Here is a 144,179-nt window from a genome sequence, read left to right on the forward strand (position 1 = left end):
GCTCCACGCCTTCACGAGCTTTGGGAGGAGTCGCTGCGCCTTGCCACCCTCCCCCGGTCCCTGCGGGAGGCTGTCATTACCGTGCTCCCTAAGCCGGGCAAGCCCCCAGATGAGTGCGGATCCTATAGACCACTATCCCTCATCAACACCGACACCAAGATCTTCGCCAAAATCATAGCAAACAGGTTCCTCCCCATCATGAAATATCTAATTCACCCTGACCAGTGCGGATTTGTGCCTGCCCGCTCAACTGCCTTAAATATTCGACGGCTGTTTAATGTCATCTCCAGAATTGATCCCCAAGCCAACGCTGTGGCCGTGACATTGGACGCCCAAAAAGCATTCGACATGGTTTCTTGGCAATATCTGTGGGCGGTGCTCGGAAAGATGGGGATTGGCCCATACATGCTGTCCTGTATTAAACTACTATACACTAATCCGGTAGCCAGAGTCCTGGTCAACTCCCGCTTATCGGCTCCCTTCTCCCTCCACAGGGGGACGCGGCAGGGGTGCCCTTTCTCTCCCTTGTTATTTGCTATGGCCATCGAGCCCATGGCTGATAGCGTGCGAAACAACCACGGGTGCAGAGGGATTCGCCTCCGTGACGCCCCCGAAATTATTTCACTATACGCAGATGACGTGCTTTTATATGTCAGAGACCCCTCAGTCCACCTCGACCCGATCATACGAGAAATCATAAAAATTGGCACATTCTCGGGCTTCACCATAAATTATTCTAAATCAGAAATCCTTCCCCTTACTCCTGCTACCCCCCAGCCTGCATGTGAATTTCCTCTCAAATGGGCGCCCAAGGGCATCAAATACCTAGGGGTCCAAGTGGCCCTCTCGAAAGCCTCGTTAGTGTCTGCTAACTATTGGGCCGCCGCACAGTACGCTCGTACCAGAATAGAGAGATGGCAGAACCTTCCCCTCTCACTATCAGGGAGACTATCCCTAATTAAAATGATCATCGTGCCTAAACTCCTGTATGTGTTCGCTAATGTCCCTCTTTGGCCCAGGAAACAATACTTTGCGGACCTACACTCTGAGTTTGCCCGTTTCCTTTGGCACTCGGGCGCCGTGCGCAGGAAGTGGCTGCACATGACCCTCCCTTATGAGAGGGGGGGCTTTGGAGCTCCTGACCTCACCCAGTACTGGACGGCGGCCCAAGCCCAACATGCTACGTATTGGTACCACCACCAGGAACCCCCCCCCCGCATGTTAAACTCGAAATCCTAGCAACCGAGGAGGTGAATGTCATGTCCCTGATCCTATTTCACTCGTATCAGACGCACGCCCCTGCCGACCCAGTGGCCTCCACTATCAAAGCATGGCGGCAGATCCTGACACCTAGTTCGGACTCCCCCCCTTACTACAAATGGCTTCCCCTCTGGTCTTTCCCGGGCCTCACCCCCACACAGGATAAGCTCCTTATACGCCACTGGTCGGACCTGGGATACAGATCATTCTCTGATCTGTTCCCTGACGGGAAATTCATCACCCCAGAGACGTGGAGGCCTGGCTACTCCAGATCCCCACTAGAAATGCTGCAATACTTCCGCATTAGGGCGGCGGTCCAGGGCCTGTGGCCTTCATACCCGAACGAACCCCCTGAATCCCCCAAGGTCTGCTATATAGCCAATTCCGCTGGTTGTAGGGGTATCGTATCCTACTTATACAAAATGTTGATGGCACAGGCTGCTGAACCTCCCCACATTGTCCGGGATGCCTGGAGCCGGGACCTGGGATTAGACATCACAGATGATATATGGTCCAAAATGTGCATGCACACCCGCAAGGTTTCCCTTAACTCTAGAGTTAGGTGTATCCAATACAAGCTGCTCAACCGCCTGTACTACACCCCTTATGCGATTGGAAAATTTGCCCGAGATCAATCGCACCCATGTCAGAGATGTAGGGCTAGCGACGCGGACCATGCGCACATGTTCTGGTCGTGCGGGGCACTAGCCCCGTTCTGGAACGTGGTGCTCGATGCCCTCTCTGAAATAGTGGGGTTCTGTGTGGATCCTGAACCCCTGCCTCTCCTGTTTGGGCTCTGGGAGGGGACTGAACCGAAACGGGTAGCCAAGTTTTTGAATGTGGCGGCGAGTGTGGCCAAGAAATGCATTCTGCAGTGCTGGAAGCGCAGGTCCCCTCCCTCTCTGGAGATGTGGCTCAAGGCCCTCACCTGGACACAATCCTGTGAAGAAGACTATGTTAAAATGCTGCCTAGTAATGCTCGCCCTAAATACATTTGGACGGAGTTTTGTAGTTACCTGAACAATAAGGTGGACCTGGAGCTCTTGTCTTCCCCTCCCTCCCCTGATCCGGGGGCTGATATTGTTACATGAAGCACGCCTCTACCGCAGGTAACCGCTGATGGCACTGTATATGACCCTCTGTAATTTGTACGCCATAATTCATGCTGTATTGTGAAAGGTGTGTCACTGTGCTAAACTACACTGTATCGGCTGCTACTTCTTGCCAATAAAGAAAAGTTTAAAAAAAAAGGAAATTGTTGTTAACCATGGAAATGGCAGACAGATTGGTCGGTGATGCAGCTGTCCTGTCCTTAGATGCGGGAAAAGCTTTTGACAGAGTCAGTTGGGATTATTTATACTCGGTGCTGAGGAAGATGAATCTGGGGGAGGATTTTATTCCCTGGTTGCTCTTTTATATGCCAGTCCAACGGCTGACATTAAGACTAATGGAGTGGTGTCGGAACCTTTTTGTTTGAAGCGGGGCACAAGACAGGGTTGTCCTTTTCCTCCTCTGTTATTCATTTTAGCGATTGAACCCCTTGCTATCTACATAAAGAATGAACCAAATTTACAAGGCTTTGAATGTTGGGGTGTGGTGCAAAAGGCGTGGCTTCATGCTGATGACCTCTTGTTGGTGTTGCAGAATTTGGATATGTCCCTGCCATGTCTGATGAGGATTTTGTCGAATTTTCATGATTGTTCAGGATACAAGGTTAACCACCTGAAGTCAGAAGTATTGCCTCTGTCCAACAGATGTGATAAGTCTCTGGTTGAGGGGCTGGGGTTTACTTGGTGTGATAGGCGCTTACGCTACTTGGGGGTATGGTTGACATTTCCGGTCTCCCGTATGGTTGATGAAAACATGAGTGTGGTTGTACGAGATTGCAAATTGGTTTTGGAAAGGTGGTCTTTACTTAATCTTTCACTATGGGGTAAAGTCAATGCCCTGAAAATGAATTTGGCTCCCAGGATTAACTTTATAACTAGCATGCTTCCTCTGAGAATAAAGTGTAGTTATTGGAAAGATCTAGACCGCCTTGTTCAGGATTTTTTATGGGACAGAAAACCGCCCAGACTTAGTCTGTGGAAATTGCAGCGTCCGATTTATTTGGGTGGTCTAGGAGTTCCGAATTTTAAGGCCTACCATTTAGAATTTTCTGCTCATTCTTTTGTTCCGTTTTTGGATGGTAAACTGGACAGATGGGCTGTGGCGGAGCCAAATGCATATGGGCCACTGTTGACCACTAACACAAAGATTCCGGGAGGTAGTTTGTTAAGCACGTCCTTTTTGCGCAACTCTTGGATTGAGGTCTTGACATTGCTAGGTAGGGACGCTTTTAAGTGTAAGAATGCCTCTATCTGGCTGAATCCTAGGATTAGAGATAACTCCAGGACAATTTTTTAGCCTGAATGGTTCCTAATGAATGTTAAAAAGGTTTCTGATTTGGGGAATGATGTTCGGTGGCTGACTGCTGCTGAGCTGAGAGAGAGATGGAGTTTTGAGGATTTGTTGGACTCGGCTTATAGACGACTCAAGAGGTCTGTCGTGAGGTGGGCTGGTCTGACTCTTTTGACATAACTATTTTTCTGACGGATTCTAATGGACAGGGAGGTGGTTTAGCCAGTAGGTTATACAAACGTTTTGTGTCGTATTTTCGGAGCGATGACAATTTACGGGAAGTGTGGAGCGAGAGAATTGGGTCTGATATTGATCTTGAGGCCTGGCAGAATATATGCGGAAATGTCTCCTTATGTTCGCTGAATCTGGGCGAAAGGTCTAGACAAATTAAGATCCTGAACCGTGTGTATTGGTGTCCGGAAACATTGCATAAAAGGGGCACGACTGACAATGCTGATTGTTGGGGTTGTACTCAGGAAGTTGGATCATTGGAACACATGCTATGGAGCTGCGTGTGGGTCAGGGATTTCTGGATTGACATTTGTGATGTGTGTGTCAGAATTTTGGGTGAAGGGTGTGTCCTGGACTTTAAGACAATGATCCTAGGGGATGATTCTGAGCTGGCTGATGTCAGCTCTCCCCTCAAGAAATGGCTTTTTAGAGCAACCATTGTTGCGAAAAGGTTGATCCTTCGAGGATGGAAAGGTCGGATCCCTCCATCATTTGAGGAATGTGTTCAAAAAATGCATGGTCTGTCTAGAACAGAAAAAATTATCTACAAATTGAAATGTAAGTTGTCTTCATATGAAAAGATTTGGAACATGTTCAATGACTTTGTTTGATCGTTTTTTTTTTTTTAAATTTTTTTTTTCTTGTTGTTCCTCTGTACTATGATGTTGTTTTTTGTATATACTTGTAAATAAATAAATAATAATAAAAAAAAGACCTGATCCGGTTAGCTGCAGATGTAGAGAAGTGCGCACCATGTTTGAGCCTGGACACTAGTATTGCATGGTCCACTAAATGGAAAGCTGCAGGAAGACCGATAAGCATCAAGAGCGCTCTCCCACCTCCTTCTATAATTTCCAGCATGTTTGCCTAGACGTCCAGAAAAGCTGTTTAAAGCTATTGTTGTGTGGGTTGTGGGAGACGCGTGTGCACCTGTGCGACTATAACAATTTCCAAAATATCTGCCACTTTTCTGATTCGTGAAAGTCTTGTTGAGAAAAGTGGTGATGTTGCCTGGGAAATGCCTTTCTTATAAAGGAAAAACGTGTGCAGTAGGTGTTCACACTCCTTTTTCTAAAATGCAAAACCATGACTTTGTAAGAAGAATCTCTTTAAAGTCCCTGTCCTCAATTACTGACGATTGCTAGGGCTGTTGTCGAGATCCTGGTTCGGTGTATTCTTTAACAGAATATGGTGCTTTTAAGAAAAGCGGTGTTCCTCAATAAAACAATACTTTTCTATTTTTGAATGCTACTAAGAATTGGGCCCTCACTGTCGAACTGAAAAGTACAATTGACCATCACGTGGTAGGTCTCGTAATTGAAAAGAAATCTCCCAAACAGCACTCACAAGGCACCTGCCTCCAAGAACTGAAACTGGACCCATAACTACCCTGGCAGAGGTGATGTGGCATCATTGCACAGAGTAACAGAAAGTGTGGATAGTGGCTGCCCCTGAGCTTGCATGAATTGGTCCACGATAGAGCAATGCTGCTCAGGCAAAGTCAGTCTGCCAGGATATGAGGCGTCGAAAGCAGGCAGAGATTCAGTGCTGGAAATGGACATCATTTACTGTGAGATCCTCTCTTCTTTGTGGGGCTTTCGAAGAGTGGTAGGTTTGTCAGAATTATATGGGTGGGGCTGAGGGGTGGAGCTAGGTGCAGAATAACGTGGGGGCACTCTGAATGTCGAATGCTGGCTGCTTTGCATAAAGTTAAAGTGCATTGTGGGAACACAAGAATGACGACCGATTTAACAAATGTGTGCTGTATTAATTCAAGCAGGCAATGCACCCATGGTCTGGTGTTCATTTCATCTGTCACAATAGTCACATTACTAGAAAACCTGCAAAGTAGGAGCCATATGGACCACTTCAACATTTGGGCTGCGGCTGCCTTAGTGAGCAAAGGACCACTTGTCGATGCAGCTTCTATGTTGCTGCTTACTGCAAGTTTTTATGCCCGTGCATTCAAACACTGCACAGCATAAACTACCGTCAGGGGTCAAGAGCTTCCTCAACATGGCGCTGGGGGGAGTGATGTTTGGGACTTTGGGTTCCGTAGAACGTCGCCCCTTCTAGATAATTTATTGCCAGAGTCCAGCTCTGTCTTGTTCCGGCCCAATTCCTCCTCTGTATAGATGACCATCCGATTGAGAACAGGTGCAGATGAAAACTCAAACACTACGTTCTGACGATATAAAGCAAGGAATCCCTTAAAGACAAACAAATAATAATGTGAAAAGGTTGGTATCATCTTGAAATACAGATCATGACAGTATTATAATTACCCTGACAACATCTCTAATAAAAGCCTGGTGTTTGTAGTTTTCCGCCATTGTCACATTTTACTCAAACTGCTGAATTTTTATTGACCATTCTGATAAAAGACAAAGGGCCTCACTCAGAGTCGGCCGGTGCGGTACAAAAGTGCCAGTATTCATGGATACTGGCACTTTACTGTACAGGCCGACTACGGATTTGCCGGTGGGGCACCTGGGTTACCTCCAGCCAAATGCTGTAGGCAAGTAAGACGCCCTACCAGCAATAAGGTCCTCAGTAATGATGGCAAATCCCATCATGGAGTCGTATTTAATGGGGATTTACAGCGTCATTCCGGCACTCGGACTCCAGGGGCAATGTTGCCGGACCCAGTGCTGGAAACGGGAACAACATTTGCCAGTATCCTGGCGACTCTATCGCCCGGATACTGGTAAACTCAGAATGAGGCCCAAAGTCTTAATCAAGAGAATACCCCAGAAAAACCCAAGAATTTGAGATGAATGTGGAGTTCTGTACATAAATCTACTATACACCTGAGGAAGACCGAGTCTTGTGAATGAATGGAGAAGATCGTGGGCACTGGCTGTATACCCTAATAGTAACACAGCAAGGATAGGCAGGTCAAACATTGAGGAAAGTTGCAGGGCAGCAGGCCCTAGCTCACAGGACAAAGGCTTGTTGAAAATAGCCGTTAGTCCCCCTTTTTAACACCATGTCCCTCATTAGGAGTTTGCCAGTATTATTGGGATATTGCAGGTGGCGGAGAGCTGGTAACTTCCCATTCCCATGGAGTGCTTAGACTCCATGGGATGGGATTTACTGAATCACTGGCACTGGCGTAATCAGTGCCAGCAATTCAGGCATTTATCTGCCGGTGGGGGCCTGGTCGACCGGCAGGTCCGGCCTGCTGGGAGATCCGTGGCCTCCACTGGCAGACTTGGGCTTGTGCTTTTCCGGTCCAGAAAAAATGCTGGTCTTGGAATTACCAGCATTTTCTCCGGACTGGCTAAATTGTAATGAGGGCCATGTGTATTTCAATATAAACACCTAGGCATGCTCCAAAACATACAAGTCACAGTTGTGAAGTGGTAGTAGATCTCAAGGAGCTCATGTCTACTGTGAGTTGGCAGTGCCCACAGATGGTTCAGCGGTATTGTGTTGTCCCATATGCAACCAGGAACCTGATATGTAATTATGTACATATTGGTAATTTGCAGCCTCCACCCTAGGAAGGCAATGCACTATTGACGATAATAAATAACAAAATCAGTACTTCCAGTGCGGTGTTCGAGATAGTGGATGCAGGGAATGGAGAAATATTGCTAAGAGGTATCCTGGACAGGATCTCTCCAATGCTCTGTGCGGGAGCAAAGAGGGGAACTCTCTGTACAGGCAGCCCCCTCTCAAAGGGGGGAAGATGCACAATGAGGTCATATCTATGTCAGGTTTTGGTGAACCTGCAGGGCATGATTGAGAATGACTGAGGATGAGGTTATCAAACTGTGTAGGCTAGGTTCGGAGGCCGTAATGCACTTGCTGGAGCATGTCCTAACCAGCATTATGCAAGATACTGACTGTATTGGAGGGAGCAATGATGCAGCACACAAATACATTAATTGCTTTCCCCCAAAGCTCTGCTCAGCTATCAGAAGGCAAACCCGGATTTGATGCCATTGATTGATTCCTAAAGGTTGTTGGAACTATGGAAGGGACACATATCCATTTGGCTCCACCATACAAGGGAACAAAAATTCCAGAACCGTAACATTCGCTACTCACTGAATGTACAGATGATATGTAAAGTCAACCTGAAGATAACATACTGCTTTTCTAATGTCTCAGGTTCTGCTGTTGATGCATACATCTTCCTGAGTAATGGTGTACCTTGCCTCATGAAAACTTTGGGTCAAGATCAAAGTTGGCTGCTACTTCAGCAACGCCTGTTATCAGTGTGTGTACCTGTTCCACTTTGTCACTTTTGTCAATTACACCACCCCATTGCTACATTAAGGAACGACGGAGCCCAGTCATACTCAGTATGCCATTCAAGCACTGGTCCCATCCCACCCAGATGGGGGTAATGCCCTAATTGAAGGCCTCCCGTTGTCCTCCCTTGTGACTCTGAGAAGTGTCCTACGTGTGGCTGAATGCCTCATCAAGGGTCTACGTAGATACGCCCACATCACTCTGGCCATCACCGACCTTCGCTGGCTCCTACTTCACGCACACATTACCTTCAAGTCTTGCTGCATTATCTATAAGACAGTCGGCCTAAAGTCACCAAGCTACCTCGCAGCGAAGCTCAGCATCTCTGGTGGACAGCACACCAGCAAAAGCCAGGACACGTGCATACTTGAAATCCCCCCGCTGTAAAAAGGAAAGGAGCAGAAAAAAGCCTTCTCTGCCTACTCCCCAAGACTACGTAACCTCCTCCCATAAGCATCAGACTCGCCCCTGTGCTCCTACAATTCAGAAAAGAACTCAAGACACACCTCTTCAAGGAATGTCTCCTCCTCAACACCTGTGCCATCACGCCTCCTGCACAACCTGACCCGCTAAACGCTGTCTGCCCCTCTCCTCCCTGCCACCCTGTAAAGCTGTAACCTTCTGTAGCCTACAAAACTGCTGTACATCTGTTCTCTTGTTATCTCTGTAAAGTGCTCTGCTGTGTATCTGTATTGTTGAATACCTCTGTAAAGCTCTGTAAAGCTCTCAAAGCTAGTTCCACGCTCACTAAATACCATGATAATATGGCCATCATCTTAAGCAAAATAAGGTATGCATTCACCCATTAATTTGTTTTCTGGTGACAGTGCTTATCTCCTGTAGCCTTGTTGGTTACTCCCATCCTCCAACCACATACCCAGGTTGAAGGCCGCTACAACAGTCCCACATCAAGACACAAAACAACATGGAACACACCTCTGGCCTACTAAAAAGTAGGTTCTGTTTGCACCCCTCTGGTGGTGAACTGCTGTGTGCACCCTTTTTTCATTATTCTCATTTGCTGCACGTTGCACAACTTTGCCACCCATGAAAACTACCAGAGCCTGTACACTAGGTTAGGAAAGAAGGGGAAGAACATGGCCTATGTAAGAAGAGCAAAGAAACCTCTGAAAGGCCTGGGACATCATTGAAGATCAGGTCTTTGCAGAATGGTCAAGGAAAGCCAACCTGCATACATCATCAAGGTTCATTTGTATTTTGGACAAAGATTTAATTTGATCATCCTGTGTGGAGGTTGAAGGTGTGAACAACACAAATCTGCAATGCTATAACTTAAGTAGTGATAAAGTCTGTACAACCTGTTGCTACACTTATTTGTCTCAAATCACAAATCAACATCAATAATCAAGGTCTCTTCCGGGAGCTCTGTCATCAAGCCATGCACATTTTTTGGCACGCTTCAAAACATGTGAAATTGTAATTTTTCTCTTTTTTTAATTGCTTGAATTTTAATCAGAAAGATTTTGTTGATTTTTACAAGAATCATCGAATCTGAGGATCTGAGAATCTGAGAATGTCTCAGTGTATCTAATGTTGTTTAAGTTCTTTGTATTCTTTGTATTCTTTGTGTTCTTTGTGTTTTGCATGAGCTTCGAGCATCTTGAAGTTCTGGGGTGGTGGTGGACCTCGCAGAAGGAATGGAGATCCCGGAAGAGCGTCAATTTTACCGACAGACTCGTCTCGCTCTTCGACTGGCGTCTGTTGGTCAGAGTTTGTTTGACCTATGGTGGCCCTCTAATTATGAGAGCCTTCCCCCTCCAGCGCACCTGGGATTGCAGTCACCTCTGCCGTTAGTTGGTTGATCGTTTTGAAGGCTAATTCTATTAGTTTCACCATGGTCAGTGTCTAGTTGTCTCTCCTGAAAATAACCTGTTCCACACCGCTTCTTCGTCTAGCGTTACCGCCGCTTGTAGACGAGACTGAAGATATACGTCTCTGTTTTGCTGTGTCTTTGGGCACAACAACACTAAATGTTTCAGTGTTTCCACTTGGTCTCTATTTTTGCAAAGGGGGCAACTGTTGTCTGTCGACGGGGATCGAATCACCAGGATTTCATGAGTCATCAACAAGTTGAGTCTTGCTTTCAAAAACATGCCTCGCATTCATTTGTTTGGAAATTTCATACAGTAATTCTGAGGCATTTTGACTTTGTTAAAGGTGGGTGGGAGATGAGTCAATAGTTTGTTTGTGTTTGCTTTATCAGTAGTGGTGATCCAGTCCATAAATTCCATTTTCTGTTTCACTCTTTCTGGGTTGTTTTTCAGATCTTCTTCTGAGCATGCTATTTCGCTCAGAATTTCTTGCTGTCTTGTCGCCCAGTTATTGAGTGCCTTGCATGTTCCGCTCTTGAGTTCTTTTGCGATGATGTTATAAATTGGGAGAGCATCCGCCATAAGGATTTTTCTGTATAGTCTCATCGTGCTTTGCTCTACCGAAGATGCCAAGGAAACCAGGCCTAATTCTCGTCTAATTGCAGGCATTGATGTAGACTTGGGTAGGCCCTGTACAGCTTTCCAGACATGGCCTTCTAGCTTCTGCCATATCACATGTGGCATGTTTAATGTTGCTTCCATGCCATGGATAACTGACGGGAAGACCTTCCCTTTATAAAAGCTGATAGATGGCAAAAGCGAGAATTTTCCAAATGTATTGTCCACCGATCTTGTTGGTGCTGTTAATCATTTCACCTTGTCCCATAGCTGCTCTTGCATCGCTTTTTCTTTAGCAGACCCATCGATGGTCACTCCTAGGTATTTGAAATGATTGACCACTTCAATTTTTGTTTTGTCGAGAAACCACTTAGGCGGTCTAACCGACTTCTTCGTTGTTTTGCCCAAGACCAGTATTTTGGTTTTTGTAATGTTGATTTCTAGGTTATCTTTCGTGTATCTCACCAAATTAGTTAGTTTACGTTGTAGACCAATTTGTGTTTGGTCAATGATGATGGCGTCGTCCGCATAGAGGAGTCGCGATATGGTTCCTTTCCCTATTTTTGGTGGACACGCTCTTATTTTTAATTTGTCGTTTTGATAGTCACCGAGAAAGGCAATGAAAAGAGCTGGAGCTAAGGGGCACCCTTGTTTGACGCCCCGCTTGACCAGTATCTCCTCTGACAGTGCTCCTTGTTTGTTTAGTTTCACCCGGATCTTAGTTTTGGCGTGGAGAGCTTTTATTGGGCCCAGGATCGACATTGGGCATTTCCAGTCGTTTAATTTGGACCACAGTTTTTCCCGATCTATTTTGTCGAAAGCTTTCGATAGATCTACGAATGCAAGATACACTCTCGGTGCTCCTTCTCTGACTTTGGCTTTCAAGATGTTTATCAGTAGGATGTTTATGGCGGTACTTCCGTTTCTCTGAAAACCTGTTTGAAAGGTGTCCATGCAAGGAGCATTTATGGCCCAACTTCTGAAGTGATCCAGCAGCCGTGTTGCAGATATTTTGCCAGCAATGTCCAGGAGGGCTACAGGTATGTAGCTCTCCGGATCTTCTCTGCTAACTTTTTTGTACACTGGGACGATTATGGCGTTCAACCAGGTTTCTGGGATCATTTTTGTTTTTCTGCAGTGGATGAAGATTTGACTGATTACCCCTGACCACGCTTTCGGCGATAGTTTCAGGTTGAGGTTGGTCAGGCCATCCGGGCCAGGGGCTCTCGATGTTTTGAGTTTGCCGATGACTTTTTCAATCTCGTCCACATTCGAGACATCGACCCATGACGTGGTGCATTTAACTGCGGGAGGTCGAATTGAGCCACCAAGTATGTTGCCCATTTTTCTTCTGAAACAGCGTTCGAGATCTCGGTGGACAAGGGCGTGTTCATCATTTTGATTAGCGACCAAAAGTCTCCCGATTATTTTGTACTCAGACTTCTCAGCATTTGTTCCGAGTCTTGTTGGTAGAGGAGAAGTCTGTGAGGTTTTAACCAGTGGTTATAGGCCTTTGTTTCCATTTGCCATTTTTCCCATGCTTCTTTAGTGTTCGTTTTTATTTTGCTGTTCTCCTCCATTTCTGTGCCACTTTTCTTTTTTCGACCACCAATTTGTCATAGACGTGTTTTGGACGAGCCGCCTTGTTCTTCAGCAGGTCTTCTATATGGTAATAATAGAGGAAGATAGTTTGGTCACTCTACCAGACAGTCGGGTGTGTATGTTTCACCGGGCAGCTCATATTTAGCTGTTATCTTCAGGACGTCCGCTTCCGTCAGGCGTAACCTAGATTGTTGATTGTTTACCTCCACGTTGAAATTGTTGGTCTGTTTGGTTGGCTGCTTTCCTTGCCATGCGCAGGTCAGAAGGTTGTGATCGCTGTGCTTTGTTCTGTGGACTTTGTACGCAAGAATACTAGATAGAAGGCCTTGGCTTACGTAGATGTAGTCCAAAGTGGCTTTAGCGTTCAGACGTTCCCAGGTCGGAATATTGTTTTGTTTGGGGAACAGAGCTGCAATATTGTGCAGGTTCCTTGGTTTGTGACAGACCTCCAGGCCTTTCCTCGTCCGACTGTGGCTCCTTGTGTCGCACGATCCTTGTCGTCATTGTGGTGTATGTTGCAGTTGGCGTTCAAATCACCGCACACGATGATGTCGTGGTGTATGTTGCAGTTGGCATTCAAATCACTGCACACAATGATGTCAATCTTCTCGTGTTCCGCATAGATCCAGTCTATTGTTTCCCCCATTTTCGTGCAGTAGGCTTTTGTGGTGGTACATTGGGGATTCCAATATGTGTTTATTATCGCTAGTTGGGTAGCGTATTCCGGCTCTGGCACTGGGGTTTGGTGGGTCCATGTTGTCAGTATGACCAGCATCTCATACGTTTCCTTCAGCTTTCTCGGTGCCGTTTAGCCTGAACCCATTTTTATGGATTTCAAGATTCCCGAAGACGGACGACCGAGGAGGTCCTTTGCTGCTGGAGATATATCTACCACAAATCCATCTAGGGTCGGCTTCTCTGACAGCCATGTCTCTTGGATACATATGATGTCGTACAGGCCCAGATCAACATCACCTAGAGTAGTAAGGTGTGAGTGACCTCTCGTGTTCATTGATCCCAAGGTATATCTTTCAATAGGTGCATCTGTAGCTGTCTTTGCGATTCTTATGGGGGTGGTTTACAAGGTCAATTCTCCTTGCTATCTCTCTGGTTTTGGGTTCAGGGTTAATTTGAGCCATGACCACGGGCCTTGTGATGTCTTCACGTCTTTTGTTTTAGTTGTCTTTCCGTCTCGACTTTTATCGGTTGTCTACCTGCGTGTGGTTTTCGTGGGACTATATGGGGGTTGAGTGTAGTGATCCTCTGATCTGGCCCCCGTTGTGTGTTCGCGTTGTCTATTCTCATGTCTTTCATGCACTTCCTGTGACTTCTTTCTTCCGTTCTCATAGCTGGGCCGGCGATGTCTGTGATGTTGGTAATCTTGAAGGGAGTGCGGTTTGCGGGGTCGGTTGTCCTTTCCCCCTGCCCTTTCCCTAATTGGTTGACGCGATATAACCTTCCGTTGTAGATGTTTAGCGGTATTTGCGATCTTCCGTGCCTTTTAGGCGACACGCTTTATCCTCTCTTGACATTGAGTATGGCCATCATCTTAAGCAAAATAAGGTGTGCATTCACCCATTAATTTGTTTTCTGGTGACAGTGCTTATCCCCTGTAGCCTTGTTGGTTACTCCCATCCTCCAACCATGTACCCAGGCTGAAGGCCGTTACAACAGTACCACATCAAGACACAAAACATCATGTAACACACCTCTGGCCTACTAAAAAGTAGGTTCTGTTTGCACCCCTCTGGTGGTGAACTGCCGTGTGCACCCTTTTTTCATTATTCTCATTTGTTGCATATTGCATAACTTTGCCACCCAGGAAAGCTACCAGAGCCTGTAAACTAGGTTAGGAAAGAAGGGGAAGAACATGAAGAAGAGCCAGGGAACCGCTGAAAGGCCTTGGACATCATTGACGATCAGGTCTTTGCAGAATGGCCAAGGAAAGCCAACCTGCATACATCATCAAGGTTCATTTGTATTTTTGACAAAGATTTAATTTGATCATCCTTTCTCTGCCGGGAGTTCTGTCATCAAGCCATGCACATTTCTTGTCACGCTTCAAAACATGTGAAATGTGAAATAGTAATGAAGTCTACTAACCCAGGGCATTGAGAACGAAACATCAGAACGTATAACGAGGTGGTATAACGAGCACAAGGAGGTGTGCTGCCCACAGGTAAGTAAGGGGGTGGCAGGAAGCGGGTTATCAGAAATGTTCAGGGGAGTGAAAACTGAAAGGAATTTTCGCTTAAAAGACTTTTGTTTTTTTTCTCCCTCGAACATTTCTATTTCGGTTCATTCATGGTAATTCAAAGGCAGCAGCTGATAGTAATGCCTCATTGGCAGTGCATGAGTAGCCACATGTGTGTGTGAGACACTGCTACAAACATTCATTAATTCACCACATCCGCCAGGGGGGATGACATTTGTCAGTGTGTTGACCTTTACAAAGGCCTGCATAAGAATCAATGCCTCCTACACTTTCTTTTTTTCTCCAGGGGAGGAATTGGGCCGGAACAAGACAGACCCAAACACCCCGCGATAAGCAACAAACTCTGTCACAGCAGCTCTAGCAATTTCTCCTGCACCCAGAGGAGGCGCTGGGTTAAGGTCCTTTCATCCAGTGGGTTCTCTGTGTGGGAAGGAAGCACTTTGGACGTCTCCTCTGGGTACTTGCGGTGAGCAAAATAAAACACCTTCACTTGAACAGCCCAAGCATGGCATTGATTAAAAAGAAGTGTGCAAATGAGTATAAATGCCTTGTGGTTGACATACAATGTACTGTTAGGGCGACCGTGAGACACATGACATTAACATAGAGCTCCACGTGCATTACAAGGTCAGAAGGATTTCATGTTTTAATCTTTATCACGTGCATATTTCAAATATTAAATTCTGTGATTATTCTAATGTTCCCAAATGCTCTTTGCTTTCATGCGCATTTCCAAAGCTCCCTCTTGCAGGGCCGCCCCCAGCTGTGCAGGATTGGGGTCCATCAACGAATAGGGCTCTGCTCGACCTGGGCTGGGGCTCTGCCTTCAGCCCGCCCTGCCCCCTCTGACTCTGCACGAAAAGGGGCATTGGCTAACAGCTTCTGCTCCGTAGGGAGAATGACGTTCCTGTTAACTGTTGGCTCTCCCAGGGTTGGAGAAGCTTCTCATGCACCCTACATTGCAAATCATTGCACCTACTTTATCATCAATCTTTGGAATGTCGGATTCTTGGCACCACGTTCACCTTTTGCTGAATCGTCTCCCGTATGGAGGCATTTACTTGCAATAATGGCCAGAGTCCAAGTACTCAAAACAAGGCTCCTCGATGCCCGCGGGCTGTGTGAGTGCATTAAAAATGTAAAAAATAAATAAATAAGGCAGATCGTTATTATTTTGTCTACTGGGATCTCAATGGCGACACCGGAAAACGTTGCTTCTCGCTTCCTTCCAGTCTCAGCAGAGACACACGGATGGAGGCACGTACATTCAAGCCAGTTACCAAGGGACGCTCTGGCGTGGATGTAGTGGAACCTGGCATGCTGGTGGTCCATTGTACAGACACTTCTAATGTTTTAAAGTGTTTATATCTATCCAGCTGTTTCACCTAAAAGAAAGGGAAGATATAACATTATTACACATTACCGGAAACATCAGAACCAAGCAGGACTAAGCTAATGACCAGACCTACACATGGCCCTCCTGTGCCATTGCCCTGGTGTATGCTCCAATGGGACACCCGCCTTTAGCAAATGCGCCTGCATAATCTTTACTTCCAAATAAGTGTGTGACAGCCTCCTTCCTCCACCTGCCAACTCATCAACCATCTACAGATCGATTTCACAAAGGCTCGGGGCAACGCTGGGCTTCTCAGCTAGTTAGAAGTGGGGCTTTGTAGCCAGAAAGGTGTGTGAACAACCTGGCAGATGTTGCCAGCGGTTAGGAAAGATTTTCTCTGTGCTGCTTTCCCTCCACAGACATCGGTGGGACACCCCCAACATTTTTGCTATTGTCTGTTACCTGTGCTGACATTTGGTGACAAGTGAAGCCTTTTTACGTCACATGACCTGGTAAGCACAGCTGCTTTAGGGGCACTGATCAGTCCCTATGGCTCTCGGTGCAGGAGAGCACCGTTCTCCATTGCGAAATACATTCTCCATGCATTTTTCCCCTCACACATCACCTTACTATGAAGTGCAGTAGAGACACTTTGGGCCCAGGGCTGGACTGCCCCACCGGGACACCGGGACATTCCCCTGTGGGCCTCGGGGCACAGGGCCTCTTTGTTTAGCGCTGCCGCGGAACTATACATAAAGATAACAAAAACGTCAATCGGGACCAACCAACCAGCCTGAGTGCTTCACTGTAAATTGGTGCAGACGTCTGCCGCTGGCTGCAAAGACCCGGGTTGGTCTGGTCGCGCGTCTGCGAATGAGGGGCCCGAAATGCACATGCCCTGCTCTGCTGCAGCAAGCTACTGCATGGTGTGTGATAATTATTCCCATTGCGCAGGTGAGGCTGCCAGGGCTGCGCACAGGCACACAGCGGCGGGTGCACTGACTGCCTGCTCCTGCTCTGAGTGAGTCAGTGCTTCTGGAGAGTCCACTGCGAAGATTGGCAAATACAGTGAATACTGTGCAAGCTGCAACAACCGCCGGCCGCAGTATTACTAAAGTTCAGGTGTGTGCAGACTATTGATCGTGATAGATTGCTGCTTGGGGTGTGGGGGTGCCGCTCTGCCAGTGGACGGGTGGATGGGATGGGGGGGGGGTCGGTGTTGGCTGCCGTGCTAAAATCGATATCGGGCCTAGCAAGCAATTTTTTTCTCTGAGGAGAGGGATTGTGTGCTTCGTGTTATGAGCCCCGATTCTGCGCCGGCTGTGAATAGAGGTGGATGGCTGACCCAAGCTGGACCCAGCATGAAAGTGCCTCCTTGCCAGCCTAATGCAATTACAACCGTGCTAATGGCCAGGGCTCTGCGCGGTGAGCAAGCTGCAGGCAGTGGACACCTTGGCTAGAAAAATATAACTCCGCCAATCTCAACTTATATTTGAATATAAAGTCTCACAATATTAGGCATTTTAAAGAATACGCATTTTACATCTTTAGCCAAGATCAGGACTTAGGAAGGCTGGCTAGACCCCGTAAGCAACTCAAGAGGGCAGGCATGTGGGCGGGTACTGCCACCCCCCCCTTCCCCAGCCAGCGGTGGGCCCATCCCAGAAGCAGTCAACAGGGTGCACGTGAGACAGCATCAGCAGGCAGTACCGGATAATGCTGTGGCTATGGGCATCAAAGACATACCACCGGGCCCAAGTGCAGCCTTCCCCAGAAGTGTTCAAGGCCCCCCACCAATGCTATAGTGTCCTGATTGCCTGCCCCTGGAAAGTGGGTAGATTATGACGCCTTTGCGGGCTACACAGTAACAGTGCATCACCCACAATGCCAACAGTGTGCATCCATCTCCATTGCAAAGACAAAGCAATGCTCACGAGATGCAAACAGACAGCGCAGTGCCCATGCGGCATGTGAGGTTGTTGTAGGGCCACTGGTATTTATGTGTCCCTGATCCAAAAACAGCAAAGCATTACCCAAGACAAGTTAGACCTCCATGCTGACCTAGTGAGCCCCCTCATGAAGAGTTGCCCCTCAGAGCCAGTCCCAAGTTTTAAACTTATTTAAAACATGCATTTTTTTATCCATATATGTTTAAAACATTCTTTAAATGCATTAATTTTGACAAATGTTATTCAACATTGTCTTGGGGGGATACTCTCCATCCCCTCATAGAAGCGCTGGGCTCATGTGCTGTGTTCGCTCCTTCAGTGAAATATGGGGCCCCTTTGGTAAAAATTTGGCGAAATATGGGGCCACTTTGAAAAAAAACCTCCAGGGCCACTTTTGGTTCCCAGTCCAGCCCTGTTTGGGCCTGATTCATGGAAGTGGTTTATAATGGCGCAATCCCATAGGAAAACGTTCCATGAATCGGGTCCTTTTTTGTATCCCTATAACTTTCTTATTTGTAACATGGTTACTTGCATGACATGTCCAGGGCGGGCTGGTGGCAGTGGATACTTTCCTACCGTTTGCATTTTTTATTGTGTCGTGCACTTTTTCATTTTATTGGTTGATGCCAATTAAAGTACAATATACTTTAAAACGGTGTGCTCTGGGACTTGCACCTGTCCTTTGGCCATCTGGACGTTTGTCCTTTTTCCTGCCCTCACAGGGCAGGATTTGCCATGTATGGTAAACCCTTACCTGGGGAAAGCTCCAGGTTTCCAGGGCAAAGTGGCTGTATGTTTTTGGAGCCAGATTTGGGGGCTGTGACTCTGGTCCAAGTCCACATCCATGCCAGAGTGTATCTGTTACTCACAGGTGTGGTGGCCACAGGCTCTGTAGGATTGGAAAGCCCCACCAATTTAAATGGTGCAGATCCTTACCATTGGTGAGCTTGGTGGTGACTTCAACTCAAAACCTGCATCAAAGGCGGACCCGTGCAGTCATTTCACAGGTCTTTGCTGGAGCCAAGACCTCTACTAACAGGAGCATCCTGCATCCGTCTCTGAACTTGTCTTTGGAAGATAGCCAGTTTACTTCAACCATCCCCGCAAAACCCTGTTCTTTTGCCGAAGGCCTTCATCATTGATTGGACCCCTGGACTAGTGGGAAGAACCAGTCTCAACCTCTGTTTGAGGATCATGCCCTTGGAAGCATTTGGAAGCATCCAGCAATCCTTCTGTGGGCTGACCAGCTTCTTCGTGGGCGACCTCGCTGCATTGTTCATTGCCTTGAGTTGAGCCTGGGGACTCCGCAGAACCCTCCACCCAGACTTGTGAAAAAGGAAGACTCACCCTGCAGTTGCAGCTCTCCATCACAAAGAGATGCCTTGCTGATCCATAACAGGGGCCTTGCTGAAGCGTTTTCTTTATTTTCATCATGAGGGGCGACTTTTGTCATTTCTTCAGAATGGCCATCACTGATCGCTGCCTGCATTCTATCATGGGGTCCTCTGAAGTTGTGAATAGAGTGGTGGTCTTTTCTGTTGCAGAGCAGAGCTGTCCAGTATGTACAACTGATCCACCCCGAATGTGGATTAAGATCAGAAGAGGCCCTGTTTTTTTAAAGTAATGTTGCCATGCGTGAGACAAGATACAAATTGTGGTGTGCTATATACCAATGACCACTGTTATTATATATGAAGGAACATTATAGCCAATTAAACCATGTGTGTGGATATTTTGAAGAGTGCACACAGAAAACGAAAGGACTTTAAGGGGCATACAACTTTGAAATATTAGGCACTGTGAGATTAATTGAATTGCCCAGGATCCCACACTTTTGGCTTAGTCTGCAATTTTGGTACTCAACCATATTGTTTCTCAATTCTTGTCATACAGCAGCTATTTGCGAATTTTGACTTTCATGAACTAAAAATAATACTCTGTTTTGTAGCCAACTTGGAAAGTACATAAATCTGACAGAACTATTTTTAAATAGTTCTGCGCAGAAACATGCTATGACAATCATGAATGTTTGTAGCTTTATTTTCTCTGCCGCACATTGAAATCTATAATTATTGGAATACTAATTGATGGAGACCTAAAAGCTCACATCTGAGTCGTCTACTTCATTTGAAAGATTTAAATATATTCGGCAAATGAAAGTTTACTGTACTTTCACCTGCTTATAGTCATCATTTGACATAGACTGGCAAGATTGCTATTCATGAGGTGAATAAGAATATTTGAAATTGTATAAAAAAGAAAACAGTTTTTGTGTCCCACAAGCAGACTTTATAATAAACCTGCTAGATTATGTGACATTTGGTCATCTCTAGCCTGTCTATTCACTCAAATGGCCTACATGAAAAGAAGGAGCAAGTAATGGAATAAGCCATACCATGGGAATGTCAGAAGGCAAACTCTTTTGCTAAATACAACACAGCATTATATGGTAAGATGATCTGTCCAGGATCACTGCATCATCTGGTGACAAAGCTGTGCATGGGCATTGGCACTTTGGTTCCACTGTCTCTAATTTGTCTACCTAGTGACCTCTCCTGGGTAACATATTATGCTCTTCGTTGGTGGTGGTTACACAGTTGAAACAATCCTTGTTTGGAGGCCCGAGCTCTAGACACGCACTATACTGATGCTACGTGTGTTTGTATAATTAGCGTTTTCTGGTGCGGGTCCATTCTGTTATAGCACAGATGGTGTTACTATCCCCAAAGGTTATATACTCAAGATTATCAGCATCACAGAGAGGAAAGGCTAACTCTGCCATGCTGGGATTTAAAACTGTGATATGGCATGTAAACACAGATCTCTGAAACAAGTGCTTGACACACTGAGATATCTTCTGAAATATTATAGAACTCAACTACTCAACTCATCAGCTTATCAACATGCATCATGAATTTCAAATTATATATATATATATGTATATATATATATATATATATATATATATATATATATATATGTCTGAAAAGTTTTAGTTAAGAAAGGTTGAAGATGAACTGATTTATCGCAAAAACAAAACCTTGAAATTCAGCAGGTCTGGGAAGTGATGAGCATATTAACTCTGCACCCCACCCCCTTTTGATGTCCCCTCATTTTGTATCTAACAGTCTACCCTTTATGTGACATCATGTTTGTGCTCACGGGCTTTGCAACAGGGTTTCGGTGGGTACAGAGTTAAGATGCTCATCACTTCCCACACCCGCGGAAATTCAAGAGTTTTGTTGCGATAAATCAGATCACCTTAGCTCTCGCTTAACTCTCTTTTTTCATTGAATTTTAAGGATTTTGTTATGCTATAGTTTCTCCGGGGTTGATTAGCCATGAACTTTGGCTGTGGCCATGGTAGATTTTAGGAGAGGCAAGGCCGGTGGCCATGGTTTTCGGCCATATCCATTGGCGGCAGTCAACCTTTCGGAGACCTAAATCCCCCTCCCTAGTAATTAACCAGATCCAACTAGCCATAGCCATAGTCCATGGTCAGCAACCTCAGCATCCACTGCCCTTCGGCCATTTCCAGTGGCTCACTAGCCATGGCCTTTGAACGCAGCCACTGTCCAATTGCTGCATCTATTAAAAGACAGAGTGGGCTTTAGCTAGTGACCTCAGGGTCGATTGTACATGTTTTACTATTGATTTAAAAAAGAAGGATGGCCTCTGGCTGAGGCCCAAAACCTGTTCCTAATACCTCACCCAATCCCACTGGCCCTAGCCTACGTCCATCGCCAGCAGCCTCAGGATCCACTGCCCTCTAGCCTTTACTAGTGATCCACTAGTTGTTGCCTTTGGCCAGCTCGAACCACGCTCTGCCCTGCTCACTATCCATGTCTTCCCAAAAATAAACAAATTATCTGGTGCCCACAGGGTCCACTGCACATGTTACACCAATTATTTCAAAACACCCATATCCTCCTGCCCAGTAGATGTGATCCCACCTGTGCAAGTTTAAAAGACTATCACCAAGTTGCAGTGGTCCATAGGCTATTATTTACACCCCTTGTTTCCCCCTCTTTCTATTTCCATGATAATTTCTTACGCTAACCCCTTTGCTGCCGTCCTGTATACCTGCGGACGATTTTCCCGGTATTCATTCCTCTGGAAATGCTGAGTATGTTGATTCTTTTGGTAACAACATTTCCTGATTACCGTGGTAAATGGAAAATGCTCACAAAGTCTTCACCGTCCTCACTGACACTCACCATGTGTCCTGGAGCTTTCATTGGTCCTTTCAGACTCCCCCTTGTGTATATCCTACCTGGCCCCCTCCCATTACCCCTTCACCTTTCGTTTCGTGTGTCATAATTTCTTTTCTATGCATGTCTTGCAACGTTACTCCATTAATCTTGCGAGATTCCTGTGTTTTTCCACTGATAAAACCAAAAATGTCCTCCCCCCAAACTGGCTCCTTAGCAACACCCTTAAAGTCCCCCACTGCCATTTTGATCCCCTGCCCCCTTCCAACCTGTATCCTGATATAATTTTGACCACTTTTCATTTTCAGCTTCCCGCAGTATCAAAGCAGTAACCACACACATCCAGCAACAAAGGATAGATTTCTGGGGAGATGTGGGCGATATATAAACATTGTGTTGGAAGTGAATGCCCCCCTTAATCCTTCAAATATTTTAAAAAACTACTGCATTGATTTACCCCAAACCACCAAAAGGCACATCTGCATCGCTTTGTATCCAAATTGTTTCTTATTTGGTGCAAATCCATCCTGCGTTTTTCATGCTACAGACTGGTGTCAATCGAAGCACTTTTTGAAAATTAATGGGACTAGATTCAAAACAGCATTTCTTTGTTTTCTTAATAAGTTTTCCACCTTTTAATGGATCTTCCCTAAAATATCCAGTTTGAAGGGGCTTGTAACTAACCTTTTCTTAGGAACATTTCATCCAAATCTGTACAGCGAGTCAAAGGTTATTATTAGTTAGAATTTTGAGAAAAATCTTAGACAGCAACCGCCGCCATACCGGCCAATGTGGCAACAGGTCATGGCTGTTATCAGTTTGCTCTTGTTTCCAGTTATGTCATTGATCATGTAGTAAGTGATGTCATAGGTGATGTAATCTGTGATTCCATCAATGTATTCATGGGCTGTTCAGGGAGGATGCACAATTGAGGCGATCTAGCTTCTAAACGTGCCAAATTACAAGGATTTTGTTGCATTAAGCCATCACTTTAATGTCACTTCAACTAAAGTGTTTTCACTAATAGTGCTTTTTCCCTTAGATGCAATGGAAAAAAAAATTGCTCATGCCTATAGTCCAAACCGCTGGATGGATTTTCTTATTTAGTGCACAGTGATGGATCAGTTTTCACCAAATTTGCAGCAGGAGCGACGGCTTGGTCCCAAAAGGAGGCTTTTGCAAATTTGGTGTAAATCCGTCCATTCTTTTTTTTTTAAAAAAAGAACGAAACAGTAGGATAAAATAAATTAGTGATATCTGGGTTCAATGCACCAAAATAAGTGACGCAGACATGTGATGGCATCAGTGATGTAATCAATGATATTTGTGATGTCATCTTTGATGTCCTGGATGTTAGTCTTAGCAATGCACATAGTTGGTGGAAGTTATGGTTGCTTATCTTACCATAATGGGGGAATGTGCAGTGTTTTTTGGTTTCTCTGTGAAGTATAACATCCCTTTAATAAAGTTTTTTTACTGTATATATATATATATATATATATATATATATATATATATATATATATATATATATATATATATATATATATATATATATATATGTCAGGGAACGAAAACAAAGGCGCTAAACATGTGATGTCGTCAGTGACATTTGAGATTAAATCTTTCATGTTCTGGGTGTTAGTGTTGGCAGTGCACAGTGGTGATGGCAAGTATGGGGACTCAGTCTGCCATAACTGGCGAATTTCAGGGATTTTTCGGTTTGAACCATAATTGGGACGGCAAACATTTTTATTTTTTTATTTTTTTTTTTTTTTTACTGAAGTGCACAAGTTTTTCGTAGGGCAACCTAACCATAACGTCCCCTCAACAAAGTTTTTTTTTGTAGTGAATTTTACAGGTTTTTGGGAGGGCAACGTAACCATAACGTCCCTTTAGCAACGTTTTTTTTTAACTGAATGCCATAGGTTTTTAGTAGTGTAATTGCATCATAACAGTACTTAAAGAAAACATTTCTACTACATTTATCAGGGTTCTAATAGTAACACATGAGCATACTACTGTAAAGGTGCATTTGAAGTAATGGCCCACCTTCTAAAGAATTCCACATTATCATATGCTCGCGCACAGCATGGGGGCGTGTTCGAAAAGTCATACACACTTCACAGTGACATGTGTAACTGGTTGATAGTGCGGAAGTACATTGTATATTCTTGTGGGAACTTGTAACTGAAAAATTTCCGGAGCAGAACTCCACAAGGCAAGTGTGCAACACAATATAAATAAGAGTGCATACCGACGTATCTGGATCATTAACCCCCATTCCTCCCCAAAGAGTGGGGGATGAATGCCATTAGCAATCGAGATTTTACAGCAGTAACCCGTGGTACCAAGAAAGAGGATTTTTCCCGGCTGAAGAAAAGAAATCCTTTTTCAAGATGCCCACCATAGAAAGGGAAGACGGGTGTTGGATAGAAAGCCTTCTTCGCTTTCCATTGCAGGCTGCAGAAAGAAAAATGGCAGCACCACATTTGTGGTCCTTGAGAAATGTGTGGTTATGAGCAAGACCTTTACCAGAAAGGCAGTCCCTGGTGTACATGGCGATCTCAATGCAATGTTTTGTCCCTCCCAGTAATGGCCACTAGCCACATCCCCGACATTGTGGCCACTAACCACTTGATTTGTTATGTACATGACGACACTTGTTAAATAACAAAACACTATCACATGCACAACACAAATCTTTTCGGTCGTTGTCAATGACCTCTACATACATGTGTTGTACATGTAGTAATTTCTTCTGTAAAAATGTGCGTAAAAAACGCAAAGGAGTAGTCTACTTACGTTTACATAAAATCCCAAACAAACTCTGTGATGGGAAGTGCAATGACATCAGAAATACTGGAAGCAACACCATTACCACTCACCTTTCGACACATAATTTCGTAAGTGGCACAGGTTGAAAGGTGTGAAGATATGTCTATTGGGAGGGTGTAACCATGTATTATTTTACAAACATTTCTGTGCAGCAAACACTTTCAGTGCACCTTACCTCATCTTTCCTCTTTTAAGAAGATACTAATCATTCGGAACTAATGTTGGTTAATAGGGCATCTGGGTGACAGAAATTGGCCTGACGGTGACAGATATTGGCCTGACGTCACTAAAGCATATGATATGGGCCTGACCCTCCCGTAGCCAAAGCAAGTCTTATGCAGTACCTTTCTCCGTAGCGTTCCTTGGCAGCTTAAACAAATTCGTCCATATGGAAGTACGTGCCCTGATGTAGCACCTACAAAAGAAAACATTACGACCTGCAACGTAGAATGCCACATTGTGAAAACAGAGAGTAAATTTGTAAAAAAAACACTAACATTTAAGAATTAGTACAGTAGTTTTATTTCACAATAAACTGAGCGAAATCATCGCTGTATGCAATGAGTAAAGTAGTTTTGTTTCACAATGAACTGTGCGAAATGATCGCCCTATTCACATTTCCATAGAAGTAGTAAGTTTGTCTCTTTGGTCGACAATGAAAATGTTAATGGCCACATTGTTTTTTTTCACGCACAGAAAGTAAGCGTTGCTGCCACAGTAGTCGTTTTCCTCCCATATTGATGTGCAAGAGGACGTTAACCGCTGTGATCTACACCACCAGAAAGGATGGAATGTTACTCCTTATGGCGACAGCAGCGTAAGGACACAGAGGTCCGACACGGTCATCCCAGTGAATTATGACGCACAGACAACCGTTGACGAACAGTTGCATTTGACGGTTAAAAAAGCCGTCACTCGGCAGCTGTAATCCGTGACAATCACAATAGGGAAGGAAGTATCTGAGCGGGAAAGGGAAAATGAAACATGTATCAATACGCAACCTTTGGATAAATCAAAGTTGTAATACATAACATTTTCAGTAAAAATTTAATTCAATAGGAGGAAATGTAGTGGGACCCTATGGACGGCGACAATGTGCAATGTCCATAATGGGAAAAAAAAATCGAACGGCACAGAAAGCTGGAAGGTCTTTATTAATAATAAAATGTTTGTTTGGAAGTAGCTTAACAGTGAAAGGGGAAAGAAAACGTGTATCAATACTTTACTTTACTTTATTTAATTTATATAGCGTGCCATGGGACCCAAAGGCATAAGGGCGCTTACAAGACAAAACAAAACATCAATACATTCAAGAGCCTAAACAAGGGATAATACAATGTAAGTAATTCCAAAAGAGAGTCTTAGGAAGTTTCAACAAACCAGGTAGCCGGCATACGGCAAATAATCAAATTACAGGAGGAGGGCCCTCTGGGGAAATATTTACAGCAATTGAGAAACGCAGGTAAGGCACTATCCCCACAACCCACTAAAGCACAGTCACTGTTAGGTTGTGAACACCAGTCACTCTGGTCCATTCTACGCAGAATTTTTAAGTCAGTGCGTCTAACCACACCAGGTCCAGTTCTTTGCCGCAACCAAGCAAGGACCTTATTGCGCAGACCTTCTCTGGTCTCTTTTCCATCTATTTTCCGAATGTTATTTATTACAAAGTTTCTTTGGTCCATGATGAAATCCTTTATTATTGGCATTTGTGCCTTTTTTAGACGAGCATTCCATGCGAGTAGAGACTCACTTTTAACCTTCATCATTGTGGGAGGTTTGACCCCCTTATGGTCAAATTTCTGGTCGGGGATCAAAAGGGGGAGTGATGTTTCATAAGTTAGGCTATTAGAAGCCATGATGGAGTTTGTTAAATTCTCTCTAGTGTCCACTCGTGACAAGGTGGAATTAGGCGCCTCGCTCCAGGAGTTAGTTTGTGTAGCTTGATATTTTGTCTCTGGTATTAGAACTTGACAGGTGTTGTTAACCTTCAATATCTGTGGTAGGGCGATAGGACTGGACAGCCCATCTGTCTGTGAAGTATTATTTACTTTAGGTGGTCGCAAGTCCGCCACCCAATCACTAAGAGCATCAGCCAGGAGACCAAGGTCAAAAGGATCTTTACATAGGAGTAACTCTTTGGCTGTGCTGGCCATAAGAGCAGACGTCTGCACAAAACAAAGTTGTAACACGTACTTTTTTTACTAAATATTAATTTAATTTGGGGAACTGTAGTGGAACCCTACAAATGGCGACAATGTGCAATGTCCATAATGGGGAACAAAATGTCAACAGCACATAAACCTTGTAATTCATTAGGAAAATTATTAGTTTTTTTTCCAAAGTAAAAATTTAATGTCAATTCGGTATATAGGCGGCAAAAATACACTTACATGATGTGGACCGCCTCCATTGCGTTCGCTGCAGTCAGACAGTAGTGTATGTGGAAGAGTGCCTATTAATATTTCATGGTCGGTGCAAACGTTTTTGAAGCATAACCTTATCAAACTATATGTTTTTCAAACTGTTACTCCCTGCATTCTTTCTGCTCTTTCCCTGTACCTCAAGGTTAAAAAACAAGTGATCCTTATGGGTGTCGACAAATATGCGGCCGTACTGAGCTCGTATTGAAAGAGAAAATGAAGTGGCCTTCACTCCGAATGCAAATACATTCTCATTTTGCAACAACATATCAGCGGCTATTCATGAGAACCGCGACTCCCGTACACGTGCAGAAGTGCTGTGTGTACGAAATAGTGCAGGTGGCTGGCTTAGATTTCAAACTGTAGGACGCCAGCCTGACTGCACGGTAATGTTGTTTATGCATTGTAAAACGGGCACAGTAAGTTCATTTCGTACAATGAGTAGCAAGTCCCACTGTACCGTATGACAGAGCTAACAAGAATACTTCAATGTTTGACTTTCTACTACCACTTCTCATTAACGCTCACCTTTCGAAACAGTGTTCCATAAGTGTAACAAGTGCATTGGTGTCTTCTTCGTTTAGGTATGTTAGCGGCGATGTCCGCATTCAACAGAAAACGAAGTAAACATGGCGGATGTATCGAAAGATTACGACGCACTTCACGCTGTGCCACAACCAGTCGTTGAAAGCACAACATGGTCGCGGGCAGCACGCCACGGAATAGCCAATTGCAATCTTCTCCATGGAGCGAACAGGGAAGTGTGACCGCGGAGCGGACATAGAAAGCACTCATTTTTAGAGACATACTTTTTGATCGTTTTTAAGGGAACTACTGGATGGATTGTCACGAAATTTACAAAAGCACGCTTTCGCAACCAAGCCCCTGCCACTGCCACGAATTTGGTGTAAATCCGTCCAGCGGTTTGGCCTGTAGCCGTGCGTAAAGTTTCCCCCCATTCAGTCTATGGGAAAAAAAGACGTTTTGGGACCCCGCCTATAACATTGCCCCCCCTGGACAAAACATCACCAAACTTTGCAAAAAAGCCATATACTTTTTTTGCAAAGTTTGGTGAGGATTCGTCCAGGGGGAGCGAAGTTATAAGCCACCCAAAAAGTGCTCTTCCTATGGAAACAGCAACTTAACCATAACTACACAGCCACTAGTGTGGCTGTGTAATATATATATATATATATATATATATATATATATATATATATATATATATATATATATATATATATATATATATGATGCAGAATAAGCCATTTCAGCAAAGTCGCACACAGAACAGCACCCTTAGTAGCCACATTAGTTCACCTCCATGTCAGAACCTTATAGGCAGTACACTGCAGGTATGCAAATTAGTTTAAATGTCAAGCCCTTGCTCCAGGAAAACGTCTTTGTCTTTTGGGCACTGCTATTTTATACTGAGCATTCAACCCAAGAAAGAGAACCCTCAAGGATTTAGACATCTGCATACTTTCTTAGATAATGTGCTTACACTGCAAAAAAGCAAGACCTTCAAAATAAGGTTTGTGTAATGGGAGCTGCAGAGTATTCGGTACGCAACCCTTGGCATGAGCATAGACACATGGCAGGGTGCTGAGACTCACTGGGCTTCTTCCAGGTTTTGAGGTTTCGTTTGGTAGGAGAAGCCAGCACCAAATCATATTATTCAGATGCCGGTGTTTCTGATTTGGCAATGTTGAAGATGGTACATGGCATACATACACTTACAGAGATGCCTGTGAGTGAGGCTATCAGAAGTCATAGGAGAAAATCTAGAAAACAATTGCTGTTCTCCATCAATCTGGAACCAATGCATTCAGTGCAGCCGCTGATGGGGAAATGCAACGAAGCAGAGCCTGACAGAACTATAGGGTTGGAGTAAAGTGCCTAATCGTTTGTCGTGTAGGTTGGAGTTTATGATATATTCTCGAAGAGGCAGAGTCCATTTCAGTCCCGGGACGTTGCATTACAAATGAAAGGGAGCACTTTCAACAAAGAAACTTCCACTCACACGCTGGTCAGGGACCTCTCTTCTATGCTTGAACCCATCCTGCACCCACCTGAGACCTTTTGAGACTCGTATGTGTAGTGAAAGCACACTTCCTGCCTTTCGAGGACGCATTACTAATTTCACAGGTGGCTGAAGAGGGTTGTCGGACAAAAGGTTTACGCCATGCAGGAAATCGTGGACACAGGCATTGGATACCTATGCCAAGAATGTAGCAACTGGAGGCCTTTGGTTCCATATTTGAGAGCCATCTGCCTAGTTCTCCAAACCTTTCTACTTGCACTTCAACAGAAGACAGTACTCATTTAGACAGACAATTCCACCAGCATCTACAGCACGTCTATGTCTAAAGGATGGTTGCAAAAGGCTGAACCTGCGGATTCCAGAACAAAAGGCTACATTCCGCAGTTGGGCCTTTTGCAACCAGCCCTCTCCCGGGTCCCATTCCAGGGTCCCGTCACCCCCCTGAATTCTCCACAGCTGCATGGCACCCTCAGCACCCTCCACCTGCTCCCACCAACCCCCCAGTTAACTGCTGCAGGCTGTGGCCTCCAGCTGCCATCTTCCTCCACCGTTTGAGGTCTAAATGCTACATCCTCAGAGGCCAGACGCACTGCACGCAGCGCTTTTGTGTGCAACCTCTGCACCTCTGGCTTCCAGGCTGTGGCATCTAGACCACAATTGCCTACGCCATCATGAAACATGGAGGCATGTGTACCACAACCATTTTGGGGGAAGCCGAAGAATTGTTGAAGTGGGTCTCAAGTCACAAGATGTTAAATTTATTGGCGCTCAAGTACACTGAATGATGTCTTGGTACTGGCGTCAGGATCATAGAGAAGCGAGAGACAAGAGGCAGGCCAGAATCAAGGAAAGACAGAGGTTCTGAGATGGCGACAGTAGGAATCATGATGGGCAAGAGAGTGCATGTGAAGCTGGGGAAGGTTCCATTCACTGGTGGCTGAAGCCGAGAATAACTGTCTGCCCAAATATGAATGGCAGAAACAGGGAACACAGAAAAGAACATGTTGTGAGAACCCGAGAGTGACAGGGTGAGCATTTCACAGGTTTGTTCAAAAGACCAGGGTGAGATTATAGTAACAATGATGTTCTGAAACATACAGGGGGCCATTGCAGAGAGAAGAAGAATTAGGTAACAAGGCCAAATTTGTGGTAACTGGAAATAAGAGGGGCAGCTATATTTTGAATAAGTTGAAGTCAATGATAATGACGAGAGAAGTCTGAGATGGAAAGCATTCCATAGCGAAGGCTGGATAAGTAAGAGCAGTGACCGTGGGAATGCCGGAAGATGGACAAAGGTAGGGAAAGATTCGCCGTAGGATATGTAGCTGATGAAAACAAGTGTAAGCTACTCCACTAATCTGAGGGATAAGGGATAAGGGAAAGGGCGGAGTCAACTTGGAAGCCCAAACCTTTGACAGATGAGACATGGGAGGTGGCAGCAAGGATTGAAGTAGCCCACATTTGGTAGCTCCAAAAAAGAGTGAGGATGAACAAAGACCATCTCCTCAATTTGATTAGAATTTTATTAGGGAGTTGGTGCACATCCATTCCGATCTGGCCAGTATGCAGTTTTGGAAACGTGTTACAAAGATCGGTGTAGTGGTAGTTAAGGTGAACCAAAGGTTGTGTATTGTAGGTATAGGTAAGGAAAGAAAAAAATCCCTGTGAGTGAATGAGAGAAGTAAGTGTTTGCATGAAGAGGTGAAAAAAAATAGGGGAAAGAGAAGTCCCTTGAAGGATACCGTAGTTGAATGGGTGAAAAGAAGAAATGATAGGGGGAAGAGAAACTGCTTGAGTGTGATGGCTGAACCAAAAGCCAGCCCAGTACAGGCACAATCACAAATACCAAAAGAGCAGGGATGGGAAATAACAAAATAGAATGATCAACATGTAGAAAGCTGTGGACAGGGCCAGGTGGACCATGGCCATCGCTTTCCACTGATCAGAGTCAATACAGAGTTTGTCAAGAACAGACTCTGTGATGTGACTCGATCAAACTCCAGCATGGAGAGGATCACGAAGCTGACGTTTATTACAAAACAGCTAGAGTCGATACTTAAGGTTTCCACATGTTAACAGTAACAGGGGGGCGATAACTAGGTTGAAGGTTTGCAGGATTAAAAAGGTGACAGATAGTGGGTCTAAAAGAAGAGGGAACAATCCCAGTGGAGAGAGAAGTATTCTGAAAAAGACAGAAGTGAGGGCCCAGTATTTATTTATAAAAATCACAGGGAAAGCAATGCATTTTTGACACAAAAACACATAGAAAATGTACCAATGATAACAGAGCGCAGGACATTGGTCCTTCACGATGGGTTGAGAGAATGTAACTTTAAGAGCAGATGTTGCAGGGGAAGGTGGAAACATAAACCAGGGACGAGGACAGAACAGAATGACATAGGAACCGGATGGTGGAGGAAGTGCTGAATTAAGGACAGAGGGGTGACGGAAAAGTGCTGTAGTGTTGTCCATGAAGGGTAGGGAGAGAGGAAGACACAGTGATGCAGTAACATAGAGTGCTAGTCTTCAGAAAGAAGGAGAGCTTTGAGGTTTGATTTAAATAGTGGTGTAGTTTGAATAGTACTGTGAAGGAGAGGAAGAGCATTCCAGAGCAAGAGAGCAAGGAGAGAGAGAGAGCGAGAGCAGAAACGAGAGGGAGCACAGGGGGCTTGAGTCGTGGCAAGCTGAGGATGATCAGAATGAGCGAGGAGGAGAGTAGGGAGTGAGATTAGCAGGTAGGTAAGGTGGGGCGAGTCCATGTATAGTTTTGAAGATGATGAGAAGAAGTTTATACTTAACCCTTTCATAGATAGCCAGCCAATCAGGGGACAGGCAGTGGAGGTAGAGGTAAAGAAAGAAAGGTTGAAAAGTGTGCAGACCGTGAAGTTGAGGACTTTGTCCAGCGGTGAAAAAGCATAGTTCGAAAGGCCATATAGGAGACTTGCACAGTATTCAGATCTACAAAGGACTAAGGAGGAGATTAGCTGTTTAGCATTATTGAAAGGCAGAAGATGACACATTTGTTCTGACATTGAGGAGGTTGAGTCTGGATGCAGTGGCAGATTTGGAGATGAAGAGTGACAAGTTGTGCTGATGGGTCGAAGATGAGAGCAAGGTTACGAGCAGAACCAGAGCAAGGAATGAAGTCAGGAAAGAAGGTAAGAAGAAGGTGAGGGGGGAGATAGACTGTTTGGCTGGAAAGTAGAGAACTTCAGTCTTAGTGAAGTTGAGCATGAGCAAGTGAGACACCATCCAATATTTAATCGCGGAGAGATAGTTTGATATTTTTTATAACAGCTCATTGGATAAGGAGGGAAAGGAGAAGAAGATCTGAGCATTGTCAGTGAAGAGTTGATAGAGAAGCCGTAAATGGAGATCAAGGCACGGCACCAAGAGCTGAAGTATAGAGAGTGAAGAGAAGTGGACTAAGGACAGACCCTTGGGGAACTCAAACAATAAGAGGGTTGAATGGAGAGGTAAAGCTGTTCCAGGACTTCTGAAAGTGTTTGGGTGCAAGGTATGAAGCAAACCAAGCAAGTGCCTTATCTCTGATGCCAAAGAGATATAATGCAGAGAGAAGGTCAGCATGTTCGACAGTTTTGAAGGCAGCAGAGAGGCTGAGAAGAATAAGAATAGCTGAAAGGTTTGCATGACGAGCAGAAGAGATAAAGTTGAAGACATTGAACAGAGCTGTGTCGGTAGAATTCAGAGGTTGGAAGCCAGATTGAAGAGGGTCCTGGAGGTTGTGAGTATCAAGGAACTCAGTGAGTCCATTGAAAACTACTTGATCTTTTTTATTTATTTTTTATTTTTATTTTTATTGGCTTTAATATGCCTTTAAAAAAAACTCATCACAAATATGCACAACATCCCCAGCCATTCCATCACATATGTCAGTTTTTGTACATCTTCCTGATATCACATTATCCATTGATCACATCATTGGAAATCATGTAATGACATAATCAAAGAATTATATCCAACTACTTATTCTATATCTGGTGTTGCTAACAATTTTTCCACTAGTGTCAGGAAGCTAATTAAAGCGTAATTCAGCTGCCTTTTACCAATGTCAAACATGGCCAGCCACCAATCATCCATGCTAGGCGTTTGGTATTTTGTTAACAGTGGCCCCAAAATCTGTGTTCTTTGCATACGTAGTCTAGCACTGTAGAGTAGTAAGTGTTTTAAGTTTTCTTCTTTCTGTTTACAGAATCTACAAGCTGTATTCGGCTCATCCATTTTGCGTAACACTCTTAACCAGGCCTTAGTTCTGAATGCGTTTAGACGAAAGCGTTTATACAACAACCTACTGATGTTGTCTGGAAACAACTCAACATATCTCTGTAGAGTGTTTAGGTGTCTGGATTCACATGGGACTTCGTTCATCAATTTATTGGACTTTCTTTGATTCCCAGTAAGAATCCAGTCCATTTTCCAGATTCTGTTTTGTTGCTAAATTCGGATTCTCATGTAATGTGTTTAAGTCTATTTCATAGGAGTCCAGGATAGCCTCACATTGATTGTTTCATAAAGTCAGCAGACAAGCTCTGTTGCCGGCTCCAAGATTGTGCAGAATTTCAAACTACGGTGCCACTTCTTTCATTGTCAATTTCCGATACAAACTTAAGAGATGCCAACTAACTCGTGCATTTATCGAGATTAAATTTAGTGCATATCGGATGCATACTGTAGGTGTTCCCTTCGGTAGTTGCAAAACTTTCACCCACATTTTTTTTCCAATGTGGACCATAAATCATAGGAGCATCCAAGTGCGTCCTCCGCACCAAATATTAATGCTGCCACTACCTTTTGACATTAAAAGTTCCTGATCGGCTTTAAGGAAAATTTCCCGTACTTTCTGTGCAGCAAACTTACTTGACATGCAAATTAACGGCATTTAATTTTGGCGATCTCTGCCCAAGGACCATCATTCAAGTTAGCATTGATTTGCATGCCTAAGTATCTTGTATTCGTTACAGTACTTAAACACTCCGTTCCTAAGTGCCATTTAAAGTTTTTGTTCTTATCAGCTTTGAGGTTTTGTAATGTCAGGATCTCACTCTTGTTTATATTTATCTGTAATCCATTCACTCTTACATATAAGTCCACGGCTTCCATTTTTTCGTTGCAATCCGATAGGGGTGACATCCAGTACTATCAAGTCATCCGCGTATAATAACCAACTTATTGGTGATCCATGTATTTCTGGCGAGAATGATCACACTTGAACTACTTGATCTAGGATTTTGGACTAGTGTGGTAGAAGAGAGACATAGCAAAAGTTGGCAGGACAGTTAGGATCGAGACAAGGTTTCTTAAGGAGAGGGCTGACAGTAGTTGTCTTATATGATGAGGGAAAAGTGGCATTGTCAAGAGAGGAGTTGAAGAGGGAAACAAGATGTGGAACAACACTGGATGCTGTGTGCTTCACAATGTGAGGGACAGTGGGGGCACAAAAAGGGTTAGCCTTGAGGAGTGGGGAAATAATCTCATCAGGGTTGGTGAGGAAAAGGAATAGTAGTGGGAGAGGAGGGTAGGAGTGATGGAGAAAAGCGAGCAGGAGGAAGGGACTGAAGGGAGGTAGTGAGGGTATTGTGAATGATACACATTTTAGAAGCAAAGTAGAGAGCAAAATCATTTGCAGAAAGAGTAGAGAAGATGGAGGTGGGTTTGGGAGGTCAGGGAATCTCACAGTGGCTGAATACCTTGACTTAAGGAGATAAATAGGAGCAATGTCTAGAGGAAAACCTGATTTCGTGCAAGAAATCCTTTCAATGGGAAGAGTGAAAGCAATTAAATTACTGAGAAAAGCAGGAGAGATGACAGAGAGGGAAATAGTAGAGGGAAAGGAACATTAGCCTGAAGGGTGAGCATTTTGATGAGAAAATGTAGGCAAGTTGTTCCCAGAATGTGAGAAAACAGGATGCAATTAATACTGCAACATCTAAAGGTAATTCAAAAAATGAAGTAAACTTCCATGAGGAGAGTTTACAAAAAGGCATGAATGGAATCCTCTTTCATAGATTAGCAGCTATTTAAAGTGTGGATTTCTCCATAAACAGATCGGTTTTCTATAAAATGCTGAACAACTTACCTCCCATCACACCTAGGCTTCCAAGTTAGGGGTACCTGGGAAATGCATTCTAGATAACCTGGTTCAAGACATTGGTGTGCACTTTTCCTTTCAGTGTAATGATCAGTGCAAGGATTCTCATCACTACAGGGAATGACTTGGCGTTGGGCTAATGTGGAGTATGTTTTCACTGTGACTGTCCCCTGCTTTAAAGAGGGGACTCGGTGAGGGTAATCTTGGGATCCCCTTATTCCTCCTCCCAACCCAGCATATCCTCTAACTTGGGTCAGTACACGGTCCATTAAACCACCCATCTGATTGTCCCCACAGTTTGTCACAGAGGTATCTCATAGGAAAGCATCTTTTGACAGCAGGTAAAAGAATGGACTCAAGTACACTGACAGCAGACTACCCTCAGGAATAGATAACCTGGAGCAACAGACTATTCCTTGCCCAGGATGATGGCGCCAGCAGCGCATCACTGGGTGGAGGCCAAATCACAACCTACTGGATGGGGTGTAGCGCCAACCTACATCCGAATCTGTTCAATAAATGTCAGTCAGTTCTCATGTAGACAGCCAGGCAGCTGCATCCTTAGAAAAAGCAGGGGTTCACGTTGCTTTGGTGCAGAACATCTCGTTTGTGTGTGAATTGTACAAGGGACTGCAGCAATATTCACCACTAGAGGGAGCTCTATGATCTGGCATGCATGCACTCTGGAGTTTGCATCACAAGGAGGGCAGTGGGAGGTGTGAGTCCTTCCAGCAGCATCTGGATGGAATCCTGGGCACTCTCTGCACATCGTCTCCTCTTGAGCTTTGTTCACTCGTTCATGCCTGGTAGCCAAAGGCTTTACTCCTGTGAGGTTCACTAATAGCTGGCATCATATTGCAATAGTGTGTTTAGAAGCAGGTTGTTCAGAGAAAGGGACATTGCATTTCAAACAGGTCCTACAAATCGGCCTTTTTTAATGTAGGGCCACTGCTACCAAATGTTGTGACCTAATTCCTTAATAGAAAGAATATTAAACAAATATTTCAGATCTTTGTATAATTGCCACTACTAACCCACATGTGGGGTTTTACATGTGACATCAACAGAACGACATTGTTTTGTGCATCTTTGAACTGTGGTATCAAATTGGGCACTAATCATTCTCACATCAAACTGAATACCAGAAAATAATGAAGGTGGATCGGGGTCCAAATGCTGGGAACAAAAGATGGACTGCTGGGAATCCAGCATGTGAAGACCGTCCCCGCAAGGTTGGTCTTTGGTACTTACCCCCTTCTCCTGGTATTTTATGGGGGGTTCCCCCACACTCTAAGGCTGCTGCATGGCCCTACCACCCACATGTGCCTACACCCCTTCTACTTACCAGCTGCAGCTCCATCTGTCTTCTTCGGTAGTCTTCAGGCTGCGTACCTGGAAGTCCAACGTACTGTATGGCAGGCTTCTATTTGTGACATTTTGTGTAAAGGGCTTCCGGCTATGCAGCCTGCAGACCGTGAACGATGTAGAGACTATGCAGATGTGCCAGCACTTCATCCAAAACCACATCTAAGGGACACAGCTGAGGCTTTATCCAGTGGCGTGTCCAGGGAGTGGCCTGGGGTGGCACGTGCTACGCCTGGAATCTGATTGGCCACCCCAGGTGCCACCCCATTATACTAAACTATGATCATTAGGTGTGTGTGTGTGTGTGTGCCCGTACGTCATGCCACCCCTGCATAAGTCAGTGGCCCACTTGGGCCACCCCAGGCAAAAGAGTCTGAACACGCCACTGGCTTCATCCAGTCTCCCCCAGCTTCTGTCTACAGGCGGCAATTGGGGCACATATGCTAAGCAGGTATTGTAGAACACCCTTCCCGTCGAGTGAAGCTGTCAGCTCTTACAGCACACAGCAGTCCACTTTCTAAGGGTTTATTCTTTGTAATCCCTGTCATCGATGCCTTTGTGAAAGGTTAAAGGAATTTGTTCCTTCCATTTTAGCGGACTTTCCACTGTTGGGTCTGAATGCAGTGTCCCAGCCAGCCAGCTTCAAGTCTCTGGTTAAGTGCAAAATTCCTATCTTGATAAGTATCTTCTTCCTGGTGGTCTTTATATCAGCCAAGAGAATTAGAGAGACTCTGGCCTCATTGTTTTATGAAACACAGTGACTAAGTGGTCCTCTGGACGCATTCATAATTTAATGTTGGCACATTTTGGAAAGAAAATGCTGGGGCTGCCTCCCTGTGTTCTCATGACCATTATTAGACTTGAGCTGGGGCTGCTTTCTCTTAAAGTGATGGTCATGAAGTGAAGGGGATGTTATATGTGCAAACTAAGACCAGCGCCTTTCTAATCTTGGAGGGGTTGCTACTCATGGAGTGACTGGAATGGTCTAAGAATCTTGTATAGTAGAAGAATTAGCCAACGTTGGGTGGTTGCCCGATTGGCAACTAGGTCTACATGAATTGAAAATCGAGTCCCATTGAAAATCGAACTTTCTGATTGGGGGGAAAACCTTGCCCATCTTTCCTCCCTAACCAGCTATGGCTTTGCCTCAGAAAGGCTCTATACAGTTATGAAGTCCCAGCAGCATTTGGTTATCTGTCGCTGGAAGCCCGGCCTTGAAATTACCGAAGGCCGAGAGAACATGCCGATTATGGAAAAATCCAGGCATTTTGGAGTCCCAAAAACATATTCAGACTCAGTTCCCAGCAATGGGAAATTCATATATGAAACATCTTGCCGAGCACGGTCACTGCTTAGGACAAACAATATTTTGGCGACGATGCTGTAACACTCAGAGCAAAAGCCTGCAGCTTGATATGGTTAACTGTATCCCCTGCCCTTGGAAGAGGCTGGCATTGGTCCAAGCAGGGGGAAGGGGTGCGCGCACTCTGATCTATCTAAGATTCATGTACGAAAATGACAAGAAGGGGACATCACCCAAACTACTACTATGGAGATTTGAATATTCTTTTAATAAAGATTTATATTTTATATATTGTCATCTCATGAATGTTATGAATACATGAGCTGAAGTGATACTTCGTACTTTTTATACATGGGATTATTTGTATTTTAGAATCGTCAAAGTAGCTCATTTAAGAGATACAGATACGGATTCATAGCAGCCAGACTCCTCCGTCTCGGGAGGATAGCTCAGGGGCAACGTGCGCGCCTTAGAAGCAAGATGCCACGAGCACCACAGATTTGATCCCGAAACCTCTGGGTATTAAGTGCATTATAAATATCGTATTATACCTGCAGTAGGACTAGTAAATTGAACTGCAGAAATTGTAATGTGATATTTAACATGTATTATGAACTGAGAATTGTATATTGTCTAAAATCTGTAAAGTTTTTATATAATATAACACATTAAATTAAATAAATTAAATAATTAGTCATTTATAATATAGTGTACAATGTTCACATCAATCAATCCAATAGTTTGCCAGCCTTCTTCACCAACGCATCTAAATAGATCTACTGTAGGTGCTGCCTAGGCGTGTTAGGAACAAGTACTAATACTACACAATTAGGGCAGTAAAGCAGATAATCCAGGAAATATGGATCAGGCTGTTCCCAAGCAAGCTTCTCACGCATACCTTTTCCCTGCATCAGACCTTTCGACCGGAAAGTACTACTGGAGTGTCTAGGGTTCTTGAAAGGTTAAACAACAGCTACATGGCGGTGGAAGGACACCTTCGGCAGGCATAGATGATCACATGTGGATCTTGGGCATGGTGCTCGTGTAGGCCAACAGTCTCTCAGATAGGCCAATGCTTTCACATCAAGCATGATGTTTCCTGATGGGAGGGAACATGTTAATTTAGCGAGCAGGCAGTTGGTTTGCTTATCTCACATCCCCTATGTATATCATCTAACATGTTTCCGTTTTGATGAGGGGAAATCTTGGCAATATGACACTGTTAAACAATATTTAAGACCTTTATGAAGATGGAGATGATGATTCAAGCTAAATGACCAGGTCGCCTCGTGATACCATTTCTTTAAATCCGCGCATATGCATAGTTTTTTTAAGTGGGCAAGCTCACCCATATCCTCCTTTTATGTTTTCGTTGCTGCCTTTTTAGATCTGTTTTGCTTGTTCCCTGAAAATGAGCAAACATGGTGCAAACACACAGATGCAAATGTACCAATGTAAATACATAGATAGAAACCCATCAATGTGAAGACATGCCACTGAATGTCCCACTTTGTTGATGTATTAGTTTAAGGTTTTTTTTTAGGCATTTCAATTATCCCGCAAAATGAGTCCTTGAACAACAACATATCATAATTTCTATTATACCCTTAAAGGGATGGTCTAGTAAAATTTTTTATTTAAAAAATAGATAGGCCACATAAAAAAAAATACTAGCATCCTCCATTTTAAAACTTCCTATGTAAAATTTTGAGCTATTCAAGCTCAAAATTCGAAAAAGCAAGCACCGGGGCGCAGCCATTTTGTGAAATGGAGGCCCTCCTGTGCTGGCTTTTGCTTTTGCGGCACTAATGAAGGAAAAGCCAGCCAGCTGTAGTAAACAAAGTCTACCGCTGGGTGGCTTTCCCTTCATTAGTGCCGGGACTCGGAGGACGCGGACCGGAGACCAGAGCAGGAAAGCTGCAGTTGAATCTCGGTAAGTGTTGGAGGAGCCCGGAAAACTTAGAAATAAAACCGCAGCTTTAAAAACGTTGTATTTATGTTTGCGGTCGCTTTTGAAGCGACCGCAAACATAAATACAACGTTATTGTGTTGGAAAACGCTGCGGTTTTTCTTTCCAAGTTTCTCAGGCTCCTCCGGCTCGGAGGAGCCCGAGAACCCCAAATGGGAAATGCTAAATGCTGCGTTGTCTGCCTAAATCTGATTTCCCATTTGGGGCTCTCCGAGAGCCCCAAATGGGAAAGCAGATTCAGGCAGAAACAACACGGTTTTTACCGCAATGCCGCGTTGTTTCTGCCTGAATCTGCTTTATCATTTGGGGCTCTCGGTCTCCCCATGGGTGCAGATTCAGGCAGACACAACGCGGTTGTGTTGGAAAACGCTGCGGTTTTTCTTTCCAAGTTTCTCAGGCTCCTCCGAGCAGGAGGAGCCTGAGAAACTTGGAAAGAAAAACCGCAGCGTTTTCCAACACAATAACGTTGTATTTATGTTTGCGGTCGCTTCAAAAGCGACCTTGATCAGTATTTGGCCAATGGCTTCATTCGTCCATCCAAGTCCCCTGCTTCCTCATCCCTCTATTTTGAGCGTAAAAAGGAGGGAGACCTGAGAACTTGCATTGACTACAGAGCTCTCAATCAGATCACGTTAAACCGGTATCCACTACCACTGATTCCCGAATTTCTGGATCAAGTAAAACACTCCCAAATGTATACAAAATTAGACTCACCTAGTCAGAGCCAAAAAGGGAGACGAGTGGAAGACAGCTTTTCGCACTAAATATGGTGTCTACAAATACCAGGTTATGCCTTTTGGGCTATGTAATGCCCCTGCTGCGCTCCAATACTTTATGAACGACGTGCTCCGTGAACTATTGGACATGTGTGCACTCGTCTATATCGACAACATCCTCATTTACTCAAACACCAAGGAGAATTGTGCCAAGCTGGAGAAATGCTTCTTTCACGTAATGGAGGTCGAATTCCTTGGTTTTATACTCACACCACGAGGAGTACACATGGACACATGCAAAGTAGACACCATCCTCCAATGGCCCTCACCAACTTCCGTGAAAGGTGTGCAAAGTGTGCTTGGGTTTGCCACCTTCTATCGTCGGTTCATCCCAGGGTTCTCCCAGATTGCTCACCCAATTACATCCCTCCTACGAAAGAATAAACAATTTCAGTGGTCCACAGAAGCAGAGGAAAACTGGCATTTACCACAGCACCCATTCTACGTCATCCCCGAGCCGAGTTGTCATATGTGGTGGAAACCGATGCTTCCAACATTTCAATGGGGGCAGTTTTATTACAGCGAGATCCCGAAACAGGACAATTACATCCCGTGGCATTCTGGTCTCGTAAGTTTTCCGCTCCCAAATTGAACTATGCGATCACTGCAATCACTGATAAAGAACTGTTGTCGATAAAAGCAGCCTTTATTTCAGTGCAGGAGTGCTTTTATTTCACAAGAACTTTCCAGGTGGTGCTGAAAGCCTTTATTCCAGAACATGCACTTCACTGGGGTGTGGCTCCCTAGGCTGGGTCTTCACATGCTGACTCGGGGAGTGGCAGGGTGTGGCAGACAGGCTGAAGCTAGTTGGCATGGCTTCTGAGACTCGGCTATATAAGCAGCCCTATCCTTCAGGCTGGTGCTTCGCGTTACATTACACCTCCGTGCAACGAGACGCTCACTGGCGCCAAGAACAGCAGCAGATTTACCTCATTGAATCCTGTTCTGAAAATACTAGTATTCAGTCTTTCCACTTTGTTAACGCACAAAACATATCTTTTTAAGATTGTTCAAATAGAGTGACCATTGTGGGAATGCAGGGCATGCGGATTTTGTGTTTAAGGCCTCAAACATAAGTCACCGTCCGTGAACTGGCTGAAAGAGTTTGTCATTAAAGCCATAAGTAAAGTAGAAACTCGCAATAATAGTGATAACTGTTGAAAAATGTAATTTGTTTTGCCTTCTGGGGATCAGGGCATTATTATGTATGTAGTCTGAACACATTTGTGTTATCTCTTGTAGAATATTAACAACTGACCTATGCTGATGCAGGCTTCATTTTCTGTATAAAAGAAGCTGTGTACTATTCAGGCACTTCACCTCTCCACTTTCCATGAAATACTGGTCGTGGTTGAACCTGAAGTCCACTCTAGTGTATTGTTTGTGTATATTAAAACTTGCCTTGCAATTTTGAAACTCTGTCTCAGATATGATATGATAGGTTATTTTATAACGTTCTCAATTACCTAGAGGTTTCTAAGCGCGGATCAAGCACCGAACCTGTATTGCTCTGTCGTCTTGCTTCCAAGGCGAGCACGTTGCCACTGAGCTATCCTCCTGAGATGATTTTTTAATTTTTTTTAATTATAGCGCTTAGAAGTCTCACGGTAAGTGTTTTGAAAGAAAAACCTATTCAGAGAGAATTTGATAAATCCCTGCTAAGAGACTCATTATCGGGTTTCATGATTTATTTGGAATGTCAATAAATGACTCCTCAAACGAACAGGGAATTGAAAAAACCAAGTAGAGCACATGGATTCTATGGAAAACACTTTTTGCAGTCTTCAGTCCCAAGCGATGGAACAGTGTTCCTTTAAGCATCAGGAATAAAGAGACTCTGTTGCTGTTTTGTAAAAAGCTAAACTCGCATCTGTTTAAATAGAGGGAGGATACATGGTCTAGGACCTTATAGAAATTTCCCTGGACTTGGTGTTTAATAATGATTTTAAATATGATTCTGTCTGTAATAACTGCGCCTAGATGCGATTCGGTTCGCCACAGTTGGCGCCATAGAAACCCCTCAATCCAGTCAATCAGCAAGATTCCTGAAATTGACTGAACACACGCATTCCTTCATGTTAGGGGCACTGAACACGGTACTGAACCCCCTAGTAGAAGTTTTTAAATTATTCAGAGGAGAAGGGGCAAGGTAACACTTTAGTGGAAGTAGATAACCTGGAGATTGTTCTAGAAACACAAACCATCAATAAAGAATCTTATAAGAAGATGGTTTTAGTCAACGAGGAGAATGAAACAGAATACTGTGCTAACAGCGGTACAGCATTCAATAATCAAACTTGGTAGCGAGAAAACTAGAGTGTGAGAATCTCATCTGCCCAGATAAGCATACAAATGTGTTAACACCAATAATTGATGGGCAAGATGGAATAGCCACATATTTAATCTCACAGCAAGCTGAAAAAAATGGGATGAGTATCAAATGACAAAAGCTCTATACAAAGTGTAACAGCCTGAGGAAGGAATAGGTATTAATTTGGCGGGATCCATTTAATCACACGTCTTAATTTGTAGATGAATGTTCATAATTAGGGGCAATCATTTATATTGACCAAGATGAAATCCAGGTTGGCATAGATATACGAACATCCCAAAATCTGGTAGTAAACATTTTAGATTAACCCAGTGGAATTGGTTGAAATGATAATGGCGTAGAAGACACAGAACGGGATGGTCAGCTGTGTGGAAATTTGAAGCGCGTCTGCAAAGTAAGGTTAATAATAATTTTAAATAAATAATAAATGCCCTACGCAGAGTTTAAAGAAAACATAAAACCAACAAAAATAAATGCTAAAAAACAGGGATCAGTGCAAAGATTTTTATTTTTTTAAAGAAGATAGGAAATTCAAATTGCCCGGCGGGGGGTGGTGGGAGGGTACAGGACAGGAGTAGCGTCCAAGGGGGGGTTATTGTTGATTTCTGACTGTACTCAAAGGAGGGATCTTAAACCCTTGGCTCAAATTCGTGAAAAGATGCTTAAGAGAAGGAGAATCGCTACTGAAGAAGAGCATGAAATATTGGAACTTTCAAGAACATCAATACCAGTCATTGAACAAGCCAGTATGAGTCAAATGATGCAAGATGGGGGGAGAGTTAAAGCAATTGTTCCTAAAACTGTTGAAAAGCCTGTTTGGACAGATCTAGGGGGCATTGCAGGCACTATAAATCCATATGTCCTGATTTTAAGGACAGTGAGGGCTACACAAGTACATCGAGAAGTGCAATCAAGGACTGAGATGCAAGATTGCTAACTTCCACTAATTGCCGTACCTCTGCAAAGGGAAAATGTAGCACAGGGCAGAAGTGATGGCCATGCTGAATCCCTGCATAAAGATATGAAGAATAGATGGGCCCCCTAAACAAGGAAAAATCCTCTGAAAGGCAGATACCTATACTTCAATTTGGAGAAATAACACATGGTTCTGTTGAAATCCAAAAGCCCCCACAGAAATCAGAAGAAAGGGGCTTTACATATGATCCGGATTCGACATGTTATGTCATGGAATCAATGTTTCCTAGAGAGGATAAATCTGTCTAATTCATCAGACTATTTTGTAAATCTTCAGAGATATTTCAAGACTAACATTTCTAAACTCATGTGATATTGAATGTGTAGATTTAATATACGAGAAAAGACATGATAACACCATACCATTTAAAGTGGTTAGGGAGTTATTGTCCTCAGTGGATGAATTGAGATGGCAAGGATTTGATTTGTATACAAAGCAGGTTTTGAATGAAGTTTGAGATGTTGCACTTCGCATACTTATGTTGTACTATCAGACCAGATAATCATAGAATTGTGGCCGTACAGTAGCCGATTAATAATATGCGACCATTGGAAGATGCCTGTTCCTGGTTTGTAGGAAGCCTGGGCAAGCCATGGAACACACAGGGTTTCAACCACCTGCTAGAGGGTGAAGCCAATGGGGCAATGTTGAATGAGTATGATGTTGTATGCCTTCAGGAACCCTTTCTGTGGGAGGAGGTGGTCTTGGATGGATCTGAGCCATATTTAATAAAAAATAAAAAATTAAGGGACCCACAGGATGACCATAAGAAGGGTTATTGTCCCTACTGCACACATCTAAGTTCCCTCAGATTGGGATGAGGGGATTCAATGGCAGGAGTTTTGGCGGTTGAACTTGCCACTGAACTAGAAATGAATGGTAAAGAACTATTGCTGATTAACGTGTATTACAACTACTTGGATAATTGCATTGAAAGTCTGATTAACCACATGGGAAGGATCTTGACTGGTATACTGAAAATTCTGGTGAGATAATTATACTAGGGGATTTTAATGTGGACTGTAGAAGTCAAGAGGAAGTGAAGGTTCTGCCTAACAAACCTGATCACCTTAGCAAGAAGATCTATATCCAGGGACTGAAATGGATGACATTTTTTGAAGACTGGCACTTATCACCACTACAGTCAAATGACTCTAGAAACGAAAGGGAGAGGTCCACATGGCACAATGGAGTACAATACTTGTGTATACACTTCATTGTTGCTACTGAAACACAAGCCCCAAGTATGAATCATTTCAAGATCGGGGATGGCTTCCCAAGTGACCATCAAAGTTTGTGTATATTTGGGGAGAGCCTCGAGGTGGGAAACGATCTAGTGGTTACCAGAGGGAAGACTGAGATGGCACCCAACTAAAATAAGGGCATTTGTTCTAGGAATAAGATTTAACCAGTCAATAGCGGAAAAAAACTGGGAACAAGATCTATTCATGAAAGCAAAAAGGCTATGCTCGCAAGGATCAATCTTGAACAGAAGATTTGGAAAAATGTCATTAGTGCTTGTCGGAGCCTTGTATCTGCAAAAAGTGATGCCCACCCTGACATACGGTGGAGAGGCTGGACTGAAACTTTCGTGGAGAATATAGGCAAAACTTGAAAGTAAATTCTGGAAGCCAATAATGAAACTCCCAAGATGTATCCCAATTGATGCTATAAGAGCTGAGCTTGGGCTTCAGTCTTTATTCTCAGTAATAAAATAGAAATCACTAGCACTCCTAAGGGAGCTCTTACTGCCGGAACCCGTGGCTGGTTACAAACTCCTAGCAATGTGTGTGCATGGAAAGAGTGCTGGCCTGCTTAACATCTGCAAAGACAAATGGAATCAACAACTATGCGACTTGGGGGTCATCACAGGAAGAATTGATTGTGAATCCAGATCGAGTGAAAAGAAAACTAAAAACACAACACTGGATAAACACAATAGAACTAAAGCTTTCCTACAGATCGCAAAAAGATGTAGCCAATGAACATCAAAAAAGAGTCACCATGCCATTGTACTTGTTGAAATTCCCAGCAAAACATCGCCGAGAGAGATTGATGCAAATCAGACTCAGAGTGTATCCGATAAACGAGTTAAAGAATAATACTAGAAAACGAGGTACAAACAACATAATATGCAGATTCTGTAACAAGCAAGGCCAATTGGAAATGACAAGACTTTCTGTTGGAATGTACAACAGTAATGGATGAAAGAACAAGCTGCTTGCAAAGCTATTTGGAGCCATAACACATGACTGGCAGAGACTGGCCTGAGCCATAACACATGAAATTAGGTAAGTAGTCCTTGGGTGCGCCTTTGTTGAAAAAATACAAAGGACTGCATTATGTATACATCTAATTATTTATTGAAAATAAGCACATGCGACAGTCCAGTGGGCAGGAGAGGCGGGAGATCAAAATCCAAAACCAACAAACAAAAAACAGGAGTACAAACCCGCTCCCAGAACCCTCTGCCTCATCGCAAAACTTAGTCGTCAATCTCACCAACGGGGATCTGCCTTCGCATCTCATCACAACACTGCATAAAGAATTACATTTTTGTCCTAATAACTATGACTATTTCTCCACAACTGTAGACCTATTTCTCTTGTGCAGGAAACTGAAACGCAAACAATTCTTCGCAAACATTGACTCACTGAAACATCCACGGCACATGAAACTCCTTCTGATTTATCAGTTAAACAAGTAGAACAGACAATAGACCTACTCAATATACCAGATCCAGATGATCCATTCACCATGGAAAGATGTGTTACAGAGCAAGAAATTGACATAAGTCTTGAAGCCAGCACAAAACTCAAAACAAAATTCAAATTCACACCATCTTTACTGGTTGACAATGCAATAGATATTTTTTTCAAAGTAACACAAAACTAATTAAGAACAATTTATCTCAAGGGAAACAAGAATTATAATAAATTGAACTCTTACCTCACTTCTGAACAAAACAAAGCACTTCAGGAACTCCAAGCAAACCCAAATATCACGATCAAACCATCAGACAAAGGAGGTAACATTGTATTACTCCGCAGTAGAGTGAAGTGTGCCCAATAGCCTCTCTATCAAAAGTTGAACTTAGAAGTGTGCCCAATAGTATCTCTATGAAAAGTCGAATCGAGGAGTATATCTAGAATTTGAATTTAGAAGTGGGCCCAATAGCCTCTTTGTGGAAAGTTGAATTTAGAAGTGCATTTGGAAGTCGAATGTAGAAGAGTGCCCAATCGCCTCTCTGTGAAAAGTTGAATTTAGAAGCGCATTTAGAAGTTGAATCTAGAAGTGTGCCCAATAACGTCTTTGTGAAAACTTGAATTTAGAAGTGTCCCCAATAGCCTCTCTGTGAATCTAGAAGTGTACCCAATACCCTCTCTGTGAATTTAGAAGTGTGCCCAATAGCCTATTTGAGAAAAGTTGAATTTACAAGTGTACCCAATAGCCTCTCTGCGGATTTAGAAGTGTGCCCAATTGCCTCCTTGTGAATTCAGAAGTGTGCCAAATAGCTTCTATGTGGAAACTGAATTTAGAAGTGAGCCCAATAACCTCTCTGTGAAAAGTGGAACCTAGAAGTGTGCCCATTAGCCTCTCTGTGCAAAGTTGAATCTAGAAGTGCATCTAGAAGTTGAATTTAGAAGTGTGCCCAATAGCCTCTCTATGAAAGTCGAATCGAGAAGTGCATCTAGAATTTGAATTTAGAAGTGTGCCCAATAGCCTCTCTATGAAAAGTTGAATTTAGAAGTGCATTTGGAAGTCGAATTTAGAAGTGTGCCCAACAGCCTCTCTGTGAAAAGCTGAATTTAGAAGCGCATTTAGATGTCGAATCTTGAAGTGTGCCCAATAACGTCTTTGTGAAAACTTGAATTTAGAAGTGTCCCCAATAGCCTCTCTGTGAATCTAGAAGTGTACCCAAAGGCCTCTCTGTGAATCTAGAAGTGTACCCAATTGCCTCTCTGTGAAATTAGAAGTGTGCCCAACAGCCTCCCTGTGAATTCAGAAGTGGGCCCAATAGCTTCTATGTGGAAAGTTGACTTTAGAAGTGTACCCAATAGCCTCTCTGTGAAAAGTTGAATTTAGAAGTTGCACTTAGAAGTGTGCCCAATAGCCGCTCTGTGAATTTAGAAGTGGGCCCAATAGCTTCTATGTGGAAACTGAATCTAGAAGTGCGCCCAACAGTCTCTATGTGAAAACTGAATTGTGAAAGCTGAATTTTAGATGTTCACCTAATGGCATACCTGTGGAAGTTGAATTTAGAATTGCGCCCAATAGCCTCTCTGCGAAAGGTAAACTTATAAGTGCACTTAGAAGCTGAATTTAGAATTGCGCCCAATAGCCTCTCTGCAAAAGTTAAACTTAGAAGTGCATTTAGAAGCTGAATTTAGAAGTGTGCCCAATAGCCTCTCTGTGATTCTAGAAGTGTGCATTTAGAAACTGAATTTAAAAGTGTGCCCAATAGCTTCTCTGTGATTCTAGAAGTGTGCCCAAGTGTGCCCAACAGCCTCGCTGAATCCAGAAGTGTGCCCAATAGCCGCTCTGTGAATTTAGAAGTGTTCCCACCCCACTAAACTGTAAGCTACAATTGAGACTACACTTAACAGCTCGTACTAAGCATGAGTCCACCCACTCCTCCAGAGTTCGTCAGGAATGACCACCGTGAGGTGCCCCCACTCCCTGATCTGCCTTCACTCCCGTCCTCCTAGTCCCAAACCATCCCACCCTCCTTTGCATTCCCTACCATTCGCCTCTCCAAACACCAAGCCAGAGGGGCACGATGGCGAGCCAACCACCCTAGGAACACTCCTCCCCCGAACACCACCACCGATCAACCCACGTTAACCATGCCCGCTCCCCTCACTATCATAGCGAGCACACCCCGCCCTGCAAGCATTCCCCCCGCCTTGCCCACAAACCCCCATCACCTCCCCTCCCCAAACACACCATTTCCCCTCCCTAAAAACTGCACGCCTAGCCTTTGCAAGAATTTAAGCCGCATCCCTCTCCCCCTCTGACCCCCCCAACCTCTCCCACACTCCAATCGCAATAAAGAAACTAAAGAGGAACCATACCTGGTCCCCCTCAATCTCTCAGCACTCCTCGCCTCCCTTGTCTCGCCCCACAACCTCCTTACCCCAATCACCTCCTTCCCCCGTAGCTTCACCCTGCCTGAAACCCATCTCCCTCGACTTCTCATCAACTACAAATGAAACTCCTAACCACCCCCACCCTACCTTCATAATCCCCCGAGCCAAAACCGAGCATCCCAACTCACACAGCCACCCATTCCTGCCCGAAACCCGCCAATTCCTCCGCTCGCTCACTATTCCCATCAATCATCTCCCACCCTACCCCTCTCCCTCTCCAACCTTTCTCTACGCCTCCACCCAATGCCGCTCCTGCTCCAAGACCAACCTCGCCTCTCGATGTGAACTGAATCCTGTTTAATGCCCGTTCCATAGCAAAAAACGGTGTCCGGTCAAATGGTCGACAGACAAATGGTCGATAGACAAATGGTCGACACAATTTGGTCGACAAGTCAAATGGTCACATTTTTTTTTATTTATATATATATATTTTTTAGGTTTTCGTATAGGGAAAAAATGGGTTTTTAGCAAAAAAAAGGGGATTGGAGGGGGACCCCCCCAAAAAAAAAAAGTGAAAAAAAAATAAAAACATTTGACCTGTCGACCTTTTGGTGTCGACCATTTGTCCTGTCGACCATTTATTTTTGACCAAATGACCTAGAACCGCAAAAAACAGATACTGCATCTTTGACCTCCTCGCCTCTGACAAACCAGATCTGGTTTTCATCACCGAAACTTGGACGACTTCGCCCCAATCGCCAGTGAAGCATTCCCACCCGACTACTCCCTCATCCCACTGAACCGTCCTTCTAGATGAGGGGGAGTAGCATTCGTCTTCAAATCCCTCTTCCATGCCTCAATCATCGACAGCCAACCTTCCATTCCATCCTGCGAATCCCTCCTCGTTAGACTATCCCTCTCCCCGTCGCTCTCACATAGCTTCCTAATAATCTACAGACCCCCTGGCTACGATAGACAATTCGCAAACAACCTCTGCGACTCTATTGCCACCCTTCAACTAAGCCATCCCAACCTCACCCTTCTTGGAGACTTCAACATATGGCTCGACATCCCCACCAACCCTATGACACACTCTCTGGTTGACTGGTTGGACGCAATTAACCTCCAACCCCACATAAACGGCCCGACTCACTATAAAGGACACACTCTTGATGCCATCTTTAGCTCCAACACCCTGATTCATTTAAAGCCCGCCACCCCTATCCTCTGGTCCGATCATTTCATTCTCTCGTTCACCATCCACTCACCCGACCCCCTTCTCGTACGCTAATCTGAACCTCCGAATCTACGCAAATGCTGGAAAAACTAATAATCATCCCGGACCTAGCCGACGCACTCCTCCAGTCTCCACCACCTACCTGCCTACTCAACAAACAACTAACCCCTGACGCCTTTGACTCATGGCTCAACACATCCCTGATGCGGTTTACACCCCCTTGCAAACCATCAACCCGCTGTGGCCTCTTCCCCAGATGGTTCACTCCCGAGTTAAAGATCACTAAACAACTATTTAAATACCTAGAACGCAAATGGCAGAAAAAAACCCCCAGAAGAATAGGGCCACCCTGGCCCGACACCTTTATCAGTACAAGGCAGAAATCCTGAAAGCAAAAAAAGTCCACTACAACTCCTGAATCCTAAACTGCAAAAACCCAAGCAAAGAACTCAACAAAATCATCTCCAAATTCACCCATCCGGATTGCAACACGACCGTCGCGACTCCCTCACAACCACTGTGCGACTCACTCTCCCTCCACTTTTTCACCATGGCTCTCGAAAGAACAAATACTCTAGCCATCAAACTAGCTCTTTTACATCCTCCAAGCAATTCTCCCCCCATACCGGCCGCCCCACCAGCTGCGACCACTACGCAACCAACATTTGAATCCTTTAGTCCAATATTACCAGAGCAATTTCTCAAACTTCTATCTGCCCGCAAACCATCTGGCTCGCCTCTAGACCCTTGCCCAGCCACAACCCTCAAAGAAATCTTCGCTTCCACCTGAGCAGGTGAACACGCAAGATCCATCATAAATACCTCCCTTTCCTCAGGTATCTTTCCCGACGCATCCAAAACAGTTCATGTCAAACCACTTATTAAAAAACCTTTGCTCGACCCTCTCGAGCCCAAAAACTACCGCCCCATCTCAAACACCAGATTCCTTGCCAAACTCATTGACCGAACTGCCTACTCCCAACTAAATGCCTTTGTCGAAGCCAACAATCTCCTAGACCCCGCTCAATCAGGTTTCAGAGCCCGACACGGAACAGAAACAACCCTAACCTCTAATTGGGATGACCTTAAAATGACGGCAGACTCCGCTGGATGCGCGGCACTAATCCTTCTTGACCTATCTGCCGCCTTCGACACAATCAATCACCCAATCCTCCTAGACCGCCTCCTCTCCCAAGGAATTCATGGAACCGCTCTGAAATGGATAGCTTCATTCCTCAAAGATTGGTACCAAATAACGATACTCTCCAACTATACCTCCCAAGCCCGACCAGTCGACACGGGAGTCCCACAAGAAGCATGCCTATCCGCCCTCCTGTTCAATCTCTACTTGATCACCCTCCCACCAATAATTTGTTCGCACAACATCCTGTGCTGCAACTATGCCGACGACACTCAACTAATTCTAAAACTCCTGAACTCAAATCCCAACTGCCGACCTGACCTAGCCTCCTGCCTCCTTGGCATAGAACTCTGGATTACCCAAAGCCACCTCCTGTTAAACCCCTCCAAAACGTAAATTATGGTATGTGGCAACCTGGAACTTCTTCCACAACCACTACCCTGGCCATCCGCCATGGGCAACTCAACAACTCCCTCCAACTCAGTGAAAAATCTTGGATGCACCCTTGACTCAGACCTAACACTCTCACGCCAAGTCAACAATGTCTCAAAGTCCTGCCACTACCACCTTAAAACCCTTAGGCGCATCTTTCCATATCTCTCCTTTCCCAACAGACTCTCCGCAGTCCAATCAATCGTTATATCAAGACTGGACTAAGCAAACCCTCTATACCTTGGAGTCCACACGTACCAACTGAATAAACTCCAAAGGGCACAAAACGCGGCAGCCAAATTGCTTCTTGCACTTGGCCCAAGAGACCACATATCCCCAGCCCTTAAGACCCTGCACTGGCTCCCGTTAGCCCGAAGGGTAACATTGAAAACCTTGTGCATCTCCCATCGAGCACTGCATAAAACCGGCCCTCAATATCTTCAAGACAAGCTAAAACCCTACCACCCCCCACGCACCTTAAGATCAAGCTCAGCTGGCCTTCTAGTCATACCGAAGACAAACTCAAGCAGGTTAGGCGGATCATCATTCTCAGCCTTAGCCCCCACGCTATGGAACTCACTCCCACCCCACATCCGCCTAACTGAGGATTTAATGTCTTTCCGCAAACTGCTGAAAACCTGGCTCTTCCCCTAAAACCAACCTGTACCAAACTAACCCAAACAACCCAACAGCAACTCAAGGACACCAATCCATCAAACCACCTGATGCGAGAAACTAACACCTTACAACCCTTAAAATAAACTAGAAGGACAAACAGAATTAAACAAATAAAGTAGACCAAAGCAGTGAAAGGGTTAATAAGAGTAAATCATACGAAAACAGTAAAGAGATATAAACTCGCGAAATGGGCAGAATGCATCCAGAGTGAACAAAATGAATGGTGTCAATGAATTACTTAGAACAGATAACTATATAGTCCGAATGAATGTGGGAATCACATGAATATGTAGATTAGATGAGTGTACAGAATGGATGAACATGTTGTGTGGATGAGTGTGTAGAGCGGCTGGATGTATAGAAAGGACGAGCATGTAGCGCGGATGAGTGCGTAATACAGAAAAACGAGTAGAACCCAGGAATGCGTAAAACAGATGAATGTCCAGAACGGATGAGCGTAAACGGGATAAGTGTGTCGAACAAACGAGTATGTGGACCAGATGAGTATGTAGAGCACATCAGTTTGGATAACGCATGAATATGGAAGTGCGGAGAGTGTGTAGACCTAGCGAATGTACAGAACGGATATGTGTATAGAGCAGAGGAGTGTATAGAGTGGAGGAATGTATAGAGCTGGTGCGGAGTTTATAGAACGGATGAGCGTATAGAGCGGATGAGTGTATAGAATGGATGAGTGTATAGAGCGGATGAGTGCATAGACCGGATGAGTGGATAGACCGGATGAGTGGATAGACCGGATGAGTGGATAGACCGGATGAGTGGATAGAGTGGATGAATAGATAAAACGGATGAGTGGATTGAACGGATGAGTAGATAGAACGGATGAGCGGATAGAGTGGATGAGTGGATAGAACGGATGAGTGGATAAAGCGGATGAAGGAATACAGCGGATAAGTGTACAGAGAGAATGAGTGTACAGAACGGATGAAAGTATAGAACAGATGAGTGCAGAGATGAATATATAGAACAGGATATTGCTGTTGAATCCGTGAAAGCACGAGTGCTTAAAGCAGATGAGTGCGGGGAGCAGATGAGTGCGGGGAGCAGATGAGTGCAGGGAGCAGACGAGTGCGGTGAGCAGACAAGTGCGGGGAGCAGATGAGTACAGGGAGCAGATGAGTACGTAGAGGAAATGAGTCCGTAGTTAGGATGAATGCGTTGAGGGGAAGAGTGTGTAGTGTGGATGAGTGCGTAGATGGGATGAGTGCGTAGAGGGGGTGAGTGCGTAGAGGGGGTGAGTGCGTAGAGGGGGTGAGTGCTTAGAGGGGGTGAGTGCGTAGAGGGGGTGAGTGCGTAGAGGAGATGAGTGCGTATAAAATGTGAGTGCGTAGAGGGGGTGAGTGCGTAGAGGGGGTGAGTGCGTAGAGGGGGTAAGTGCGTAGAGGGAGTGAGCGCATAGAAGGGAGAAGTGCGTAGAAGGGAGGGGTGCGTATTTAGCATGAGTGCGTTGAGGGGGTGAGTGCATAGAGGGGAATGAGTGCGTAGAGGGGGATGAGTGCGTAGATGGGATGAGTGAGTAGTGGGGATGAGTGCGTAGAGGAGGTGAGTGCTTAGAGGGGGTGAGTGCGTAGAGGGGGTGAGTGCGTAGAGGAGATGAGTGCGTATAAAATGTGAGTGCGTAGAGGGGGTGAGTGCGTAGAGGGGGTGAGTGCGTAGAGGGGGTAAGTGCGTAGAGGGAGTGAGCGCATAGAAGGGAGAAGTGCGTAGAAGGGAGGGGTGCGTATTTAGCATGAGTGCGTTGAGGGGGTGAGTGCGTAGAGGGGGATGAGTGCGTAGAGGGGGATGAGTGCGTAGAGGGGGATGAGTGCGTAGAGGGGGATGAGTGCGTAGATGGGATGAGTGCGTAGAGGAGGTGAGTGCGTAGAGGGGGTGAGTGCGTAGAGGGGGTGAGTGCTTATAAAATGTGAGTGCGTATAAAATGTGAGTGCGTAGAGGGGGTGAGTGCGTAGAGGGGGTGAGTGCGTAGAGGGAGTGAGTGCATAGAAGGGAGAAGTGCGTAGAAGGGAGGGGTGCGTATTTAGCGTGAGTGCGTAGAGGGGGTGAGTGCGTAGAGGGGGTGAGTGAGTAGAGAGGGTGAGTGCGTAGAGGGGATGAGTGCGTAGAGGGGGTGAATGCGTAGAGGGGTGAATGCGTAGAGAGGGTGAGTGCGTAGAGGGGGTGAGTGCGTAGAGGGGGTGAGTGCGAAGAGGGGGTGAGTGCGAAGTTGGGGTGAGTGCGAAGAGGGGATGGGTGCGTAGAGGGGATGGGTGCGTAGAAGGGATGAGTGCGTAGAAGGGATGAGTGCGTAGATGGGATGAGTGCATAGATGGGGTGAGCATGCAGAGGGGGCGAGTGCATAGAGGAGATGAGTGCGTATAAAACGTGAGTGCATAGAGTCGGTGAGTGCGTAGAGGGGGTGAGTGCGTAGAGGGGGTGAGTGTGTTAGAGGGGGTGAGTGCGTTAGAGGGGGTGAGTGTGTTAGAGGGGGTGTGTGCGTTAGAGGGGGTGTGTGCGTAGAGGGGATGAGTGCGTAGAGGGGGTGAGTGCGTAGAGGGTGTGAGTGCGTAGAGGGGGTGAGTGAGTAGAGGGGAGGAGTGCGTTGAGGGAATGAGTGCATAGAGGGGAGGGCTGCATAGAGAAGGTGAGTGCATAAAGGAGATGAGCGCGTAGAGGGGATGAGCGCGTGGGGGGTGTGTGTGCGTAGAGGGGGTGTGTGCATAGAGGAGGTGCGTGCATAGAGGAGGTGAGTGCGTAGAGAGGGTGAGTGCATGGAGGGGGTGAGTGCGTAGAGGGGGTGAGTGCGTAGAGGGGGTGAGTGAGTAAAACAGGTGAATGCTTAATATATGTGAGGGCATAAAGCGGATGAATGCTAGAGCGAACGAGTGCCTAGAGCGAACGAGTGCCCAGAGTGAACAGACGTGTTGCGTTGAGCAGCCGAGTACATAGAATGAACAAGCGCAGATTGCATCCAATATTGATGAGCACGTAGAACGGATGAATACATAGAGGCGCCGAATGCGTAGCGCATGGGGCAGCCAGGTTCACATGCGTGGAGCATACAGGAGCGCATGCGTGAGGCAGACAGGTGTGCATGCATGAGACAGACAGGAGGGCATGCGTAAGGCAGACAAGAATGCATGCCTGGGGCAGACAAGAATGCATGCGGGGGGCAGACGAGAGTAGATAGGAGGGCATGGAACGGACAGAGCGCATAGAATTGCGTGACGTATATAGTATGGTTTGGAATGCAGAGAATGCTTGAAAGAGCGAATAACCCACCATGACTGGAGTACGCACGTCAAACTGGAGCATGCGCAGCGGACTTGAACGCACACAGCAAGCCGGAATTCATGAATGCATGGAGCGGACTGGAATGCATGGAGCAGACTGGGGTGCATGGAGTGGATAGGAGTGCAGGGAACGGACTGGAGCACATAGAATTTGTATGACGTTTATAATATGGTTTGGAATACAGATAATGTCTGAAAGGGCATATAACCCACCTTATCTCACCACCACGCTTACTCTCTCCTCACATCACCACTCAACTAGAACACAGAGATACTATGACACCATTCGGTATAACTGTTCCCATACCAACATTCGCTGCTCACTCAACATCATTCTAAGTAATCACTGCTGGTTACACACCCCTCAGCCAGGTGTTCTCCTCAGGCCTAACGCAGCCACATCCGGTCTAGATAAAACCAGCCAGAACTAACACATACTCCTGAACTCTCAACCATCACACCTACCGCTAGAAAGCAGCCATTACACGGATACCGCACGAGATGCACACATACTCGGTGCTCACACGCACCTTTTGACTCTCTCTACTCTCTCAACTGACCTGAACTTTGGTTTCCAAGGGCATTCAACCTACCAGCGCCTTCAGACCATACCAATGCTATGTAAGGCGCTATATAAATGCAAAATAACAATAACAATAACTTCTGGATTTGTAATTTCTGTTTAATCCAGAGTACATGGTGAACTACACTTGCCAAGTAACCTAAATTCACAAAATGAGGGCCCAATTCAGAGGTCCATGTAAAATTAGAAACGTGGAAACAACTCTTTTGATAAAAGCACCATTTTCTGTGTAGGAAGGAATGTGGTGTACTCACATCAAAACATGTACTCTTGCATGTACCTGATTTACGACCTGACAACAGCCCTAGTGACTGTCAGAAATACAGGGCACACAATGCAGGGGATGCCTCCTGGTCCCGAAAAAAACGTCCATATATCTCCATGATGCATTGCATCAGTGAGACTTTTCAAAAATGAAAAGTCACCATTTTATTTTTCCTATATGCGAGTGATTCCTGAAGTGATCCAGAGGGAAGCGAAAAAAAAAGTTTTCAAAATGAAGTATCAGGTTAGAGGTGTGGAGGAATTAAGATAACTACATAGAAAGTGGGAGAGTTAGCAGGGGGTTGGGGATCATTTTCATTTAACAGAGGGAATCCGGCTGGACTTCCACAGGATGCCTGCAGAAATGTTACAAGACGCTCTCGAAAAAAATGCATCAGACAAATGCGGCGCATGAAAGGGGGTAATAGGAGAGGGCCAAGAGGGTTTACACAAGGGGATGTAGAAAGGAGGAAGGGGCACTCCTGATTGTTTGTTGCCTGGGAAATGTCTCATGACCCCCTTCATTACATGAAACTCAGGGATGCCTTCCAGCAAATCGAATTTAGCATCCATGAGCTGGGGCAGGGAGACCCCATTGAAGAAGCTTTCTATTACCTCTAACGCTCTATTATGGGGTTTATACAAGTCCTCTTAGATGCATGAATGTCTCCATTGATAAGGCTGCTATATTTGTCTCTCGTTGCATGGATGATGTTGGACACTTATATGTATAAATAGAGAGATATATACTCTAAATTCCAGCTAAATCTCTCATAAAAGGTGATGGGACCTTTACTCTCTTTTACTGAATGTCCTGAATAAATTTACACAGTAACCCTAAAAAGTTATGTATAAACTAATTAAATGTATTTATTCACTATCACAAAGATAACAAAATAAATGTCAACGTCACCCATAGAATCACAAAGCATGTGTTAACTTAATACAATATCACATAGACAAGATAAAAAATACATCAACATTCAACAATAAAATAGACACAACTGACAAAAATATAAACTCCAGAACTCATGAAGTGTCTCTACATTAAATTCCCAACATGTTCCTGTTCCCACCACCACGCTGGTCGAACATTCATCAGGGATGTCCTTTCGTCTACATTTTGTTTCTTCTACACCTTGTGCTGTGGGTGGCTGTCATAAAAATACAATGCAGTTTGAAAACCTTGGAAGTAATACTTATTCCACAGCAGTGAAGATATTTTCCCCAATCCCCAATTAATAACAATTATTTCACTCTAATTTGCTCTTGCGTAGCACGTAGTAAGCTCATCTGCCGCTTCTGCTGCCACTATTGCAGCTCTAAATTAACTGCACTTGATTCTCGTTGGTACAATTGCCGGGTTGGTTCATCCAATCTTGGGTTCACCAAGGGACTTGGCTGCCTCAAAGGTTTTGTATATCACATCAGACTCAAGCGGGACACGGCTCCAATTTCATCAACGTTGCAGTTAGTCCTGCTAGCCCTACGCAAGGAGATTGAAGAGGAGAACACTAGGATGGCAAAGGAAGGCATCATGGAGAAGGTTGAGGCTTCCAAATGGGTTAGGCTGATAGCTGTAGTAAGAAATCCGAATGAATCGGTGAGACTTTGTATTGACTTAAGGATTCTGAACAACAATGTGGTGGCAGAACAGTTTCCATTGCCAGGATTAGATGATCTTTTCGTGGGTGTTGCTGTTGCACAGGTGTTCTCGATTTCAGATCTGAGAGCTGCTTATCACCATATTGAATTACATGAAGACACCATGGATTTAACAGCCTTTATAACTCCCATTGGGCTGTTCAGATGCAGAAGAATGCCATTTGGGCTAGTGTCTGCTGCGAGCGTCTTTCAAAACGTTATGCATAGATTGTTCGGGGATGAGAAGAGAGTGCTATTCTATCAGGATGACATTTTGGTGTGAGTTGTGAACTTAAAAGAACATGATGAGTGTTTGAGAAGGGTGCTTGAGATTCTGAAAGAGGTGGGTCTAAAGATTGCCAGAGAGAAATGTACATTCATAGTAAAGAATGTGACCTATTTGGGCCATGAAATATCTGGGCAAGGAGTGAGACCCAAGCATTACACAGTGGAGGCAATCAGAGGGATGTTGAAGCCAAGGGATAAAAATGAGGTGGCCTCATTTCTGGTTTGGTGGAGTTTTATAGTCAGTTCACAGAAAGGCTGGTTGACAAAACCAAAAGCATGAGAAGGCTCACAAAAAAGGGTGTTACAATTTGCTGGAATGGGGAATGTGACACAGATTTGAGAGGGTGAAACAATGTATTGTTAATGCACCTGTTTTATCTGGTTTTGTAAAAGGACGGAAAACATTGATTTATGTGGATGCGGTGATACTGGCCTAAGGGCTGTTTTAATGTAGGAAGACAAAGAGAATTGATGACTGTATCATTTGCCTCTAGGATTCTGAAGGAGTCGGATAGGAGGTACTCCGTTGTGGAGAGGGAAGCCTTGGTATGCTTGTGGACGTTCAACAAATTCAAGATGTATGTGTGGGGACGAGAGTTTGTGGTAAGAACGGATCACAAACCCCCTGTGGGTTAGCATCTTCAACAAAGGATTTTTCAAAGGTGTGCCAAGGAGGATCGTGAAATGGGTCAGCAGTTTGCAGGGTTTAAGATTTTGAGGGGAACATGGTCTAGGAAGGAACAACATTGTTGCTGATGCTCTTTCCAGGTTGCTGGTGTGTCATTAGTTGGCAGATGATTTTACTGGTGAATATGAGGAGGATGTGGCTGAGGTTTTTCAGGTGCATGAAAGCATCAAACAAAAACAGTGGGATGTGGCATGCAGCAATGATAGTGTTTATCAGGCAGTTTTAGATTTAGTACGGACAAACTCACATGGCAATGGTGATGAGAGAGTGAGAGATTACAGAAAAGTGAAAAATGAATTGTGTATGAGAGACACACATTTGTGCAGAGGTCATACATTGGTGTTTCCGGAGGACATGAGGAGTGCTGTGATGGATTTGGGTCATAGAGGCCATCTAGGGGTGGCAAGGACCAAAGCTTTGATAAAAGATGACTTTTGGTGGCCAGGAGTTGATAAGGAGGTGGAGGATATGGTGAAGGGATGTTCCAATTGTGTGGGTGGTGACAAAGGTCTCAGGGTGTGGAAGCCACCCATGAAGGTGAGACATATTCTCAAAATGCCTTGGGGTGAGATTGCACTAGATTTGTTGGGACCGTTCAATGTTAGAGGGTACAAGGACGCATATCTACTGGTAGTGATTCATTTTCTATCAAAATGGCCAGAGGTTTGTGTGCTGAAAGAAGTAGCATAATCAGATTTTTGGGCCCATTGTTCTGGCAAGAGGGATTTCCCCAAAGATGTTTGTCCGACAGTGGTCCACAGCTAGTGTCAAAGGAATTCCGATTGTTCCTGGCGAGGTATGGTATAGAACAGGTGAGGACAGCACTTTATCATCCCCAAGGCAATGAATGTGTAGAAAGGTTTAATCAGACATTGATGGATGTGATCAGGATTGTGGTGGCCACTGGTGGAGTTTGGTTAAGAGCTGTATTGGAACGGACATTTCAATACAGGTTGGCCCCACATGTGGTGACTGGAGTGGCATCCTTTGTTGAGTTGATGCATGGCAGGGAACCCCATACTCATTTGTGCCTGTGAGAAGGTGGATGTAGAAAGTGTGAGGGAGAGATTGTTGGTCAGTGGATTTAAGGCAAACATGATTTGATGAATACAATTGTTGCAGGAATATTGATGTAAAATCGGGTGATACCATCAAAATGAAACTACCTGTTAAAGCGAGGAAAGGCAATTGCAGATTCTCAGAGTCAATGGAAGTTGTCAAGGATTTGGGAGTACAGTGCTAGTCAAAGGTGGTGGTGTGTGGAGTAAGGAGAGAGTGGTAGTGATCTTCAAAAGGAGTGTGTCTGTTGTTTAGAAGAAGGAAGGGAGGTGTTAGGGCTGCACTGCATGTACATATATAGTCTGTGTTGCCTGTTAATAGTGTATGTATATCATTGTACATAGTTGCCTTTGTGCTCATTTCTATCCAGCACATAGAACCTGGACCATCCGGGGGGGGGGGGGGGGTTCTGGAATGAAGTGGAGGTTCCAGGTTCCAAGAGTTGTCAGTTGGCTGGGTGAGTTGTGCTGTAGGGGGTCGCTGCCAAGAACCCTTCTGTTTCACTAAAATAAATGATAACAGATTGTTGGTAACATATTCATGCTGTACCCTGCCACCTATCTTTACCAGCTGTGCTATATACAATGTTTAAATAAATGTAAAAAAAATAAAAATCTTTGAGCACATACACATTATTACTGGTATTGAACTCAAACGAGGGCCATTCTGTTCAACACCTTACCTTACCTTACTTAAGAAAAGGACTGCCACTTCTGATACAATGCGAATTTGAAAAGCTATACTCAATTTGAAAGAAGTGTTTTTTCAACATTGGATAACAAAGATAGTACTTACAATCGAAGAACATATTGTGGAAATGCATCGGTTTGCCACTGAAAAGATTGACAATGAAAGGGAAATAATCTATATTCGTGGAGAGCGGGGTATTTATTTAGATGTGTAAGACTGAATGTCAAAGCATTCTCAGTGGTCTCAATGCTTTTTGGTGCTTCTGTTGGATAAACTGTAGTCGTTTTGCTTGATTTTCTGTTCTCATCTGATTTAGATTAATTAAATAAAAACAAGACTATGCTCACTCTGAAAGCTGACCTTTGTGCACACCAGCTATTGATGTTGAGAAAGATTTAGAAAGGCTGTGCTGGGGCTTTTTTTGTGCCATCTTGTTGAATGTGGGTATAATCAAAAAGAAGGTTGGGTGAATAAAACCCCGTAAGTGAAAGCCAGGAGCAGCCGTGATCATAAATGGACTGGGATCAATTGTGTTCTATGTATTGCCAGAGGAAGGAGGTAATAGTGCACGTTGTCACCAATCTTGTTTGATCTATTAATTGCATCATTGGCACATTGTTTAGAGGTGATATAGCCATCGCTCATTTTACAATAAAGAACTTTACCTGACAAATCACACTTTACATAGACAATATTTTGCTGTATACAACATTAGCCATTCATTGCATCCTTGATAGAGGCTTTAGTAAGGTTTTCCCAATATCAAATAAAGGAAAGAATTTGCCTGCAAGTCATAGCATTGTGACTGTAACCCGAACCAAGTATCTGCAGCGTGCCATATACCTGTGACTGCAATCTGAACTAAGAATCATCCGGGTGATATGGCCTTTTGACAGTATCCTGAACCAAGAATCATCTGGCTGATATATCTTTGTGACTGTATTCTGAGCCAAGCATCTGCTGGGTGATATATCCTTGTGAGTGTAACCTGAGCCAAGACTCTGGTGGGTGATAGATCCTTGCGAGTGTAACCTGAACCAAACCATCTGGGAGCTAAATCCTTGTCACTGTGCATTTGAGTCTCGAAATGTCTATATGCTTGTAACTGTGGGTTTAAGCCAAAAATCATCCTGACACTGTATCCCAGTGAATGCGTTGTGTCTAGGGGATAACCAGTACTCCTGTGAGAAGAAATCCCCTGGTACTTCATCATGTACTCCTCCCACCCCTTATACTCTTAAATTAGCCCAGTACCAGGGAGGGAATCCCTGTTCCAGTGAAGATAATCCTTTAGTACGTGTGGGAGTTTCTCTCAACACAGATACCTAAGACTGTGCTATTTTAGAGAATTTGTTGATACCAGTCTCCATGTGAGGGAGAAACCTGCAGCTAAGAAGAAGAACACTGGCAAGACTCAACCTGGTGCGGTTGCTTTAGAATATTCCCAAGGAGAGAATCCCAATTATGTTTTAGATAAACCCCTTGTCTATAAAGGAATGTATTCCAACCATTGCCTAGTTGTCAAAAAAGAAAGTTTAAGTCTTCAGTCCTTCAGTCATATGTTTTGTTGCATAGAGAGCCGAATGCCATTGAGGTGTTGATCAGAGATAGGAGAGGAGCGGAGTGGCTTATACAGCCACTCCGCTCCTCTCCTATCTCTGAAAAGTGGATCATTTTGTTAAGAGCTCTGACCTTTAATTGGGGCCCTGGGCCATTAACACCTGTTCCAGCCCTTGGATTATCAGTGGATTAGCAGAGGAGGAGTCAGGTTCTCGTGGTAATATCGCTCTTTGCGAGATGGATTAGTCAACTGCCCGTTGGCAACTTTTAGAAGAAAGGTGTACTCTAGTGGCCATACACTGTCCTGGCTGCAGTATTGGTCTGTTGGCCATTCTCTACTCCCCGTGAAGAGGTGGACCAGTAGCCAGATGGCCCTGACTATTTTTTACGGGAGTGAATGATTAGAAAATGTGAACGGACTCTGTGGGGAAAGCTGATATAGAGACTGTTGTGAGGGAAAAGGGACACAGACCCTTTAAGGGAAGTTAAGAGGGAAAGAGGGAGAGGGGCCGGGCGGGAGGTGGAGGGGAAGCGGGAAAGTTGGGGACGGCAGTTGTTAATTAATAAAGAAGGTGTTCAGACGTGTCCCGCCTCTGCACTTCTTTTAGGGCCTAAAGGGTATTTTGAAATGTTAGTAATTGGCTTGTGTCATGTCTATACTGACTTCAGACTTTAACTGGACTCGTGGAGTAGTGGCCTTTTACCCATGTGCTATCATTGGCAGATGGGTAACTTAGCAGCCACAATGTTTTTTGGGTGAAAGGATGGTCTAGTAGGCATAATTATTTTGGAAGGAGGTCATCTATTGCATAGGGGTGAACTGGAACGATGGCAGTTTGGTGTCTACGGGCCTCGGAAAGATCGTTGGTGAAGTAACCATGAACTGCTTCAAGATGAACGTTGTTGTTGTGGCTACTGCTCTGTCAAGGAGCTCCAGTATACAAATCCTTCAGGTCTTGAGCAGGCCAATTTACCTCGCTGTCATTAGGTGTCTCCCAATTGCTCAAGGTGGAGACACTGCTGCTATGTTTGAAAACACCTGTGTATTCGCATTATTTATAGACTATGTAATTATTTTTTGATTTCATTAGAGGGTTCATTTTCAGTAAACCCTCCCTGTAATTAGCTAATTATTATATTTAATCACTGGCATTCATCGTTGCTGTGAATAATATAATGGGTTGGATGACACACACAAACTATTTGTTGGTAGTTCTGATGTTATTGCAATGCCTAATACAGATGTCAAAAGAAGTGCTACATTTGCTTGCTTTTGGGATTCATAGAGAGTGAATTCGTCGAGTGTGAATTACGCCAACAGAATGGACTCAATCTGCTGCAAATTGTAAATTTTAACTGGGGAATGTCTGCGGACACACCCAGGTGTTCAATGCCTTGCAGGATTTCATGTGGTCTTCAAGTCCTCTGGCAGTGATGGCGAGTGAATGAAACATCACTGAGTCCTGGAGGAAGATGGAACTGCCTATTTCCAGGTCCTTGTAAGCATGAGGGGAAGCAGCCTGGCTTCTGAAGCCTTATTGATTGGATTGGGGGCGTTGGCGGGGGGCTATACAGAGTGTAAAGGCCTGAAATCCAGTAATAGATCCTGCTGTGCAGAGGGGACTTGAAAATAAAGGAGTTCTGTCTCTGGCGCTAACAGACATCATTAAGTGAATAAGAACGTTCAATATGCAGGGTCTTCATCAGAAAGAGAGGAGGGACTATGGCACTCTGTTTGGATATAAGAAGGCCAGTAAAATCGGACGGGGACGCAAGTGACTTGAAGAGATAGACTTTTAGCGAGTTAGCAACTAAAGAATCTGAGCATCAACAACGATGCATTACCATGGAGCATTTAAGGCAAGACAGTCTCCTCACGAAATCGCCAGGTAAAAGCTCAACTACCTGTATAACGCTAGAGGAGAAAAGAGCGCTAACAATAGCAAGTAGAAATTGTGAGCACTCCAATGATAAACGTATATTGCGAAACTTGGATTTGTGGAAATACGAACGAGAATTTGAGGCTCTGGAAGCCAAAATGGCCTTGATGGACTTGGGATTAATCCCAGCTAAGATCCCCGATGAAATAAAGCTTAGAAAGGAAGATGCTAATCTAACTGAGCTAACTCCTTTGCAACAAGCCCATGAACAGATGAGACATTTAAAGACACCGCCTAATTTACAACAAGGAATGTTGGAAAAATCCAAATTTAATATAAAAACGATCACAACCGACAGTAAAATGCCTAGACTCCAAATTCGGAATTTCACGAAACCAGGGAAGTATCTCGTACGTGTGGAGCGAATAGTAAGAGAAAAAGATGGCCTCCTACTAAATAGGAAAAACGTAATGAGATTAATACACCACATCCCGCAACTTAGAACAGTGGTCTCTGAAGACATACAAGTAGTCGAATTTGAAGATGAAAAAAACAATGACTGTGTGATACTTCATATAGCCTCCAAACTCACTCGAGATTCTCTCTTACAGGCTTGCTCAATTTTTAACTCCCTAGGGTTCGACATAAATGAGATCGGACATACAAAGGAGAAACAATCATCAAAGGAAAACGATACAAAATATACGTATAACAAAGGAGACGTAAAGGAGATAGAAGCAAAGAACTTGAAGAACAAATACGCCTCGCCAGAGAGAGAAATCCCTGGGAATAAGGAATCAAAGACAGTTTCAATTGGACTTAGGACAGGAAATACTAACATCAAAAGCCACCAGATCGCCCGCACGAGTAACGAAGACCATGATTGGACGTGGGTTGCGAAAACCATTAACAACATCAACAATAGTTAATGCCAAAAGGCCGATGAGGCCGGCAAGATATGCATAGCCTCATGGAACACAAGAGGCTATATGCATCTGCTTGGAGAAATCCCAAATGAACTAAAAGATATTGACTTATTATGCCTACAAGAGACATGGTTAATTGACACTCCAATTGTAAACGGGTTTGAGATTGCATTTAATGAGGCACTAAAAGGGAAAAAGGGACGGCCCAAGTCAGGAATGATGACCCTTGCAAAAATCAAAAGTGGCATACGCATCTTATCCTCAATTAATATTTCATCATATATACAAGTCTCCAAAATCAAACTATCAAGGAGTACAAGGAAAAACGAGAATCTGCTAATGCTGATAAATATTTATTGGCAACATGCTGCAACTAAAGCAGAGCTGTTTATAGAAACCATCTCAGAAATCATCTGCAATATTAAGAGGACGGAAAAAAACGTAAACATCTTAATATGCGGCGATCTTAACATAAACTGTCTACCTAGCAGAAACGATGAAGAAGAAGAAGAGAGAGATCAAGTGGCCAAGCTATGGTTAAACGAAATGAAATCTTGGAATCTACAGATGATGAATGGGGAAATCACAGGGGACATCCCGCCACAACCAACATGGCGGAGAAATGCGCTAAGATCAACCATAGATTATATGTTTTCAAATGAAAAATTGAAAAGTGAAGTTATACAGCTAAAAATTATCGAAATGAAACACAGCGACCACAGTTTAGTAAAACTGTACTGGCAGACAGAACATATGGAAAGCCGAGTTGAAACTGCTAAAAATGATTTAATGATAGAACCCGGTCGCAATCGACTACGTCTAAATGCGATCAATGTGAACTCATTGCTAAAATCCTTGGAAGAAACATCAGAGGCAGACAAAATTGAATATATATCCCTTTTAGAGATATATCGAGAGAAGAAATCCAGTAAAGCTAGATCGGATTTCAGAAACCAACATGTATGGGATGAAGAACTAAATGGAAGGAAAAAAAAATTGAACAAAGAACTAAGAATGCTCAAAAAAAAGAAAACAGACTTGAGCAACAAAAGTACAGAGAAACATCTTAAACAAAGCTATAAGAACTGGCTCATTAGCCATAAACACATAATGCTGCAACGGGATGCGGAATGCATGATGGCAACATTAGCTAAAAGAAACACAAGTGAGTTTTGGTCCTACCTGAATAACATCTCGACTCCTCAAGGTGCCATAATGAAAAACATAATACCAGAAGAATTATGGGTGAAACATTATGCAGGAATATTCTATAATAATGATATCAAAACAGAAGTGTGCACTACACCGGAGAGTGAGTGGTCAATTGTCATAAAAAAAGAAGATATCCTTCAAAATATTATGAGACTAAGCACATCAAGAGCCCCAGGACCCGATGGGCTAACAAATTACTCGCTAAAACAACAGCCTGAACTATGGACAGAATTCTGTTATCTGTTATTTTCAAATATCTTAGAGATTCGAAAAATTCCTACATCTTGGAAGAGCGCTATTGTTATACCAATTTTTAAGAAAGGGAAGCGTGATGATCCAAGCAATTATCGGCCTATAGCGCTCCTCGACGTGGTGGGAAAAATCTTTGCTTCCCAGCTGCAAACCCAACTAACAAACTGGATTAATGACTCCAAACGATATGATCCGCTGCAATCAGGATTTGTAAAAGGGGTCGGATGTGGCTTAAACCTAACGATCCTGAATTTCCTAAAAATGGAAGCCATCCGCCAAAATAGGAAAATTTATGTAGCGCTTGTGGATCTATCAAGTGCTTTCGACACAATTGATCGAGAGCTACTTTGGAGTAAGATGAAAAACTGGAAATGTCCTGAAAATCTACTTAAACCAATAAAAGAACTGTACACAGACACAGAAATTAAGGTCAGACTGGACTCCAACGGAACGTTAAGTAAGGCAATACGCACAAACCAAGGCGTGAAACAAGGCTGTCCCCTAGCAGCCACGCTGTTCGCCCTGTTCGTGTCTGACATTGGTGAAAGTCTAGAATCTATAATTTCTTTCCCACCCAAAATTAACGGCTCACGGGTAAACTGGATGCTATATGCTGATGACATCGTCTTGCTAGACTTAACCCCAATTGGTCTGACAAGAAAACTAAGAGCCTTAGAAAGCTATGTGGAGAAAAACAAATTAAAAATCAACTCCGCAAAATCAGAAATAATAATTTTTCAAGACCTCACAAGAAATAATAAGCAAAATAAAAACTGTGTACCTACATGGAGGCTATATAAAGACAACTTAAGATGTGTGAAAAAAACAAAATACTTAGGAATGTAGATCAACAGCAACATAAACGACTCACCATGGGCAGACAATGCAAAACAGAAATGCAGACAGTTGGCATGTCAAGGAGTTATTATAAATAAAAAGTCCGGGAAATTCTCTCTTCTACCTGTTCTAGCCCACTATAATCAAAAAGTCATACCAACACTGACATATAGTGCAGAATGTGCACTAGGAGTATCTGCAACCCAATGGCCAGAAATGGAAAATCAATACTGGAGGCGAGTTCTTCACCTACAAAAGGGAATCGCGAGTGCCTGCATTCGATATGAACTTAATCTAATATCTATGCAGGCCCGAGTTCTATGGAACATGCTATCCATATATAGAAAGATAACTATAACTGACTGCTTACCCCAGTACAAAATATTACAGGACGCTTTGAAGGGAAATCCGGAATCAGTTATATCGAAATGGGCAACTGGTTGTAAAAACAAGCTAGCGGAGATGGGCATTGATCCAAATTCTGTTAAGCAAAAGTTATGGGAGTTGGATTGGTGCTTAACAGTTGATGAGCGAAATCGGCATAAACTAATGAAAGATGCTGCAATAGAGGCTAAAGACCGGAACGTAATGTTACAATACTTGATAAAATCACTGAGTACTAAACATCGAGTGACGTACATGAAATTCCGAATGAATCTAATTAACACAAGAGTTAGTTATGCCATAAGAACTCGAAACGCACTAGCACCACTAAGTTGTCGCTTTTGTACGAAACAGCAAGAGACCCTCAAACATCTTGTACTGTACTGCGAAAACCTGAAAGACATAAGATCTGTGCATCTAGGAAACTTAGTAAAACAATACTCTACCCTGTGCGGAGACGAGTTGTGGCGCAAATATTTCAATCCACGAGAAAAGGACATCTTTGGATTGACTAACTTTCTACAAAATCTGGAGCTTGCGCTAAAAAATCTAAATTAACCTGGTTAATAGAGCAGAGTAAGAAATGCAATATGTGCTACAGAAGCAGAATCCAAATAGGTGAAAAAAAGGAAAACTGGATGACCCGTTCACGGAAACAAGCAGAATCTGCAAATCAAAATATGGATTGGAAAATAAGATTGGAAGGCTAGCAACAAAGGATACTAAAATTGTTGCAAAACTAATGTGACTAAGATGTATTCTGCTTAAATTCTGCTTCTTGGGCACTTTGTAATATGAAAACTTCTTTTTCTTTTTCTTTTCTCTTCTCTTACCTTTCATGTTTCAAAAAGTTTGTATAAACTAAACGAAATAAAAAAAAAAATAAAAAAAAAATAAAAAAAAGATAGACTTTCTGACTCCAGCAGGAAGAGAAGGCTTTTTAAAAAACGTTATTAACGTAAACACAAATCAAATAATAGACATCTTTAGCCTTATTTACTTTCGGGTTACCAATCTAACCCATTTGAAATTCAAATCCAGAACAACCACATCTCAGCATGGCGCAGTATCAATAATGAACAAACTGAGAGGGCATAGCCGAGAGCCAAACGGAGAAGACGTGATTGAAGCTCTGCTCCCCGGTCCACCGAAATCATGTTGTATGCTGCCCCAAATGCGCCAGAGGGGAAACAGATGTGAATGCTGGAGGCCACAGAGGGAGAGGGACGCTCCAGATACCTGCCACAGCTAAATCTTAGGTGAGGAGCTGGAGTATGGGTGGAGGCGGTGGCCCAGAGCGCCATCTTGGGTGTTGGCGTGGAGGAGAGTCTGCTCGTCGGCGCTGGATATCCAGCAACCGAATCATGCTAGCACGGATGTTGGAACTACCCTCGGAGGGTGTGAATATCAGCGCTCCATAGGTGAGACTGAGGAGGAGCAGTGCAACGGTCCACCGACCGCCATCTTGGAACGAGCAACCAACGAACACTGCATCAGAAGGAGCAAAGCTGTACAGGTGAAACCCTCTGATCCTACGGGGGCGGCGCTCCTCCTATCAGCTCTGTGGATTGCTGGTGACCTCTGTTTCACCATAGGGCTGAGCCTGCTGGCAGGAAGTCCATCTTTATGGATCAAGAGGCCACAGACCGTAGACAGAGAAGCTGAACTCGCAGCACGTGAAGGACACCATTAATGAACCTCGGGGTGGGGGCCCCTGAGAGCGAACCAGCCGCTACCCTGGAGAAGACAGCATGTGCCACATGAGGGTGACACAATCTTGCAGAGAAACCCGGCCTTATGGATGCAAGGTTTTTATAGTTGCAATACAGAGCTGCCAGCACCCTTCACTCAAAGAAAAAGCTGTGCCCTACTAGTAGTGGATCCACAGAATAGGCTGTAATACTCCAAACCAAAGATAAGAGAGCCTGACATTCGGAACACTTCAAAGACACCTTTACCAAAGTGACATTTGTGCAACTGGACATCCAGGGAGGTGGGAAATCAGGAATGTTGATCGGGGTGCTGTCCACCCCCTCTCTCCTGGCCTGAGGAAAAGACCCACCACTCCCAAAGAGGAACCGGCTGTGGTCCGGGTCCGGACTGGGGACACAGGGTGCTGTGGACTCGTAGGCACCAGCATGGGGTAAAGGGGTCAAAAGACCATCTGTGGCTGTAAATTGGACATATCGCCTACACCCACAGAAATATTGATGTAAGAGGCAGGAAGGGAGTGAGAAAAGGCACGTGGGTCATGCTGTCTTCATGGTTAAAGGCCAGCAGCAGCAGCAGAATCTGGAACAACGCCTGGGAGGTAAAGGCAGGCGAACCAAGCAGGCTCAACACCCGGTCAGTGACCTTGGAGCGACATCATTAGATGTTGCAATCACTATGGAGAAGTTGTTGGGGGTGATCCAGGACTCTGTCCTCTCTAGAAAGCAAGGTGCAGACGGTGGGCATCGAAGTGGCCCTGGTCAGAGAAGACCTCAAGAAAGTCTGTGGGAGGGTGATGGAGGTAGAAAGGAGGATGGGTGAGGCAGAAGATACAGTCGCGATAGTTCGGGCCAGGATTAATGACCTTACTGCAGCAACAAGAATCTTAGAGGAGATAGTGGAAGATGCTGAGGGTTGCTCCCAAGGGAACAATGCCAGGATCCTCGGAGTGGCAGAGGAAGTACAGGGTTCTAGTATGGAGCTATTCCTGGAAGCCCTCTTTGTGAACACCCCAAAGACTGAAGGTCTCTTGAAGTGGTTTTCATTTGAGGGGGCACAAAGAGTTCCTAGGAAGAAGTCCCCAATGGGGGCGCCCATGCAACCCATTGTGGCAAAGCTCCTTAATTTTCGTGACAGGGGTGCAATCCTGCAGGTCGCCAGGAGAAACTTGGCATATAGAGCGGGTAACTCCAAGGTCATGATTTTCCCAGACTTCCCTCAGGATGTGCAGAGGCAATGCAAATCTTACACTGCGGTATGGAGGAAACTGAGAGAAAGGCGGTACAGATACATGATGTTCTATCCAGCCAAGCTTAATGTTCTGGCAGGTGGTTGCTCCTTCTTTTTTTGCAGCCCACAGGAGGCTTGCGACTGGCTGGAGACTGCGTACCCAAACACAACGAGAGACAGACATGGGGCCAAAAGAGGGCCTGGATTGTCAAGACAGGTTGCTAGTGGGACCAGATAGCAGTCTGTCTTTGGAGGGCGAGAGCGTCGATGGCTCTGCATGCAGTTGATCAGGAGTGAGGCCTCTCCTCCTTGGATCTAACTGAGGGACGATTTTGGAAAGGAGAATCCGGGGTCGAGGCTTAGTATGGGCACACCTGCTGGGGGGATATGTGGAGGGAGGCAAAGGGTATTGACGGGACTCTGCGGTATTATATGAATAGCAGGCAAAGCACATAACTGTCATGACACTGGGTTGAGGGGGGAGAATGTTTAGGGGTAGAGGGTCACTCTTCATTCACTGGTGGGTGGGTGGGGGAGTCGCTCTGGGCTTCTCTCAAGGGGTTCCTTTTTTCGTTCATTCCCTTATCTAGTTTTACGGAATTCAGTTAACGTTGGGCGCTCCATACACCGAGTTCACAGGATGTGTGGGGTGGAGGAGATGGTTAGGGATAGGAGAGGTCGTTGTTGTTTTGTTTTTCTTTTTCACAGTCAGGGAACAGGTTGGTCAGGAGGTTGGACCTTACACCATTCCAGACTCGCGGTCACTACGCACACACGTCCGTTCTATATCTTCCCATAGCCAATGGAGTGAATGACACTAACATTCAGAAAATAGTATGTATGTCTTGGAATGTCAACGTTCTGTGTGAAAAGATCAAGACGGGGGCGGTATTGCAGGGGGTACAAACCCACGTATGAATTTCTTCTTCTGTTGGGAACGGAATGTATGTTTTTCAAACGATTCAACTACACTTAATGCACATGCAGGATTCACAAGGGGGTCCTGAGGAGTGATGGTGCAAATTTGGAATCAAGTACCATTTACTCTCTCGACCGCTGCCTGAGAAACCAAGAGGGGATTCATATTGTTAATGGGATCAATAAGAGAGGAGAATCTGGGACTGATTCATCTGAATGCCCTGTGTCACTGAATATGGAGCTCCTTCATGAGGTTCCAGGGCCTGTTCGTACAATACCAGGTAGATCGTTGGCTCGTGGGCGGGGACTTCGATGATGTTATGTTATGTTATTTTGCATTTGTATAGCGCCTTATGTACAATTGGTATGATCTCAAGGCGCTGGTAGGTTGCACGCCCCCGGGAACCGCAGTTCAAGTGAGTTGAGAGAGAGCTGTAAAGTGCATGGGTGCACCAGGTATGTGTGCAGCTGGTGTGGTTGTTGCATGATAGCTGCTTCTTAGCGGTAAGTGTGGTGCTGAGGAGATCCGTTGAATGTGTTCAGTCTGGGGGTGGACATCCAGACTGAGTTCTGGCTGTGTTAGGCCTGAGGAGATGCCTAAGCTAGCCGGTATGTGCTAGCTAGCAGTGATTTATTAGGATGATGGGTAGTTTGATGACTCATGTTAATATGAGAACGGCTTTACCGAATGTGTCATAGTATTGCTGTGTTCTAGTTGAATAGTGGTGTATAGGAGAGAGTAAGCGTAGTAGTGTGATATTGTGGTAATCAGTAAAGTCTATGCGACCAGGCACACTCAATGATTTTGGGAATACCTTCAAAAATCAACTTTTAACACAGTGATGCTATTAGTGCACACTTTCTAAGTTCAACTTTAACACAGTGACGCTACTAGGGCACACTCAATGATGTTGCAATACCTTCTACAGTGACGCTATTAGGGCACACTTTCTAAGTTCAACTTTAACACAGTGATGCTATTTGATGGATAATGATCGGGACAGGTTCCCGGGCCCCAAAGGAGAGAAGTGAGAAACGGACAAAAATCTGTGAATTTGTGAATGCAACTGGTATGGTGGACGAGTGGCGGAATGTGCACCCGCAAGTGCAGGGCTACACCTTCCACTCAGGGGTGCATCTCTCCCTCTCAAGAATCGACTATTTGTTTTTGCCTCGTTCAGAAATGCATAGGGCCACGGATGCCAAGCTCTTAACGAGCGGCATCTCTGACCATTCTCCATTGCTGATTTCAAATAGCACAGCTTCTAAGCGAGACCACTCTTCCTGGCAACTGAATGCATATTTTTGGAGATTGCCAGAGGTGGTTAGCAGGCTGTAGGATAAAACAGCAGAATATTTTGAACTGAACACAGCTTCAGTGAGGAGACCCAGGGCCCTCTGGAAAGGTTAGAAGGCAGTCATATGGGAGGAAGTAATTTCTGTACTCGCCGCCAGGGAAGAGGAGAGGCTGGCAAAGATGGCTGACACCAAAATACGGTTGATGCGACTTGAGCAACAATTTCTTATTGATCGATCCTAGGGTACGCAGTGTCAGCTGCTGCAGGCTAAAGGTTTCTACTGCATCCTTGCAACCGATACGGCGAGACAAGCCGATATTGTGACCCCGTGCAATGGTATACGAGGCGGGATTTAAAGGGGGGAAATTACTGGCATGGCTGGAACAGCGGGCCTCACCCCAGACACATACATAGAATCAATAAGACAGAAGAGGCGGTCATGGGGTAAAGTGAGATCATTGAAGTGTTTGCATTTGCAGACTATTATAAATGTTTATATGCAGTTGTCCGTGTGAGCCAAAAGATACATTTTAATTTGTCTTATACAGACCTTTTAGAGGAAATCCCCCCCAGCAAATTACAGCCAAGCAAACAGAGGCTCTGCAATCAGAGATCACACAGGAGGGAGTAGCAGCAACAATATTATCACTCCAGTCGGGGGAAGACGCCGGGACCTAATGGTTTTCTAGCATAGCTATGGATAATGCTGAGCGATGCTGTATATCAATGTTATCAATGTTCCAGAATAGCAGGAACAAGGGAGTACTTCTTCCAGACCTGCGGCAAGCAACTGTTATAGTTATACATACAAAAGACAAGTCACCAGACAAATATGCTTCTTATTAGGCTATTTCCCTCCTTAACATGAAAGCAAAAATATTGCCTACAATCCTAGCGACAAGAGTTAGCAAGATCCCACCTGCTTTGATCCATCCGGATCAATACGGTTTCCTGCCATACAGGGCAACTCGCATGAATATTCATAGACTCCGTGTGGCCCTCGATATGGCTGACTGCATACCGGAACCACTGGCAGTGATGGCCAATGATTTCGAGAAAGCTTTCAATTCAGTATACTGGGAGTTTATCTGAGCTCTGTTGGCAGGTATGGGTTTTGGTCCGGTCTTCCTACAGTCGACAATACTGTTGTATGAGCTCCCACTGGTGAATGTTTGGGTTAACAGGGCAACATCTAGGTACTTCCTGCTGGAAAGAGGTACAAGACAGGCCTGCTATCTCTCCCCAGTGCTGTTCATCCTGGCTGTTGAACCCCCGGTGATTTGGCTTAGGGGGACCCCGTCATGAAGGGTTTTGTGTGGCCATCGGGTCACAAAGATGGTGCCTCTCTGTAGGCTGACGACTTGCTGTTGTATGTTGGGGAGACTCAAAGATCAATCCCAAGAATCATGGACATTTTACAAATGAATGAACGGCACATTGGCTTCAAGGTTAATTGGAACAAGTCAACGCTATTTCCAATACAAGGGGGCTCAGAGGCAATTCCAGTCAGTTGTGCTTTCAAGATTTACATTGGCTCATTTAAATATGTGGGTATTATTGTTTGTCGTGACCCTATCACCTTTCTTGGTGCCCATAACTGAAATATTTTTTGCACACACTGAATTCTGGTCGGCTCGTTCCTTGTCCCTATTGGGAAGAGGGAAAGGTTCAAAATGATGACACTGTCTAGATTTCTGTGTATCCTTCACAGTGCCTTTGTCAGGATCCCCAATCATGAGTTCCAAACTATTGAAAGAGCTCTGAGGAAGTTCTTGTGGTGGGATTCCCGGCCGGGGATTGCTTTACAGTCCCTGTATACCTCAGTGTGGGATGGTGGGATTGGTCCCCCAAACCTTCAGAAATATGATATGGTCTGTCAGCTCGCAGTGGCAAATGCATGATTGCAATGGGACTGATCCCGTACACATATTAGACTACAGTGTGCTGTTATGATGTACACAATCCCCTTCAGACACTTCACGGGGGCCCGGTGAGAGTGATTGGTCTGCCTCTGATTTCGCAGCAGGTTGTTACAGACTGGGGAAAGAACCAGGAGGGAGATGGGAAGGGGGGAGCTGAGACTGTGCGGGTCCCACTCTGGAACAATAGGGACATGCCAGAGCTAGGGAAGTTGACCTTTACGGCCCAATAGTATGGGAAAAACATACTGGTGATGGGAGATGTGCTACAAGAGGGTCGCCTATGATTATTTGAGAGAAGCAGCAAAATGCACAGCTAACAAAACTGGACGCCTACAATTATGACAAATTTAGACATGCAATGTGTTTCCAATTCCCTGGGAATTACGATTGCCCGGAGCAATACCCAGTAGAAGCCAACAAGTACACAGAACTTTTGGGCAATTTCGACAATGTACCACCAAAATCTCTGTAGCTTTACCAATTTCCCCTGACAAAACTCCAACAGAAATGGGGGTGGACATAGGCCCTATTGAGGTGGAAGCATGGCAGGAAGCTCTGATGGCTGCCAGGGAGATACCAATTCCAGCCCAGTTTCAACTCATTCAACTGGAAATATTGTACAAAACATACTATACCCGAGAAATACTGTTTTGGTGGGACCAGGCAGCGGATTCTATTTACGGTGTAATGTTTCTTAGGGAATGTTTTAACCCACCGTATGGTTGTGCCCGAAGATCCAAAACTTCCAGAGTAAGGTCATCAACAAGATATCTGCAGTGGTGTCTGAGCCGGTACAGGGGGGACCAAAGTTAACACTGCTGGAAATTTGGGGAGAAACAGCTTACTCATGTTAGGACATGTTTGTATTTCTAATGCTTTGATAGTGGCCAAAAGGAATATTGCTGTGCGGTGTGGTGTTAGGGAGGTGCCCAAATTATTCAAGTGGGTGCTAGACATGGACAACTGCAGAGCAATCGAGTGGTAATATAGATGCAGAGGCTGCCCCAACAAATCTGGAAAGGTCTGGGATAGATGGGGGAATGCAGAGTGACCCCAACAATGCCAGGACATGCATGTCATGACCAACATGGTTTGATGTCTCAATCATAATTTGATAGTGCCAAGGTCTATACCACTGGCTAAATTTGTTTGTGCCCTGCTATGTGCTACTGCTTGTCTTGCCCCCATGGTTCGATTACTTCCATTACTGTAATTATTGTTTTGGTTATGTTTGTTACTCTAAAATTAATAAACAGAACAATTTTTTTAAAAATACAAAATAAATTGAATGTATTCAATATAACTACTAAACCTGGGCAGTGTTTCACTCTGCTAAACCCCTGAGCCAAATTGAATCTGCCATTCTGGATTTCTCAGTCTGTCAAACTTTCACAAGACTCACCGGCACTCCCAAAATTCAACCAAACTGTCTCCTGCAGTTTTCGCTAAAATATGGCATCTATGCTACAAACCCAGTTTCAGCCACTGAATGTAATCCCCTGCCTCTAAACAAGGATTTACTGATCACTAATTGTCACTGACAACACATGTTACATTATGCAAGGTGGTCACGGGAATTCCCTCCTCCATAGTAGCGACAAAAATATGGAATGTAGGTGTCACGCTGAGTTATAGCCACTACATGCAATCTCCCTCCTCCAAACAATACTGGTATTCTCTGCTCGCTGGTAGTCACAAAACGTTACAGTCTGTGAACATTTAAACACCAGGGTCCACTGTGTCCGCCGACGTGCGGGGGCTCCCCACCACCCCATGTCCTCCTCGAACTTTAAGAGGAAATCATTTTTTTAAGTCACTCTGACTTCAGAAAGAAATTATTCCTGCTCAGTTTTTCCAGTAATTTCAATCATTTATTTTTGAAGCCATAGTGACTTCAAAATGAAATAATTCGTTTTGAAGTCCTAGGGTACTCCTTCCGGGACATGGATGGAGGCCTCCAGCTCCTCTGCTCTGTGCAAGACAGAAACCAGATCCTGCTGCTTGGGCCACATTGCCGGAGGCCTGCCTGCAGAGGAGTCTCTCTGAGCGATGGATTTGCAGAAAAAGCTACAATTTTCTTTGTAAATGTCTGTGCATGTATGCAAGGGTGTGTGCATAACTGCTGTCCGGACATTCAAAAGACATTTCGTCGAAAGACATTTGGTCGACGTAATTTGGTCGAAAACCAAATGGTCGATTTTTTATTTTATTTATATATATATATTTTTAGGTTGTAGTTTAGGGAAAAAAAGGGTTTTTTAGAAAAAAAGGGGGTTGACCCCCCCCCAAAAAAAAGTGAATATAACAAAAAAAAACTATTCGACCATTTGGTTTTCGACCAAATGTCCTGTTGACGAATTTTTTTCGACGAAATGTCTGGCACCCTGCATAACTATATTATGTAATGTGTGTGAAGGAGAAAGTGTATATAGTATGGGTGGCTGTGTGTGTATGCATGGTGAATGGGTGCATGTTTAAATGAGCGAGTGCATGGTGTGTAAATGTGTGTCTGCTCGTGTTTAATGCTGGGCTGAGGAGCTTATTTGGGGGGTAAGGAGAGTGAGTGGGAATGAGGAGGATCTGTGGGGGGGCATATGTCTATTATGTAATGTGTGTTAATGAGTGAGTGTATGATGTATGGGGGACTGCGGTGTGTATGTGTGAATATGGTGAATGGGTGCACGTGTAAATGAGTGAGTGAATGGTGTGTGAATGTGTGTTCTTATGTTTAATGCTAGGCTGAAGAGCAGATTTGGGGGGCTAGGGCAGGTAGTGAAAGGAGAGGGGACATGTGGGGAGCATATGTGCATTATGTAATGTGAGTGAATGATGCGTGGGTGGCTAGGTGTGTGTGTGTGAATGTATGGTGAATGGGTGCATGTCTAAATCAGTGAGTGAATGGTGTGTGAATGTGTGTATGCGTGTGATTAATGCTTTGCTGAGAAGCTGATTGTGGTTGGGCGGGAGAGGGGATATGTGGGTGGCCAGTGGGGTGCACTAAAGCATGATTGCAATGGGCATCATTGATAAAGCAGGCATTGTATGTGTTATTGATGGCTAGACTGGCATTTTGGTTCAGCTAGTCTATTCATTTATTATAGTGACATGACAGTTTTACTGGCCATCTATGATAATCCATGCATGGTATCTGTATCACTTGGCAACACTGGCATTTTGTAAAACCAGCCGGCCCTAGTGGGACCCACTAAGGGACCTCGGAATGCGGCAGTAGGGGGTTAACGGCACCAGCATCCATACCGGTGCCGTTAACCCCCTATGGCCGTACTCGTAATGAGGCCCAATGTGTCAAAAGTCCTACAGTGCATTCAGATCATCCCCGATCATGAAGAGCATGAAAGGCGGTCCAGATGTCAATGTATGTAAGCGAATAGCACAACTGTCACTTGACATCTTTTCATGATTGAGAAGTTATTGTAAACATGGATTTCCATCTTCAAGCAAATCTTTATGATTTGATTTAACGCGCGTATTATGCACATGCATTTTGACAAAGAGAGTTCACGTGTTCCTCCAACCTAGAGAAAAACCACTGCTGAAGGCCTTCTATCCATCTGCTCACCCAACACTCAGGGGTGTTCCTAGGTCTGGAAAAGATCTGGGACTAGGCCAATGTCAGGACTGTCGGGACTCGGGGCTAGCTAGCCTTTTGGTTGTAGCCCCTGAGCTTTTTCCGGGGCTACAACCAAAAGACCTGGGGCTATAGCCCCCTCAGCACCCCCCTCCAACCTCTAGCAACGCCACTGCCAACACTAACTCCACTCCATAAATCACCTTACCCCAGAAATCCTTTACTCTTACTCCCAGAAAAGATGGCCCAACATGTCTGGCAAGAAATGCCACACCAAGAAAGATCTGAATCGCATAGAAATGGGTTTCTTCCCACGGAAGCAATGGATCTCAAACTACGTTCTGATATGCCGCAACAGATTCTGGCAGTAATGCACCTATGCCATCGGCTTGCACGGGGTTACTATGATGCTATGCCTGCCTGGCAGCTGCCGGGAACAATGACCTTCATGCTCATAGAAGGATTAACCAGGCAGGACATCTAGCAAAGAGTGGGGACCTCAGTGTCCTGGCAAAGCCAAGAGATGCTTGAGAATTCCAGGAGAAGACCAGTGTGCTGCAACTTGCAAAGTGCTGCTTTTGCCCACCCTCATGAGGGCTCCCGCTTTCAAAGGCTCGATGATGCTGCGGACGGAAGACAGAATCCGAGGCCACTGGCGTAACAGGAGCCCCCCCTGCCCCCGCAGTGCGGGGGGGCCCACCAGCACATGTCCTGGGAGGGGGCCCCACTTGTAGAAAAAAAAAGAAAAATATTTGTTTTCACAAAAAACATTTTTTTTTCTTTTTGAATTCAATCTGCATTTATAAAGAGATTATTTCTGTAACAGAAATTATTTCTTTATGAAGGCAGAGTGACTTCAAAAAGAAACTTTCATTTTGAAGTCTGAGGGCTGCGCCCTCCCCATGGTATGAAAGACCCTAGGCTGGAGGCCTCCATGTCATGGGGTGTGGGGAGCTCTATGACTTCAAAAAGATATAGGGCCTCATTACGAGTAGGGCAGTAAGGGATACCGGGCACCGGTAAGGAGACCGGTGCCGGTAATCCCTTACCGCCCTACTACGAGTTCCCTTAGCGTGTCCCTCCTTTAACGCCTGGTCTGACCAGGTGTTATGGACGGGACCCGTTAAGGGAAAACAGAGCCAATAACGGTACCGCAATTTGCGGTACCGTTATTAGCACCTTCCCCATTCCCATTGAGCCCTCTGGGGGCTCAAATGGGAATGGGGAATGGCTTTTTCAATGGGGACTTACCGGTCCCGCAAAGGTCGGACTACACTGGTAAATCCCCATTGAACGAGACCGGTGCCGGACACGTTATTGGTGGAAGTCATGGCACAAATAGCACCATGACTACCACCAATCTCGTAATGAGGCCCATAGTTTATTTTTGAAGTCACTCTGCCTTCACAAAGAAATTATTTCCGTTATGGTTCGGTCCTTAACGCAAATAATTTCTTTATGAATCAGAGTGACTTCAAAAAGAAACGATGGGCCTCATTACGGGTTTGGCGGTAACTGTACCAGCAGGTTGCCGCTGGACCCATAATGATCTACCGGCGCCCGACTTCATGGTAACACTTGGGGATTACAACCCCGGCGGTTTGGGAAGTCAGGCGCCGGCAAATGGTAAGTCCCCATTTCCATAAAGTCCTATCAGACTCTATGGGAATGGGGACCACAGAAGCACCGGCACCATTAATAACGGTGCCAGTGCTTCCATGAAAACTATGCGGGTGGGCACTGTTCTGCCCGGCAGGTCTGACCTGCCGGGCAGGACGGCAACCGCCCGCAGAGCTGTAATATGCCAGCCTGGAACCAATGGTGCCGGTAAGCTTACCGGCACCGTTGTTTCCAGTCCTTCATAGTTCTGATGAGGCCCAATTTCTTTTTGAAGTGTTAGGGCTCCCCTCAACCCCATGACGCGTGCGTTTGTGAGTGTATGTTGAAAGGGTGCACACTTAAATGTATAGGTGGCTGCCTGTGTGAATGTATGGTGAAAGGGTGCACACTTAAACGTATAGGTGGCTGCCTGGGCGTGCCAGTATGGTGAAAGAATGCACACTTAAATGTATGGATGGCTGTGTTTGCGTGTGTGTATATGGTAAATAGTGTGTGTGCTTGCATTCAGGGGTGCAACAAAACCTACATTTCGGGGGCTAACCCTTCGAATGTAGGGAGAGGCGCTAACTTCATGGGTGGTGGAGGAGGGGAAAACTCATTTGTTTGGGGCATCTAATTTCTTTACACATTTTAATTAGACTATTCTAGTACAGCTTCAATGTTACAAGCAGTTAACTCTCTCCTTTAAGGTTGAAAGCATCCACTTATGGACTGCTGTGAGAATGAGTGGTCTCCTGTTCCCTCTCTACCCTTCCAATCACTCCCCTGGCATGCAAGTATTAAACCCACATCACGAATTCAATTACCTAAAAGATTTGGCATTTGAATGCAGGTACTAACAGTGAAATGCTTTATGTTAGTAATTGCTGGGTTCTTGTTAACAGCGAAACCCAGGTGCCGTTTAACATCTGTTTCTTGTTCTGTCTGGCAATTGCTCTGAAGGTCAGCCAGGTCGAGTCAACATAGCCCAACATTTTGGGGGTTGGGGGGTGGGTAGCAGTGCTGAATCCCAGTCAACTCAATGGTGTTGCACCAATACTTGTGTTTAATTCCTGGATTACTTATTGGTAATGTTCATTATTCCTAGCCCTATTCTTCCTCGTCCCAGTGTGTATGAGACAGTACTTGTGTATAAGGCACTCTGCCTCATACACAAGTACTGGGATGAGGTAGAGGTACATGGAGGTAATGCCTGACCTAGCTACCTGTAATCTTCATTACTCCTAGTCACACTCTTCCTCATCCCAGTTCTTACCTATGAGGCAATGCGCGTCAATCGTAAGCTCTGGGGCAAGGAAGAGGGACGTGGAGGTAATTCTGGGCCAAGGAGCTAATTTTGGAGATTGGGGTCGGGGGGACGGGATGTGTGGGAGGGGCATGATTGTACGAAACATCATAATGGCTGTCCATGTCCAGGCTAAGCAGGCATGATATGTGGTATTAGTGGCTAGAGAGGCATTTTGGTGCAGCCAGTCTAGTAATTCCTCAGTTTGGTATGCCTTTTTTTAACTGGGCATTTCGATAAAGAAGTCCTGCTAAGTAAATTACTTGGCTAGACTGCCATTTGGGTGCTGCCAATCTAGCCGTTTCTTACTGCAGCATTGTATATTTTTTCTGGGCATCTGTGATCAAATGATATAAGTCATTTATAACGCTCCTGCACACAAATGTTTATAGGCGCAACAAGACAAGGGAGGGAAGATAGAGGGAGGATAAGACAAACGATCTTACTAGGCCTTGTGTCATTCAGATCGTGCAAGTGCGAGAACCAAAAGTGCAAGGGGAAAGGGAGGGGGAAGTGCAAAGGAGAGGAGAGGGAAAAAACAGGGCAGCAATGCTCTGAGTAAGTGCAGCCAGGGCAGCGCGGCTCTAGGTAGTGCAAGGGGAACAAGGCACTGTAGGGTTACAGTTACAGCCCCTAAGTGCATGGTAGGCCCAGAGGCAGTGCAAGGATGACTGATCAAGAAAGAGTCTGGACTCAGTGAGACTCTGAGGGTAGCCAAGCAACCAGTCGGTACATCAGACAGGTAGGTCAGGCAGGCCAGCAGGGCAGGGAGAGAGAGAAAGCAGAGGAGAAGAGTAAAGTTTTGAGCTGCTTCCGGAACTTCAGGTGGTCTGGCTCAAGTTTGAGAGGGGCAGGGAGGCTATTCCAGAGAAAGGCACCTGCAGAGGAGAGAGAGATCTACCCCCCACTCTCTGCCTGGAGAAGCGTCTAACCCTTAGAGAGTTGTATGTAGCTGAGCGAAGGGCTTGAGAAGGAAGATATCTTGGAAGAGAGCAATGGATGTAGTGCGGGCCCCGGGCCCAGAAAGCCTTGTGGACAATGCAAAGGGTCTTGAACTTGATACTTGCAGCGACTGGGAGCCAGTGGAGAGATTTCAGGGCTGGAGAGATATGATCCCAGGGCATGAGGCTAAGGACAAGACTTGCAGTCCTGTTCTGTATTAGTTGCAGAGGCTGAAGAGTAGAGGAAGGCAGATTGAGAAAGAGGCTGTTGCAGTAGTCCAGCCTAGAGAGAACCAGGGCTCTGGAGACACTGAGCTTCTGGGGGAAAGGGAGAAAGGGAAGAGTCCCATTGAGGAGGAGCAGCTGGTAGTGGGACTGCTTGGCGACGTCCGAGATGTGAGGAGAGAAAGAGAGAGTGGAGTCAAAGATGACACCAGGGTTGTTTGCCTCACAGGAAGGCGAAGGAAGAGGGCCCAAGGTGGGCGGCCAGAGTGAGAGAGGGAAAGCAGGGGCAGGAGTCCAAATGAGAAGGATCTCCATTTTACTGACATGAAGGCAGAGATCGTTGGAGGCACACCAATCCCGAATCGCGGATAGACAGTCGGGAATGAGCGAGAGAGGAGAGGAATCTGAGGGGAGCCTGAAGGAAAGCGGAGTGTCATCCGCATAACACTGAAAGTTAGAGGAGAATGTAGAGATCAGGTGGGCCAAAGGGGCCACGTAGAGGTTGAAAAACCAGAGCGAGAGGATGGAACGGAGGGAAAAGGACCAAGTTGGACCTTGGAGGGGCAGTCCAAGAGGAAGCAGGTCAGCCACTCAAGGGCCTGATCTGTGATGCCCAGGTTCTCATGGAGTCGATTGATCAGGATTGATCAGGATGGCATGGTTGACCATGTTGTAAGCAGAGGAAAGATCAAGGAGGATGAGGACAAAAGAAATGCTGGAATCAAGGTTAGAGAGCAGATCTTCACAGGTGTTCAGGACAGCAGTTTCCGTGCTTCTGGCAGCTCTGAAGCCAGACTGATGGTCATGGAGACAACCAACCGATTCTGTGTGGAGAGTAAACTGTGAGATGGCCAGCTTTTTCAACAGTTTGACCAGGAAAGGAGTGATGGAGATTGGGTGATAGTTTGCCGGGCAGGCAGGATCGGTAGACGGCTTCTTGAGGAGTGGGTGCATAAGGGAGTGCTTAACGGGAGAGTGGAACGTTCCAGTGGTGAAAGAGTGATTACAGAAATCGGTCAAGGCTAGAGCGAGGGTGTCAATATGGTTCTTGATGGTTCTGGTGGATCAGGAGAGCACCTGTTTGGATGACACTTTCATAGATCGGACTTGTCTAGAAACCTCGTCAGGTGTTGTCAGAGAGAAAGAGGAGAAAGGAGGAAGAGAGGTAGAGATGGCCAAAGGGGGGCCGAGAGAGCAAGAGGGAGAGGAAGAGGAGATGAAGGACAGTATCGCCTGAGTTTTAACAGAGAAGTGAGATGACAGAGCCATACAGAGGGCCTGGGAGGGAACAGGAGAGGTAAAGACTGCAACAGGATTTACCAGTTCCTTTCAGATTTTAAAGAGTTTGGCCGTGTTGTTAGAGGCCACAGAGACACAGGCTTGAATGTGTGTTCTCTTCTTGATGAGTGTTATTGCTTCGACTGGCATTTTGGTGCAACCAGTCTAGATATGTCCAAATGTGGCCTGGCAAGCTTAACTATATTGTTATTACGTATCTACACTGGTCTACATTTTGCAGCCAGTTGGACATGTTTTCATTGTGGCATGGCATTTTTAATAGCAAAGCATTAATGTTCCTGTGCACTGTTGGTGACTTGCATCTATTGGAATGGTGTTAGCCTACAAAACAATTACAAACACTGGCTTTTTAGCCAATTTTTCTCAGAAAGTGCGCTGTATATTATATTAAAACACATATTTATATCTTTCTCCTAGTGCAGTGTGCGGCATATACCTTCAGCAGCACGTTTGTGCGTATTGCGCAAGTGTGATAATCTAGGACGGCCCAGAATGTGGCACCACCCTTGATTTGTTGCTGAGTTGGGGGGCTCCCTCAGCTTGGCACTCAGGGGGGCCCCACATTTTGTGTTACGCCACTGTCTGAGGCATCTGGGAGCTGGAGGGGGCCTGGGGTCGGTTGGGGTTTTGTGAAATACTTCAACAGTCAGGATCACGGCCAGAAAAAAATGACGTCATGGATGTGTGCTCACTGGTTGTTGTGGGGCAGAGAGAAGAGCTTCTCCTGGACCGCATAGGGGATTTTTAGGCCGGAAGTTAATGTTTTAACAGGTTGCTATTGGCCAAGAGGGAGGTTACAGTAGTTGGGTGGCCGGATGCGCAAGAGAACCCTCTCGGCGAGCTGGCGGAGAAGAAGCCAAACGCAGGCCATGCGCAGTACCCCAACCTCCATACTGATGACAAAGGCAGGGTAGCAGCCCAAGGTGCAGGGCGCGAGAGACAGGGTTGCGGATACTTCAGAATCTGAGCACTATGGGGTAGACAGAGTCAAGAAAGAAGGAAGGGCAGCGGCTTTAACAACTGGAGTGCTGACAGCTGGGCTGAAACATCCTGTTAAGTCTAGGGCTGGGCAAGTATGCATTATTCACAGCCAACAGCTGTGCCAGAGCTATAGAACAAAGCGAACACAAAAAAGGAAGCAGCAAAGCATTAAAAAAAAGGTGTGTGGGATGTTATTTTGCAGCTTATGTCGCATGGTTTCTATGTAAATCAGACCAAAGCAAGCAACGCCTGGTGCTTGAAAGATCCTTGACACTTGTGCCTTATGACAACAAAAGGAAGACATTGTTTTCCTTAAACGCACCTGCCATTGTAGTAACGTTGTCCTTTGTTGATGTTGCTCACAGATCACGCACTCTATTCTCATACACACAAGCAAAAGCAATGAAATCGAAGACACTCCGTGTCCGACGCAGAGCTCCTGCAAATGATAGTGTTGAAAGCCAACATTCTCCCCTCCACTTTCCAGCACCACCACTCTGGTGTGGGTGGAAATATTGGAAGGGAAATGTGCTTTCCAGCAGCAAAGCTGCATACATCTACCGTCTACATAGAACGATGTGCTCCTGTGGCACTGTCCGCATTTACTAAAAGACTGCTGCCACTCTTCTAGTTTAAGAAAGATTCCTTAAGCTTTCATTAAACTAGAAAAGTGGTAATCCTGTCTCGGAAATGCAATTTTAGCAAAGGAAAATGTGTGAAGGAACCTTTAACGGCACCTCACTGGTGTATTTTAACTCCACTTATTGCTGTGCTGAAGCTGTGCCCTTGAGAGCAGAATCTCCTCGCAGTGCCAGCCCAGCATTTCACATGGTTGCTAAGGCTGTTGTCGAGCAGTAAATCAGGCTCATGCTAAACTCGTGGTTTTGATGCCAGGCCGCTGCATTAGCACTTTATCAGAATATGGTGCTTCTGAAGAAAGTGCTCACCCGTGTTTTTGCATGCACTTCTGAATCGGGCCCAGAATCCTACAGGAACCCAGATTAGGCAATGCCAAGAGTGACCTAGCACATTCAGAGCTCTCATGTTTCCTGTGGCCGTGCATGTGAAGGTCATCCACTCCCGTTTTTGCATGCCATTCTGGGATTTGTAGTTTGCCAAATATAAAAGAAAAAACTCCAAGTCCCAGATTCAAAAAGGAAAAGAAATAGGTATAGGTAGCCTTTTCACACATGACTGCTGGAAACAGAAGAGCCCTGCACATTCTGGCACAGTGGGCCACGGGCTGGAGACTTATAGGATGTAATGTAGCATGGCATTTGTGTAGCACCTAGTGCAATTGGGCCTCAATAGCGCTGTAGGTTAACACCCTTGGAGGACCGAAGTCTGAGGTATGAGAGATCGGTCAAAGGGATTTAGAATGCATGTGTGCATTTTAGCCAGTCCGAAGGGAGGTAGTGACCCATGTAGAACTGGTTGTGGGTGGGTGCTGAGAAGGCTGTTGGGAGAGAGTCAAGGAGACTGATTATATATTGCGCTAGACTGAATTTTTATCATGGGACGATTTGAGTTCAAGTAGCAGATGATTGCCGCTGTGTGCGGTGTGGGTGACGGTGGGTGACAGTTGGTGACAGTGCCTTGGGAGGGATACAGCTATCATCCATCGAGATGGCGTGCCATGCATACCCTTGAGACATGCCTGATTGCTTGTTTCATTGACGGAGTGCAGGTCCTGTCATGCAGGTCTAAGTGAATCCTTTATGTGCATGCTCTGTGCTACTGGGTTAGTATGCTGCAAATGCTGAAAGGGATAGAGTTCCATATTGTGGGGCCTTGGATGGAGATGGAGGAGCCCCCTATTCTGGTCGATTTGTCAGAAAAGATAAGGAGGAGAGCTGTGCCTGATCTCAGGTTTCTATTGAGTCTGTAGGGGTGAGCTTGTGGTGTATGCATTCTGGGCTTGTGTTGTGCAGAGCACAGTGGGTGATGCACATAGCCTTGAAGGTGGACCGTCGCCCACCAGGGAGCCAGTGCAGGACATGGAGGGTGGGTGTGATATGCACCCTAGGGCAAGGAGGAGCCTGGCTGCAGTGTCATGAAGTTAGTTTAATAACATAAACCATGAAGAGTCTCTCCCCTAGCCATTCCCTTACTGTGGCTGTTATCTATCGGCCACCTGGTCAGACTTCTTCCTTCCTCTCTGAGTAGGTGGACCTCTCCTCCTCCCTCCTGGCCTCAACCACTCAACTCCTCCTTCTTGGAGACTTCATTGTCAACAAGGCTTTCTGGGGCTTCAATACCTTCAACTCTCTCTTCTTAAATATCTTCCTTCTCGAGCACTTCGCTCATTCGCCTCCAACTCCCTCAGGGTCAGTCGCTTCTCCAAGCAACGAGTTGGTGGTAGATCTCTCTCTTCGGCAGGGGGCTCCCTCTGGAACAGCCTTCCTGCCTCCCTGAAATTTCAGGAGAACCATCTCCGGTTCCGGAAGCACCTCAAAGCCTTCCTCTTTGCTTCTGCTTTCTCTCCCCCTCTCCCCTGCTGAATTCCTGACAGAAACTGCACTGGTTACCTGGCCACCCTTTCTGATCTCAGCCCCAGGCCCCGCCAGTTGCCCACCTGCACTGCCTCCCTGGCACCCCCTGCACCTGGAGACTGTTTTCTGTATCTCTACAGTCCCCCTACCAGCAATTATGTCTGCACCTACCTTGCACTTGCCACCAGCTGGCTGTTTTATTTATCTTATTTATTCTACTATCCCATGTACTGCACTTTCCCCTCTCCCTTCCCCCATGCACTTTTCCTTTTCCCCCTTCCCATGCACTTGCAAGATCTGAATGACACCTGGCCTAGTAGGATCGTTGTCTGTCTTCCCTTTGTTCCCCCTCCCTTGCCTCGTCGCGCCTACTTATGTATAGGCACGTTATAAATGCCATATCATATCATCATATCAAGGCATGAAGGCATTATTTTCTTAACTAATTAAATTCAAGGCTCCCTAAATAAGCTTCAGTACAAATTATATAACTATATATGTGTGTCATATGATTTGTGCAACATCCCCTTCTGAAAACCAACATTTGGCTCCACATCCATCACATAGTCCTACAGTCTCTGCATCGTGGGTGTTTCTTTGACACAAGCCCCATGCCTTTTCCTGATAGTGCACCCACTGCCTACTTTTAATAATGGGGTACATCAGCTTCCCTTGACACTGGCGTTTCTTTCATTCCCTAACTCCTCACTTGGCTCTAGTGTACATTGACTTGGCACAAACCTCCACATCTTCATATGTCATATCTAGAGTGAACCCTTCCTGAGCTACGGTCTTCTCACACTTGGCCAATCTATTCATACTCCAACTTCTGCCATTGACTAAGGTCACTTGGCTCTTCCTTACCCCGATTACCTTCCTCATTGTCAGCCATTTTCACATAAGCCTAAGCCTAAGGACTTTCCAGAGTTACAAACACACATACACACACACACACACACAACAAAACACATACGCACACACAATCATACACACGCCCACACAGACACACGCATACACCCACGCAGCTTACATTCTCACTCCTTAAACCTCAAAGTCTTATCATTATTCTCTCATATGTGCCCTGCACATGCATCTCCCAGGACCCCAACTCCTCATGCACTAACATAATATGGTTCCTGATACTCTTGTCAAGAGAAATTCATCCTGGTCATAGGCAGTATGTTTTTCAACGCATAGAATGGGGTCTGTCCTTTTGTCCGATATGGAGCAGCCTAATTTTTCCAAGCACCTTTCTCTGCTACAACCCACATTACCTGACAGACGCACACATCTTCACTATCCTGTGAGTTGACTCAACCAACCCAGTAACACATGGATAATATAACCATGTAGGGATTTGTCAAATGTTCTGCTTCTTCAGGAACTCACACATTGCATCGGGGATGAACTGCCACCCACATTCTTATACTTAGGGAGACTCTTCCTTTAAGGATGAGTCATGATTGCGCAATGTCAAAGATAAAGTGAAGACCTTGTTGTCAAAATGCACTTCAATCCATTTGGAGAAGTAGTGATGGCAATGGGAACAGACCTACTGTAACGTCCCGTCGTATCAGAAGTCCCCACTAGATCAATTGCAAACTAGATCCATGAGCCCCTTTGGGTAGTTAAGCTTCCAGTGCCCAGAAGGAGTTGTTCCATTCAACCCGTGTTTGGCTAACTAGGAATGATGGAGACCAGCAATTATTTGTTTGTCTTATTATTGAGTTGGGTGCCTGAGAAGCTCCACATCTTGGTTGGAGGAGACCTTAATTTGCAGTTTGAGCCCCTTGGAGAAGTAGAAAGATTATGGGATGAATTAGATCTGGTTTGGGAGATGCTATCCTTAGAAGCAGATTACACTCCCGAGGTTTATAAACGTGTATCAGATTTAGCCAGGATACTAAAAGGGATTAACCGAAGGGCCTGCAATGGACGATGTAGCAGCGATCTACCTGCAGGGAATAATTTTTTAGGGTTTGAATGCTCCTCACGGATTGATTATTAATGTGTTGGCTAGTGACTGAGAACTCATGGATAGCTTTACCATCATTGATTGTAGAGAAAGCTACCACAAGCCCCTCTTGCTTACATTAAAACTAAGGGATAAACCTCATAAAACCCCAGGATTGTGGGAAATGCGTGTCGTATTATTAAATGAGACAAATAGTCCTAGCTGGGACCAAACACATTATTTATCAATCTGCATTGGCAAACATAGAGAACAATGAGCTTAGCGACAGGGAAGTGCTGGCAGAATTTGATCATTTGGTTACAAGCCTACATCCTCCTGCCCATGAGATTAAAAAAAGAACCACTAGAAAGGCTGATTGGTTTGATGGTGACTGCAGTTTGCCAAAGAGAGACCTATTTCAGTGCCTATAAAAACAAGCTGCGTTCATGTAGAGCCAAATACATGGAGAAAATCAAGGGATAAAAGAGGCATATCACAAAGCCAAGTTAAATGAACACGTGAGGTGACCAGTAGATCTTTTTTCTTTCTGGACAATCCTTTGGGTTACTAACCTAGGAATTCATTCCATTAGTACAATCAAACCAGGCTCCCCGATTTCCATTTTGTTTCATTCATTGTCAAAAATTGGGTAGGAGCCTTGATGGTAGCAGTTCTACTTCTTTTTTGTCTTTGTGACCAGTAGGGGGCATGCAAAGGCATTTTGGTCGTTTGTGGTTGAGAAAAAGGAGAAGATGATAGATAGCCCACTACTCTGTTCCATTTCCCCAGAAAATGTGCGTAATCATTTCAGTGCTTTATATGAAGTGGGTATAGCTACTGAGTGGACTATACTGGGCATGCCTAATTGAGAGTCTGGGGTTGATTGAACACAACAGTCCAGCGATGACCATCACTATAGTAGAGGTAAGGAATGCAATTGACAATTCCAAGGGCCAGAAAGCTCCTGGCCCGATAGGGTACTTGCTGACTTGTTGAAAGACAAGCCTGATGTATGAGTACCAATCTTATGGAAACCATTCTCAGCAGCCGTTCGAATGAACAAGGTCCCTGACACTTCTCGTAGTGCCAGAATTGGGCCAATTCACATAAATGCAGGCAAAGACAAACCTGGAAATTACAGGTCAATTTTGCTACTTGACGCCATTGGAAAAGGTTGTGCTAAATTAGTCTTAAAGCAACGTCAGGCCTGGGTAATTTCAAATAACCTTACTTCCCACCTACAGGATGGTTTCCAACAAGGGACCAGCGCTATAGAGCAATGGTTTTCCTTGGCTCTCATTTTACAAACATATACTGTATTGAATAAAATGAGGGTGTATGTGGTCTTTGTAGAGCATCAGACTGTGTTCGATCGTGTCCCAAGAGACCAGCTTTGGCGGGTACTAGCAAACAGGGATGTGCCTGATGCGCTGCTGGCTGCCATTTGACAGCTCTACACAGACAATGCAGCTGTAGTGAGGTGGGGTCTTGCAGGAGAAACTTCAGACCAGTTCATAGTAGACAGGGGCATGCAGCAAGGATGTGCCCTTGCCCCACTCCTGTTTAGTATTCATATTGATGATGTTATCCTGGAACTGGTGGCTAAATGTTTAGAGGAAAGGTTTGATTCCCTGAGGTTAGGCGCTGATACTTTCTAGTGCTATTTTCCACTGACAACGCAGCATTGCTAGCAACATCACCAATGTGGATCAACCATTTTCTGGATTGCTTTGTAAGCAAATGCAACCAATTAGGCCTGATTACGAATACAATTAAGACCAAGATGTTGGTATGCAGGCCTATGAGATTGAGGTTTTGCAAATGCTCACTAGCAGAAGATGGCTCTCATCCTGAGCATGTAAAATTACTCTGGAGTAAGATTTACCGGCACTGGTTCATGGTCTACTCAATCTGAAAAATCATTGGTTACTTTGGGGAAAAAAGCAGTGCCTTTAGGAAATTCTTTGTGACACACGGAGAAGGGGCAGTACCCCTTCCTATTAACATATATAAAGTGCAGACTGCTTCAGCTGTCCTCTATGGAGCAGAGTTATGGGGACATAGTAATTGCCAGAAATTTGCAAACGTGGAAAACACATTTTTGAAAATGCTCCTCAGGCTCCCAAAGAGTTTCCAAACTGGCCCTCTACTGATTGAATGTGGACTAGAACCAATTGTGTGTCAGATTGCTTTGAAGCCAGTATTCTACTGGGTTAGACTCTGGGCTACTGCCAAGCTGGAAACGTATCCGGAAGCCTTCAATTGCAAGCTCGGCATTGCAGGAGGGTGTTCGGGTCAAGCATGTAAGGCAACAGCTAAGTGATCTGGACCTAAGCCATCTTTGGTGGATTTAGTTAGACTCAGGTTCAACCAAACACTAGGTGAAGTTATCTGCCTGATGGACCATGTACGAACATTTCATAAGCTCTTGCTTACGCCTGAAAGTAGTTTGAATCACTTATCTTTGAAAATCGATAAAAGAGCTGAGAAATATCTCTATCTCATATCCCTGACATATGCGCAAATACGTTTTATGGCGTTCAGGTCCGGCACTCTTAAGGTTACAATTTTTACTTGTGGTTGGAACACCATAAGTCTGAAATGTGCTCACTGTGTGATTCTAGTGAGGAGATGATTTTACACTTTGTTATTTTGCGACTCATATAAAAATTTGAGGAGACTATCAGCTACCATTGTTTAGGAAGGCATGTATTAATTGTGTAGCAGAAGCTCTGAAATTGTGTCAATCTGCTGAAAATATGAATGATATGTATTTTGTGGCAAGGATCATTTACCAAGTCTTGTAGGAACTATTAGATTGGTCGATGAAACAATGGCTGATTTTGTTGTTTTTACCTTTTTTATCAATTGCATTTGAATGTATGTGGTATCAGTTTACAAGTTTTTTTAGACAACCAATTATGTAACTATGTGATAAACTAAACCTTTATGAGATTTTAAATGTTTATATCTTTTATATTTTGGATGTTTAATGTTTGTATTGAAATATGTTACATTATTTGTGTGTATGCTAAGGACAATTATGTTGAATAAAGCATTATGAACTTATTACTGAGGGCAACTGATGAGGAGCTCTTTGCTTTTGCTATCTAATTCCAGACATCGGTATGACTGCCTGATCCTCCTCATTGTTGCACTCCTCCCTCGTTATCTCATTTGGCAAACTACCATCAGTGACCTGCAAAGACCTGAGGAATCGGTTTGTGCTTCCTGATCATTACTCCATGTTTGACTGACAACTTATTGGTAACCTGTTAACAGACACATAACACATGCCCTGCCTTTCAAGCCCCACCCATCCTTTAATTGTGAACTCATTTAGTCTGCAGTACATGTTGACTCTAAATATCTCCTCCCTTCTGTTGATTGTAGGCAACGCGTCCATCTCACCCGCAGACCACAGTTCTGAATGATCATTTTCTCCCTCTTACTCTTTCACTATTAAGCATAATGATGTCCACGGTGTAACAGGTGGCCCAAAATAGTTTTTATTTGTATTTTCTTGGTCGTTAGGGTCATCCCTTGCTCTCTCATCTCCCTTGGGATTTCCTCCATAACCCAGGCATCCATAACGTTGGTTAGTTATACAGAACGGTATGCCCTACTGTCTAATGTCTGATTTAGACTAATAATGAGGTCCTGAAATGCTGGCTGTCTGATCTTCCTCAGGGACTTCCTAACTTCCCCAACTCTATTCAGTTGTTAACATCCAAACTGTCAGGCTGAGATCCTGGTGTCTGCGGAAGCTGCTGAACCCCGGACAATCCACCCAAAATGTAGCACTCTGAGCTGATAATATATATAACCGCTCAGTTTACCTCACTTCCAGGGGAAAGGGGGAAGGGACAAATTAACAAACACCAGGCTGGAAGCTATCAACTCGCTGGTTCTTCACCTGTAGTTAAAAACATAAACATGTAATACACCTCATTACTCAATGGGTTACTATACTAACCTTAAAACCCTATATCCTTTACCAAAATAGTCAAAAAACCATACCTGGTACTTCTCTTCAGTATGCCCAGAGAAGTGATAAGCAGACAAGACTTCCTTACTTGTAGACCAGAATCTTAAAGATCATTCAGCCTTCTCAGCAGGTCCATGAATGTAATATTTACTTTGTAGTTAGTCTTCTCAACCTCAAGATTCTTGAACAAAGTCTAAAGTTCTTTAAATAAGTTTGAGGAAGTTCTTTTAAGTTCTTGTATTTATTTTAATATTTTCTTTTTAGAGTGTCTTTTACTCTGGAATGAATTTAAAACTTGCGATGAAATCTTCATGTGGAAAAATCCAGCACACAAGCTAAAAATCCAAACCGCGGGTAAAACGCATACGCGCAGAAAATCCAAACCGCCGGATAAAACACACGCGCTTTAATCCAAGACGCGGGAAATACGCACACGCGCTGAAAATCCAAATAGCGGGTAAGACGCACAAGCGCTAAGTCCAAGACGCGAGTTAAACACACTTGCGCTAAAGTCCAATCCACGAAAAAATACGCACACGCGCAAAAACCAAATTGCGGGAAAAAGCACACGCGCTTTTATTTTATCGCGTGACACTTCTGAGAGCTCGCGCGGAAGCTCCACATAGATTTGTTCTTGCGCACACGCAGATTCAAAACGCGTAATAAAATACACATGCGAACTCACGTAGCAAAACCCTCGCGTATATGAACAGTAAACGCGAGTCAAAAGTTCACGCTCGCGCTTCACTCTCACGCGCAGAGTAACACGCACAGGCTCAAGGTAACGGAAAAAATCACGCGCTAGTTTGAAATGATACGTAGGAAAGAAAACAAACGTACGCGCTTCAGTTTTTAGATACAGGTTTGCGTTTTCAATCCTTTTAAATTAATATAACCTTTTTACAAAGTTCATAAAAACATGGAAAGTCACTTATCTTGTGATTGAGTTTTGAAAACTTCTTTTCTCCGAAAATTGGAAATTTCTCACTCCTGTCCTGTGTCTCCACCAAACTCCATACACGACTCCTGTTATATTTTCAAAGATGCCGCTCGACTGCTTGAAACTTGACACCCCAGAAAAAGTTAAGCAGGAGCAGCATAGCACACAACCTCTCAGCTGGGCAAAGACGATGAAAGGCAGCTTAGAATGTTCACTGTCCTCCCTATAAACAATCTCTAGCCAATTAGAATTTAGACTGAGAACCTCCATCTTGGCTTGGGGCATTTTCCATAGACTGCAATGAAGGTTAAGGGCAAAATTGGCTGTTTAAAAATATAACCCATAATAACTTCCCAAAACCTTTCTATACTAAATATGTGTCTCCCCTGACCCATTGTAAATGTGTATATGATACGGTATGTAAAAGGAATATGTCACTCCAACCTGACAGTACCTGACACAAACACTCACCTCTACTCTTCTACGCTTACTGTCTCTGCTTCCTCCTTAATCCACCAACCACTTGCCGGTTCTTCGGATATTTCAATCCTCCTAGCTCTCATCTCCACCCTTTGATGTTACTTCTTCTCCCACCCCACTTCACTACTCCCCTTTCACACCAATACTCTCCTCCTATATATTACTCCTTCACTTCCATCACTCCTACTCTGTTCCTCCCCCTACCACCACTTTCCTCCTCCCTCTACTACTCTACTCCTCCCTCTACTCCTCTCCTCCCAAAACTACACAAACACCCACATTTTACCTGGCATCAGTCAATTCACTTCACTCCTTACACTAACCTCTCTACCCAGTCGTCTCTCCAATACAAACACCTACACTCAATCTGCAGTACCCTTGCATTCACTTAGCCAACACCCCACCTTGTCCACTAAACGCCTCCAGACTCTGCCGCTCCTTCTTTCCTCCTATCTGTATTTGGGTCCACCTCCTCCTTTGACCTTACCCAAACAACCTTCCACTTCCTGTTTTCCTGCTTTATACTTCCTTGTACCCTGTGATTGTCCATCTCTCTCTGACCAATCCATCTGCTCCTACCCCGTCTGGGAGTTGTCACAAAGCAAGAAATGCAAAAAAGTCCCTCTTAAGCCCCTCCCCTATATCTACCCATGGCTGCCTGTTACCAGCAATGGCGGTTCCAAATGACCAAGTCTGTCTGGTGGGCATCTGTGCCTGCCTTTCCTGCTGTACTGTTCCAAAAAGCGAGCGGGTGTTTAAGTCCCTTGGGATTATCTATGGTGGTCTAGTGGTTACCTGGTATCCCAGAGTGGATTTTCACTGTAGTCCAGGAGCTGAGTGTGAGAAGCTTCTCTGCCACGCCACTGTTGTTGTGGATCCTTGGGGCTCTCTCTCCTGACATGCTGTCTACTGCTGCTGCTTTAGCACTGGCCACATTGTGGGGAAAGAAACTTCTCTCAAACAGGTCTTGGTCATTCCGACTTCCCCTTTGCTCACGTGGGGCACTGAAGGCTCAGTCCCATTCTGCTAGCTCGCTTGTTGAACTTTCCTGTAAAAGATAGAAAACATTTGCCTTGAGAGGTATTGTGACGAATTTGATTCAGTACAAGGATGAGTAGGGGTGAAATGCCCCCCTCAGCTGCCTTCACACTTCTAGACACCGAAACCCAATACAATCATAAAGAGAAAACAGGGACAATTAGGAAATATACCTCCTTCCCCTTTGTGGCAACTTGGGCGGAGGGAAGCCTGTGCTTTTAAGAGGGGTGCAAATTTGATTCAGTGGTGACCCAAACAACATAGTAACCCACTACAAAATAAAGAGAATGTCCAATCAAGCTTCTATAAAAATATATACGCTAATTAAAAACACCATCTGCAGAAGAACGGGATATGAACACTAATAGAATCCAACCCTGTGGAAGACATAGGTGAGGAATCGAGGGAATTTATCCTTTCCCCACCAAAGGGGAGCCTTCACTGTGTGGCTAGGGAGGTGAGCCCACTCTGCAACACCCTCCCTAGGGGAAGAAGCAAGTGGGACCTCACCGCGAGAGACCTCCCCTTTGGGGACAAGCACTCCTGTTCCTCTGAGGAACTCCCTTATTCTTTTATAACCTACTTGGGAATATTAAACAACTTGAAGGACGTACAATGTAGACGGGGAAGAAGATGCTACAATTTGTTGTTGTCAAACCGAAAATGTATATGTCTCTTTAAGTAGGAATTCCCATGTAACTGGGATGAAGAAGCTGAACTGAAGAGAGACACCACTGCAAGCGGCGGCTGAGAGATGTGTACGACGGCCAGGGAAGCCCCAGGCCAACGCAACACTTGAGAGGGGAGGAGACTCTGCAGAAAACTAAATGGAAGCCAAAGCAGAGCATGGGACACCGAGCATCCATCAAGAACGAAAAAGAGAGAAGGCAATACTGGTGGCGTGACCAAGGATATCCCGTGGTGGACTAGTGGTCCCTAGAACTATGGCAAGGCCACTGGGCGGCCTGACCACCTATCATCCAGTTACCCATGGAGCTGTAAATCCGTAACAAGGGAGAGTATGGATCTCGGGACGCCAAAGAAAAGCAAGAAGTAGAGAAAATGGGGAATGCAACGAACCCTGAACATACGAAGGCCCCAGTGACGTTATCCAAGGCAAGCCCAGGTAAAGGGAAAACGGGAGAACCGAGAGGCCTAAGGGGAACCGTTATTCATACTCATCCCAGTAATATACACGAGAGAGTAAGAAAATGGAATGTTGGTGACAAGAAAAGCCTGAATGTAATAAGCATTGAAAGAAACACTGAATACATGAAGAGTAATCACTATGAGACTGTTCATACTCGTGCACCTTCTAATCTGCCAGACAGAGCAGAAGCAACACGGATCATGTGGCCCCAGCAGCAAGTGGGCGTCGAGTAGGGATGAATGCGGTCACTCTGGGTGGGTCAAAGGGTGGCTCTTAACATTGCAGGTTGGAGCAGTCCCAGGATCTCTTTGCACTTGGCCAGGCTGAGTTAGGATTTAGCCACTGGGAGGGGTTAATGCATAGCATTTCAGCGGAGCGAGTCGGCTGGTGACGGTCATTAAAGTTGGTGATCTTGTGTGCATCAATGTGCAGGTTGGTGAGGCAGCTGATTGAAAGCTAGCTGGGCTGAGCCATGTTTGTAACCTCTGGTCAGAGTTGCATGCAGCTCAGCAGTGGTACGCGTCTGGTCCCGGCCAGGGCCATCTTAAGCACTTTTGGGGCCCTGGGCACAGACATCTTTGGGGCCCCCTCCACCAAACCAAAGGAATTAAGGGATCAAGAATACTGGTCGCACCCACTACCCCCCATCCGTCTCTCACAACCTATAGTTTGATATGCTGTCTCGCAGCATAATAAGCACGTTTACTCCCTTTAAGTCCCCTTGCCCTCTTCATTCTTGCTCTAATCGGAATGATAAACAAGTAGCATTGAAGACGAATATTAGCAGTCTACAAAGGGGTTACTGTTCTAGTACACACATGATACCTTTTTTATCAATAACATCCAGGAAGGTAGATATAGTATTAATGCAGGACTGTATGGAAAAGGTACATGTAACCCATAATAGATAGACAACTCACATTAGCTGCCTCACAGATTGCAAAGGTTTGCATGCATGGATAGATAGCACCAATTGGAAGGAAGGAGAATGCTACACATACTGTATCATAAATGCTGGAAGCAGATTAGAAGCTACCAGGAAGGTGTCTTTATCCAGACAGACTGAGATTAGAAGTGGGATATGGTTTTCAAATAGTGTTGCCATTGGATATCAAAGGAACAAATGCCTGTGGGGTGCAATATAAATATTCTCACTATAAACACAGAGGAATCATGAATATGGCTTTTATGAAGATCATACCATGAGAAGGAAATCACTCGGAAGGGCTGACAATTTTGAAAGGTGTAGGGACTGGCAATATTGAGAGGTTAGGCAATACAAGATTAAATGAGATGCCCAGGATCACACATTGGTTAAGGGGTGAAGGGGTGAAGCTGGGATGTGTACCAACTCTGCACATTCTGAATTTGAACACTTTCTTTTCCAGTTCTTACCATGAACTAAATCTCATTTTATATTTTATTTTAAAAAAAACGGACTTGGAAAGTAAACAAATCACATTACCAAACATGACATATAGAAGGGTGTTATGCAAAATGGGAATGATTCTAGCTTCATTCTCTCCGTCATCTCAAAACTACTGATAAAAACTCCCTCCTCCATTATCACATCCACCACGTAAAACACCTTAAAGATAATTTACCATACGGGCCATTCCTACGGCTCAAAAGAAACAGCAGCACCAAAGAAACCTACGAAGACGAGGCGGAAACTCTCACTAAAACACTAAGAGAGTCAATACCCAAAAAAATTGATTAAAAAGGCAGCGAAGAGAGCATATAACAACAACCGAGAAGCGCTGCTTGAAGAAAAGGTCAAAAAAGGAACCGACACAAGAATAGTGAGCGTGAATACCTTTACCAACTTGAGCCTAACTATTACTAATATAGTACGGAAAGAATGGAAGATATTCGAACAATCTAATAGCAAGTTTCCATGTCCTCTTTTTACCTACCGAAAATGCATGACCATAGGCAATAGGGTGAGCAGCAGCAAATTTAAAGGCAAGAAACCAGAACAAGACAATCTTACAACTACCTGGGGCATGAACCCAGTAGTGTGTCATTACCCATGCGGATTCTGTTCAGTGTGTAAGTACACCCAAAAATCTAAAGAAATCGACATGGGTTTATCGACACCATGGAAACAATTGCAAGTCACCAGTCACCAATTGCAATTCAGAGTTTGTAATCGACATGATAACGTGTCCTTGTAGTCTTCATTACATAGGTAAAACAACTCGGAAAATAAAAACACATATCATAGAACATAGAAGTTGTATACGTAATAACACACTACAAGCACCCATGGTTAAACACTTCTCTGAAAATAACCACTCAAGTGATGACCTTAAATGGACCGTGCTACTAACTCTGAAAGGGCAAGATACTACTAAAAAGAAGAAACTACTAATAGAAAAAGAACAGAGACTCATTTTCCAAACTAAAAGTGATCAAATAGGTTTAAACAAAGCCACCGAATGGCAAAAAATATAATAGAACCTGGTGAATGTGAATAGCATCGCCTTAGACAGTAATAGGACTATGACTCCATTCTAATCATACTATTTGCGTCTTAATCATAGAAATCAGTAGGCTTTTACCATTAACGTAGGATCACAAAATGTGTCTGTTTCTCCCTCCATACAACCTAAATGTTATTATTGCAACCGCAATTCCCGTAGTTCTGATCCCTAACTCAATGCAAATGACAAATACTGTATTTTCTCCGTTTTTTACCAACACTATGGAGTTGCTAGTCGGGCTTTGCATGGCTCGTACTACCAGTAAACTACTTTGTTTCACTCTACTCGATTCCTATATTCGTTATCTAAACCATTATCTATACTGTAGCAAGTAACAGTAAAAAGCAAAAAAGGACTGGTGTTGCTTTATATTGTTCCCCACCCAAGATGGTGATTGCCACTCGGATTACTACGGGAAGCCCGCGCCTCGGAGACGCAGCTTACGAGACCGCAATTGGGGAAATCCAGGTAAGTCCTCACGAATACCATGCTAATAAACATAGTGGCCCTTCAAACAGTCTAGATTCCTAGCGGCCAACTCGAGTATTATATTCATCCACTGTCGTGTAATACGAGTAAGCGTAACAGTTAATTTACGACACGCGACTAGCCACGGCATGTAAACTAATCCTTTAAACACGGGGCTTTTTCGAACTCCTGTAGAGGACCCTCCCCTAACTGGAAATCATATACCTTTTTATTCCAGTGCACTTGATCCGCGAATCCGCATCGAGAGCGTTTAAGGCACTAACTGGAAGAGTTGACTTTATGTAAACTATCTGATCAACTACAGCACACGCCCAATAGTGCAAGGTAAGCCTTTCTTCGTTCTACCTCACAATTGACTATCGGGGACAGTGTCTCTACCTAGCTTACTAACGTAGGTATTGCTTTCTATGAACATTATTGATTCCTCCCCGTGCCACTGTTTTACAGGCAGTCACTGACGGTCGAGGCTCATGTAAATAGCCTATCCCGCACCTGTCAACTTGCCCTAGAGTGTCCCGAAGGACATGGATCATCTCCACAGGGACCCTTTACTCAATAACGAAAGGTAAGCCACTACTAGTGGCAGTCATGCAATGTTGCTGCTCGAGCCCTACCTCATAATCATTATGCTAACTAAAAATTGTTAATATATTTACAGGTCTTTGTGAAACTCCAGTTGGAGTCCACTAATGACCAAGAGGACTATTCCCTGCTATATTCAGGACCACTCCTCTACAACTACTACTCGTCCAGACAAGACTGGGTAATTAATACACCTAGTATTGCCTAATAAAATTAAATTATTTTAGAAGTCGCTTAAGCATTGATGGCTTACTCTCTTCTTTCTGTTCTTTTTGTCTTATATCTAAATCCACAGACAAACCTTCCAACCGTGTTACTATACACTCACAACAGGAACAGGAATCACCTACCAATGCTCAATGTATTCAGACCATATCCTGTTTGAATTTGAAAGTGTTTTCTGCTGTTTTTACTGTTCTTTTATTGTAACCATTTCGATACAGTGACACCACTCCTGAAGAAAGTTCCTAAAACGACCAGAGAACTGAAACATGTCGAGCCTTTCCTAACTAGTGTAACAACCTCTAGTTAGCAGAATATCATCTTCCCCCTAACAGGGCCACTAGATCTAAGCAAGGTAGTATACGACTCCTGCAGAGACTATTATATCCATGTTCAATCTGCTAGATATTTATCAGTACATATCATAATCTAAGTGTCACAAACTAAATTGTCTGTTTTTAGATAGTGTGTAACTGTTTCACCACGTGAACTGGATGGGGTTTTCTCCATCAACAATCTTTTCTATAAACCAATGTGTATTTTTATAAGAATTTGAAAACTATTGACTATTAATTATGAATTTTGTACGTATTACAGCATTGATTTAATGTTTATTGGCTGTAGATGTGTGACATGAGCTAACTACCTTCTACGTCTATAATTCTACCCAACCCAATAAAAGGTAGAGCTACTACTTTAGTAGTTATATTGGGGTTCCCCTTTTTTGTATATTAGTATATAAGAACCAGCATACCAATCGATGTGATTTAACAAATTTAATCTGGGTTTGTCTTTTGTATTTTAAAGCTTTAAATACTTACAAAACAATGGCTTGAGACATTTTCATCTATAAATGTGCATAAAAACCATTGTCTTTTACAAAAAGCGAACAGTCTTTTGTGTCAAACAAGCAGACCTTAAAATATGCTTGCCTGATGCCTGCACCATATGGTCCGCTCTCTTCTGTCTACCAACCCTTCCACCCAAATGGCCTACATAAGAAGAAAGATCAAGTAATGGGCTAAATGATACCAGCAGCATGCGAGAAGGCAAACCTCACAGAAGACAGCACAGTAATGTAAGATATATTAGATGAGTTGACCAGGATCACTGTATCGTCTGCTGGCAAATCCAGGATACAAACATGAATGCTGTTGTTCCATAGTCTTGAATTTTGATAGTTGTTCACCTCTTGGACTAACAGTTTCTGCCATCGTTGGAGGTGATTGCCTAGGTTTTACAACACCCCATCTGAACAAACCAATTTCTAGGCCTTCACCTTACGGATGATATGTTCGTTTTTATTTATTTATGTATTTATTTATTTAAATTTATATAGCACGCAAGTAACCCATGGGCATTGAGGCGCTGTTACTTGCAAGAGCTTAGTTACAGGCATAGAGTCATTCAGTGGTACATTATGCATTCGACAAAGCATAGAGCTGACATTTTGGTTGGTACAGTTGGTCATTACAGTACAGTTTATGCATTAGGAACAAATGAGATGTATTTGACTGGTGCAAGGCATCTTATGTGAATAAGATGGTTTTCATGGTTTTGCGGAAGGTGCTGAGGGAGGCCTCACCTCGGATTGTGGGGGATGGGCGTTCCAGTGAGTGGGTGCGAGATATGGGAAGCTGGATCCGCCCGCTCTGACTTTTTTTTACTAATGACACAGAGAGCATGTTAGTATATGGTGATCTGGTTGGTCTCGTAGAAGAGACGGGATGGATCCTTTGGGAGAAGTAGTCAGGGGCAGTAAGGTGAATGCACTTGTGGGTCAGTGTCAGAGTCTTGAAGATGATCCTTTCTTTTATTGGGAGCCAGTGTGCTAGTTTTCTAGCCTCCGAGATGTGTTCTGTTTTGGCAATGCCTTGGGCTGCCTGGAGAGCACTATTCTGAATGATTTGTAGCCTCTCTAGGTTTTTGTTAGAGGTGCCTAGAAATAGTACATTACAATAGTCAAGCCTAGATCCAGTGATGGCTCTGGCTATGTTAGTGCAGTTCTCTCTGGAGAGAAAGGGCCTGACTGCGTTGATAAGTTTGGCATGGTATGCAGCTGCCGAGGCTATAGCGTTGACTTGTTTATCCATGGATAGGTTGGAATCCAAGTAGACTCCAAGGGTTTTGACTGATTCTGAGACAGGTATTTTGATGGAGTCAATGGTGAAATGACTGAATTGGGAGTCTAGATTTTTCAGCGTGTCGGGTGAGCCTACCAGAAGGAGTTCGGTCTTGTCTGAGTTGAGGTATAGTCCATTGTCTGCCATCCAGGCTTGGTTGGTGTTGTAGAGGTTGTTGAGGGTCATGGAGTCAGTGTCATAGTTGCCAGTGAGAGTGAGGAGGATCTGTGTGTCGTCGGCGTAGTTAGTGTATGAAATGCTCATGGCGTCGAGGATGAGAAAAAGTGGCCGTGTGAAGATGTTGTAGAGTGTGGGTGAAAGGCAGGAGCCTTGGGGCACACCGCAGAGAATGATGGTTGGTGATGCGGATGCTAAGTCAGAGAATACTTGCATGGTTCTGTCTTGTAGGAAGGAAGTGATCCATGCTGCGGCTTCAGGGGAGAATTTAGCAGTAGAGGAGAGGTGGTGGCATAGGACGTCATGATCCACGAAGTCGAAAGCCGCGGAAAGGTCACGAAGTAAGAGAATTGCTGGTTTGCCCATGTCTCTGGCATCATCCATTTGTTTTTTCAGGTCAAGTAGGGCGGTTTCAGTCCCGTGTCTAGGGCGGAAGCCTGATTGGCGGAGTCCTAGAAGTTTGTTCTCTTCAATGAAGTGTTGAACCTGCATGTAGGCTGCTTTGTCCAGTATTTTGAGGAGGAAAGGGACAGTGGTGATAGGTCTATAGTTGTTGGGGGATGTGGGGTCGAGAGTAGGTTTTTTTTAGGAGAGGGCGGACCCAGGCTTCCTTGAGGGAGGCAGGGACTTTCCCAGTAGCAAAGGAGGCGTTTACAAAGGCTGTAAGGAAAGGAGCTAGCGCTCCGGCGCAGTCTTTGATAATGGTGGCTGGGCATGCATCACCTTTGCAATTGGAGGGTTTGATGTTCCTCATTATGTTGGTGATGTCTTTTTCTAGAATGGGTTTGAATGAGAAAGGTTGGGGGGGGCGGGGCTGGTGGTGGGACAGGGGTGTGTGTGTTGGGTAGGGCTTGCTTTGTGGTTAGTATTTTGTTTTGGAGCAGGCTTAATTTATTTTTCATGGCTGTTTGTCTATCATCACACCAGGCCTTGTCTTTGGTGAAGTTCTGGGGAGCGGGCGTAGGTGTTTCAAGCTCCCTAAAAATTTATTTAGTGCTGGATTGTGCTTCAGAGATTCTGAATTCAAAGGATTTGGCCTTAGCTAGGGTGATTGCTTTTTTATATCTAGTGGACCATGATTTAAAAGTCATCTTGTCTTTGTCGGAGTGAGACATTTGCCACTGAGTGAGAGCGGCCTTTTTTTCAATGCGGAGTGCGAGGAGGTCCAGGGTGAACCAGGAGTTGGAGTGGGTGGTGAGTTTGGACTTACTGGGTTTAAGGGGGGCAATGGAATTAATGGCTGCTTTGATGGCAACTTCGTAGGCTGTTGCGAGTGTTTCTGGGTCTGTGGAGAAAGGGGGTCGGAAGGCTGGGCCTTGGAGGAAAGGCAGTAGCTTTTCCTTAGTGAGTTGGCGGGAGCTTCTGGCAAGGCAGGGTGGCAGTGGCTGGGGTGGGGGGGTGGTGGAGCAGGTGGTGAGGATGCTGAAGGTGATGATGTGGTGGTCTGACCATGGGGTGGCAGAGTTTCCAGTGATGATGAGTGGGCAGTTATGTTGCGCAATCCAATCAAGGGTTCTGCCCTGGGTGTGGGTTGGGCTAAATATGGTGTTATTGTACCCTAGAGCCTTGAGGGCTGAGTCAAGGGATTTGGCTGCTGGGTCCTTCCTGTCCAGGAGACCTAGGTTAACATCCCCAAGGAGAATGGCTTTTGATTAATTTTTGAGGTTGTCAGAGAGGAGGTGGATGAGAGAGGCTTGGAAGTCACCTGTTGGGCCTGGGGGGCGGTAGACAATGTGGATAGCAATGGTACATTGGGGAGATAGGTTAATTTTGACTTGGAGGTAGTCACTATTGTGCAAGGATTTCTCTGCCTTCCTGATGGGGAGGCAGTCTTTGGCAATAATTGCTACACCTCCACCTTTGGAGAGACGATCTTGTCTAGTGATGGAGTATCCAGGTGGTAGTGCGAGGGCGAGTGTCAGGCCAGAGGCCTCGTGTAGCCATGTTTCTGAGATCATGAGCAGATCGAGGTCATGGGTGGTTAGGAGGTCGTGGATGTCTAAAGCGTGGGCATTGATGGACCTAGCGTTAATCAAGGCGCATTTTAGATGTGGTTCGGTAATGGCTGGGGAGGGACTGGACACAGGTGGTAACACATTTGTAATAGTAGAATTCAAAATGGTGGTAGAAGAATTGCAAACCACAGATGTTACACTGGGGGGCTCATTTTCAGTGGTGGTGGACACAGGTGGTAACACATTTGGCACAGTAGCATTCAAAATGGTGGTAGAAGAATTGCAAACCACAGATTTTACACTGGGGGGGGCTCATTTTCAGTGGTGGTGGACACAAGTGGTAACACATTTGGCACAGTAGCATTCAAAATGGTGGTAGAAGAATTGCAAACCACAGGTTTTACACTGGGGGCTCATTTTCAGTAGTGGTGGGCACAAGTGGTAACACATTTGGCACAGTAGCATTCAAAATGGTGGTAGAAGAATTGCAAACCACAGGTTTTACACTGGGGGGCTCATTTTCAGTGGTGGTGGACACAGGTGGTAACACATTTGGCACAGTAGCATTCAAAATGGTGGTAGAAGAATTGCAAACCACAGGTTTTACACTGTGGGGCTCATTTTCAGTGGTGGTGGACACAAGTGGTAACACATTTAGCACAGTAGCATTCAAAATGGTGGTAGAAGAATTGCAAACCACAGGTTTTACACTGGGGGGCTCATTTTCAGTGGTGGTGGGCACAAGTGGTAACACATTTGGCACAGTAGCATTCAAAATGGTGGTAGAAGAATTGCGAACCACAGGTTTTACACTGGGGGCTCATTTTCAGTGGTGGTGGGCACAAGTGGTAACACATTTGGCACAGTAGCCTTCAAAATGGTGGTAGAAGAATTGCAAACCACAGGTTTTACACTGGGGGTCTCATTTTCAGTGGTGGTGGACACAGGTGGTAACACATTTTGTATGGGGGTGGCATCCATGTGGGTGTGGTAAAGTACTTCATTATCTGCTATATTGTCAGTATTCATAGAAGCTGTAGGCTTTTTGCGGAAGAGTCTAGCCGTGGTCACATGTGGCGGGGGTGACAAGGTGCGTGAGCATAGCCGGGCATTGTGGGTGTTCGTGTTGAAGGTGGCCTGCAGCGTGCGGTTGCACATTCTGAGGTATCTAGTATGAGGGCATGGGTATGCGTGAGTTGACTTGTAGTTCTGACTCTTACCTCCGAGATGTGGCCTAGATTCTGGGCAGGCGGCAGACGAGCAGCAAAGAGCTGATAAGAGCATGGGAGGCCTTTCCTCACAATATGACCTAATAAATGACTAAGTGGAACAGCAGAACAAGCTTTGCTTGGGATCAGATGTGCATATTTCAAAGTGTGGGGGTTGAAATGCAGTCGTTTATTAGCTCATTCTCTGAGGATTGTCAATGGGAGCATAGCTATTTGAGCCGTGGAGAAACATTCAGGAGGAATGACTTTCGATCCTACCTTGATCAATGAAGAATTACAGAGATATTATGAAAACCTTTACACTGATACAATTCATTAAAACTGGGTTGACATTTCAGGTTATCTTGATGAGGTGGTACTGCCAGTGCTGTTAGTTGGTCGTCGCCTGCAGCTGGGGCGATGCAAATGTACGGTGTTGTATACTGGGTCACGATTATCGCAGCTTTTGTAGCTATCCTAACGCAGTCAATTTTGATTTCCGCGTTGGCCCTGCTGGCGGCCTGGAAGTAAACGCTGTAGGTCTTGTGCGGGAGGAGCGGGCTGTTCCAGTAGCCGCTGTACGTCCTGTTGTCGCCAATGCTGAACGACTGTTCAATGGCAACCTCTATCTGGTACAGGTACATTGCTGATAATAGTAGATGTTGTTCTGCAAAACCAAGTACATAGGCAGGCAGGTTTATAAACTTCAGACATAGGAAAGGCTCAGCCAGCCTTGCTGGAATGTGATATTCTAATTTTGGATATGAACACATATATCTGCAATGGGTGCTTAACACACTGAGCTAACTTCTGAACCATTGTGGCTCTCAATTTATCAATATGCATTTCACCATTACCTATTGCACATGATCAACATAATTCCCATAGGAAGGAAAGAATGCTACAGAGTTGTGCCATAAGGAACACACAAACTATGTATAACAGAGTGAACACAGAAAGCAAAAATCATGAACTGATCAAGGCAGAATGCAATTGCCAAATTAGAAAGGCAATGGGTTTAGAGACTCAGCAGCACCCCATAAAATATCCTGAAGTGTGCTATTTAAGACAGGTGAACAATGGAATCTTACTTCTTCAGATCAGCTAGCTTTCTGGGGCCCCCTCCAACGTGGGGGCCCTGGGCAAGTGCCCTCTCATAAAAATGTCTCTGGTCCCGGTGTCGAGCAGTAACTTCGGGGCTAGCCAATGATGGGCGCAGCTGGGACACGATGCAGCATTGAACTGATTGAAGTGCAAGCAACAGTACGGATTAGTGTAGAAGTGCAAAAGCCTCTCGTTCAAAGTGCAGTGAGCACAGAGCAACCAGTCCCGTGCAGCAGAGCAGGGAGATTCAACGGGCCCTGGTCCACAGCAAAGGTTCACTGCCAATGTCCCCTGGGAGTGGATAGAGAGCAGACTGTTCTTCTGCCTTGGATGGCTCCTTCCTCACCTCAGGCTGAGGGCTTTAGAAAGCGTAACTTTCCCAAAGGAAGTCCAGTGAGTTCTTTTTAGTTGCCACAGAGAAAATCTTCAGTGTCTTAAGAGGATCTGTCGAAGGGGTGGGATACCCCTTCATTTAAAAGCAAACGTACCCAGGTTATTGGAGTAAAGCTAGTCTGCATTATTGGTGTAATCCCTGCTCTCGAATGCAGTAGACTTTGCCCATCTGATGTCGCACCCAAAGTGCTTTGTTTTAGAATAAGTGTGATGGACAGGAAAGGTAGAGAGAGACAGAGAGAAACAAAATGGTGTAAATCTCCTTCTATTGACCAGAGCACTCGTGCCTATCATAATCCTGCCCCTTTCTTCCTATTAAGAAGAAAGGTCTTTAGAGGTGCAGCACCTTGGTGTGAGGCTACTCCTCTTGCATGGGTGTGCTCCTTTGATGCTCGGGCCCAGGACAGCTGTCTGTCTCATGCTCAGGGTGCTACCTGCCCTTACAAAGAGATCAAACAAGAATCCTGACTCTCCAGGTGGGTCTTGTCCTGCTTTGCTTCATAGGAAGTGTGACGAACAGGAAAGGGAAAGAGAGAGACAGAGAGATACAAAATTGTGTAAGTCTCCTTCCATTGACCAGAGCACTCCTGTCTATCATAATCCTGCCCCTTGCTTCTTATTAAGAAGAAAGTCCTTTAGAGATGCAGCACCTTGGTTTGAGGCTAATCCTCTTGAATGGGTGTGCTCCTTTGATGCTCGGACCCAGGACAACTGTCTGTCTCGTCCAGTGGGTCCTGCCCTTACAAAGAGATCAAAGAAGAGTCGCCCGAATGACAAGAATACACATCACCTTGCATAGCAGAGTTGACTCACATGAGCTAACACATGTGCAATATCAATTGGGATGTGGATCATAAGTACTGCCATGCACTATTCCTAAACTAAGGCATAGCCTTAATTTAGAGATTACACTTCCACCATCATGGTTGACTTATGATCATCGGCGTTTAGTTGGTACAGCAGGGCATATTGTAAATGCTGCCCCTGCACTGCAGTGACTTGGCTGCCACTGCTGCTGTTAAGTGGGCATCTTGTGACCTTTGAACTTGCTCTGTGCCATGAGTAGAGCAGGCACCGCGGATCAGTCTATTGATGCAGCAGTGCACAAGCAAACTATGCTTTTGGCATAAAGTTGACGGAGAAAGGAATTCTGGTTGGAAGATTACCTTTTTGGAGATGGAATTACTCTCCTCATTCTATTCATTAATACACATTTTTAAAAGTCAGGACTTTGCACCCTTGCCAGATGGCCATTGCTCACAGGTATGGCATGAGAAAAAGGTGTACTGTGAGTCAACATGCAGGCACATGGAAAAGGGGTATGAATCAGGTACCCCCATCACTAGGCTTAGGACAGGACGCAGTATTTCCACTGATCCTCTCACCACCTTTCTAGAGGGGTTCCTGTACCTCTTTGCAAGGCCATTGTACTGGCATTCTCACAAATGCAGCAAGATACTGACAAAGAAACACACCATCTATGAGGGCCTGGAAAAAGCAGGCCTGCAAAGGGGGAAACAGGAAACAGGCATTTATCCGATATGCACCCTATCTGTAAAACAATTTACCAATGCAGGTAACACTGACCTCCTCCTTCCAAATCTTCAGGGAGGACCTGAAGGCTTACTCTTCAAATAACCTCTTGCCAATCACTGGTCACTCCTCTCATCCCTAGTTCTCCCCACCTGGGGCCCTCTGCTGCTTTGTCTACCCATACCTGCTCTTTCCTTATACTTATCTGTTTTTAAAAACAAAATCCATGTCTACATATCCTGAAAACTGTATTGGGGAAAACCTATATGGGCCCATATTTATATCCAATGTCCCCCACTTGATTAGCTTAATGTTCAAGGTACTTTGCTTCATGCTTTTGGCTTCGATATTTTAGAGTGAGCCTCAGTCAAAACTCAACCCTAGCAAAGTCAAATACACTGGATGCTGTCTGATCAATGGAGATCTGGACTTAAAGCCCAAAATCCTGTAAGTCCTTTCCCTCTTATTCCACTTGCATACATGCCAACACACCCCATTCCAGTCAGGAAATGGAAATTCAGTCTTGGTTTTGGCTCTGTATCCTGAGCCTTGTAGTCCCAGATTTCCCCACTGCATACCCAGTATTAGAAGTCCCAGAATTCAAAGTTAAAATCAGAAATGGACTAGCAGCTCCAGGCCGGAATGGGGCATGTTGGCATGTATGAATTTCTCTCACGGCCACTGGCTGCCTTGAAGACACATGTTGTTCGAGTGTCCGATTGTGTGAGTGTCTGAATGATTGTGCTAGTGTCTGAATGATTGTCACCCTTAAAATGTCATCAACACTACTACTTTTCACCATTAAATCGCGGCTGTACCACTTGCACAACATATGTGATCTTTGGCAGAAACTCAAATACCAATGACATATTGCATGCATTTTAAATGTTTCATCCACTTTATCGGTGCTGTGAAGCTGATAAAAGGCATTGTACATGTGCAAATATGCCACATCACAAAAAGACAAGCGCACCAAAAGTGCAGTCAGTGTTTATTTAATGTTTAATTTCATGTTTGGAAAGGCGATAAGGGCGGCAGGTTCCAAGCTTTAATATTGAAATGTCTGAATGAGTGTGCGAGTGTCTGATTGATTGTTTGAGTGTCTGATTGATTGCCTGAGTGTCTGATTGATTGTTTGAGTGTCTGATTGATTGTGCGACTGTCTGAATGATTGTGTGAGTGTCTGAATGATTGTGGTGCCATAAACACTAAAAACTTACTAAACCATTTACACATATTTTCAACTTATTCCCAAGCGATGTAGTCAACATCTCAAAAACAGTTCTAGAGCATAAACTCTACACGTAGCAGTAGGATCTGATGATACCAACATCTATGCGCTATCCTAGCCGTCATGCATAACCACAGAGCATTCTAAGCAGACTATACATTTTCAAATACGTCATTAAAAGCACATAACTGTTTAGTTTAAAACTGCACAGCCTGTCTCCAAAAGGTCCTGCCCCATGGAATGACTCTCAAAAAGGGCCTGCCTATTGATAAATTCAGTTTAACAAAAGCCTTATCAAGCTTAAATAAAATTGTATACATTTTACAAACCACAAAACCAATACCATATTGTCGGGTCCATGTCTTGTTGCTTTGGTTGTGCATTGGGTGGTCGCTGTGCCGACTGGGTATTTTTTAAGGGCCAATGAGATTCACTACACCATGGCGAGAGCAGTTTCAAAATTGCCGGATTGATATATGCTTTGTTGTACCTGGGGCAGTCGCCGGGTTGCAAGGGCAACTTTTCAGGGTTAGTCTGCTAATAACCATTCACCAGAGATATGCGCTTTTTACTTGCATTGTTTTTGTTTTGCATACGGTTCGCTGCTGGTTCGTTGACACTGGGAGTAGGTATTTGTTTAGTGCATCCCCTCAGATTTCAGGTGCACGAGTACGTTTACAGAGGGACCTGATGTGCTGGGTGCAACACTAGTGGGGATTGGTGCTTGAACAATAGTATGCAACATTTTTGGCAGCTTGTGGCATATGCATGAGGGATCACACAGCATTCGAATTGCGGACCAAAGTGAAAGGCGCATTTATGGCATAGGAATGAGTATCTAGGAGTTTCGCCATATGTTGCCGAATTAATATTGTTTAAAAATGCACATTTCCCAGCACATTTCAGCAGCCAGTAAAGCTGGGCCCTTTTACCGCCATATGGTTCCTCCTGTGTGTGGCCAGTACTCGATCCGGTGGGGAATTTCTTCAAGCATAATAGCCCCTGCACTCGGTAATGGCCATGGGCAGCACGAGGCGGTAGGCTGCATTGCTGTGTAGTTCCCTGAAGAACACCAGTTTGTCCTTGGTAATGCACAGTGTAAGGAAGGATTTGCACTTCTTCCCCATTCGGCCATGCTGCCGCACTTATCGGCCTGATGCAGGTGGCTTGTAGCACCATAGGTATATCTGATTTTACAGATCTAAAGGATCATTTGGCAGGTTGGTCACGGTACAAGTGAGGCATTGGACATGAGTGGCAAGTGGCTGGGCATGCCTCAGTTTAAGAGTTTTTATGTGGCACTCAGGAGGAAAGAAGTGTCTTCTGGTTATTATAGCAACTGCAAATATAACAAAGGAATCCCCCCCCCCCTGCAATTTGTGCTGCTGCACCGCCACGGCCAGATACGACAAGGCCTAGAAAGATAGGTGGCCTGATTTCCCCCATTTTCTCTTTCACTTTGGGTATTGTTGCTTTGGAAACATTTCTATCCAGGGGTTTTATCAATATCATATCATGCAAGGAAAACGGAAGGAACTGACATCAATTGCGCCCCATATCAGGTTGGAGGTTTAGGCTATTAGTGCATAGCACAGTTGCATTCATGAAGTACATCTGACAATTGGGCACTCAAAGGAAAGAGCAATCAAGGGGGTTTGGTTCAAATATAATTGCATGTGATGTGTGCGTATGCACACTGTAGTAGGTGTATGGACCCAGTGTAATGAGGGCTTGACATTCCGGCAGCTCTGCAACATAGGAGCTGCCATACAAGGGAGGATTTGGGGGTCCGTGAGTAAGGACTAAGGGAAGTGAACAAATTAGCTCGGCTCCCCTGAACCCCCCACCCTAATAGACCCTAGGTGCTATTTGACTGACCAATGTCGGTAGGGAAAGAGAGGTAGTTGGTTTGTGGTGGTCACCAGAGCTTCAGCATAGCCATACGAGGTTGCCATTTAGGAACCCCACCCTATCCTTAGAGCTGGCTTGCTAGGAGGAACCAAAGAATAATTGAATTACAAACCCACCAGTGGGTCCATCATCACCGATGGGCCGAACTCGGGGGCATTGTTGTGCATAATTATGGTGTCAATACTGGACTTATGTTTACGTGTTGTCATGGAGAATGGAGATATCTGAGGACGATTAGGACCGCCTCACGGAGGTCCCAGGAGTATGACCATGAGCACAGCAGAAGTGCCCAGAAGTTTGGTAATGTGTGGGACACTCCCACAGGCTACAGGCCGGCGGTAAAACTGGATGGATAGCTTTAGTACACTGACAATTTAAAATTATGTTTTTTATGTACAATTCGAGGGTCCACAAGTGGAAGGCATATTCATTGTTACCAGGTGTTAGGGGTGGTCACCAGACCTTCAAAGGTACAAAAGACTAGGGAGGCCTGGGCCACTTGCAGGATATTAGGGCATTTTTCGTGGCAGGACAGTTGGGAGGATACTTCACAGTATTAATGTTGCTTCAGGGTTCCGATGGTTATTGTGCGAGGTCGGTATCAGCAGTACTACCTGTTAAGATGCTCTGGGAATAATAGGAAAAGTGCGCTGACACAGGGCTTCTCTAATTAGCCGAAAGGTTGCAAACGCAGCTCAAAACTGTTAAACTCCTGGATTCAAGAGCATAATAGCTCGGGGGTTGAGTGCTCGTTGCACTGATATGGGTTTGGGAAAGGCACGCCGCGGGTCGATATTTTAGCGGGGTGTAACAAACCCTTACATTTTCTTGGGTGATGAGCGCTGACTACGTTGATAGGATGATAAGAACAGGTGATTATGAATGTGGGCTATGAACGGCACTTTGGCAGAAAAGTGATACCCCTGGGTGCCCGTTACCCAGGAATACCAACAATACAGTACCTGCACACATGGAGATAACCCACTGAGTTAAGCCCCAGGGTGTAACCTGCCAGTTATCAGTTTAGGAAATAACTGCAGGCCTGGGAGACTGCACAGTGGGGGCTATAACTCAGCTTTTAGAACAAACAATTTAGGGGCATTGTTATGACAATGACTGACCTGGCAGTGACCTGGCATCAGATACCAGAGGTGGGCCTTTTTCTCGAACAGAAATGGGTGATCCACACAGGGGTTATGGGAAAGTGATTGACTTGTCAGTCGGGTACCAAAGGCGGCCCGTTCTCACTGGAGCCGAAGATTAAGTGATCCATACAAAGTTTATGGGAGCGACCGACCTGGCAGACAGATGCCAGGGGCTCACATGGCAGGGAGTTATGTGAACATACCGAAGGTTTTTCCCTGTGGGGGGTTCACAGCCCTAGAAGGGGCAGGATCTGCATAAGCAGACATAAGTATGAGATGTGTATGCAGATAAGGAGCTTAGATATGGGGGCACTGGGGGGGTTGGGGGAGCCACCCAAAAAGCGTGGCTGAGTTTGGGAGGGCGGTCCTAGCTGGAGAGGAGAACCTTGACTCTGTGGTTGCGGCCACAAGCGGTTCTGAAAATGGCCGTACTCGAGCCAAAGCTGGTCGATGGGCACTGACTCCCCTTAGGGCGAGCTGAGACTCCTTCACCTGAAGTCAGTGGTCCAGAGAAAGACTGACTGGCAATTCTGAAAAGAAGCGGATGGCCGCTCTTTAAGCTGACTGCAGTCATGGAAACCAGAAGCGGATGGCCGCTCTTTAGAATGACTGCCAGTCATGGAAACCAGGTGCGGATGGCTGCTGTTTGCAAATGGCAAACGGGGAGTGGCACGGGTCACCGCTTGGATTACAAACTTGTTTACTGATGTGGATGGGACTGTCCTGATTTCTGTGCTCCAATAAACTGTGATCTTGTGTTTCCAAACTTTGCAACTGTTTCTGTGTGGATTATCATGAGCTGATTAGATGCTGGTCTCATTGCTTTTACTATTATGTGCAGGGGGGCAGAATGGGGGATTGCCCCGCTAAGAGGCTGGCCACCTAACGGGCGGCCCCTCTGACCACCTCTCCCCGGGACATCCAACACCTCACCTCCTCCTCTCACCTGGAGGTGGAAGTAGGCTCCCCGGGTCCAACACATCCGGTCTCGGGCCCAGGGAGAGCTCATAAGCTGGGGGCTGCGGTTGCCCATCCACTTGGTTTTCTGCAAACCCCCCCCGCTTGAAGTCCCACTTTCCCTCTCCCTTTTGCAGCACCTGCACTGGGTGTAGGTGGAGGTATTGACTCAGGGGCCGGTAGGTGCCTAATAAGGTTCCATTGTGTTCTAGGATATAGGATTGTTGTAATGCAAAGTGTGCATGGTGAGGAATAGCTTTTCTGTTTTAGGTCCGTAGTGTAAGTTTGGGAATAACTTTTTATGAATAACTTTTCTGTTTCAGGTCCTGTAGTGTCATTTGGAATATTGTTGGTACTCGTGTAATATGTAGAAATGTTTGACTAATATGATTGTGTATTTATATGCTAAGTAGGGGTGTACCGAACTTTGGCTTCGAGTAAGTATTCGGCCGAATTCCGGCTGAAAAAAAGCTATTTGGCTCCTGCCGAATAGTTTCTTGATATTCGGCTCTTGCCAAATACTTTGACATTCTCATTTGAATACAATGTAACATGAACTCAGAAAGGCAAATATAGAGTTCAGTTTGAAAAACGTAATAGAATTAGACCAGACAAATTGCTATTCTCACAGCTGAAAAATATCTTATATTGTAATCTGCTCCTTAGGGCATGTTTACAGATTCTTAGACAAAAAAGATGCTCATCTTTTATAAATAGCCTGCAACAATACAGGAAGATCTTTTCTTTTGTCAAATGTTTATATGCAATGTGCACTTTTTTCAGTTGGAAAAAATAAACTGAAAGAAATGTGCATAGATACTTTCAATTCCTGTCATGTCACTTCCCATTGCGAACGTCATAGTCCCTCCTTTTCTGTTTTTAAGGACTTGAGTCCTGAGTTTAACTGTATCTGATATTTTATCAGGAAATTATAACTTGCATAGGTTTGTGTATTGGCGAGAAAGAGTGGCTAGGATAAGTGAAAAGTGAGCAGCATTTGTTTGGGTGGGGTGAATAGTTGTGAGATGGAGTTCATGCATTTCAGATTTCCTCTTGACTTGTGTCCTGCATGAGCCGACATGAACCATTTTATACGTTTCTATTTGAGCTGCCAAGAAGTTTCGAAACTCGACCACATCGACTTTGCAACTGGATAGAGAATGCAATGCATCTGATTCACAAATGCAGTCATTTTGCATTAGTGAATTCTCCCACTTTAACTGGCACTGAATATGCAACAATCTTTTGTTCATTTGGTCCCTTCATTTTGGTTAAATCTGCTTTATTTCTTGCTTTTATACTTTAAATAAAGATGCTAAATTAATTACAATGAAGGAAAATTAAAATATAGAATACATTTAAAATGGTGCTTTATTTGTTTTTTTAATAAGTGTGTTTTTTAAAGTTTGGAACATGATTTATTAAATAAAGCAACTATTCGGCTTCATATTCGGCTTCGCCGTATAGTTAACAAACTATTCGGTATTCGGCCAAATACTAAATATGGTATTTGGTACAGCCCTAATGCTAAGATCTTTTTTTTTGTTGCAGTTGGAGTTGAGGGGCGGTCCTAGCCGAAGAGGAGAACTTTGATGCTATTGTTGCGGCCACAAGCGGTTCCAGAATGGCTGCACTCGAGCCAAAGCCGGTCGACCAGCACTGACTCCCCTTAGGGATAGCTGAGACTCCGTCACCTGAAGTCAGTGGTCCAGAGAAAGACTTACTGGCAGTTCTGAAAACCAGAAGTGGAAGGCCTCTCTTTAGACTGACTGGCAGTCACGGAAACCAGAAACGAATGTCCGCTCTTTAGACTGACTGGTAGTCATGGAGACCAGAAGTGGATGTCCTCTCTTCAGACTGACTGGCAGTCATGGAAACCAGAAGCAGATGGCTGCTGTTTGCAAATGGCAAACAGCGATTGGCACGCGTCATCCCTTGGATTATAATTTTGTTTAATGATGTGGCTGGTACCACCCTGATTAATGTGCCCCAATAAACTATGATGTTGTGTTTCGAAATATTGCAACTGTTTCTGTGTGGATTATTATGAGTTGATTAGACCCTGGTCTCATTGCTTTTACTATCATGTGCAGGGTGGGGGGGGGCAGAGTGGGGGACTGCCCCGCTATGTATGCTCCGAGCAATAATGGAGCAGGAAAGCGGACTAGCGTAAATGCATTTGCTAGACTGATAAGAGAAAGCACAGGTGCAGGATCCAATATAGAAATCAAAGTTGAAACATATGAAACGGTGCAAAAAGTTTATAAAAGCAATACAATTTAATGGCAAAAGAGATACAGTTAAGAAGGGTTTGGTATGTCTAGCAGTCAATATTCATATAAAGCAATACATCAGTAAAAGAACAACCGCGTGCAACGGCTAGAATGTCCCTGATCCCTGTGCTTTCACGTGTCTTTTCACCCCTCCAACCCTCACCGCTGCCCCTCTTCGATAGCCTGCCCACCACAACCACTGTAACTCTCCTCCTTCCCTTGTAATATGGCACCTCATGGCTCCGCCCTCCGCTACTAACGCAGGCTTGGCCCCTGCAATTCACCTGACCATCTCCACCCGGAGCAACCGCCTGACGTGCGCCGTCCATGCAAGATGTTGAAAGCACACTGGTGACCTCTGATGGAGGCAGGTTTATTGGTTACTGACATTCCCCCGTGAGCAAGTTGAGATTCCATTCAGTTGAGCAAACCAGGCTCATGCGCAGTCAATGGCACCACACACCCCAGGGGGCCCAGCTATGTGGTAAAATGCCCTCACTTTTTCCTGCCCCAGTACTTGTATAATGGGGCATGGCAATATGAAGACTGGCAGGAGCAAAGATCACATCATTAAGGACCTAGTGCAGGGCCTGCGGTTGTGAGGACTGGGAGATCATCGCTGCGATGCCATTGGTCCTCCGGATGTAGCCAGTGGAAAACAGTTGCAAGGCTGCCAGCTTCATTAGTGGGGATCTCACAAGTGCTCGTATTCTAGTGCAATGGCGCTGCCCCCTTTCACTGACTTAGCATCTGCAGTGTTACCTGGGGGTAAACAGCACCTCGTCATCTGCCACTTCAAATATTCTGTCTTCTAGCTTGCCCATTGTCCAGAAATGTTTGTCCTTTCTGTTTATGTTAGCGCACCGATGCCCGCGGGCTTTCAGCACTTTAGAAATAAACAGAACAAATAAATAAATAAATACCTAGATAAATAAATAAGGAAAGCCTCTTCCTGTAGCCGGACCGACGCCCCCACACTCCCACCACCTTCCTTCCTGTGTTGGCGCTGCATCAGCAGCCATCCCTGAAGTGTGCCTGCTGGAACGTGCTGGTAGCCTGTGTGCAGTGCGGTAGGACTGGAGTCGTGTGGTCACTTATTTTTGCGGGAAGGTCACTTGCTCGCTTTCCTGGGTCTGCTATTCCGCTTTGTGATGGGAGCAAATGATGATTTGCATTGGTTGGGGCGCATCGTTTACTGCACTATGTGAATAGGAATGTGCGAGCACGCCTGCCAGTCTCCCCTCTGGCATGCTCGATTTGTCTGCTTCGCATGCTTGCCGGGCACTTTGCGCATCTTTGGCACTCATTTTCATCATGTTTTGAACGCTCGTTAATCGCATAAATGCGCATTTCTCTTTTAATTCTTTTCGTGAACATTTTGCACATTTCATATCTGTGTACTAATAATTTTTGAGAACGTGACTGTACCTGTTTTCCCCAGAATGCAACTCGAGTTTATCATTGCACGTTCAAAAACAGGTGCTCCCTCCCTCTCGTTCACCATCCGCTGCTGTAGCCTGTAGAGAGGGTCGGGCTGTCGTGACCTAAGTTCATTGCTCCGATTGTGTCCGTTTCAAGTCGCATTCTCCCTTTAGCCATTATGTGGGCAATAAACATATATTGTCACCAATGCTAGTGAATGAATACTTCCCCCATGGTAGCTAATAATGTTTGTTGCGTACTGTATACAGCACTGTTATGCATTGCATATGTGCATATAATTCAGCCTGCATAAAATGTATTTATAGTCATACTTGATCAATTTTACTAAGCTCTATGTTTTCGATTTGTTTGTATTCTGTAAGTTATCTGTTTTGCTTGGTGGATAATGCTTTATTGACAGCCCCCCTTAAGTAGACTCTGTATTTCCCGTGGTTATTTTCATGGTACAACCTTGCTACATCGACAGTCTTTTTTTCTGTTTTATTACCGAATGTTCTTTTCTCGAAAACACTCATAGCAAAATATATAGGGTAGTTGGTAAGGGTATATAAGGTGTAGGGGGTAGGGAATAATGTTAAATTAATATGGGGTAGGGTGTTCCGCTCCCAAAATCCCCCCCAACATTTTTCAATGAATTTTTCTGTGAAAACAAAGTTTCAGGAAAAAACGAAACAACGATAAAAAGACTGTCGTTGTAATAACATAGAAACATTTTAAGTGTCGGCCAATTGCTGTTCACTATTACTTCCACAGTGGCCCAAGTCCACCTTGCTTTCTACTGTGCAAACTCTGTGAGCCTGGGCGCGGTGTAAAGCGGGCGAGTGGGGTGCGCGGCCTATGGTAGTGCCGTTGTACGTCTGATCTGAATCATTGCCAGCAACTTGCTATCAGAGAGTCCTACTCACACACCGGCATGCATGTGGGAAGGGTGGTTGGCTCTATGCCTTGCCGGAGACTGACCGAAGCAAGTGGGTGTCACTAGCGGAACATAGTTGCCTACCTCGTCAGATGCAGGAAGCGGATGCATCCTCAGGTGGGTTATAGGGTTGACGTCCTGGTCATAACTGCTGGACCCATATGCAGGCTACCTTACATTTGTTTGTCATGTCTTGTGGCCCTTGCCCCAACCCCTGAAGTATACACCACAACGTTTGGTCAAGTGTTGGCAATAAAAGGGCATAGGTTTTTATTGTTACAGATATGGTTATTGGACATAAACAAATATCGCATATCAGTATTAGTATAGTACTTTTGGGCACCGGGTTCTGAGGTTACCCCCTCTGGCCTGTGCTGCCACACTCAGGCAGGTTTTCGGGTGCCTGGGTTCCCCCAAAAATCAGGTTATTTGCAGCCTCTGGTAGCTAGAGTACTGGTGATTTCTCTAAACAATTGCTCCATGGGGTGCCCCGATAGGTGGGTGCCATCCTTGTGAAATAGGTCAGGGTCGCCTAGTGTTATGGCCAGGTGTTTTATAAAAACCCAGACCCCTGGCTATGCAGAATTATTCAGCCCTCTGTTCAACTTTCCCCTGGAGTTGTCAACAGATTTGTAATTGGCGGCCCCCTGCCATATTTTTCTCGGCAGGATTGCTGAAAAATAAATGTCTGTCTCCCTCCAGTTGTGGGAAATGCCAGATAGCAAGGCGCTTATTTCTTCATATAAACATTTTCTCCCCATGTTTACTAGGTCATTTCCCCCTAGCTGGATTATCAAAAATTCTGGCGGGTCTCTGTAGGTGACTAGGTTGGCTAGTTTGTCATGCATGTCCGTCCAGTGGAGGCCTCTGTAGCCCCACCATGATGCAATCGTGTTCCTGAAGGGTGGGCCGTCTTTGGTTTCCTCGGCCCAACGCCCTGTTCTAAATACAAAAGAGTGCCCGACTATCCACGCAGATTTTAAAGTTGCGTTGGAGTCAGCTGTATTTCCTGGGGGAGCAAACGGGTTGCGGGTGGGGGAAGGGGTAGAAGGAAACTATATTAGTTCTGCTCTGATGTATCTTTTATAACAATCTGACTTCCACCCCTCCTATTTCCTTTACCTGCTTGGCGCCTAAACCCCCTTGCCATGCTGAGGTTGCTGCCTCGATCCTAAAAGAGTGGGTGCCAAACTCCTTTGTATTCCAACTCACTTTGCTGATTGCTTTCATCAGCACCCCTTTGAATTGGTAGTGACTTAATGCTGAGGTATCACTGTGGATTAGGAATCTTCCCCCCACTTTGTGCCGTTGTGCGTAGTAGAGGTTAGTGATGCACATCAGGCAGTTTGGTGCATCGTCAATGCAACAAATATTGATGACCCTTTTGGCCCCTGTTTTTGATTGTTGTAATTTGATATTGATGCTATCCCTTCTTACCCTGGTTTCCATGATGCCTAAACCATTGTTGGCTTTGATGCTGGAGGCTAAGAGCTCTCCCACATGAAAAGCCCCAAAGTATGCCAGAAAAAATGCTGTTTTAAATAATGGTTCATATGGGTGAGAGCAAATGTTGTCTAATAGACTTGTATTTTTACTAGTTTATCAAAACCTAGTGGATGGCTGGTATCTACGTGCGGGCCCTCCATTTTGCCCCAGCCCGTCATTGCATAAGAAATTAATGCGCTCTCTGTGGGGTCTGAGTCACCCCGTAATTTTGAAAAATAAGATATTGCTACCAAATGTCTTTTGGCCCAATCTTTTTTAAAACCCTGATCGTGAGCCCACTTTAAAAAGATTTCTATATCTTTTGTTGTTATTAGCTCGACATGGTTTAAACCTGTTGTTCTAAAAACAGTTTTCAGGCACTTACTGTATTGGGCTGAGGTGCTGCTTGCCAATGCCTTCTCTGCCATCACTACTAGGAACCCCGTGGCAGGGTTCATGTTTTCTGTGGGCGGCATGCTGCTGGCACCCGTTTTTGAGGTGCCTGGTTGTGGGTGTGCATCCCGGCCCTGGCCTTCGGCTGCAGGCGTTGATGCACTTTTCTCTCGGGTCCCATTATTGGCCAGCAATCCGCTGGGATTGGTGTCATCTTTTCCCGGGCATGCAGCGCTAGCTCTCGGAATCTTGTCCACTGAAAGCGAGATAAAGTGTCTGCAATGTTATTATCTGCTCCAGTGATACGTTTTGCTCTGACAACAATGTTTTCCTGCAATGTGATTGTTGTGAAGGCTCGGTGTACTCTGAGCACCAAGTGGCATTTGGTAGTTCTTTTGTTTATTATTCCTACCACTGCCATGTTGTCACACCATACCGTGAGTTCCATGTTAGCTAGCTGCCTACCCAATATGCATATGGTTAGCCAGATGGGAAATATTTCTAACAGCGTGATGTTTTTTGTCCATCCTGCTGTGTGCCATGAGTCGGGCCATTTTCCGACTACCCATTCTTTGTCCAGCATGGCCCCAAAACCCTTGCTGCCTGCTGCATCTGTGAAAAGGACCCTTTTTGGCCTTGTGTTCAATAGCGTGCGCCAAAGTGTGGTCCCATTGAATTTTGTGAGAAAATGACCCCATACGCTCAGGTCTTCTTTCACTTCTTTACCCAGTCTGATGTGCAGGTGGGGTTTGGTGCATGCTTTGGTTTTAAATTCTAAGCTCCTGGAAAATACTTTTTCTTGCGGAATGATCCTGGCTGCGAAATTGAGACTGCCTGCCAGTGATTGTAATTCCCTCAATGTGCCCTTGTTTTTTGTGCTTAGCGCTTGGATTTTTCTTAAGAGTTCTGCTACTTTTGCTTTTAGGATTCTGCATACGCTGTGTGATGAGTCTATCTCTATCCCTAATGTTTGTGGATGTCTTGTTCGTATTCTCTGCTGCCAGGGGGATACCCCATTGTGTTGCCATCCTTTCTAACTCTGCCAGTGTCTTACTACATTCTTCTGAATCTGTTGGGCCCATCACCATGGAATCGTCCAAGTAGTGCACTACTCTGACCCCTGGTACTTGTTTCTGGAATACCCATTGGAAAAAAGATCTGAATTGTACAAATAGTGCACAGCATACTGCGCACCCCATTGGGAGGCATCTGTCTATGTAAAAAAAAATCTCGAAAGTGAAACCTAGCCACTGTTGTGAACTTGGGTGGACTGGTAATAACCTGAAAGTGGATTAAATGTCCAGTTTGGCCACAAGGGCTTTCATGCCCTGTCCTGTATTAATCTTAAAGCCTCTTTGAAATCTATGTAGATAACTGCAGATTCAGTGTGGGGGATGCCGCCGTTGAGGGATTGGCCCCTAGGATATGACAAATGGTGTATCAGCCTCATCTTCCCAGATTCATTTTTAGGTACCAACCCTAGTGGGGACACTAGGTAATTTTGGGAATGGCATTGTTTCCCAAGGGCCTCCAATCCTACCCAAGTGTAGTTCTTTCTCTATTTTTTCTCTTACTTCCTTTGGGTTGTCCCTAGCTGAGACCAGGTTCCTTGGGATTTTCTGAGACCCTTTTCCCTTAAAAGGGATGATGAAACCTTCTTTCAAACCCTGTTTGATTGTTGAGCTGATTTTTTTGTCTGGGTAATTCATTAAAGCCTCGCTAAAATTCTCAGGGTTAATGGGAGTTCTGCTTGCTTCCAACTTTGAGGGAATGTTCCTTTATTAGTCCTCTTTCTTGGTGTTTTTTTAGGGTAATCTGGTGCAGCTGCTTGCAGGGTGATCCCCATTGCAATTGGCGCAGTTGTGCTTGTACCAGCACTCCTTGCCCCATGAGCACTGATCTTTCCCATAATTCCTGCAAGGGATAGTGGATTTTGGGCGTGGTGAGCTTTGCTTTGCCCAGGGGTATTTCACCTAGCCCCCCATGGCTGGTTTTTCCAAAAGGGCTGCTCTCCCTTTTCATGTTTATCATTTTCGGTATTTCTATTTCCTCCTTGTGAGTTTTTGTTTGTCTTACCGGTTGCCTGATCAACTTCCTCCACTGATGGAGGCTCAGCATTTAATATATATAGATCGTCCTGAACTTCATCCCATTCTATTGCTGATTTTTTGTACCTGTTAAGTATTTCTGTTTCAAAGGATTTCAGTTTTAAATCTAGCTGTGCACTACTAAATATCATAATATCTGTGGTGGTGCTACTGTTTGTGTCTATCGGGCCTGTGTTGTTTAGGGTGGGCATTGCCCATGCTTTCAATGGCCCTATTGGTTCTGGCCCTGTTGGCGTGGCCACTGGTGCCGGTGGGTCTGTGTGAGTTATGGGATCTATAATTATTGTGGGTTCCAGAGGTATGTTCTGGGCTGGCGCCCGTTCTGGCTCATTGGGGCCTGTTGCTTGCCCCTGATTTCAAAATCATGTGTTACATCTCTTTCATATTTTCAAACAACATTGACAATTTTCTGTTTTTGTTACCTGTGTTAGGGGTTTCTTGTGCCTTGTTTTTCTTTGTTGGGGGAGGGCTGTCATCCTCCCCTGTTGGTGGTGTCACCCCTTCCTTTGGTAGCCCATATGCTCTCTGACCAAGTCCCAACCATAATGCTCAGCTGTCTCTTCTTCAGCTCGTAGGTGTGGAGATTTCTTTTTTTTGGCAAGATTTATGGCTCTTGTGGCTTTCTTTTGGGTGCCATGTTTCCTCCTGATAGGAATAAAAACAACCTTGTTACCTTTTGATTACTTATGTGTTTGTGGTACTGTTACCATTTGTGTTGCCTAATCTGGGCAAAATGTTTGCAAGATTATTAGAATTCTTCTGTTGTTACCCGTGTTTGGTAACTGCTGTGTTTGTGCCCTGTTACTGGGGACTGAAACAGTGCCTTTGAAATCCTTCCGATCAACTATGTGTTGCTGCCCTGCCAAAGCAACGTTTCGTGCACATACAAAAAGATTTGCTGCTGAAAAACGTTTTACTTGTGTAATGTGGGCCCATCCCACTGATTCTTTCGGCTTTGCTAATGAACCAGCTTGCTGCTTTGTATTTTAATAATAATAAGCAAAAAACCCTGTTATCTATGTCAGCATTGTTACTTTTCCCTCATGTTGCCTGTTATATTCAGTGAAAAATGCTCTCATTTCACAAGCCCCTTCGCGTTCTGTATTATTATTAATCCCCTGTGATCCTTTTACAGAGAGAAAACAAATGCCATTAATGGGGTATCGTTCTTTTCTGTCGGCCCGGTATACTTTGTGCCGCTGCTCTGTGTTGGATTGCTTCCAAAATGTGCGAGCATGCCCCTTGGCTTTCTCGGGACTTGTATCAAATCCTGTTGCCAAGGCAACCTCGGCGCAGGGGCTCACTTACTTGGTGTAATGTTGTACGCCACCTGCGACGTGTTGCTATCTCGGTTTTGATGTTTTAGTCTTAGTCACTCTTCGGAATTCATCTACTTCCGCGATGCAGTGGATGCCGCCTGCAGGTTTCCATTGGCGCTGTTCCCCAGGACCAAAATGCAGCTTTTCTCCTTCTGGTAGGCCTGGAACATTCAAAACGCTGTACTTTCTTGCAGCGTCTGATGAACAGGTTAATGCTTGATGTTTAGCAGCAAAGCAGAAAAGACGCTGCGTGTACAGCGAACTTCCCTTTCAGAGAGGATGATTAGAAAAGTAAAAAGACGCTGAGTATGCAGCGAACTTTAAAAGAAAGAGGAAGACGCTGAGTGAACAGCGAACTTCCTAGGTGTTTGGGTCCCCGTGCAGGGTCCACAAACAGTTTGTACTTCCATGGGCTGCAAGGAGCCCTTATACAGGACCCAGGGTAGCCCCTGGATCCCTGTTGTGTATCAGTGGGGGCTATGAGCCACGCCCCCAGGCCAGCGATGTAGTCGACTGTCTGTGCCCCTGGAAGGGCCCTCTTTGATATTCCCTTGGTGTTGCTACCCTTGCTTCCCTTGGGTGCTTCGCACCCATTTGTTATTGTGGATGGGTGCAGTGTACTTTCACACCTCACCCTTCCTGCGCTTTGTAGCATGGAGACTGCATGTCTCCTCTGGTGCTGGGAGAGGGGAGCTGATCCGTGGGGGAGGGCTGCTGCCCCTCTCGTTGGCGGCCTGGCTGCATTGCCCATCACTTGTGGTAACTAGTGTCAGTAGGAAGAAAAAAAAAACTTTGTCTACACACATAAGATACAGCTATGATATAAAGGAAGCTGTGACGGGAATCCATATTTGCCATGCCCGATCATCACACTGTGAATTCACGTACTTACACCCTGCCACCCTGACGGCATACAAGCACATGCAGGCCACATGCTGCACAATGATGTAACAGTGCTTATGAGCAGGGCATCTGATTATTATAATTATTATTATGCTTCATGACAGCATGCAATAGCTGCATCAAAGCCTGCAAATATTTATTTGTATTACAGGCTAGTGCTGACATCGCTACTGACCTGTAATAAGACAATTACAACCTAATCCTCTGTAATCAGTTATTGTGGTCATTTGGGACATCAGGATGCCTGCTGCTTGAGCCAGCTTAGAGCAGAATTCCAGCTGTCATGCCAGCACTCTAAAGCTGTGACATGCTTTTCAAATTACTTTTTTGACACGATTGATAGGATATGATGAGTCATTTATAACACGCCTGTACACAAGTGTTTCTAGGCGTGACAAGTCAGGAGGGGGGGGGACGCAAGGAGGAACAGCGATCTTACTAGGCCTTGTGTCATTCAGATGGTGCAAGTGCTTTGTGCTTGTGAAGCCAGTTTCTACTACACTTTACAGCCATTAACTGGTAGGAAACTGTTCATGGTAGGATGTGTATTGTGTGCCCTTCTCGAGTTTAACACAGGAAAGCAAGAATCTGCATGTTACTGCTTATTTTAAAGCACAAAAGAAAAGCGTGTTCAGGTGCTTTTTACGAAACTGATTGCATGATTTTTCTGCAACACATTAAAAACTGCATATTTGTTTTTTTGTCCAAACAGATCCTACATTGATTATATGTTTCGGCAACTGAAAGATCTCTTCCATTGCATTAAACAAGAGCCCAGGTACTAAAGGCGGGGACAGTGTGTGCCCATGTATCATAAGGAATGAAATACCCCTACTGGACGTAAAAAAGATATTGCAAGTCCCCTCGCAGTTCCACGTCCTTATAAAGGAACTCAGCCTTCGACCTCATCCCTCTATTTGGCCAAGGAATTCCTCAGTGACTTCCAATATAATCTTATAACGTATGATCGAGGGTACTTTATCCCATGTAAAAAAGCCTTCTGGTGTCTTCGGTCAACCTGAATAATACACACATACGTCTACTTAAACGTTTGAAAAATGTGATTGTGTTTCACTGAGGTTCTTCAAGTGAAGAGTTTTCCTGAAATGAACAAGTGATGCCCTTGTTTTTGGTGTCAGCAAGAAACTGAACTGTTCTGGCCATCATCATCCAGCCTCATTGGCTTGATGCTTATAATGTTTGGGAGGCTTGAAGATGATGATCGTAATGTTCTGCATGTGCCCGGCGATGGTAGTTGATCTTGTAAATTGCACCTGCGACAGAAGAACGGAGAAAATAAATCATGATGAGCATGAGACCGGCACCCATGGCTCATAAGAATGTGCACGGCTGGATTGGAGGCCTTTGCTGAATTAATCGACACAAAATTGCTAAAGTCTAAGAGGTGCATTCAATCATTCATGAAAATGTGTCAATCACTAAATCAGTAATAGAAAGTTTAGGGATAGTTTCCTTATAATCACTGAATGCAGATATTAACAGTGCTACGGTAGATCGTGCAAATTGGTCTCTTCCAGCTTGACCTAGGATAATACAGAGCCCACAAGGTGTGTCCGAAACACATGCTACTGGTTTTCTAGATCTGATGAGATAGACCCACTGCAGGACTCCTCGACCACAATGATTTGGGAGGTGCGTGTGGTGAAGTAGTCAGACGAAAATTCCTATCTATGTCATTGCGAGAATTCTCTCTGAAGTCATTGCCTTACGAATTTGGAAACAACCTTTTTGGTTAACAGCAAATTCACAAAATTCCAGAGCAAATCTGAAACATGCACAGCCAGATTCTTTGGATGCCCTTAATGCAAAGGCCCCCATCAATATACATAGTTCAAGCATGAGTAGAGCTCTGAAAGCTGCTACAACTACTCTAATTGTCCTCAAAAAAATCTTTTAGGTCTCACCAATTGAGGGGAAGGCGTCTTTCCCAGCAACGACTAAAGAGAAGCTCACACGTCAAGCTCTCCAAGTACTCGAAATCCAGGGATTTAAGTGAAACAGGTGTGCCTGCGCTGCACCGCTTGTATTTTTAGTTTCCGGAGAGGCTGCAGGATAACCATTTAGAAGGTACTATGCGGGAAAGTCTAGAATCGAAAATGTTATGCACTCCCCTAGCTTACTGATGTTTAAATAATATTGAGTAGGTACTGCAAACTGCCATGTTTTTTAAACAATTGTTTCTTACCTGTTCAAGGTGAGGCTTTCGGCTTTACTGCATATGTCATTGCAATAAAGACTCTTTGCATAGTGTATACTTATGCTCGTCTCCACACCTCTCGCTTCTGACGTGTTTCCCTTTTGGCATATGGAAGGCTGTTTTACGCGCTCCAGCTTCTTTCTTAAAAGCAGCTTTGGTAGACGAAAGTCATCATATTGTAAGTGTGCTTGTCTGCCTCAGACCATGTGTGAACCTCAAAGGTGTATATTCAACTCCCCTAAATGTACCACTTTATGCTGTCCTTCCTGATAACACTGTCCTACATATAAGAACACAGCTGGTATCAAAGACTTGGATAGAGGGCCTGTGTTGCCTGCTTGTAACATTGTTTCAGTATGATACCTTGCCCTATCCAGACCTCCCCTTCCATTGAAATCCATGTGTTCCTTCGGGTATAAGAGAACAGTGTATGGAAGGAGAGGGGTTCTCACTTGCATCAAAGTTTCATACTGTAGTTGGTTTGATTTTGTCCTGTTGCTTGCTTTTTACTAATAATTTGTTCACAAATCTGGATTAGTCAATGCCGTTGTTTCCTCGAAAGTACTCAACCAAGTGCCTGAGGTAAAATTGAACAAGAAGAGTGCTTGTACAATACAACAAAATAAATCCCAGGTTATATACAGATGTTTTATGTTATAGATATTATATGCTACAGAGCATGGATTCCTATACCTTGGGACGTCTCAAACACATACTCTAAATTCCAATGGCCTCCCTCTTTGTTCAACATTCCACATCACGACAAATCTCTAAAACGTGAGGTTTTAAGGACCCCGGGTTTCAAAGTGCTAAATGAACCAGACAGTTTTCTGGTTCCAGACATTTGGTAAGAGGTTATCAGACACCAAAGAGGTGAGGAGATGCAGTTGGTGTAATCATCAGGAACAATAAAGTTCATACATTTTTAAGAGTGAAATATATGTAATGTCACTAAACAACGTTTGCTCAAATCATTTCTAGCCCCCACCCCAGACCCAACTATCCCCGTTATGCCTCAAAGACCAAATGCTTTCCTCACACCATCCCAACAATCCCCCCCCTGTCTCAAAGTTCAACTTTTCCAAGAAACATGGCTCACAAAACCGCCTAGCTGCGATGGCTTCATAACACTTTTAAATCCTGCTATCCAAGGAAAGGAAGGAAGAGCATCCTCAGGCCTTCTTACAATGTTTAAAATTGATCAAAACTGGTGTGTGGCCGACATGACAAACATCAACCCGTGGATTCAAAACACGGTACTAGTGAGGAAGAGGGATGCTAACCAATGTAACCAATCTCCCTCCTACACTCCCCAGTCTAGATTTATAGCGATCTTAAATCTTTACTGGAACCCTGTCGCTATTAACGATGACAATTTTCTAGACAGCGTCTTTATGACCATAGACAGTGCAGCCGACAAATACCAGCACATCGACTTCATAATATGCGGAGACCTTAACATTCATATGTTTTCAGCAAACGGTCAGCCCAAGCCCATAACAAGCTCTCACTAAGAGCCCGACGTTGGACTAAAGACATAACCATCAGAAACTTGATCTTAACAGGACACTCCACAGATGCCCACAACAACTTGCTTCCTACATGGTCAGGCGGAAAGGCGGCTGCAATAATAGACTACATCTACATATCTGCTGGACTATGTACTGCAGTAAAGCAATCAGAAACGATTCCAACCATAAAAGGCGATCACCATATGCTACCAATAACTGGCCTTTGCCTTTTAGACCAGGAAAGGACCCAACCTGTCCCTTTGATATAAATCACGGCAAAAAACAAGACTAAGACTAAGCAACCTCCAATCTACTCAGCTGCTGAAGCTTTTCCAACAAGCACCTATGAAGGGCACAGATAAACTGAACTATGACTGGCTCCTGATTCCGTAAAGAGATAAGGGGCCTAACATACAGAAAACGACTCATAAACACTGCTTTAACTCAGCATTTGCAGATAAAAAGAAAGCCCTATGGAAAAAAGTACGCTTGCTCAGGAAAAATATTAACGAAGAAAACATTCAAGAAATTAAACAAGCCAAAAAAATGATATAAACTGGACCAAAAAAACACACCATGATATTACAACAAACTGACGCTGAAGCCATCCTAGCGACATTCAAAAATCACAACTTGAGAGATCTGTGGAATCTGCTGAACAACACCTCTCAAAATCAACAGTAATTTATGTCGAACGTGACTGAAAACAAATGGATGCAACACTTCTCTTCCTTATATGAACTCCGACCCTCAGACAACGTTCCCATTGCTACATCCCATTCTAAGAAATGCAACCTAGTCTGGGCTAAACCGTTGATTACTAATGTTTCAATTTGAAAAATGGAGAAAACTGTTTTCCCTTGTTTTGCACACACTGATATTTTGCATATTAAGCTTTGCTGTTTTAAATGACCCGCCATTTTGACACCCATCTGTTTAAAACCCGTACATTTTGTTCATACTCAGGATACATATACATGGGGTACGTTATTCAAACACATTTTGGAAGTGTCCATCTTGTGAGCAATGTGTGTTTTGCACAAATTAACTGGGTGTTTTCTTGAATTAAATATAGCATGTTGACATTTGAAATCACGAGTAGCAAATGTATGTAACCATGCATTTAAAAAGAAATGTAAATTATGTCTAACAAAAAAAAAGTCACTGGTCAAATTGTAGAATTGTTTTGGGGGACATCATTATTTATTTATTTATTTATTTATTTATTACATTTGTATATAGCGCAAACAGCCGTTGGGCATCAAGGTGCTGTCACTTAGTTACAAGATAGGTACAGCTGGAAAATGCAATTTACACATTGTACATTAATACATTAGGGTACAGAGTCGAATTATAAATACATTTTGAAGTTTATCAGGAGATGCAGGTGATTGTGGCGCACATCAGGTGAACAGTGCAGTTTTGATGGCTTTATGAAACGCCATGAGAGATACCGCGCCTCGAAGGGTAGAAGGTAGGGCATTCCACTGTGAGGGTGCAAGGTTGGGGAAGCTGGCGCCACGTGCTCTAGCTCTCTTTACCATGGGCACGCTAAGCATGTTGGCGTAGGGTGTTCTAGTTGGCCTTGTGGAGGTGGACGGGTCGATCCTTTGTGAGAGGTAGGCAGGTGCGGAAAGGTGGATGCACTTATGAGTGCTGTGAATAGGATCCTCTCTTTTATTGCGAGCCAGTGGGCTGATTTTCTGGCAGCCGTGATGTGTTCTCTTTTGGAGATGCTGCACGGAGCGCATTGTTCTGGAGGACATGGTAGTCTTTACAGGTTTTTTGTGGATGTCCCTATGAAGAGTACATTACAATAGTCTAGCCTTGAGCCATTAAAGGCTCTGGCTATATTGGTGCAGTTTTCCTTGGAGAGGAAAGGCCTAGCTGCGTTAATGAGTTTAGAATGGTACGCCGCTGAGGAGGCAATTGCATTGACTTGTCTATTCATGGATAGGTTAGAATCCAGATAGACTCCAGGGGTTTTGACTGTGTCAGATACTGGGATTTTAAAAGAGTCAATGGTGAAATGGTTAAACTGTGTGTCGAGGTTTTTAAGTGTGTCAGAGGATCCTACCAGTAGGAGTTCTGTTTTGTCAGAGATAAGGCATAGTACATTGGTTGCCATCTATGCCTGAATAGTGTTATAGATGTTGTTGAGTGTAGTGGAGTCTGTGTCATAGTTGCCTGTGAGGGTGAGGAGTATCTGGGTATCTTTCAAGTAGTTGGTGTAGGAGATTCCCAGTACGTCAAGAATGAGGAAAAGAGGGCGAGTAAAGATGTTGTAGAGAGTGGGAGAGAGGCAGGATCCTTGAGGTACTTCACATAGCATGATGGTGGGAGAGGCGGAGGCCAGGTCAGAGAATACTTGCATGGTCCTATCTTGCAAGAAGGAGGTGATACAGACCGTGGCGTCAGGGGAGAATTTAGCCATGGAAGAGAGGTGGTCGCAAAAGACGTTGTAGTCTACAAGGTCGAACGCCGCAGAGAGGTCAAGGAGTAAGAGTAGGGCTGGTTTACCTAGGTCTCTGGCATCGTCCATCTGGTTTTTTAGGTCCATTAGGGCGGTTTCAGTCCCGTGCCTTGGGCGAAAACCAGATTGATGTAGCCCTAGGAGCTTATTTTCTTCAATTAAGTGTTGCACCTGCAGGTAGGCTGCTTTGTCCAATATCTTGAGTAAGAATGGGACGGTGGTGATGGGCATGTAGTTGTTGGGAGAGGTAGGGCCAAGCGTAGGCTTCTTTAAGACGGGGCAGACCGAGGCTTCCTTAAATCAGGAATAGACTTTCCCTGTGGCAATGGAGGCATTGAAGAAGGCTGTCAGGAATGGTGCGAGGGTATCAGCAAAGTGCTTAATAATTGTGGCAGGGCAGGAGTCACCTTTACAGTTTTATGGCTTATTGGTTCTCATGAGGTTGATCATGTCTCACTCCTGTATGGCCTTGCGAGTGTTTAGTTGATTATATTTTTGTTTGGAGTGAGCTCTACTTGTTACACATGGCTGTTTGAATTTCATCACACCACGCCTTATCTTTGGTGAAGTTCTGGGGGGCAGGGGTCGGGGTCTCTAACTCTCTGAAGATAGAGAAGATATCTTTCGTATTTGGTTTAGGAGATTCTGGATTCAAAGGATTTAGCTTTGGCAGGTATAATTGCCTTCTTGTACACTTTCGATCGGGCGTTAAAGTCAAGTAGGTCTTTGTCAGAGTGGGAGGGTTGCCATCATGCAAAGGTGGCCCGTTTTTCCGTGCAGCGTATGAGAAGGTCTGGGGTGAACCAGGAATTGGAGTGGCTGGTAGGTTTGGTTTTGCGAGGTTTCAGCTGGACTATGGAGCTGACTGCTGATTTGATTGCGACATCATAGGATAGGACAAGTGCCTCTGGGTCGGTGGAGAACGGTGGTCTGAAGGCTAGCCCTGGAGGAAGGGTAGTATCCTTTCTTTAGTGAGTTGGCGGGAGCTTCTCGCGAGGGCTGGTGGTAGGGGCTGCGTAGGGGGAGTAGAGGAGTTGGTGGTACGGATGCTAAATGTGATAATGTGGTGGTCAGACCATGGGGTGTGGGTATTTCCCGTGATGAGGAGTGGAAAATTGTGGTGGGCAATCCAGTCCAGGGTTCTGCGTAAATTGTGGGTAGGGTCAGATGTAGTGTTCTTGAATCCTAAGGTCTCAAGGGCTGAATTGAGCGATTTAGCTGCTGGATCCTTGCTGTCATTAAGACCTATATTGACGTCACTGAGTAGGATGACTTTGGAGGGTTTCTTAGGGTTGCCTGTCAAGAGGTGAATGAGGGAAGCCTGAAAGTCGCCTAAAGGACATGGTGGGCGGTAGACCAGGTGTAGGGCAATGGTGCAGTGATGAGAGAGGCTGACTTTGAACTGGAGGTAGTCACTGTTATTGTTCATGGATTTCTCTATCTTTCCAATGGGTAGACAGTCTTTGGCTATTAGCGCTACACATCCACCTTTAGATGGGCAATCTTGTCTGATGATAGAATAGCATGGAGGGAGTGCCAGAGAGAGTGCAGGCCCTGAGGCTTCATGCAGCCATGTTTCGTGACCATGAGAAGGTCTAGGTTGTGGGTGGTGATGAGGTTGTGTATGTCTAAGGCATGTGCATTAATGAACCGGGCATTGACCATGGCAATCTTGAGATATGGTTCTGAGGTGAAGGGGGGGGGAGTATAGGCGGGAGGGACATGGTGAGGGGGGCGGTGGGTGCACCAGTGGTCCCATTTAAGGGGGAGAAGACACAGGTACAGAGGCATTCAGTACAATGCAATTCAAAATGGGGGTAGAACAATGGGGAATCACAGTATTTGTATTGGGGGTCCCATTTTCAGGGGTGGGAGAGACAGGTACAGTGGCATTCAATACATTGCAATTCGAAATGGGGGTAGTACAATGTGAAATCACAGTATTTGCATTGGGGGTCCCATTTTCAGGGGTGGGGGACACAGGTACAGTGGCATTTGGTACATTGCAATTCAAAATGGGGGTAGAACAATGTGGCAACACAGTATTTGCATTGGGGGGTCACATTTTCCGGGCTGGGGGACACAGGTACAGTGGCATCCGGTACATTGCAATTCAAAATGGGGGTAGAACAATGTGTTATCCAGATTTTGGTGATGTGCGTAGTGGGGGTGGGCTTGAGGGCCTCATCCTTAATGTCAGATGGGATAGGGTTGGTGGTCTCTGCTTGGTTTGAGCTTCGTGTCAAGTATTTGTAGTACAGAGTCTGAGTTTTTAGGTGCTGACCGGCATAGGTTGTGGCATTTTGGGGGCTGGTCATCATGATTAGATTGGGCCTGAGCATAGATGAATGCACGCTTGCGCCAAGGGCTTGGAAATGGAATATGGTTTGTAAGCAAGCGTTGCGGGCACTCGTGGAAGCTAGCTGTGATGTGAGTGGAGCCGCGTACATGCGGGAGCGTAATCTCACTAGCCTGGAGGTGAGGGTGGCGCTATTGTGGAGCGGGTTAATACCAGACTCCTTACCTTGAAGAGTTGACAGAGCTCTACGATGTGCTCGCAGCAGAGCTGCAAAGAGCACGGGAGGCCTTTTCTTGTGACCTTTGCTCCTCGGCTGCGCCTCTCGGCCCTCTCCCCCTCCATTTAAAGCAGGAGGGGAGAGGCAAGCAGGCGGACGCAGAAAATCGAATCCTGGGCCTGCGGTTGTGATTTTGGTGGCATGTTTTGTTGTCGTTGCCTCCATGGCAACGTGGTCAACCATTTTGGGTGTTTCTCCTACCGCGGAACACGCGGCAGGCAGCAACACGGGGCACACGGTTGCTCCGAAACACAAAGGAGCAGCTGATCCAGCATCCAGCTTGAGGGATAGCTGACGTGCTTGCAGCGAAGCTGCAAAGAGCATGGCGGGCCTTTTCTCCTGGCCTTCGCTCCTCAGCTGCATTGATTTGTTAATATCAGTAATTAATGTGAAACCCATCATAGAACAAATCATGGCAGGAGGTTGTCTATGCATTCAGCCAGATGATTTCACAGTGTTAGCATATGCCCATAGAAGGTTAGTGTGTGTTGTCTGTGTGTGTGTGAGGTCATTCCCGCAGTCGGATACTTGAAGTCACCAAATGCATGCTGTATTAGTGGGTAGTAAGTGTGACTTTTGATGGCAACACCATAAGCCACTCCACTAGTTACTTTTCTATTCTAGCGTGACAAATAATTCTGAAGTCTTTTTGCTCAGATGCCTTCACAGTGCTTGTATCAAACAGCCAGCACTGTGCGCTCCATTAAGAATGAACTATTACTTACCATTTCTAAGATAACAGCAGCAGTCGTGAGCTAATCCCCTCCACTTGCTCTGTTGCTTGATTGCCTTCACTCACTAAACCGTTTATTCTTGCAGTCTCAAGCACAGAGGCCTCAACACGGAGCACTACACGGCGGCCGGTGTTGCACAGCACCAAGGCCTCTGCAGCTGGCATGCAGTCAGACACAGCTTGTAAGAGTCCCGGTGGTGAAAGAATAGTGCCGGTGTTCACCACCGGCAAACACCTGCACAAATTAAGCACTAAGCTGCAGTAAAGCCACATCATTAATCCTGTGCCAGGCGAAATAACATTAGTTTTAATTACTATGTCAGGGCATAATAATAATAATGTATTTCTTATATAGCGCTACACATCCATAGGTCTCAGAGCACTGAAACACCAGAAGACAATATCCCCAGAGTAGTTCTCAATGTATTGACCTTGGAAGGATGAAAGGCTGAGCTGACCTTATCTGGATTCGAACCTGCCACAGCATGCTGTGCACAGTTATTAGGGAGCAAGCTCTTAGCTCACTGTGCTATCTGACCAGCTATTAACCCTTATATATTCTTGCCAATGAGGACACCGGCAGAATTATTGTGCTAGAAAATATCATGCCAATGCCAACAGAATGATTGTCCTATTGCCACTATGCTTTCGCCTATCAGGCCCTCTCTGTCTTAGGCAGTGACTTTTCTGGGCCCAGAAAAGTCTGTGATTTTGAAATTTCGATTTTCTGCTGCCCCGATGCCCCACTACAACCTGGTTTAATCACATAATTTCCATACAATGCCCTGCTCTCTCGTTGCTTGGCTGCTGCTACTCTTTATGCCTCGTTTTCCTCTGGATTGCCTGCTCTGGTTGCACTTGTATGGCTGTCTCCTTCTTATGGGGGAAACTCCCTCCTTACTGGGCTTCCAGCCATGCCCCTGGCCTCCCTCATGGCAGCCCACCATGCTGCAGCCCGCCTCGTTACAGGTTCCAGCGCATTTGGCTGTACCTCACCTACACTGCACAGGCTTCACTGGCTCCCCATCCACGCCAGGATCATATTTAAAACTGCATTTAATGTCTACGGAGCCGTCTTGAACAGAACACCAACAACAGGCTTGACGTGCCCCAACTATCCTCCTTTCAACAGAACCTTCCGGAAGAATACATAGCCCTATCCCCCTCCACCAAGAGTACTGCTCTGCTGTGTAAAATGCACAGTGATATCATCCTCCCGCTGTCCAGCTCTCCGCTGCTCTCGAGCTAGGTGCATGCTATAAGCAATACATAAATAAAACGACTTGTGACATATCAGTTATTGCAGCATGCTGAGCAGGTTTTTCTCTTCCCATTTCTTTATTTTTCCTCCCCTCACTAGGGGCAAACTGGGAACCAAAAGAGGCCCTGGAAATAATTGTCAAAGTGACCCCATATTACACATGTTCAGCAAGCCCAACCCTTTTCCTAGGGAATATGTGGAAATAGCACACTAAAGAGGCCTGGGAAATCTCCAGAGTTCTCCATATGCCAGCCCATCCGTGCCCCTCATGCTCCCATTTCATCTATTTTTACTCCCGTGTGTTTCTGCTATTCCCACCATGGTTTTGTAATCGGACCCCATCTGAAAATGAGCACCTTCTCTTCTGCCCCCCTTTTTCACTGGCCTATCTCTGATTTGTGCCCATAGAATAGATTTGAACTTGTTTGATTTCACAATGGTCGTCATCAGTGCATTGGGTGTTTGCAAAGTGGGATCTGGGGTTGTTGTTGCACTCAGCAATTGCAGTGGTCAGGCCTGTGCTGATACTGGAAATACTGGGAGTGATGGTCCTTTTGTTCCATATACCTAGAGGTGTATGCCGCCTGCCCCTGCGGTCTTCTCTCCCCAGTTGCGTTGGTGCAATGCATTGGTGCTGTCACCCCTGGCTGCTCTCTACTGGTGTACTCCCTCTCTGGGCGCACTGACCCTTGGGGAATGGTCATAAAGAGCCATTCATGACACACCGACACTGATTACACTCAGCCCTTTCACAATAACGGGTCTTTGTCAACAGAAAGTTGCTGATATTACGGAACTATTAATACTAAGCCACTCATGATACAGGGCAACTACTCATACTGGGCCACTGACTGTAGGGTTTTGCTCGGGCCCCTGAACCGAGTAAATAACGGGTCACGCAGGAGCCGGGCTACAGTTAACCTTCTCTTTATTAATACAGGCAGTATTAATAATACTGATTTGAAAATACTTTTTCACTCAGTGCTTTCGGAATTCTTATGGCAGAAAATCTTTTGGCTTTTGCCTTATCAAGGAACTTTTTGTATTTGGTCGAACTTCCTCTCGCCCCCACCCTATCCCAACGTCACTTCCCTTCTAGGGGAAGATAAGACCGCAACTGTGGTCTGCCCACACAACGATGTGGGCGGGCTGCAAGTCCTTGCAGGAGACGACCTGACATCTCCCTCCTTTTTAACAAGTAACATACTCGCCGCCTCTCACTCCATCTCTTCCATGAGTCTGTGGGGTTTTATGCAACTTCTCTGGGGTCGACCGCGATTGCGCGGTGTTCTCTCTGTCTGTCCTTGTGACTCCTGATTGTCGTCACTTTCCGATGCCTCCCACTCTCCCAGGTAGGGGGCGTCTTGGCTGAGGTCCTCGTTGCTGTAACCCAATCTGACTGGTCCTTGTTCTGTGTGGTTCTTCCAGGGCTTGAAGTGCGACACATTACGTGTGACTGAAGATTCGTCAGTCCTCTGTGCCGTGATCATTGTTCCTTTCCTTTGCGTGACCGTCAGCGGGTCTTGCGCGAATGTGGCATCCTCTTTTCTCTGTTTGGGTTGCCGCAACCACACTTGGTCTCCGGGTTCAATGTGTGACTCCTGCGCTTTCCTCTTGTGGTCCGCTGTCTCTTTTATTTTGGCTTTCGCGGCCTCGTCCTTATCTCTGGCCTCCTGTTCGAGTGGCATTGCTTCTGCCGAGTGCGTGTCTTCCGGCAGTTGTGTCTGGATCGGTCTGCGGAACATTAGATCAGCAGGGCATATGGCCGTTCTACTGTGTGGCGTATGGCGATAGTCCCTGAGGAACTGATAGAAAGGTTTGTTGAGTATGGCCGCTATTTGTAGTGTCCTTTTGATGTTGGCCATGAATCTCTCGACCAAGCCGTTGGCCTCCGGCCATCTTGGTGTTATTCTCCTGTGCTGAAACCCCATGTATCTTGAAAAGTTCTCGAAGTCCTTACTCATGAATGGCGCTCCGTTATCAGACTGGGTATTCCGTAGGTGGACAGCATGCGGTCCAGTGCTGGGATGACGCTGGAGGATGCCGTGCTGTCGACGATTTGTGCCTCTGGAAATCTAGAGTGTTCATCTATTAGCACTAGCACATACGTGCCATCTCTCAGGGGTCCAAAGAAGTCCACCGCCAGGTCCTCCCACACGTGTCCTGGTAACGGTGACATGTGGAGAGGGTTTGGGTGTGGGGGAGGTGCTACTTGTGCGCACGTCGCGCATTGGCCTACCATTTCTTCAACCATTGCGTCTAGCCTGGGGAACCAAACCTTCTGCCTTAGTAATCGCTTGGTGGCGACCACTCCTCGTGGCATTCATGCGCTACCTGAATCATTCTGGTTCGTAGCGATTTGGGGAGGAGGACCTTGCATCCCTTTAGTATGACATAATCATCGACTATGGAGAGTTCATCTCGGACCTGATCTATGTGTTTGATGTCCTCTTGGATCTCTTCCGGTTCCTGTCTTGCTTGTGGACGCATGTGCGCTCTTCTGTCTTCCTGTACGCAGTGACGTACGATTCGCAGTGCAGGGTCCTGCTCCGAATGGGTGATTATGTCTGCCCAACCCACGGGCAATGGCTGCAAGTGATGAACAACGTAGTTGAGGTATTCGTCGGCGATGGATAGTTGTGGGTTGGCTGGGCCGGTCGGGTGGCGCGACAGATAGTCGGCTGGGTTGTCTTCCTTTCCGGGGCAGTGCTTGATGACAAACTTGTAATCCTGCAGACGTAAACCCCAGCGGGCTATTCTCTGTGGCATTCTTGATTTGGGGTCCCCATAAATTGTGAGTAAAGCCTGGTGATCCGTTATAATGGTGAACTCCTTGCCATACAGGAACAAATGAAAGTATTCGCAAGCCCACACCACCGCCAAGCTTTCCTTTTCAGCCTGGGAATAGGCTTGTTCTGTGGGGGTCAGGCTCCTACTGGCATATGCCATGACGTATATGTTCGTGGGTTCTTGCGGATCCACTTGCATCAGTCTGGCGCCCAAGCCAACAGGGCTGGCGTCCACGATTACTTCGGTGTGTCTCTTGGCGTCAAAGTAGGCCATGTCCTCTGCGTTTGTAATGGCGTCTCGAATTGCTTCAAATGCTCTCTGGCAGTCCATGGACCACGTGTAGGGTTGATCTTTTCGCGTTAATAGGCGCAGAGGGTTGCTGATCGTCGCGTAGTCTTTTAGATATCTGGAACAGTAGCTGGCCAGACCCAGGAAAGACCGGAGCTCCGTCGTGTTTGTAGGGGGTGTGGCTGAGTTGAGCGCTGCTACCTTCTCCGGGTCTGGGCGCATTCCTTTGCTGGAGAAGATGTGGCCGAAAAATCGTAGTGAGCCTTTTCCGAATTCACATTTAGACTTGTTCAGAGTTAGTCCAGCTGTTTGTAGCGCTTCGCACACCCTGTGAAGAGCTGTGTCATGCTCCTCCTTAGTCTTGCCAGATATCAGGACATCATCTGAGTAGTTCAGACAGTTTGGCACATGCCTGATTACGCGGTGTATTTCCTCCTGGAAAATCTCAGCAGCCGAGGATATCCCGAAACTGAGTCTCTTATATTGAAACAAACCCAGGTACGTGATGAAAGTCGTGATGTACCTGGACTCGGGGGCGATCTCAATCTGATGATATCCTTTTATGAGGTCCAGTTTGGAGAACATCTGCGCCCCATGTAGAAGGTGGATAATGTCAGTGATCCTGGGCCTCTGATGCCTCTCCCTTTCTATTGCTGCGTTGGATCTCCTCATGTCTATGCACAGGCGTATTGATCCATCGGGTGACTTTTTGGGGACGGGGATGATGGGGGATACCCATGGAGTGGGTCCTGAGACTGGCTCGATGACGTTGAGTTTGATAAGTTTGTCTAGTTCTTCCTCGACTTGGCGCTGTATGTTCACGGGTATCCCGCGATAGTGTTGGGCGACGGGTGGTATGTCCAAGTTTATATACAGCTGTACCTTTCTGTGTTTCAGTTTTCCTCAACCCTTGAACAAGTTTGGGAAGGATTGTTCTATGGCGTCCGGTCTGGCAAATATTTGTGGGCCATCAGTTGGTACAGGATGTGCACCAGGCCCATCTTGACGGCGGTCTTAAAGCTGAGGATGCATCCGCTGTTAGGATGTGTAGGGGAATTTTTGCCGCGTGTGATTTGTGTACGCACCACGCTGAGATGGTTCCTTTGCAGGGTAGTGGGGTCGTGCCTCCGTATGGATAAATGTCCACTGTTACCTTTCGGATCTTTGGTGGGTTGATGAGTGTATCATACGCTTGTTCACTAATTATGTTGACTGTCGCCCCCGTATCAATAAGAAATTCTAAGGGCGTGTTGTTTACTTGTACCGTGAGCATTGGACTGTGTTGGGTGGCTGTGGCGTTGTTGAGTGCCCACACGTACCCCTTTTTACGTTGGTCGTCCTCTGATGACTGGGATTCACTGCCTGATGGGGAGCGCATCTCGATGTCTCGGATGAATCTCCTCCTTTGGGATCGTCTCGAACCGTCCGAAGTTTTCCGGTCATCCCTTGCGTATGAACTCTTCATGGTCCTGTCTTCTCTCCGTGTGTCTGTTCGGCCGTCCTCTCCTCTCCCTGCGGGCGGACTGTGCCGCGAGCTGCTTCTTCTCTCATGTTGCCTCGGTCTACTGGGCCCTGGGCCGGGTGCATTCTTGCACACTGCTCTATAGTGGTCCATTCCGCCGCATGCAGCACACTTTTGTCCCAGTGCTGGACACTCGCCTACGTGTGGATATTCGTATCCGCATCGGTAGCATGTGGCGTCCGAATATTTCCCGCCTTGTGAGGGGGTGGCATATAGTTTGTTGATTGTGTCCGCGCCGGGCGTCTGATGTTGGATAGTGACCTTGCCGAGGCTGTCCAGCTACGACTCAACTGCCGCTTCCATTCTGGCCAGAGCAAGGATTTCCTCGAGGGACCTTTGTTTTTGGAGGAGTTGTTTTCTGAACTGTTGAGATATGCAGCCTGCTATGACCTGGGATCGTAGTGGGATCGTAGTGCTTCCTCGTTGGAGTATTTGTGGAATTCACAGTATTTGAGCTTGATGCGTAGGCGCATCACGAAGTTGTCTAGCGACTCCCCTTTTTCCTGCCTCGTGGTATGGAACACATGGCGCTCGTAGTCAATGTTTGTGTGAGGTGTGAAGAATTCCGAGAGCTTTCCATGAAGTTCTCCATATGTGACGGTGCCTACGTTCATCAGTTCACCTGCTATGTCCCTGACGGCGGAGCCTACAGTCATGAACAGTGTGTTTTTTTAACATAGCGTCATCAGTGAGGCTGATTGCCCCCGTGTAAAATTTGAAGTCTCTGAGCCATATGACCCATCTGGGTCCTAGATTGGAGGTGTCCCTGACATCGAAAGGGCCGGGTATGGGCAGGTTTTGAGAAGCGGTACCTGAGCCTTGTGCTTGTTGCTGGTCAACTGCTGCGGCTCCCAATCCACCGGACGAGGACGCTGCTGGGCTCGTTGGGGCCGACATGTCCACAGTAACAGGTGCGCTCTGGTTGTGACCTAATGTGCCTCTGTGAAGCCTTGTGTTGTTGCTGCGTCATGGATCACTCCGCACGTGCCCTCTTGACGTGTGGCGCGGGCTGCCTGGTGGCCTTGGGGGTTAATGCGCTGTGACACAGCTGCCACTGCTCATGCTCCCAAGTTCTACTAAAAGGGCCACGCTATCAGATAGCTCAGTAGGGTGGCCGCTCTTTCTCGGTACTTGCTCCCACACTCTGGAATAAGCTTATGGCCTGTGTGATATTGGAGACTATCTTCAGTTTCTGCAAATCGCTAAAAAAACATCTTTTCTAACACTCTTTACGATGCTGTAGCACTCCTGGACTGTCTGTCCTTTGTCAGCACTTAGTTGCCCTTAGTCTTAGCTCTATGGAATTTAGTACATTACATCACATTACAGTGGCAGTGGAGTGGCTGGGTGCCGGTATAGAGAATAGGGGCAAGGTGGATGGGCGGGGGAGCGTTGGATGGGTTGGGCTAGAGTGAATGGGGATAGAAAGAGTGGGGGTAGGGTGGGGACAGAGCCAGTGGTGGTCGGGTGGGTGGGTGGGGGCAGAGGGAGGGGGTAGAGGGAGAGCATGGTTTGGGTGAGTGGGGTAGACAGAGTGAGGGTAAGCTGGTTGGTCTTTTGGTAAAAAGAGTGGAGGTAGGGTGGGTGAGGGTAGAGAGCATGAGAGTAGGTTGGGGTGGGGGTAGGGTTGGTAGAGAGTGGTAGTAGGGAGGGTGGGTTTTGGTACTGAGAATGGGGGTTGAGTGGGTGGAGTAGAGAGTGGGGCAAGTGGGGGTGGGTTGGCTTTAGATAGAGTAGGAGTGTGGGTAGAGAGAGTGGGGTTGGGTGAGGGTTGCGAGGATGAGCGTAGAGTGGGGTAGGTTGGGTTGATGGGGCTAGAGATTGGGTGTAGGGTGGGTGGGGGTAGAGAGAGTGAGGATAGGGTGGGTTGGGGTGGAGAGAGTTGGGTAGAGAGAGTGGGCGTACCGCAAGCAGGGTAGATAGTGGGGGAGGGTGGCTGAGTTTAGGTAGAAAGAGTGGAAGTAGGGTGGGTGGTAGATGGTTGTGGTACGTTGGTGGGTGTCAGTACAGAGAGTGGAAGTAGGGTGGGTGGTAGATGGTTGTGGTACGTTGGTGGGTGTCAGTACAGAGAGTGGGGGTTGAGTGGGTGGGCTAGAGAGAGTAGGGGTGTGAGTAGAGAGAGTGGGGGAGAGTAGGTGGGTGTCGTTGGTGGAGATCGTGGGGGTAGGGTGGATGGGGGTAGAAATAGTGGTGGGTGGGGGTGGAGAGAGTGGGGCCATGTGGGTAGAGAGAGTGGGGTTGGAAGGGGGTAGATGTAGTGGGGGTAGGGTGGCTGGGGTAGAGAGAGTGGGGGTAGTGTAGGTGGGAGTAGAGAGAGTGGGGTAGAGAAAGTGGGGGTAGGGTAGGGTAGTTGGGTGGGGTTCTTGGAGATAGTGGGGACAGGGTGGGTAGGGGTAGAGATAGTGGCAGGCAGGTGGGTAGGGGTAGATGATTGGAGGTAGGGTGGGTAAGGGTAGAGCAAGTGGGGTAGTGTGGGTGAGTGGGGGTAGAGAGAGTGTGGGTGTGTGGGTATTGAGAGTGGGGTTGGTTGGGGGTAGAGAGTGTGGGGGTAGAGATAGTGGGGTGAATGGGTGGGGGTAGAGAGGGTGAGGGTAGAGGGAGTGAGGGTAGGTTAGGTGGGAGTAGAGAGAGTGGGAGTAGAGTAGGTGGGAGTAGAGAGAGTGGGGTTAGAGAGACTGAGGGTAGGGTAGTTGGGTGGGATTGGTGGGGGTATTGGAGGTAGTGTGAGTGGGTGAGGGTAGAGTGAGAGGTGGTTTGTAGATGGAGTGGGGGTAGGATGGGTTGGTAAGGGTAGAGAGAGTGGGGGTAGGGTGGGTGAGTGGAGTCGAGGGAGTGGGGGTAAAGTGAGTGGGTGTAGGTACAGAGAGTGGGGTAGGGTGGGTGAGTGGGGGTAGGGTGGGTGGTGTGGAGAGAGTAGAGATTGGGAAGGTAGAGAGGGTAGGGGTTGGGTGGGTGATGGTAGAGAGAGTGGTGGGTAGGGTTGGTGGGGGTAGAGTGAGTAGGAGTAGGGTCGGTGGAGATAGTGGGAGTGGGGTATGGTGGGTGGGGGCAGAGACAGTGGCAGTATTGGATAGAAAGTGGAGGTAGAGAAAACAGGGGTAGGGTAAGTATGGGTTGAACGAGCAGGGGTAGGGTGGATGGGTTTTAGTAAAAAGAGTGGGGGTAGGGTGGGTGGGGGTAGATTCTATGATAATCGGATAAAAA

General features: G+C 45.3%; 1 long non-coding RNA gene across 1 annotated transcript; it reads left to right on the forward strand.

Moving 5' to 3' along the window:
* The first annotated feature begins 14,361 nt into the window (after positions 1–14,361).
* LOC138564192 (uncharacterized) lies at positions 14,362–116,770 on the forward strand. The gene is made up of 3 exons (XR_011300200.1): positions 14,362–14,385; positions 14,708–14,887; positions 116,315–116,770. It is a non-coding gene; the product is annotated as an uncharacterized lncRNA (long non-coding RNA).
* Positions 116,771–144,179: the final 27,409 nt, after the last annotated feature.

The sequence above is a fragment of the Ambystoma mexicanum genome, chromosome 1p (assembly GCF_040938575.1).
Source record: "Ambystoma mexicanum isolate Mex_15411 chromosome 1p, UKY_AmexF1_1, whole genome shotgun sequence".
In the NCBI taxonomy this organism is placed as follows: domain Eukaryota; kingdom Metazoa; phylum Chordata; class Amphibia; order Caudata; family Ambystomatidae; genus Ambystoma; species Ambystoma mexicanum.